A 130,460-nucleotide genomic window follows, 5' to 3' on the forward strand; every position below is an offset into this window, starting at 1 on the left:
CTCGCTCTGTAGACCAGGTTGGCCTTGAACTCAAAGAGATCTGCCTGCCTCTGCCTCCTGAGTGCTGGGATTATAGGTGTACGCCACCACCGCCCAGCTTCTTTTGGAATTTTAAGAGAGTGTTTCGTGTATCCCGGGGTGGCCGCAAATTCATATGTAGTTGAGGCCAGCCTGCAAGTCTTGGTCTTCCGGTCTCTACCCACCAAGTGCTGAGGTTACAGGCATGCATTGCCACACCCAGATAACCTCCCCCACCTCCTCTTCTTATTCTTCCACTTCCTCCTCTTTCTTCCTCCATTCTCCTCCCTCTTTTCAGACCTTTGAGATAGGATATCACGTAGCCAAGACTGGTCTTAAACTCCTGACCCTTCTGTCTCCATTTCCTAGTGCTAGGACTATAGGTATATGCCATCATGACACACACACATATATATAGGTTTTTCAAGACAAGGTTTCTCCATGTAGTTTTGGAGCCTGTCCTGGATCTCTCTCTGTAGACCAGGCTGGCCTCGAACTCACAGAGATCCACCTGGCTCTGCCTCCTGAGTGCTGGGATTAAGGCGTGCGCCACAGCCGCCCAGCTCCCAACATATTTTTAATTTTTATGAAAATACTGTATTTCTGTTTTCCCTTCTTTTCCTTTTAGACAGGCCTTAGGAAGCCCCAAGCCAACCTTGAACTTCCCTGCCACGGTCCCTAGAGTGCTGGGCCACCACACCTGGCTGGTTCTTTCTTAGTTTAATAATATCTGATGGATGGAGCCGGAGAGATGGCTCAGCAGATAAGAGTGCTTGCTGCTCTTGAAGAAGACCCAGGTTTGGTGTCTAGACCCCACATAAGGTGGCTCATAATTGTAACTCCAGATCCAGAGGATCCAATCCCCTCTTCTGGCATCTTGGGGCACCTAACACACACACACACACACACACACACACACACACAAGCATGAGTGCAACACACACACAAAAATATGTATTGAAGGCAGTTTATTTTCTTCGTAGTTTGAGCTTGACTGATTTACCAGTAACACCCTCTTTCTCTCTGATTTCCACAAGTTCTAAGCTTCAAAAGCCATTGCTCTACCTGGTGCCTGGAAGTGTCTGTTTTCTTTGACTTAACAACATTGCCCACCCTTTGATCTTTCTTATGATTATTTAGTGTGAATGGAACTTCCTTGCTGGATCATGTGAGACACTACATTTTCCCATAACTTGCCAGCCGGTTAGCTCAAGGTTTTCTTGTTGTGTGCACGTGTGTTGTGTTGTTTTGTTTTAGTTGGCATGGTGATGGAAGCCAGGCATGGGAGCATGGGCTTGTAATCCCAGCACTCAGGAGGTTGAGGCAAAGGGATGGCCCTGACTGTGAGGAGCCAGGGCCACACGCGGGGACGCTGTCTGAAAGGGGAAGGGTGCTGTGTGTGTAGTTGAGATGGTGAGGTGCTTGCCTAACGTGCATGAAGCAGCCTCGGTTTCCATCCCCTAGTGCTGAATAAATCAGATGTCCTGGTACTGTTTTCACAGTACGGGGGAGGTAGAGGCAGTGTTAGCATTCAGACCCACTTCTTGGGGTCCTGGCCAATAAGCAGGTAATACCCTGGCCCGCCCAGTGTCCTAATGATGTCATCCTATGTAAAGCCCCCTTTAAGAGGAAAAAAAAAAAACCTCTTCTCTTCTCTCTCTCTCTCTCTCTCTCTCTCTCTCTCTCTCTCTCTCTCTCTCTCCCCCTCCCTCCCTCCCCTTCTCCCTTTCCCCTTTAATAATAAAACTTTCCACGTGGGTGCCGCATCTGCATGGTATAAGTGATTTTCCACTCTGCCCCCTTGGCCGCTGGCCATATTTGCATGGCGTATCTCTTTCTCACCCACCGGGTGGGGCTTCTGGGCTCCATCTCACCAAGGTCTCTCTCCCACCATTTTACAATAGACAGGAGAATCAGAAGTTCAAAGTCATTCCCAACTCCATAGCACCTTCGAGGCCAGGCTGGGCTACTTGAGACCTTGTCTCCAAATGAGGGGGAAAAAAGTGGGGGGAGTGTGTCTTCATTTCATTTGGAAATGGGGTTCTCTAGTGCCCAGACTGGCATGAACCTGTGAACTCAAAGGACCTGCTTCCCTCAGCCTTCTGAGTAGTATACATACAGGTGTGTGTCAGCATGCCTGACAGCCCCAAATAGAACACTTCTGTCCCCATCCTGATGCCTCCATCACAGGTTAATATTCCTATCATTGTCAAGTCTGGAGCTACCTTCTTGTGGGGGGCGTGGGTTCTGGAGACCAAACCTGGGGCTTCTCACATGCTGAATGCATGCTCTTCTCCTCCACTAGCATTCATTAGTCCACTTAATTTCTACCAGGCTCTCGGGGAGCTCAGGTTGGCCTTGAACTCTCCATGTACCCTAAATTAACCTTGAACTTCGGATCCACCTGCCTTTATCCAGTGCCGGGATTACAGGTGCACGCCACCACGACCAGCTTTGGGTGTGTTGATGTGTGTATACATGGCATGTGTACCTTTCCTGTGGGTGTGTGCATGGCTGCATACAGGTGCATTTGCTTGTGTGTGCATTTGTATGCGAGAAGCCAGATGCCTGTGTCTGGGGTTTTCCTTGATCATGCCTCAGTGTTCCTAACACCTGTGTTGAACTCTCCCTCCATTCATTCCCCAAAGCAAAAAAGTGCGTGTTTGCAGAACTGGGGGTGCAACCTGGGGCCTCCACATGCTAGGCAAGGGCTCTCTACCTCTGAGCTCCCGCAGCCCTAAACTTTCATTCTGTGCCAGACCTCACAGCTCTGGATGGTAGGGAAACACAGCATCCAGCAAACGACTTTCTTGCAATGACTTGAGAATCATGTCACAGTTTTAAAAAGTGTTTAAACTTTAAGAAGAAAACCATTTCTCGGGAGTTCGTAATCTCACGGTAAGAAAAGGAACTGAGTCAGGAACCGGATGCAGCGCATCAGTGCTGGGAGACTCTTCCGAGGAGAATTCCGGATAGAGGGGACTTTGCGAAGCTGGTGGGGAGGCCTCTTGCCCAGGGAGCACAAGGGCGGAATCGGAGGGAGGTGGTCTTAATCTTCTTTTTGGGGTTCTGTGCAACATAAAAACTTCTCTATTACGGTGTCCAGAAAATTATTTCATAGAAGTCCTAAGATTTGTCTGCACCTTTGCCTGATAGTGTTTTGTGTCGGTCCTCTTCTCCTGCACCCGACAGAAGCACCCGGAGGGAGGGGGGATTGGCTTGGGTTTCTTGTTCCCGGATGTTTAGTCCACCACGTCCAGGAAGGCAGGGGAGACAGCTCTGCTGAGGTGGCAGTGTGTGGGGACAGTCGTAGCGTGTCACACATCTTGACAGCTCAGGAAGCAGAGAGAATGGAAGCTGAAGCCGGGCCTGGCTGCAACTCAGAACCACTCCCGGTGACCCACTTCCGCCAGCCAGGCTCGGTCTCTCCGAACTGCGCTGCTAGCTGGCGATCAAGGGTGCTGACACGTGAGCCTGCAGGAGACATTTCTGATCCAAAGCACAATACTTCTTATTTTTATTTCATTTTGAAACAGGCTCTCCCAGTGTAGCCCAGGCTGGCCTTGAACTTGAAATTCTCCTGCCTCACCCTCCTCTGAGTTGTGGGATTACAGATGTGTACCATGAAAGCTAGGCGTCTTTTAAATTTCTATATCTTTCTCTTTGTTATTCTATCTAACCCCTTCTTTTAAGTCCTGTGTTAATAAGACTTTGTCTTTTACAGAAATAAAACAGCCCAAGGACAAGGGTGTTAATTCTACCCTATTTTCTTTTCTTCTTCCTCCTCCTCTTCTTGTTTTGAAACTGGATCTGAAGTTGACCAAGCTGGTCTTGAACTTGGGATCCTCCTGCCTCTGCCTCTCAAGGACTGGGATAACAACATGGGCCTTTGCTCTTAGCTTCCTTCCTTCCTTCCTTCCTTCCTTCCTTCCTTTCTTTCTCTCTCTCTCTCTCTCTCTCTCTCTCTCTCTCTCTCTCTCTCTCTCTCTCTCTCTCTCTCTCTCTCTCTTTTTGAGACAGGGTTTCTCTGTGTAGCTTTGTAGCCCAGGCTGGCCTCAAACTCGTAGAAATCGATCTGCCTCTGCTTCCCAAGTGCTGGGATTAAAGGCATGCGCTGCAGCCACTGCCACCACACACACACCCCACCTCCACTCCCCACCCACCCACCCCAGGCTTCTTATTTATTTTTTAATAAATTTATTTTACTAACTTATTCTCTTCTGCTGTTATTTGTTTTTTTTTTTTTTTTTTTGAGTCAAGGCTTCATTTGGCCCAGGTTGGCCTCAAACTCTAAGTAATCAAGGTTAGCCTTGACTCCTTAAAAAAAATTTTTTTTTTTAAATTTTATGTGTGTATGGGTGTTTTGCATGCATGCATGTCTGTGCATCACATGCATGCAGTGCCCATGAGGGCCAGAAGAGGGTGTTGGGTCCTCTGGAAATGTAGTTAAAGATGGTTGTTAGTCATCATGTGGGTCTTCTAGAAGAGCAACAAGTGCTCTTAACTGTGGAGTCATTTTATTTTTGTTTTTCAAGATAGAGTGTCTCTGTGTGTCTCTGTGTGTCTCTGGCTGCCCTGGAACTCAGTCTGTAGCCCAGACTGGTCTCAAACTAGAGATCCATCTGCCTCTACCTCCTGAGTGCTGGGATTAAAGGTGTGCACCACCACCAAGCAACTCATTTTTATTTAAATAATAATAACAATAATAAAGTGTGTGTGAAAGAGAGAGAGAGAGAGAGAAAAAAAAAAAAAGAAACCAGTGTGCAGGTCAAAGGACAACTTTGTGGAATCCATTTTCTCTTTCCACCTTTACATGAGTCCTAAGAATCAAACTCAGGCCCTAGCTTTTCATGGCAAGCGCCTTTACCCACTGAGTCATCTCATGGGCCCACAAAAACTGTTTTTTATTTGTTCTATGGATGTTTGGCCTGTGTCTATGTGCACTGTATGCAGGTAGTTACCTAGAGAAGCCAGCAGAGGGCATGGGATCCCCAAGAACTAAAGTTACAGGTTCTTAGTTACCATGTGGGCACTGAGAACTGATCCCAGGGCCCCCAAAAGAGGCCCTGTTATTAACTGTTAAAAACTTGTTAACTGTTGAGCCACCTCTCCAGACATGTATGTATGTATGTATGTATGTATGTATGTATGTATGTGTGTGTGTATATACATATACACACGCACTATGTGTGTGTGTATGTGTGTATAATTTTATGTATGGATTTTTTTTTTTTTTGGTCTACATGTATTTATGTGCACTACATGCATTCCTGGATGGATGGATGGATGGATGGATGTTTTACGTGTGTGTGTGTGTGTGTGTGTGTGTGTGTGTGTGTGTGTGTGTGTGTGTAAGCATGCCTGGTGCCCAACGAGATAAGAAGGCTGGAACTGGAGTTACAGATGGTTGTGAACAGATTGAATTGAACCTAGGACCTTGCACATGCTAGGCAAGAACCCTAACACTGGGTTAGATACTCAGCTCTCTTTTTGCTTTAAAAATATATTTATCTGGGGTTGGGGATTTAGCTCAGTGGTAGAGCGCTTACCTAGCAAGGCCCTGGGTTCAATCCAATATATATATATATATATCTTATGTGTATATATGTGTGGGTGTCTGTATATCTGTGACCCATATGTGTACAGTGCCCAAGCAGGCCAGAAGAAGACACCAGATCCCCTGGGATTAAGGTTAGAAGTAGTTGTGAACTGCCATGTGGGTGCTGGGAATCGAACCTGGGTCCTCAAAAGAGCAGCCAGTGCTCTTAACCACGGAGGCATTTCTTTATCACTTGCTTTTTGCATTTTGTTTGTTTTTAAAGATTTTATTTTATGTGTGTATGTATGAGTGTCTGTGTGTGTACCACATGTGTGCAGATGTCTTTGGAAGCAACAAGAAGACTTCAGATCCACTGGAACTGGAGTTCCAGGCAGTTGTGAGCTGCACAGCGTGGGTGCTGGGAGTTGAAGTCTGGTCCTCTGTAAGAGCAAGCACTCAGCTGGGTGGTGGTGGTGGCGGCGGCGGCGGCGGCGGCGGCGGCGGCGGCGGCGGCGGCGGTGCACGCCTTTAATCCCAGCACTCGGGAGGCAGAGGCAGGTGGATCTTTGTGAGTTTGAGGCCAGCCTGTTCTACAGAGCAAGATCCAGGAAAGGCACAAAGCTTCACAGAGAAACCCTGTCTCAGAACAAAACAAAACAAAAACAAAAAACAAAAAACAAAAAAAAAAAAAAAAAAAAAAAAAGAGCAAGCACTCTTCACCACTGCATCGGCTCTCCAGCCCCTAGCTTTGAAATCCTGAAACCCTGAATGCTGTCATGCCAACTTCCTCAAGAGGTCCCTCAAGAGGTCCCTGAGCTCCTTCTGTATCCCAGGCTGTCTTCCTTCCTGCCTCAGCCTCCCTGATAGCTAGAATCATAGGCCTGCAGCACACAAGGAAAGAAAGAACCTAATACTCCACAATTAGAGCATGCTAGGCAAATCCTCTACCGTTGAGTCACACATCTTAACAGGCAAGTTTTTGAAAAACACTTAACAGTGGGAATGTTTGTGACACCCTGAATAAGGTAGCAAATTATACATGAATCAGAATTCCATTTTTGTAATATTTTGTGTATACATTAATTTTATCCAGAAAAATACACATAAAATAGCTGGAAAGTGTATGTTAAAAAGTTATTTCCATTAGACATGGTGGTGCACACCTTTAATCCCAGCATTTGGGAGGCAGAGGTAGGCGGGTCTCTGTGATGAGGCCAGTCTTGGGGGGAAAAAAAAAAGAGTCATTACTTCTGATCATGATAGGTTTAAGCCAGAAGGATCTCATGAGTTTGATATTGGCCTAGGCTGCACAGGGAAATCTTTTCCCCACAACAAAAGAGGGGCCACTACAAGATAGCTCAATACATGAAGGCATTTGCTGCCATGCCCAGATTTAACCAAAGTTCCATTTCTGAGATCCATTCATTGGAAGGAGAGAACAGACTCCCGAAAGTTGTCTTCTGACCTCCACATGTAGGCTTTGGTACATGTGTCTCCCCTGAAAATAAATAAACACATATAATACTAAATTATTTTTAGCCAGGCGATGGTGGCGCACGCCTTTAATCCCAGCACTCGGGAGGCAGAGGCAGGCGAATCTCTGTGAGTTCGAGGCCAGCCTGGGCTACCAAGTGAGTTCCAGGAAAGGCGCAAAGGTACACAGAGAAACCCTGTCTCGAAAAACCAAAAAAAAAAAAAAAAAAAAAAAATTTAAATAAATGTTGTTGCAGAATATTGGTTTACACTGTGTGAAGATGTGTCACTGTGATTGGTTTAATAAAGAGCTGAATGGCCAATAGGTAGGCAGGAGAGACTGGGTGGGACTTCCAGGCAGAGAGATGAACTCAGGATGAATCTAGGCTCGAGAGAGATGCCAACAAGACACTTAAGAAGTCAAACATACGGTATAGAGAAGTAAACAAGCCACGTGGCAGAACGGAGATTAATAGAAATGGGTTAATTTACATTATAAGAGCTAGTTGGGGAAAAGCCTAAGCTAAGCTTTCATAATTAATAACCCTCCATGTTGTTATTTGTGAGCTGGTGGCCCAAAGGAAGTCCAACTACAAAATGTATTGTCTTATTTACTTTTTTATTGCTATGATAAGATACTATGACCCAGCTGGGCAGTGGTGGCGCACGCCTTTAATCCCAGCACTCTGGAGGCAGAGGCAGGCGGATCTCTGTGAGTCCGAGGCCAGCCTGGGCTACAGAGTGAGTTCCAGGAAAAGCACCAAAGCTACACAGAGAAACCCTGTCTCGGAAACAACAACAACAACAACAACAAAACCAAAAACAAAACAAAAAAAGGATACTATGACCAAGGCAATGTATAAAAGTTAATTTGGGGCCTACAGTTTGGTTTTAGAGGATTAGAGTCCATGGCCATTATGGTAGGGAACATGGCAGCAGGCAGGCAGGCATGGGGTAGAGCACATGAATGCAGGTGTCCTCTGAATTCAGATCTTCCAGATGCCCGGAGAACTGAACCTGGGTTCTCCACAAGAGCAGCAAGTGCCCTCAACTGCCGAACCATTTCTCCAGCCCTTTAGTTTCTATTTTCTATCGGTTAGAGAGGATTTGTCAAATTTCTTTAATGAGTATACATTTTTTTTTTCTCTTCCTTGAACAAACCATATTTCTCCCCTCCCTTATCTAGCTTTGCTAAAACCTATCTAACTGGTATGTAAAGGCTGCATATAATCCACGTGTAAGCTTGGTGGGTTTGCACATGTGTGTGCTACATGTTACATCACAGCAGTCAAGGGGATTCACAAGCACATCTGTCCCCTCCACAACTTTCCTGGTTAACCTAGTTTTGTCTTCATGGCCAGAATAATTACATTATTCTGAAACAATTGCTTGGCCATTTAGAAAACAAGGCATAGGCTTCTTTTGCATTCTCTGGTCCCAGAGGCAAAGGCCCCACACACAGCCTTCAGGGAGCTTCCAGTTTGTAGGAGAAACAGCCCGGCAAGTGTAGGTTATGTTGCACAATGCAGTTACTTCTCTTCCTTTAGAAATGTTTGGAGAACTGGGTGGGAAGAGGAACCAGCCTTTTGGTTGCTGATTTAAGCTCTGGGTGGAATAGAGTATCTATTGTGGAAGTGTATTGTGCAAGAGGAGAATGGAGCTTTTTGTGAAGAGAGATAAAGAGGTTGTAGGGTGGGAGGGGAGGATGGGGGAGGAGGAGACAGGGCTGGCAGATAGCTCAGGGGACCTGGGATGGAACCATCCCGTGGGCAGACTTGGAGCAGGGCCACCCGAAAGTCCCAGCAAGTCGTCCTCCTCAGCCTGTCCCTCGGTCTGTGAGTCCATGACCAGCCCTGTACCCAAAGCCACCTTCATACAGGCTCAGTAAACAGTCATTGTCCTTGAAAATCATGGTAAACCTGAGTAAGCTGTGTGTTTAGGATTATCCTTCTGAATTTCCTTTAAGTCATTCAGTAAACAGTCTGGAGACACAGGTATGGTAGCTCACACCTATAATCCAGTCCTAGCAATTAGAAGACTGAAGCAGGAGGATCGCTGTGAGTTCTAAGCCAGCTGGGCCACAGGGTGAAATTCTGTGAGAGAGAGAGACAGAGATAGAGACAGAGACAGAGAGGAAGAAGAAAAACCTTATTTCAGATCTCTGGAAAGCATTTACAATGCCTAGGACTTATCTGTGTGAATCTTTAGTGTTTTGTTTGCGGTTTTTAATTCTTTCTTTGTTTTTGAGACAGTTCCACTATGCAGTCTTGGCTGTCCTTGAACTTGCCAAGATCCTCCTGCCTCAGCCTCTGCCCCCAGTGATTGCCCTGCCTATGCTGTACTGGTTCTGTTTGCTTTGAGACAAGGCCTCACCATGTAGCCCTCACTGGCTTCCCTGGAACTTCCTATGTAGACCCAGCTAACCTCAAACCCACAGAAACCCACCCACTTCTCCCTCCAGAGCATGCTGGGATTAAAGGCATACATCACCGTGCCTGACCTGTGGATTCTTAGATATAAATTCTCTTTTTATAACCACATTTTCTACTACTACGCTTTATTTTTTCTCCCTTTTTTGGCTCCTTCCTTTGTCTTGTATTTTGTTTTTGTTTGAGACAGGGTCTCTTGTAGCCCAGGCTGGCCTCAAGTATGGGGCTCCTTGCCCCTGGCCTTATAATTTATTATTTGTTTGTTTGTTTGTTTGTGGTACAGGAGATGAACCCAGTACCTCACCCCACCAGTCCTGGAAGCACACCCCCAGCCTGAGAGGTTAGGCTTCACCTGCTCTCTCAAATGAAAGTACGCTAGGTTTGGTAGGCAGGAGGACTGCTTTGAGTTTAAGTCCAGGCCTGGGCCCCCTGTGAGTCAAGGCCAGCCGAAGCTAAAGAGAACTGTGGTCTGTTTTTGTTGTTTCTGCTGTTCGGGTTTTGTTTGTTTTTGCCTTGACACGGGATCTCCTCATACTGTCCAACACAAAAAAACCAAATAGACAAAAATCCTTGCTTTACTTAGGAAGACGGAGACTCTTTAGCGAGAACGACGTGGGAAGCAACTAACGTGACCCCCACAGGCTAGAATCCCACCTCCCAGCATGCTTCAGGTGCACAGCAGCGGCTCCAGCCCCTTGGCTATCAGGACCGGTTCCTCTCAGAAACTTACTTCCTGTTCCCATTTCTCTCCTCTTTCCACTTCCTCCAGATAGCTCTGCTGTCGGCCCCCACCCTTAAGTTACCCAGACAAGTTTCCCGGTGCTGAGAAATAGTTTTAAACAGGGATCTTATTTTCCACCACAGGGAAAAATCCCAATAAATCTGAAAATGCAGGTGTCCTCTGACCCGTGTTCCCTGTTCCCAAAATGCTACAACTGGAAGTGAATGTTAGGAACCGGTTGTTGAGGATTCTCCAAGGTAGCTCTGGGATAAAAGAGATAAACCAAGAATAAAGTTTCAGTTGAAAGGATAGTGCAGTGTCTCTGGCCATATCTCCCTGAATGTATCCTGTTTTCTCTGATCTCCAAGCTAAGCAGGGCCAGGCCGGCTTGGTACATGGATGGAAGTAAATAGGGAAGAACGAAAGAACCTTAACGGTGGAAGGCAACAGCTGAGATGGCTCAGTGGTTAGGCTCAGTGGTTAAGGGCACTTGTAGCTCTTGCAGAGGACCCAGGTTCGATTCCCAGCACCCACATGGCAGCTCTAACGCTAACAAACACTTCTAACTCTAATTCCAGGGGATCTGGTGTCTTCTGGCACTGTACACACACACACACACACACACACACACACACACATATTTTAAGCAAAAGAGAGCTAAAGAGCTAACCCAGGGTTCTTGCCTAGCATGTGCAAGGTCCTAGGTTCAATTCCAGTGTTACAAAAAATAAAATAAAAATTCTAGAACTTCACTTAAAAAAAAAAAAAGGCCGGGCGGTGGTGGCACAAGCCTTTAATCTCATTACTCAGAAGGCAGAGGCAGGCAGATCTCTGTTAGTTCAAGGCCAGCCTGGTCTACAGAACAAGTTCCAGGACCCAGGGCTATACAGAGAAAACCTGTCTCAAAAAACCAAAGCGGGGAGGGTGGGAAACAAGAGGTAGAAACTATGAAACTTCCCTTTTTAAATATACTTCTTTTTTTTTTTTGGAGCTGAGGACCGAACCCAGGGCCTTGCACTTGCTAGGCAAGCGCTCTACCACTGAGCTAAATCCCCAGCCCCTACATAGACATTTTTTTTAACTCTTGTTTTCTCTTTATTTATTTATTAGGTTCCCCACCCCACCCCCCAGAGGCAGGCCTTCTCTGTGTAGCCCTGGCTGTCCTGGAACTCACTCTGTAGCCAGGTTGACCTTGAACTCATAGAGATCCTCCTGCCTCTGCCTCCAGAGTGCTGGGATTAAAGGTGTGCGCCGCCGCCGCCGCCGCCGCCGCCGCCGCCGCCGCCGCCGCCGCCGCCACCACCACCACCACCACCACCACCCACCCCCACCCCCGCAACTCTCTGAGTTAAAATAGACTTTTAAAGACTTGTTTTTATTACTTTATGTGTACAGTGTTTTGGTTGCATGTATGTTTGTGTACCATATGCTTGCAGTGGATCCCCTGTGACTGGGCGGTGCAGGGAATTGAACCCAGGTCTTCTGGAAGATCGGCAAGAGCTCTGAACCACTGAACTGTCTCTCCAGCCCAAACTTCCCTTCATCTGTACTATCTAATTATTGCCCAGGCTTTGCATCAATTTGCATAATAATTTGTATACTCATGGTCTTATTTATCTCTGATGTTTAAGGAAGCTAGCTGTCGCCTGTTTATAGCTATTATGAAACTTTTCTGTGGCAAATTTTTCTTCCTCTTTTTTCCTGTGGGGGTGGGGTGTGACATTAGCTCAGGCTAGCTAGCTTTAAACTCACTATGTGCTTGAGGGTGACCTCAAACTCCTGATTCCCCGTCTCTATCTCCTGAGTACTGGGATTACAGACATGCACCACACTACCACATCTGACTTTCTTAGTTTTGTTGTTGTTGTTGTTGTTCTGGGGAGGGGAGAAGGGGAAAGGCCTCTTTTAGCCCAGGCTGGCCCCAAACTCACCATGTAGCTAAGAATGACCTTGACCTTGACCTGATTCTCCTGCCTCCCATTCCCAAGGGGCCGGGGTTACAGGTGTACCACTTCACACTTGGCCTTTCTCCTCATGTCTGAAGCAGCACATCTGGTCAGCAGCACCGCACCAGCACATCTGGTCAGCAGCACCGCACCAACTTGAGCTCTCTGCAGCCCCCATGCGACTCCTGGGGTCCTTCCGTTCTTCAGCTGGATGCTAGATGGGAGGTCTGATACTAAAAACCAAGTATCAAGCCATGTGAGCTGCTTAACCCCGGCACTCAGGAGGCAGAGGCAGGTGGATCTCTGATTTTCAGGCCAGCCTGGTCTACAGAGTGAGGTCCCGGATAGCCAGGGCTGTTACACAGAGAAATCCTGTCTCAACAAACCAAAAAGAAAAGTAAATAAGAAAAACTGAATAGTATGAATATTAGATATCACAAACTTGCTGATATCCTCTAAGAGGTTCGATTGGCTCATCCAGTGAAAGACACTGGTCTTTTTGTTTCTCTGTGCAGCCCCGGCTGTTCTAGAACTCACTCTGTAGACCAAGCTGGCCTGGAATTCAGAGATTCTCCTGCCTCTGCCTCCCGAGTGCTGGGATTAAAAGTGTATGCCACCATGCCTGGCAAAAGACAGGGGTCTTAATAAGCACCAGTTGCTCTCCCCACAGAATCACTGTAGCGGAAAGAATCAGGGGTTGGGGGTGGGACTGCACTTCATCCCTTTTCTTGGCTTACAGGGTCCCTCAGACTCTCAGAGATGGAAAGGCCCCAAACACCAGGGAAATAATGAGGATCCATGGTTCTCCCCCGCCCCCATACACACACACACACACACACACACACACACACACACACACACACACATTTTTTTTTTTTAAGAGAGAGAAGGTTTCTCTATGTAGCCCTGGCTGTCCTGGACCTCACTTTATACATTAGGCTGGCCTCAAACTCAGAGATTTCCCTGCCTCTGCCCCTGGAGTGCTGGGATTAAAGGTATGCACCATCATCACCTCAATACATATCTACCCTCATCTTTTAGTTCAGGGAGACCACTTTGAGGCTTCCGAATCGCTGGGAAGAGGGCTGCATGTGCCACTGGAATAGAAAACAGCTAATTGCTCTCTCTCTTGTCAATATGGAAGAATCTCTTCTGCTTGGAGTAAATCAGGGTATTTGACTAGATGGTAATGTCTTGAGTTTGGGCCCTCACTGGGATCTACTGACATTCAAAGAGCCTTTACAATCTACAAGATACAGTATCCTGCGTTTTCTGTTGCTAGTTACCCGATTTCATTCTTCGCAGCAACTCCAGGATATGGCATTAATTATTTTAGTTAATAAGATGTCAGAGTAAAAGGCGGGGCATCTGCCCAGACAGGTTCTCTCTGGGAGGCAATATGTAAGGATGATAGTGGGAAGCTGCTCGTGATGGGGGAAGGACTTGGGAGGTCATATCCGATTTCAAGGCTCTCCTTAGCTATACAGCAAGTGTGATACTAGCCTGGGTTACATGAGACCTTGGCTGAGAGAAAGAGAGACAGTGACAGAGGCAGGGAAGATGCTGAGGGACACTGGCTCCTAGGTAAAGAGATAAACCAGGCCAGGCACAGAAATCCCAACCTTGGCTGTAAATTCTGGCTTAGTTATGATAAAGTGCTGTCAAGGCCTGGCACAAAGAAGGCTGTAGAAGAACGTGCATCTGGCTAATACAGGAGGATCTTGAGAGTTCCATGCCAGCTTGGGTTACTAGTGAGTTCAAGGCTAGCCTGAGACATGAAAGGCCTGGTGAGATGGCTCGGCAGCTGAAGGTGACTGAAGCCAGGCCTGATGCCTGGGACCTATATGGTAGGAGACCATGGCCTGCACACACTCCAAGAAAATAAATAAATCAATGCTAATATTAAATTAAATAAAGGATATTTGTAGCCTTTTAAAACAGAAACAATAGCAAATATAGGAATGTTTATCAATAGCAGTTTCATAACACTGAAAATCTGCATACATCCCACCGTCCAACATTTTGTATACATACGTACTACGGAAAAGTGTAATTTGTTATGAATGATACTGTGGATGTTAACAAACAGGAAAAGGTATTTGTGACATATTACTTGATCACACTGATTGCAACTGACTTATGTGATGCAATTTTGTTAAATTTATTTATTTTATTTATTTTTTTTAAAAGATTTATTTATTTATTATGTATATAGCATGTATGACTGCAGGCCAGAAGAGGACACCAGATCTCATTACAGGTGGTTGTGAGCCACCATGTGGTTGCTGGGAATTGAACTCAGGACCTCTGGAAGAACAGTCAGTGCTCTTAACCTCTGAGCCATCTCTCCAGCCCAAATTTATTTTTTAAATACCGTTTATTTATTGTATTGTCATTTTATTTATTTCTATGTGTATATGTCTATGCATGTGTGCTCTTTGTGTGTGTGTGTGTGTGTGTGTGTGTGTGTGTGTGTGTGTGTGTGTGTGTGTTGATGTCAATTGTTTTCCTCTACAGTCCTCGACTTTTCTTTTTCCCTAGACTGGGTTTTTCCGTGTAGCTCTGGCCATCCTGGAACTCACTCTGTGCTCTGTAGACCAGAGAGCTGGCCTTGAATTCTGAGGGATTAAAGGCACACTACTACTCCCAGCAACTTTTTTTTATGTTAATGTATATGTCACCTGCATGTAAATGTTTTCAGAAGCCAGAAGAGGGCATTGGATCTCCTGGAGTTGGAGTTGCAGGGGATTGTGAGCTGCCAGATGTGGGTGCTAGGAATCAAATTTGGGTCCTCTATGGAAGCAGGAAGCCCTCTTAATGGCTGAGCCACCATTCCATTCAATATATATATTGCCAGTTATTGAACAATATTTATTTTGTGTAGTTTTATTATATGCATTTACATGTAAATATGGGGAGATGGAATGCCCACGGCTATACACTAAAACGGAATGTCTCTCTGCCAGTTTTTCAGCTGTTCCTAGCTGATTTTCAGTCTGGTCACAATGTATTTGTGCTAATGATAAGAGAAAGTCAGGTGTGGGGCTGTGCACACCTGCAATCCTAGCACTTGGGATGCATGGTCACCAGCTTGGGCCCATGAGACCCTGGAGAGAAGGGAGAGAGGGGTACGTAGGCAAGAGGGAAGAGGCCGTCTGGAGATATTTACTTGGCATGTGAGAGGCCCTGGGTTCCATTCCCAGTGCCGAGATAAACTACAATATAGAAATGCACAGTATCCACAATGGAAGGGTGGGACACAGGTATCTGCCTGGATCTTTGGAGGCACAGGGCTGAGGAGTTCATTTTCAGTGTGCCTGGAGAATCAAGACCCATGTAATGGACGAGGAGTCTTACAGAGATTTGACTGGATTCTGGAGAACTCAAAAATCCCTCCCCACCATGTGTAAATTGAAGTCTGTTTTTGATCCTGCTCCTAGGAGCCTTTGCTGATGTCACAGGGCCCATCTTCGTCTGATTCCTAGTAGTTCCTCAGACAGGCTAGAACTCCAGCGATCAGGCCGGGCCTTTGTAGCCAGTTTGTTCCCATCATGCTCCTGAGATGATATCCTGGCCATCTCGATCAAATGTGGGTGTTCGCCATGCCAGCCACCTACTGGGACAAGGCATCTTTGAAGGAATGTCTCTGCCACAGCTGGCTCTCTGCCTTTGTAGCCTGTGAGTCACTCCGGTTTCAACCCATCTTCCCATTTCTAGGTTGTAAGGACGCCTCCCTGACACGCCTTCATTTTACAGTAATGGTGAATAAAAGCTACTATATATTACTGGTGCTTATGCACCAAATAGCACAAGGTGTGGGCTCTTCTAAGCCGCACTGCACACTGGGAAGCAGGTATGTGCATCCTTATAGATGAGTAGATCAGTGGTTGACTCAGTCACAGATCTATGTCACATAAGTCTGGGCACCTGAACACAAGATACTCAACAGCCCATAGGTCTATCCCCCTCCCCCCACTTTTGGTTTTTTTGAGACAGGGTTTCTCTGTGTAGCTTTGCGCCTTTCCTGAATCTCACTCTGTAGACCAGGCCTGCCTCTGCCTCGAGTGCTGGGATTAAAGGCGTGTGCCACCACCGCCCGGCTTCCCCCCCTTTTATATCCTCTGTTCAATATTTTGAAGCCGGGTCTCTCCATGTACCCCAAGCTGGCCTTGAACTTAGATTTTTTTATGTTGGTAGCTCTGGGAATTCAACACAGGACCTCACTCATGCTAGATTAGGTGCTCTACCACTGAGCTACACTCCCAGCCCACTTTCTTACACTTTGAGACATGGTCTCTATATGTTGCCCAGGCTGGCCTTCAAATTGTGATCCTTCTGCCTCAGTCTCCCAGGCAGCTAGAGTTACAGCTCTTTTACTTACTTATTTCGATTCTCGCTCTCTTTTCAAACAGGAACTTTCTAGGCACAGCAGGCTGGCTGCAAACTCACAAGCTCCACCAGATTCTGCCTCAGAGCGCTGGTGTTAAAGGTGTGTCTAATCATCACCTGACTTCAGTTACCTCCGTTTTTATAAGGCAGGAAACTGGGGCTACATTATTTACTGAACATATTAGTCACTTACGTTGAGGAAGCTGGCAAGTGAAATGGGATAAATTCTGAACATTTCCCTGACACTAACCCTGTCTTCTGCTTGTGCCCACAACCATCCTCTTCCCCAGCATGTACTCTGTATTTTCTGCAAGTACTTGAATTGTTTTGTTTTTTTCTTTTGGACAGGACTTCTCTATATCATCATGGCTGGCTTCTAACTCATTATGTAGACCAGGCTGCCTCAAAGTCACAGAGATCCACCTGCCTCTGCAGTTTCCCCAGGGCTGGGATTAAAGGCGTGTATCAACAGGCCTGGCTGCTAGAACTCAACAGTTCTTAGAATTTAGAATGTCCTTTTTTGCCCTGCAGACAAATTGTTCCCTCCCACGCTTTTTTTGTTGTGGTTTTGAGATAGAGTCTCTCTGTGTAGTCCTGGCTGTCCAGGAACTACATAGATCAGGCTGGCCTTAAACTCATAAAGATCTGCCTGCCTCTGCCATCCAAGTGCTGGAACTAAGGGCCTGTGCCACCACACCTGGCTCCCTCCCATGCTTTAGACTGGGATAGCCCTACTTACCTCGATGACCTTCAGGAAGCCTTCACTGACCACCCTTGTCCTCTGAGGTGCTTCCACGTACTACACTCTAATTGTCTGTTGTCCCCACCCCCACGCTTTTTTTATTTTTTTGAGAAGGGGTCTCACTTAGTCCAGCTGGGACTGGTTGTGTAGCTGAGGCTGGCCTTGAACTTCTGATCTTCCTGTCTCTACCTTCCAGACTCTGAGATTATAATCATGCACAACTGTGCCTCTCTCTTTTTGGTTTTGTTGAGACAAGGCCTTGCTATAATGGTCCTGGCTATCCTGGTATTTAATATGTAGCCTACGCTGGCCTCAAACTCCTGACAATCCTCCTGCCTCAGCTTTGCAAGTGCTGGGACTACAAGTAGGCACCATACATGATGTCTGGCTCTGAGGCCCAGCTGTCTCCTGCTCCTCTACCAGTTTGCAAAGCCAGAGAACAAGGAACCAGACTGGCTGGTGGTCAAGTCCGTAGCACCAGGCCGAGGAGCTGGCACACAGCAGGTACATAGTGAGCGTAGTTGAATGAATGGACACTCGACTCTCAGAGATGACTTTATCTCTTTTCTGGAGGATATGGCTTGGGTGTTCTGAAGAGCGGCAGGTAATGACAGGGCTGTGGCTTCCTGCATTCCCTACTGAAAGGGTGTACTGGGAAGCCCCGGGGGTCACTCGAGAGGCCCAGTGAGCGGAGCCTGAAATCATGGGGTCGTTCTTGCTGAACCAAACTCTCTGGCTTCTGTTTTCTCACTCCTTGCCAGAAATAAATCATGTTCTGAGTGACTGGAGTCATTGCTCACAGCTCCGTGAGCTGGTGCAGGGTGGGGCGAGGGGCAGTGGCCTTGGGGCTCCTGTCAGTAAAGGCCCAGGCCTTTGGGCTGGGGGGAGGGGAAGGAGTGGCTGGTCCTATCCCTGGGAGGCTGCAGTCATTGGGGGAGAGACAATGGGGCTCAGCGTCTGCTCCTAGCTGGGAGAAGGGACCCTCCAGTGAAAAGCCAGGGAGAGCAGGGAAGTGGGGGAGGAATTGATGAGAAGGGGTGGAGCCAAGGAGATGCAGCCCGGAGGAAGGAGGGAAGGGGAAGGAAGAGCGCAGGGAGGGGAGAGGATCCAGGCTTCTCTTCTGCTCGGTGACCTGGTCCGGAGCCGCAGCTTCCCTCGCTTTGTCTGGGCCCGCCGAGACCTCACGTTTCTCGCCCAGCTGCAGCCCCAGTCCAAGGGCCAGGCATCCAGCAGGTGCTCAATACTTACTTGGGAAAATAAGAAATGTGGCCAACTTTGCTCTGGGAACTTTTCCCCCGTGTTGTCTCCACTCCTCCGGAGAAGCCGAGGACAGAGCTGGTCTTGGGAGCACGCCCAGGCGCCCCATGAATAATTGACCCTTGGTGGCGACACTGCCCGGCTCTGTCCGCGGGCTCGGCACCCGCCCTGCGTCGGAGGCGAGCGGCGCAGCTGAGTGGCGGGTGTCCGGGAGGTTGGAGGCGGGGTGTCCGGCCTGTCCCAGAGCTGGGAGGAGGCCAGGCTAGGCTGAACCCCGGGCCCCGCAGGGAGCCACACGGGCCCAGACCTCAGCTAACGACCACGCCTCGGCGCCCCCCAGCCGTGCACCCCGGGGGCCGAACCTAGGCCCCGGGCTTGGGGAGGCCGCGAGGAGCTGAACTCCCCTGAACCCCTTCGCACACGGGTCCCGGCGATCACAGCCGGAGCCGTTCCCTCGAGTCTGACCGTCCAGGGCTCTGAACAGCTGTTTAAAGGCGCTTTAGTGTGCAGGGCTCTGCGGCTGCGTTTGCTCCAAGCCCATCTGCCCACTTAAAAAATATATTAAGTGAAGAGCAACCCCCCCCCCCGCGCCGCCAGCTTCCACCCCTGGTTGGGAGGGGGCGGACTCAGAGCCCCTACCCGTATTTCGGAAGGACTGGGCACCCAGGGGCTCCCCCGGACCCCCATCCCGGTGGCTCTTCTTTGGGATAGGACACCCCAGGCTTCCTGGGGGGGGGCTGTTCTCTCGGGCCCCCTTTGTGCCTGGCAGGGACAGCCCCCCATTTCCATTCGAGGTTCTGAGGCTCCCTTCTCCCCCGCTTGTTAATCTTTGTTCCCCTTTTCTGCTGAGAGGAGGGGGGAAAAAAAGGAGAGGGAGAAAGAAAAGAAGGAAAAAGGCGTGACTCGATTTTCAAACGAAACTCCCTCAGCAAACAAAACCCTTTTAGAGAAATAAGAAAGGAGGAAGGAGGAAGAAAAGAGGAAAGGGGAAGAAAAAAAAAAAAAGAGAAGCCTCCAGGCTTGCAATTCGAGTAGGAGAGTTGCTCGGAAAGAAAGAGAAAGAAAAGAAGAAAAATCCTCTCTGCGGTAGAAAGAGAAAAAGAAAACTTGGGCCGGCAAGAGGGGGGTGCTGGGGGGGGTGCTGGAAGGAAGTGAGAAAACAAAAGAGAGATAAAAGGGCTGCTTTTCTGTCTCTCTCTTCCTCTGCGAGCTGGCTTAGGAGGAGCTGTTTAGCATCCCTTCACGTCAGCCCTGCCTCATTCCCTTCTTCCAGGGAGGGAGAGAGCGCGAGCGAGCGAGAGAGCGAGCGAGCGCGAGAGAGAGCAGGAGGGAGAGAGAGAGAGAGGGGGAGAGAGAAAGAGAGGAGCCGGAGGGAGGGTGGCAGAGCAGGGCGGGCGCGCGTGGAGGCGGCGCGCAGCAGCAACCCGGGCGGTGGGCAGCAGGAGCCCCCGGCCCGCCCGGCCCGGCCAGCCGAGGGCCCCCAGCGCCAGGAGCCGCGCCCGGACCCAGGGTGAGTGTCCCGCGCGGCCCCCGGCCCCGCCAGCCCCCCGGCGGCCCGCGGCGGGGTGGCTGGGGGCGCGGGGGTGGGTCGCTGCGGCCGCGGTCGACCCGCCCCCCGCCTCTCCCCGGGGACGGCGGCGCGCAGGCCCGCAAGCCGCGCTGCAAACATGTCGTCTTTTCCTTTCACTTCCACATTCCCTCATGCCGGAGAGCTGGAGCGAGAGAGGGAGAGCTGGGGAAAGAGGGAGAGATGGCGTCTGGAGTGGGGGGGGGGGGAGGGAGGGAGAGGGGGAAGGGAAGAAGAGAGGGAGAGAGGGAGGAGAGCGCGCGAAGGGGGGGGAGAGGGAGAGAGAGAGAGAGAGAGAGAGAGAGAGAGAGAGAGAGAGAGAGAGAGAGAGAGAGAGAGAGAGAGAGAGAGAGAGAGAGGCAAAATGAAAGGAAAGCGCGGCGGCGGCGCGGGAGGCCGGGGAGGCGGCGGCGGCGGCGGTCTCCGGCCCGCACGTGGGTGTCGCGGCGCTCGGGGACGGGGACGCTCCCCCCCCACCCCCCGCACCCGGCCCGGGACTCAAAGTTTCACCCCTCGCCGCCCCGCCCCTGCGGCTGCCCACAAACTTTTTACTCCGGGAGCGGGTGGGGTGGCCGCGCGGCGGGGCCGGCGGGGTGGCGAGGGCGCAGCGCGCTGCTGGGGTGCCGGGTGCCCCTCGTGGTCAGCGGGCATCTCCAGCCGGGGGCCGCGGGTCCCGGGTGCTCCCCCCCCCCGGTGGCCCCGGCTCGGACCTGTTGACGGCGCTCGCCGGGTGCAGGGGAAGGGTGGGCAGATCCCCATGGCTGGTCTGGAGCCTCCGGTGGCTCGTCCTCCCTTCCTCGCCGCCCCCTCTCCCTCTCCTCGCGGTCATTTTCCTAATTGGACGGAGCTGTGGGGCGTGATCGTCGGCGTCAGCTCGAGGAGCCCCCCGAATCCGGTGGTCTTCCTTCCCCCACCGACTCTCAGACCCCACCGAACCGGCCTCGGTGTTCCCCCCCACCCCGAGCTGCGGACTTGCTAACTCGTGCGTAGCGGGTTGTTGGGTTTTTTTTTTTCAACTTGCCTTTTAAGATGACTTTTATGGTCCCTGCAACTGCTTCCCTCCAGTCTAAACTGTAGTTTGGGAAGATTTAAGAGGCCAGGGAGGTGCTTGTGTGGCCTCTAACTAATCCAAAACGGTCATTAATGGATCTCTCCGCCCTGCGAGATGGTTCCGGCCAGGCCAAGCAGTAGCCTGGGTGTGTTTTCGCCCGGACACTGCGGAGTTCCTTCACGGTCTTAGCGGCCGGCCTGCCAGGGAGGGGACACTTGACCCGCGGCCCCAGTGCCCTATCTTCGAAGGGCACCCTGGGCGTCTTTCTTTCCGTTCACAATGGAAACTGTCCGCCACTGCCCACCTGAAGACGTGACTAGTCCCCGTGGATACCTCGGAAGCTCACAAAACTCCCCCACAGGTGTGCGGAGGACTTTGTGCCGCTGGGGGTCATCCGGCCAGCTTTGACGCTGCCCTCTCAGGCCTTGCCTTTGTACATGTGTAAGTAAAAGCAGCCAAAGTTCACTTCTGCCAAAGAGAAGAGCTGATGTGTGGGAACCGGAGACGGCGGGGGAGGGCTTGTATCACCTTCCCAGGGCCCTTCAAAGATCCAGGGAGCTGGTGTGGGACGCGGGGAAATGGTCCTTCGCCGTCTTTAGATTTAAGAAAGTGTATTGTTATCAACGCTGAGGGGCCTGTCTGCTTTTTATTTTGAGAGGTTGTATGACCATCACTTTTTCACTTCTTTCAAAGCAAACTTACCTTTGAGAGCTTTGCTTAGTGGTTTTGTCTGCTCCCCTCCCGTCGTCCCACACGTAGTAACCCCGTGCCAGGCACCTGCTGCTCTTGGAGCACAACCTTGAATTGATCACTTCCAGCTCCAGCCACCTTGCAGAGCCGGCTTTGCCGCCTGAGGGCACTGGGTAGAGCTTCGGGTAGGGGCAAGGGACAGTTGGATCGCATTTTCTTCCTCTAGTCTGGTCTGGTTTCCTGCGTGACCGTGTGCCAGGAGTTTCAGTGAGTTGACACGGGGTCAGACTGACTTTAGAGTGTCTCGGTTGTCTTCTTCAAGCTGTTCCCAGCTGACCCTCGGTCTCATGGCGTGGGAGGCATTTGTTTGTGCTCAGGTCCCTTCTATCACAACCAGGCATTTTCTTTTAGGCTCTCTGTCTAGAGGCAAGGAGACAGACAAGGTCTAGACTATCTTTTGGGTTGGAGGAACGAGTAATGGATCACCAGAGATTTTGTATGGTTTCTGGTTTAGGTTTGCCTTGTGGCTTAGAGATGTTTCTAGCAAGGCTGCTCTTGGGAAGTAGCTAACTACTACTTCCTTCTCTTTGGAGAAGTGTCTCATTACCTAGTCCAGACTGGCCTTGAACTGGTGATCCTCCTGTCTCAAGTTCCTGGGTGCTGAGACTACAGGCATGTCCCACCACACCTGGCTGTGGTATAGCCTCTTTCTAGAAGGGAATAATTATCTGTGGGTCACAGCCCCCTTTGGGGGTTGCATATCCGATATTTACATTAAGATTCATAACAGTAGCAAAATTACAGTTATGAAGTAGCAACTATATATATATATATATATATATATATATTATTTTTTGAGACAGGGTTTCTCTGTGTAGCTTTGCACCTTTCCTGGATCTCGCTCTGTAGACCAGGCTGGCCTCAAACTCACAAAGATCCGCCTGCCTTTGCCTCCCAGGTGCTGGGATTAAAGGCATGCGCCACCACCACCTGGCTCAACAAAATAATTTTATGGTTGGGGTCACCACTACATGAGGAACTGTATTAAAGGGTCACAGCATTAGGAAGGTTGGGAACCACTGGAATAGTAGAGAACTAAAAGGAAGAGTCTATTGCATCTCAGAGGAAGCAGATGAAAAGGGCCCCCCACTCCCCCACACTGATGGATGTTTGGTGCCGCTTCCTTCCTTGGCTTGACCACCCACAGATCCCTCAGGCCTTACTAGGGCTTGACCCCAAGCAGGTTTATTCAGTTTACCAAAGGAAGGATTCTGCATCTGCTAGGTCTCCGTTAAGGACAGTGGAGCCAGTCCTTTGACTCCAAAACTAGAAGATCTTAGAGACTGTTTAAAAACATCCAAGGCAGGAAGAGTACCCCATGGACTAACAGTCACTAGCAGGGCAATCGCTCAAATCTGATCCCCTGGGGTCTCTTTCCACAAGGCCTCTCTACCTTTGCTGCTGCTATGGATTCGCAGCCACACATAGTTCAAAGAACATGGCTGTGAGGACATGAAACCAGCCATGGGCTTGTAATGCATGTACGGGCTGAGGTAACATCGCCTTATTTTGTAGGTATGCCTTACATGCTGCTCTGGAGGACTGGGCAGGCCAGGGCAATTATTGGGAGAGCTTGCTATTTTAGCACCAATCTCTTTAAAGCCTAGCAGTTCAGCAGGGTAGAAGGTTAGTCATCAGGATGTTCCTAAATTACCGGGTTTTGATCTGGAATACTTTCTTCATACTCCGTACTTGTGTGTGATTTATTTAGGGTTAGCTAGATGGGGAAGAATGGGGACAGAAGGAAGGGCTTCAGTAGCTGATCTCCACTCAGGGTTTAGAGCTGCTAGAATGTCTGTTCAGTGGGGGCAGAGAGCTGGGCTATCTGTGGATTTCCCCCTACCAACATATTTATTATTTATTGATTGCTTATTTGCTTGGCCCATTGCTAAGCCCCTGCAAGACTAATATATAGTTGGCCTTTCATAAATACTTGTTGAATGATGTGCTGGACATTAGGAAAAGCCTTTCCCTCCCAGGAGGAGCCCAGAAATGACACACAGAGGCAGGGACAGGGAGGTGATTGATGGGCGCTGCAGAGTTGTGCTGTGATTCATTGTTTCAAACAAGCTCCAGACAGGTAAGGCGGGAGGGGGTTGGGAAGAGTGGATCCTGAATGGGTGGAGCCACAGGGTGGAGACTTCTGCAAAACAATAGAGAGGTTTTGAATTGGACTCAGACACTGGGAGAAGAATATAATCAGGTGTTCCAGGCCAGGATTATGCTCAAGTATATACATCATCTCCCATAGTCCTTGCAGGTGCTGGCAAACACCTTGCTATTCTCATCTGGTAGCCTGGGAAACAGCACAGAGGAGTTAAGTCACTTGTCTGGGGCTTCAGAGCCGGTGTCTGCTTCTCGACAGTAATGATGTGGTCAGGCCTCTCATGCGAAGGAACTGGGTCTTCAGCTTTTGGGTTCTTCTGAAAGGATAGTGGAAGAGAAGCTAAAAAAGAAATTGTCAGCCTGCCGCAGAGGGGGGGGGGTCCCCACACTGCCTGCTGATGGTTCAGCCAGCGAGGACTGACAGGGTGTGCTTGTTTCCCAGGGTCTCGTTATTCCCCGGTAGCAGTGCCAGATCAGGACTATTTTTGTACTTGACAAGATTTTAGGATGCATGCACACACATCTGAACACAGGTGATGCCCGCATTGAATCTAGGGTTTTGCACATGGGCAGTACCGCTGAGCTCCATCCCTACTCGATTGGAATACGTTTACACTGGGGCAAATGGCTCAGGCAGTCAAGTGCTTGGAGGACCAGAGTTAGATGGTCAGCGCCCACGTGAAAATCCGTGGTTACCCACTTGTCACTCTAGAATCAGAGAGGTGGAGACAGGAGGATTTCTGGTGCTCACCGGCTAGCCAGCCTAACTAATCCAGGAGACTTTATCTCACAAGCAAGGTGGATGTCTCCTGAAGAATGACCCTCTGACCTCCACCTGCATGCAAACATGTATAGGTGCACCTGCACACACAAATGGCGCTCATCTATAAGAACACACACACACACACACACACACACTCACGTACATGAAAGGTCACCGCTGGCCTAGAGGTCTCCAGCAGATGTCCCACACGTCCAGTCCAGTCTGCTAGCCCGGCAAAGTGCAGACCATGGCAGCTGCTTGTTTACAGGCAGTCTGCAGTGTTCTAGACACTGTGCTGTCCGGTCCTCCTAGAGCTTGCAGTCTGTCTGGGAGACAGACATTAAACGAATAATTACACAAACAGTCTTTAATTACAGTTGTTATAAGTGCTTCAAAGGAAAAAGTTCAGAGGCCCAGGAGCCAATAATTAGGGAGGGAGGAGTGAAGGGACAGGTCCTGGAGAAAGGGCATTTGAAGCAGCCTCCCGACTTGAAAGGAGGGCTTTAGCCAGGGTGGTATACGTCGTCGTCGTTTTCTTCTTTCTTTGGAAATAGAGTAAGAAGAGAAAGGCGCCCTGATAACAATGGACAGGGTTAGACAGATGGTGCAGGTCTAACTCAGAAGCCTTTACAAACATTTAATTTCTTTATTTATCATGTATGTGTTTGGGCACAAGGATGCCCTGGTGTCTTGTGTGGAGCCAGAGGACAACTTGGAAGAGTCAATTTTGTCCTTCCATCACGGGGATCCTGGGGAACTGAACTCAGGTCACGGGACTTGACAGCAGGTGCCTGAGCCGCCTGCCCAGCTCTCCTGCTGACAGCTCCCTTCCCCTCCTGGTGGGTTTTCGTTTGTTTGTTTTTAGTAACGAAAGCTGGCCTCAACTTGCTGAGTGGCAGGCCTTGAACACCTGACCTTCCTTTAGTCCCTCCCCCGTGCTGGGACTGCAGGCATGTGCCACCATTCCGTGCCCTAAGTTCACAGCCATCCTCCTGCCTCCCCAGTGCTAGGCACACATCTCCAGGCCTGGCTTGGTCTGTTCACTTGGCTATAAACCTTGCTGTTGTCTGTGTGGTTGGTGCACCAGTAGCATCACCATTACCTGGGAGCCAGGCAGAGATGCAGACTCCTGGGCCCCTCCGTAGATTTGCCGAGCCTGCAATTTAAACAAGAGTGCTCTGGAGGTGGCCCAGGTGAGCGCAGGTCCTGAACGGGGAGCTTAGTCGTGCAGCAGGCGAGGAGTGGTGTGACCTGGAACAACTTTTCCCGCAAGTAGCAGGGAGTCAGGCAACATCACAGATCCCTCCGGCGTCTCTGACCTTTAGCTTCTGGAGCTTTGTGCTACTTCCAAGCTTGCTGAGGGCCTGGGCCTGCACCCCGCAGCCTCCACCCCTGCACTGCCTTCGTGTGGACCCTCCCTTCACCCCAGTAAGCACTCACGCACCATTAGAGCTTTGGAGAAGTGTCGGAGGAAGTAGTAAGAAGTACTGGAGCTTTGTGGCCCAGGCTGGACACGGGGAGATGTAGCCCTAAGTAAGGAACACTGGCAAGGTCACAGGACTTTCGGGAGGAGAAGTGGAAGTTACAGGGGGCGGGGAACCTGCTCAGTAGTTCCGTGGCTGGGATCTTTGTCCCTGGACTCCTGAAGTCCCTGCCGGGAGGACTAGACAGGGGTGCTTTACCCTCGCCATTGGGGTGGGGTTCTTACCTGAAGCCATGCAGGTTGTGTGTGTGGCAGTGGTTCTCAGCCTGTGGGTCTCGTCCCTTTGGGGGTGTTGAATGACCCCCTTCACAGGAGTCACAGATCAGATACCCTGCATATCAGGTGTTTACATTATGACTTGGAACAGTAGCAAAGTTGCAGTTATGAAGTAGCAATGTAATACTTTTATGGCTGAGGGTCACCACAACATGAGGACCTGTATTAAAGGGTCACAACATTAGGAAAGTTGAGGACCACTGGTCTAGGCTAAGCTGGTGATAGATAGAATCCAGGGTCTCATGCTTGCAAGGCTAGAGCATCACTGCTTTCTCTATCTCTAGCCCTTTTTCTTTCACTTTCATTTTTAAAAATCATCATGTGGGGGAGGGGTATAGGTGCATGTGGCTGTCAGAGGACAGATTGTGGGCATCAGTTCTCTCCTGCCACCGCGTGGGTCCTGGGGATTGAACTTGGGTTACTAGACTTGGTGGTGAGTGCCTTTACACTTGGAACTGCCTTGGCTGGCCCTCTCTTTTTATTTTGAGACAAGGTCTTACCAAGTTGCTGGCTTAAACTTGCCTTGCTCCATATCCAGGGCAGAATTTGAGGAGGTATCACCCAGCTCTTTGATTCAACAGGGCACAATTCTAAGTACTTTACATACTTTCTTTTAGCTCATTTACTTATTTATTTATTTTTCTTTTGTGGTGGGTGGAGATTGAGACAGTCTCCTATAGCCCAGGCTGCCCTCCAGCTTTCTATATAGCTGAAGCTGGCCTCGAACTCTAAATCTCCCTTCCTACACTTCCTGCGTGCTGGGATTGCAGGCATGTGCTGCTGTGGGGAGCAATGTTTAAATATTTAAATTAGCTCCTTTAAATAGAATGACTTTCCTGAAGTCACATGTAGCAAGCATCCTTGGACAGAGGTGGGATGGGGGTGAGATCTTTTTAGTGGTACACACTGATGTTGCAGAGGCACCCCCCCCCCCCTTAGTAAGCGTCTCCTGGTCGTTCATGTATGTGACAGAAGAATTTTCCTAAGGAGACAGAGAGTGGGATGGGGCCAGGTTCCCAGACTGCCTCTGGAAACCCCACATCACCACTGGGTCCAACTTCCTCTTCTTTGCAAAGCAAAGAATTAGCAAACAAGATTACTGCAGCCTTGAAGACTAAACATTCTGGAAGGAGAGCCTTTGAAGAACTGCACCCTTGAATTAGGGGAGGGGGTTGTGAGAGGAAATTGGGGTAGATCCCCAAACGGAACAGATTAAAGGGTGTTAGAACCGAAGCCACCGAAGCCGGGCCAAATGCATGTCAGCAGCATCAGAAGGTGAAAGAACTGGTTTTATTACCTCCTAATGAATGTGCGGTGCTCCCGGACCTGACCCTCCCCCACCCCAGTGCCTTGTCCCGGCACCGAGGTTTTCGCCCTCTCCTTTACTCCTTCCTAAGCGATCTGGGTTTCCGTTGGTATGATTTTCCCTTTATAACCTGTATGCGTGTGTTTGCAAACGAGGTCAAATCACTACCAGAAGTAGGCTGGCCTCTAGGAGGGTTTTGGTTCTGTCTTTCACACCCGCCATTGTACGACTTTCTGATATTAAATATATATATGCTCTATTGTGTGTTTATTTCTGGGAGTGCGCGGAGAGCTGTGGGAAATGTGAGGATTTTCTGAGCCGCCAAAACTAAGCCTACGAGATCACGGTGGCCCAACTGTCTTCTCTCTTTACCCCTGCTTAGGAACTGCGGAGTCAAAGTGAGGTTGGAAAGATGGCAACAGAAAGCAAGGATGCCCAGGCTTAAGTGAGAAACTAACCCTGGTGGCGACTCGCTCGCGTGTGGACTGTCTGGGGGCGGGGGAGGTTGTCCAGCTGGGTGCCACCCGGGACACCCTCTCATTTCCAGTAGGACGGTGATGGCATCGTTTCCTGGTGGTGAAGGCAGTTCTGCGTGCCTGGGAAAACCCAACAGGCAAACGTGATTGCTGGTATAATGTGCCATGCCAGCATGGCTTCCTGGGGACCACGTCCAAGCTGTCCTCTTGAGAACTGTCAAGGGTCCTTTGGAAGCCAGTGGTGTGGCTGGTTAATCTCTGATTCTGATACTGGACCCCGAGCTTACAAACTGTCTTGCCGACTCATGCTTTGTTCCATCGTTGTGACTCTGTTAGCTTTAGACCTCAAGACCCCCGGCAGAAACGCCTTTCCTTGACCTCCCTCTACATTCCCGGCTTGAAGTGGGCCTGTGCACCCCTGCCCAAGCTGGAAACCCGTGCCATGCCTGCTTCCCTAGGCATAACGCCCCCAACACCCCCCCACCCCCGCCGCTGCCTCCGTAGGAGCGGGCTTCCCTCATCCTGGGCTCCACGTTTCTGTCTACACTTGTGGACAGACCAGTCTCCTGTCTCCATTCTGTGTCACCAACTTGACGCTAGAATTCATTCCCTCTCCTCTCTGCCTCCCTGACTTCCCCACAAGGTTGCTATGAGGGACGGTCCAGCCCACTGGGGTCTGGCTTCTCACTGGTCCCTCTCTCCGATCCTGCGCTCTGCCTTTTCTCCTGACCTTGCTGCACTGTGGCGTCTTGGCCACAGTCCTCTGCATCCGGCTTGCTCCCACATGTCTGGTTAGTCCAGCCTGAGTGGTGAAGGCTCTGTCTGGGCCATGTGCCCCCATATACAGTCCCCATTCGGGCTCCCTGTGGTTTGTGACCCATTCGGACATCTATGCTGTTGTAACAGTGAGTTCAGGCCTTTACATTTGGTATGGTTTATGTATTTAGCTGGGATTACAGATGTGCGGGGGGGCCCCCCCTCCACATCCAGATGTGGTGCTGAGGGTGGAACTCTGCACTTTGAGCTAGCATGCACTCTGCTAACTGAACTACACCTTCAGCTCCTTGTTCTGTTTTGAGACAGGGCCTCATTGTCTAGATCTTGCTAGTTAGTCTAGAACTTGTGTGTAGATCAAACCATCCTCAAACTTGTAGAGGTCTTCCGGTCTGCGCCTCCCCAAACCACGGCTGTACCTATACAGACTACAAAAGATTTAAAGATACTTGGTGTCAGTTTTTTGTTTGTTTGAGACAGGGTCTCTCTATATACCCTTAGCTGTCCTGGAACTCAGTATGTAATCCAGGCTAGCCTCAAACTCTCAGTGCTGGCATTAAAGGCGTGCACCACCACCACGCCCTGCCTTTTCTTCTCCCAAACAGTACAGTCGCCACTGTCCCTGTTCACGCGCATTTGTTATGGTAGTTTAGCTGTCTGTCTTTCTTTCCTGTCTGTCTTTCTTTTTGTTTTGTTCTTTTTTGTTGTTGTTGTTGTTTTTGTTTTTTTTAAGACAGGGTTTATCTGTGTAGCCCTGGCTGTCCTAGAATCCACTCTGTAGACCAGGCTAGCCTCGAACTCACAGAGATCTGCCTGCCTCTGCCTCCAGAGTGCTGGGATTAAAGGTGTGTACCACCTCCGCCTGGCTTCTTTTGGAGACAGGGTCTCACTCTGTAGCTCTGGTTAACCTAGAGCTTGTTGTGTGGACCAGGCTGACCTTCACAGATCTGTCTGCCTCATCTCTTGAGGACTGAGATCAAAGGCTGCAACACCATTCCGGTCTTCTTTTCTTTTCTTTAATCCCACGAGTTAATTAGGTGTTGTGGTGGTTTGAATGTAATTGTCCCCTGTAAACTCAGGGAGAGGCGCTATTAGGAGGTGTGGCCTTGCTGAAGTAGGCGTGGCCTTGTTGGAGGAAGTGTGTCACTCTGGGAGCAGGTTTTGAGGTTTCCTATGTTTGAGATAATGGCCCACTGTCACAGACCATTTCCTGTTGCCTTCTGATCAAGATGTAGCCAGCACCATGTCTGCCTGCACGCCGCTCTGCTCCCCTCCATGATGATAATGAGCTAAACCTCTGAACTGTAAATGAGCCACCTCAATTAAATGTTTTCTTTTATAAGAGTTGCTGTGGTCATAGTGTCTCTTCACAGTAATAGAAACCCAAACTAAGACAGGTGCTGTTAAAAAATTCTTTTACGAGTCTCTCTCTCTCTCTCTGTGTGTGTGTGTGTGTGTGTGTGTGTGTGTGTGTGTGTGTGTGTGTGTATTCATGGGTGTGCACACTCGAGCACTTGCTCACTCATATTAGAGCTCCAAGGACAACTTACGAGAGTCGGTTCTGTTCTGCCCTGTGAGATCTGATGACTGAACTCTGATTCAGGTTGTTGGGCTTGGCAGCCAGCATCTCAGAGCTGCTGAACCATCTCCCCAGCCGGGTGCTGTTTTAAGTGCTGTATGTACTTACACTGCCTTGGCTTCCTTCCCTCAGGTTTCTCCTGTCATCTCAGCTCTTTCTAGGATTATAACACTTTATGGTGATGCTTTTTCAGTCAGAAAGTTTCAGTTTCTATTTGGCTAAAATGTTATTTTATTCCTATATTTGAGGATAGTTTTACTGGGTATAAAATATTAGCTTGACTGTTATTTGCTCTTGATACTTATAGGCAACATTCCACATTTGTTTGTTTTTTAGGCAGGGTCTCACTATGTCTCACTTTATAGACCAGGCTGGCCCCAAACTCACAGAGATCCTCCCACTTCTGCCTGGGGCCAAAGGCATGTGCCACCAGGCCTGGTCCTTTCATTGTGGGTGTAGGAGTTGTCGGCCCAGTGACTGTCCTCTAATCGCTCTAGGGGTGGGGAGAGCAGAGGGAGCACTCTGTGCTTTTGGATCTCATGCTGTTGCACCGAGGATTCATTAGGACCTTACAACAAGAGCGGACGACCTCCTCGGACCCCCACACTGGGACTCAGAGCTTTTTGAAAGTTTGGAACCATGTTTCTTATTTCTGGAGCCCCAGTGCCTGGCTCACAGTGTAGCTCTGATTGGCCTGGAACTCATAGATCTTCCTGCCTTTGCTTCCAAAGTGCTTAGCTTAAAGTCCTGCACCACCAGGACTGGCAGTTTGCTTGCTTTTTGAGACAGGGTCTCATTTGACATCTTTGGCTGGCTAGGGACTCACTGTAGTCCAGGATAGCCTCCAGCTTAGAACGTCCCCCTTCCTCTGATAGTGCTGGGATTATAGTGTTCTGCATCCGGCTAGCCTTGTTCTCTTTCTAAGCCACCATTGTCTTGCCTATTAGGTGGGGGGAGGTGGGAGGAGGGAGACTCGGACCCCCACACTTGGACTCAAAGCTTTTTGAAAGCTTGGAGCCATGTTCTTTATTTCTGGAGCCCCAGTGCCTGGCTCACTGTTGGGAAGAGTCATTGCTTAATAGATATCTATTGATTGACCAGAATTTATGGTAAAATCAATATTACTCTTCTTGAATAATAATAAGAATGTTGTAAGACCACCTGTCCTGTGATCGTGAATGAGTCCAACTCACTCTTTTTGGCCATTCACTGAAAGGCACCTCTGAAAGTCTCCCTCCCACTGAGGGATTGACATCCAATGCAGCAACACCATCCAGGTGTCAACCCTGGGCTCACAAATGGTGTGAAGAGACGGGAGGGCTGTGCAAAGAGCGTGACCTGGAGGGGACTGGACATGAATTGGAAGAGAGGAAAAAGGGCCTTGAGAATGACCTACCAAGCCTGGCAGTGGTGGCGCACGCCTTCAATCCCAGCACTCAGGAGGCAGAGGCAGGCGGATCTCTGTGAGTTCAGGACAGCCAGGGATACACAGTGAAATTCTATCTCAAAAAACCAAAAAAAGAAAGGAAGGAAGGAAGGAAGGAAGGAAGGAAGGAAGGAAGGAAGGAAGGAAGGAAGGAAGGAAGGGTGAGCTTCCATAATGTAGGGGCTGGGGTAGATTGCTGGCCTGGCATGCACAAGGCCTCAGCAGAGGCCAGGAAAGGACAAGAAACACATTACTATATGTCAGCTGAAGGTGGCACACACCTTTGATCCTAGCACTCTGGGAGCCAGCGGCAGGTGGATCTCTGTGGTTTGAGGCCAGCTGGTCTACAGAGTGAATTTTAGGACAGCCAGAGCTACGTAGTAAGAGCCTGTCTCAGGAAGAAAAAAGAGAAAGAGGTGGGAGGGAAGAAAAGGAAAGGCAGAACCGCTAGGCCTCCATTGGTGGAGAACTGGGAAACACATTTTCCAACCACCATGCAGTTGTCGTCACTGGAGGAATGAAGTCCCGTCATGTGCCGATGTGCACTCGGGGGATCTGAGGTACAAGTGAGAAAACTGGGGGTAGGGTGCCTGGCTGAGCAAGGACTCGGCACTTCGACTTACAGGTGCTTTCCCTGGGGAGAGGAGCTGCCGTCTACATTTTGAATTTTGTGCCTTGTGCATATACTACCTGGTAACAAATATTCATAGAGAAGGATTTGGTGTGGAAGGATAGGAAAATGGGACGGGGAGGGAAGACTCCCAGGTGTGCTCAGCATTATCAGGCACCCCTTCCTGTGACTTATGCAAGCTTATCATTTTGTTTTTAAGGTTTATTTATTTATTTTTGTGTCTCTGGTGCTCTATCTGCATGTACAACTTTATGCCAGAAGAAAGTATCAGATCCCATCTCTCCAGCTCAAGCTCTCTCTCTCTCTCTCCTCTCCCTCCTCCTCCTCCTCTCTCACTCTCTCTTTCCTCCTTTTGTTTGCTTGGGTTTTTTTTTTGTTTGTTTTTTGAGGCAGGGTTTCTCTGTGTGGCTGTCCTAGAACTCACTGTGTAGACCAGGCTGGCCTCAAACTTAGAGATCCACCTGCCTCAGCCTCCCGTGTGATAGGATTAAAAGGTGTGTGCCACCATGCCCAGCTCCAAACGTTCTTCTTTTTAGTTGACAGACACTTCCCTGGTCAAGAGCCTGTCTCCATCCATCGACCTTGGTCTAGGCTCAGTTGAACGTGGGTGAATTTCTGCTCCTGTCTCTCCAGCGGGCATGTGTCTCCAGGGCAAAGCTCAGGCAGTAGGTGGTGAAGGCGAGCCCTTACCCTGCCGGCCGCATCCGACACAATGAGGAAGATTAGAGATGGATGGGCTCCGCAGTCCGATCTTTGAAGTGGCCGGCTTTCATCAGAATGTCTGAACTTCAGCTTTATTTCAAGGGAGCTTTTATTATTGTTGGTGGACTGGCCTGAGGCGGGTGCCGGCCACTCCAAATGCCCGGGGAGATCACTGCCTGCTCTCGACTGACGCCGAGGCCTTTACTCTGTTTTATGGTCAAGGAGTTTTCAGAGCTGAAAGCACTCAGTCCATGGAAGATTCCAGCAGAATAATTTTAAAAACACATTTTTCTATGCAGAGGTGGAAATGGGATGGTATGCCTTTAATTAAGGGGGGGGTGTATTTTTTTGTTTTTTATTTAAAATATCTGCATTGTTTTCCAAAGCCAGGGTATTGCCTGCTTTCCCTATACCAAAGGGAAGTGCTGTGTAGAGGACAAAGCTAGAGGTCTTGGCCATATATAATACGAGACTGTAATTTACAGGCTACAGCCTCGCTCGGGAAAAGAGTTTGGCGTCTCTAAGAGACACAAAGCCACCCTGCCCCAGCTGGCCTGGTAGGTGGCATGTTTATTTTCTGAGATAGAGTTGTTTCTTCCGAAAGAGGCAGGGGCCTTGCAGGGGTGGTCACAGGGTAGGAAGTTCTTGGGACTTGTGTGCACAACGCCTGTCACTCGACGCGCTCACCAGGGACCATCCCAGCAGCCCACCTTTGCCGTTTTCCTGTGTCTGATCGACCGTCTCGGTGCCGGCTCATCACCATGTGGATTTCCTGCCCAGTGAGGGAGGTGAATGTGTGAATGGAGAGGAGGTGCCCCATAAATGTTCCCCAAATAGATGCATTTTGATACTTGAGATAGACTTTCAAGCTTTGGGCTTTTGATCATAACAAGGGCTGGAGACATCCAGCCGCCTCCTTTGCTCCTGGGGTTTTCCTGATACTTGAATAATTAAGTCTGCTGAGTGGAGTTATGCTCCCTTGGGCTCCAGGACACCGGTTTGAATGAGGACCACTTCTGATATGGTGTACAGAGCTTAGGGGAATTTCACTGCTGACCCCTATTTTGGAGGCTTTTTAAAAAACCTCGATTGTAAAAGTTAGTTCTGTGCCCCCAAATCTCAGCATAGAAACTGCCCCCCTAACCTTTTTGAGATGAAGTCCTCAAGTGGCCCACGCTGGTCTTAAATTGGCTGTATAGCCCAGGCTGGCCATAAACTCCTGATCCACTTACCTCTGCTTTTCAAGTGCTAAGATTATGGGTGTGAGCCACCACTTCTAGAACACACACACACACACACACACACACACACACACACACACACACACACACGCCCCCATGCAAGATAAACTATTACTGTGTTACTCAGGCTAGCCTCTAATAACGATCAATCTTCCTGCCTCAGTCTCCTGAGTAGTGGGGTTACAGGTAAACCTAGCTAGAAGCTGGTTACTTCCCCTTCCTTTTGAATTTACGGTCCTGTGGGGGCCACTGCCCTTTCTTCAAAGAAGGGCCAAGATAAGGGGGCTTGGCTCTCTCGCCCTCAGCCCCTCAGTTCCACTTCCTCTGTTCTCATGGAGAGGGCCTGCACAGAGTGGCTGTGTCCTCAGAACTCGAAGACTTCATTGGGATTGTGTGGCTTTATTTTAGGGGTTCACCCTGAATGCACTGACTAGAAACTTCTGGAGGATTCTAATTCCTTTTGTCCGGACCGCACTTCTTAGTCCTTGAAAAGACTCAATATAATTTTAAGATGTTTCTGTCCAGTTTTTTTTTTTTTTTTTCAAATCCACCTCCTTCATGGATTTGAGGAATGAAAAGTTTGGATCTTGGAGCTAGCATCCCCCTCACACCTTTCTCTGAAAATAACATTAGCCATGCAAGTTGGTACCTACTTGTAATTCTTCAGGACACTGAGATAGGACACGTGATCACCAGGAGTTCAAGGCCAGTCTGTACCTCAAGCCAGTGTGGAACAATAGAGTGAGACATGGTCTGAAAATTAACAAAAAGAGTCACCACCACAGGCCTTTAATCCTAGCACCCAGGAGGCAGAGCCAGGCGGATCTCTGTGAGTTTGAGACCAACCTGGTCTACAGAGTGAGTTCCAGGAAAGGCTCCAAAGCTATACCTGTCTCGAGAAGCCCTGTCTCAAAAAACCAAAAAAAAAAAAAGAAAGAAAAGAACAAAAAGAGGGCTGGGGTGGGGGATGTTTCAGTTTTCAGTTTGGGAAGTGCTTGCTTGCTTCACAGAAGACCCGAGTTCAGATCCCCAGCACCCACGTAAAAGTCCAGTCACAGTGGCACACCTCTGTAATCTCAGCTCTGGGAAGGTGGAGGAGACAGGCACAGCCAGTCTGTCCTGGGAGCTGCAGGTTCAGTGAGAGGCCCTGACTTAAAACAACAAGGTGGAGCGCGATTGAGAAAGACACCCAGCACTGATCACTGGCCTCTACATGCAAGTGCATTCATGTGCATATGTACAAGTGCACACCCTCCCAGGAACACATATATACACTACACACAGAGATAGTAAAAAAATGATCTCTGATTGACCTCTTTCTTTTTCAGGGTTTCTCTGTGTAGCCCTGGCTGTCCTGGAACTCACCCTGTAGACCAGGCTGGCCTTGAACTCAGTTACACCTTCCCCTGCCTCCTGAGTACTGGGATTAAAGGCGTGTACCACCACCACCTAGCATGACATTTTTTTTCTTATTACAAGGAGATTTATTGCAGAAAAATTAGGATTATAAATGGGCAAAAAAATCTATAATTATTAATATTTTAAAAGGAGAATATATGTATACCCCTTCAGCGTGTTTTTAATTCAAAAATTGAGATTGTACTGTTTGTACCATCTTGTTACTTAATTAACAATGTTAAATTAGTTTTTTAATTAAAATCCTCCTTGGGTTAAACATTCTCCTTCGAATCACTGTAAAGGATTTATAGCTTTTTTTTTTTTTTTTGAACCAATGGATGGGCTTTTTAATCAGAATTTGGCATGTCTTCCTCAATTGCTGTTTGCCTTATTTTTTGAGACAAGGTCTCTCAGCCTGGAGCTCACCAATTGGCTTTGATTGGTCAAGCCCCAGGGATGCCCCTGTCTCCATCTGCCCAGTGTTGGGGTAACTGCAGTCTGGCTTTTTACTTGAGTGCTGGGAATCAAACTCGAGTCTTTTTTTTTTTTTTTTCCCTTCCGAGACAGGGTTTCTCTGTGTAGCTTTGGAGCCTGTCCTGGAACTCACTCTGTAGCCCAGGTGGGTCTCGAACTCACAGAGATCCACCTGCCTCTACTTCCTGAGTACTGAGATTAAAGGCGTGTGCCACCAGTGTCGGCTCCAAACTCAAGTCTTAATATCTGCACAGCTGGCAGTTTACCAAGTAAGGCATCCCCCAGCCCCAGGACTGCGATTTATTTAACCCAGTTTTCTGCAGTTAGGTTGTGTTCTGTTTTTTGTCCTCATTGTTTGGGTTTTTGGAGACAGGGTCTCACCCTGTAGTCCAGGCTAGTCTGGAACTCTCTCTAGCCCAGGCTGGCCTCAGACTCTTGGCATTTCTCCTGCCTCAGCTTCCCAAATACATGGATTATAATTGTTAGCCTCTGTGGTGGTTTGAAAGAAAATGGCCCCAAAAGGAGGGGCACCATTAGGAGGCGTGGCTTTGTTGGAGTGGGCGTGGCCTTGATGGAGGTGTCACTGTGGGGGCGGGCCTTGAGGACTCCTATGCTCAAGATACCACCCAGGGCGTCAATTCACTTCCGGTTGCCTTCTGAGGAAGATGTAGCCAGCACCATGTCTGCCTGCGTGCTGGCCGCCACTCTCCCTGCCATGATGACCATGGACTAAACCTCTGAAACTGTAAGCCACCACCTCAGTTAAGTGTTTTCCTTTATAAGTGTTGCCATGGTCGTGGTGTCTCTTCACAGCAATAGAAACCCTATGTGAGACATCCTCTAGTCTCCCCTCAAGGACATACATAGTTAGGTGGTTAAATCACCTTGCTGAAATGCCCAATGTATTTTGGTTTCTTAACACCAGCTTTTAACACTGTGGACTGTTTGGGTTTGGGTTTGGGAAGGATCATAAGTTTTTTTATTTTGGTTTTTCGAGACAGGGTTTCTCTATGTAGCTTTGTGCCTCTCCTGGAACTCACTTGGTAGCCCAGGCTGGCCTTGAACTCACAGAGATCCGCCTGGCTCTGCCTCCCAAGTGCTGGGATTAAAGGCTTGCGCCACCACCGCCCGGCCGGATCATAAGTTTTAAGGCTTCTTTGTCCAAGTCTTTCCCACAGGCCTTGTTAGCCTGGGGAAGAAAAGTCTACCTTGGTGCCTCTGTTTTGCACCACGAGCTCCAGGTCTGAGTTCAGAGGCCCTGTCTTGCCTTTTCTAACCTCAAGCAATAGTCAGTTTGTGGTTCCCTGGGAAACCTTTTCCTAGGGCTTAGGCCAGAAGGGAGCCGGTCAGGGAACTGAGGCCTGTCTCTTTGGTAGGAAGATAGCCCTAAAACAAACATCCTGCCCAAAATCTAGAGACCTCTGTGGGAAAACGCCGAGGCTGGCCCTGCTGGGCCTGGGTGGAGGGGCCTCCTGATATCCTGTGTAGGCTTCTGTCCAGACTTGGGCCTCCCCCACCCTGCTCCTTCCATCAGCTGCTAAGGGAACAGAGGGAAGTTAGACGGACTTTCTTGAGGAAGTAGCATTTGTGTGGGCTAAATTGGGCCCTTCCTGTTCCTTGTCCTGCCCGGCTCTTCCTCCTTTTCCTCTCCCGGTTCCACGTGGTCCGTTTGTCGTGGTAGTTGGTGGGGGGCTCTTGGGGCCTTCTCTCCTTAGCTTCTTTCTTACCCTTTTATTCTTACTGTGGTTGGCCATGTCCACACATCAGAATACTCCCCTACCCTCTGGACCCTTCTGTCCTGACAGGACTGGTCCAGCTGAGGCTCAGCCCAGCCTGCTGTCTTGTCTCGAGGCTGCCTGGAAGGCCACAGGCTTGAGGAGGCCCAAACTGCCTCCCCCCTCCAGAGACCCAATATGCCAGCTGCTGCTGCCCAAATGGGTAACAAAAAAAAAAAGAGCATACAACCCCAGCCCCGCGAGAAGAGCGTCATTTCGGTTTATATGAACCTGATGACTGGAGCTAGAAATGAGAGGCGCAGGTTGGGAGAGGGAGCCTGGATGCTTCCCCTGGGGTGGGCTTTGTTTAAATTTTAATATGCTCTTCCTTTCTCTCCAAGCACCAGCCAGGCTCCCAGCTCCCTTTGTCACTCTACCCCTGTTATCTTGCTGGTGGCTGAGATCCCTTATCTGCTCTGTCCTCCCTTTCTTCCTGGTGGCGCACCCCCATCCCACAGCCTCTCCCTCCCCCACTTGTGACAGAACATGATGGATTCCCTCCTGCGACCTTAAGATGCGGATGGCACTTGTCACTCTGCTCTTTAGCCAGCCAAGACTTGGGGAAAATGGACTACTTTTAATGGTGTGGGACCCACCAAAGGTACCAGCCCTAGGCCACTTGAGTGTCTTGAGAGAGGTGTTCTGGCCCACCCTTAGCACCGTGGGGAGCCATGGGTCCGAGGGGGCGGGTCTCTGCTGTGGGTAGCTGGAGATGGAGTCAGCGTGATCTAACTTTTGACTTGGCGCCGATTCAGCTTTGGACATTTGTTACCTACTGTATCCTTTGTAGGCTGAAACTGTATGAAACCAAAATTCAGGCTGCTTTTACCCAGGCAAGCCTTGATCCATAAGACCCTGTAGACCCTGTAGACCTGAGCTCCAGGAGGGCCAGGACCCACAGAGTCACAGGGCTCAGGATCTGAACAAGTGTGCTTTTCAGCCCGCTCACGGTCCCCAGCCTCCTAAGCCTTAGTTTCACAGCCTGTGAACTGGGCGTAGGCAACTCTCTGTTTTTAGTGTCTATGCTCAGTGCAGTCATTATTTCCCGTGGATCTCAGGGCTGTGAAGTCAGGGGAGTTCTGTGTGCTGCCCTGAATCTTCTGTTCTCTTAAGATTTTCCCTTCTTATCTCCATGTCTTCATTTAATCAGCAAATTGTTACCAAGTGCCTTCCATTGGCCCCGCTCTGTGATATAAAGGTGAATGTCATGGTCTCTGTCCCTAATCTGCAAGTGATACTGGACATTGGATTTACACACAGCTTGCAAAACTGGCTGCAGTTTGGTTGTTGTTTTGTTTTCTGGTGTGGCTTTGTTGTTTTGTATTTTGTTTTTGTTGAGACGGGGTGTTGCAGTGTAGCCCAGGCTGGGCTTTGAACTTGTGGGGAATCATCCTGTCTCAGCCTGGCAAAGGCTGGAATTACAGACTGGAGCTACCACACCTGGCTTGTCATTTTGGGAGTGTACCGGCAGAGCCTGGGGCTGCTCGGGCTGGAAGCACGCTAAACTTCTTCCCCAGCCTGGAAAGTGGCTCTTTGAATGCCCTGGGGTGGGGAAGGGTGGGGTCATGGGTTGATGGCCATAGGGTCTGGCCGACAAAGGGACCAGCAAAGCACAACCCCCACCCCCACCCCCCACCCCCCGGGGCACCGAGGAGATGGCGAGATGGCGGTGGCTGGTGTGAATGGGAGGTGGAGTTTGGGGTAGAAGATGGAGATGCAGTTACAGGTGGTGTGAATTGAGAATGTGTCAATCGCAGACGCCCTCCCGAGCCTTGTCCTTACCACCAGTGGGTTCTGAGCAAAGAGACAGCGTGGAGATGACTCCGGCATGACCGTGGCCAAGCACTTGGCCAGAGCTGTGTGTGGAAAGCCCCTTGGAATGTTGGCCTGAGAGTGGAGGACCCCTCATGAGAATACATAGGGTACTTCTGCTTGAATTCTTTATTGTTTTCTCCCAGAATTCCCTCCTGGTGTGAACAGACAATTTACAAAAGTACGTCCTCTCTACTTGGCTGTGTTTGTTAAAGCTTGTTGAGAAATTACCCAAACTAAATTTTTTTCCGCTGGGGCGTGTTCTGCATACCTGATTCTGCATTTAAGAATGTAGCAAGAGCTTCTGAAATGTGGCGTAGGCTGGAACTGGGCTTCTCCAGCAGGGCGAGGAAGGGGGCCAGTTTGAGCACTCACTGTATGCGCAATACCAGGCTAGACTTATTTACTTCCGAGTGTGTGTGTGTGTGTGTGTGTGTGTGTGTGTGTGTGTGTGTGTGTGTGTGAGAGAGAGAGAGAGACAGACAGACAGACAGACAGACAGACAGACAGACAGACAGACAGACAGAGAAGCACATGAGAGCTGGAGTGTAGCTGGAGAGCTTCTCTCCGGCTCCCTCCAGGCCCCAGCACTCCGACAGCCCAATTATAAAATAGACACACAGACGCTTATATTATTTACAAACTGTATGGCTGTGTGGTTCCCATACCGGGAGTCGAACCCCGGGCCGCCTGGGTGAAAACCAGGAATCCTAACCACTAGACCATATGGTTGGGTCTGAGCGGCTGTGAGACTGGCGGGTGACAGAGATTTGTCCTGACTGTGGGCCAGGCAGGAAAACTCTAGCTACACTGGAGGTCAAAGGGCAACTGGCAGGAGCCGACTTCTCCTTCCTCCTCCTGACGTCTTGCTGTCTTTGGTCGACCATCTTAATCCATTTCCTACGGGAAAGGACCGGGAGTCCATTTCCCTTTTGACTTCATGGGCCTAGACTGCCCACCACATTGGATGGGATCTGACCACTACACTGGAGGGGGTGCTTAGTGAACCCTGATTGAGACAACTGTTTACCCCACCCCCATCCTCTTGGCCCCAGCACAGAGCTCAGGCCAGAGAGAATGCAGGGTAGGGCCAGGAGGTAGATCTCAGTCGGGGGAGGACTCCAGGAAGTAGATCTCAGTCGGGGGAGGACTCCAGGAAGTAGATCTCAGTCGGGGGAGGACTCCAGGAAGTAGATCTCAGTCGGGGGAGGACTCCAGGAAGTAGATCTCAGTCGGGGGAGGACTCCAGGAAGTAGATCTCAGTCGGGGGAGGACTCCAGGAAGTTGGAGTCCCTGTGATGAGGGTGGGAGCCCCGGTAGCGGGCAGGACTGAGGAGCTGGGTCACCTAGTATAAACGATGGGCCTTCCAGGGACAGCCAGGGACCACCTTTCTCCCCTATTGTGGCTTCCACACACTTCTCCCCCTTTCTGGGGACAATAAGGAGCTAGCTCTAGACCTCCCTGAGGTGTCCGGCCACTCTCTCTAACTGCTGTCACTAGAAAGGACAACAGGAGCTAGTGGACTATCCAACGTGGGCATCTGTTCCCTTGTCCAGAACCACAGTGACGGCAGTTCCCTCGCAGGCCACTCCCCTCAGGTGTGTCCAAATCCAATTATTTTTGTTGGCTTTCTTAACTCTGATTGCGGGAGGGGGGTTGCTAAAGCCCTGTTCTTTCAACAGTGGTATATCTGTCACCAAACCTTAAGAGGAGAGAAAGAAAGCCATATTAGTCAGCTTTATGGTTCTGAAGGGAATTTGATAGACATGAAAATGTTAACAGTAAAAATTGCTCATAGTCTCCTAAACCAGAAAGTATGACCACCATGTAGTCCTCGCAGCCCCCCCACTCCCCCCCACCTGCAGCACACACTGCACTTGAACATGACCATAGGCACATCGAACTTCGCCTCCTCCTCCTCCTCGTCTACTTTGGACATACCATTATGGCAAGCAGAAAGTTTCCAAGCACTTGGGCTTTGTGAGTGAGCACACGCTCTGCAGACGCGCTGTCGGCTCCCTTAACCGACTGCAGGAACTCACAATTCTACCCAAAACAGAAACCGTGCCAGCCCAGGGGGTCTTTGATCACCATGCAGTAAACCCAGCCAAAACACTGCACACTCAAACTCGCTACAGCCCAAACCCAGTCACTCAACAAGACTGTAAAGCGTGCTTCCGAGGTGTTGCTGGATCAAGGAAGAAATAAAGATGTAGTGACGAATATTTAGAGAAGCATTAAAACCAGAGTACTGCATATCCAAACCTATGGAAGACAGTTGGTTCTAGTCTCATAGCATCAAATGCCTTTATTATGAAAAAGAGAAAGAGAGAGAAAAGAGTAAACCAAGCATTCAGCTTGAGATCCTGGAGGGGTGGGTGTCTCAAAACAGTCAGACCCCGAGGAAAGTGAAAGGAAAAACCAGCAAAAGATAAAGGCAGAAATAAATGAATTACAAAACCAAAACACTGAAATTAACAAACGTGTCCAAGAGCCGATTCTGTTTTTAAACAAAGTCGCCAAACCTGGCGGATTTATTTGAGAATGAAAGGAATAGAGAAAGCAATAACAGGAGCAGGAAAGGGGGGGCATTTCAATAGATCTAGAGATTTTCAAATGGAAAATTTATGCACAGCAATAGGCTTATATTTGAAAATCTCAATTAAATGCTTGCTCCTCTGAAAATGTATATGTTGCTAATGGAGGAAAAAAAATCATGATTCTTATCAGAAGCTGCCTCCCCCAGCCGAAGACACCCGTCCCCGGTGCTTTGGCTGGTTAATTTCAAATTTGATGGTGCTGATGATAGTGTTACGCTGTTCTGTGGCTTTAGCAAAAGATAGAGAAGTCTCTAGTTCGTTCTACAGAGCAAAATAAGACTGATATTAAACGTGCCAAAGAGACCAGATTAAAGAATGAAAACTCTAGGTAGGAAATAGAATTCAATAACATATTAAACAAGTCATCACCACAACCCAGTGGGGCAAGAAGGAAGGAGAGTTAGTATCAGGAAAGCTTAATATAGTAACTATGATATGCTAATAAGCTAAAGCAGAGAGATTGTATTAACCGGGATATGTACTGCGGGGGGATTGATTACATTTCTACCTGATCAATATGCCAAGAGAGAAACATAAGTGTGGGTGCCATTTTAGCATGATTCAAGGTACCTGTGAAGCTATTAACGGGTGTTACAAGTGACCAGCAACAGTCAGTCAGTCACGGTGTGGAAATCAGCCAACCGCAGGCCAGGAGGCCTGCATCTCTCTTCCTGTTCAACATTGTGCTTGGATTCAGTCAGCTCAGTCAGCTCAAAGCCAATAACATAAAGAAGTGAAAGTAACAGTAACCCCAGTTTAATCGACATCACCGCTAAGGCTGGGGGCAGATTTCTAAAGTTGTGAACCAATAAAAAACAGGCATCTGAGAAGTCAGGCTCGGGAGGTGTGGCTCAGTGGGCGGGGATCTCCTGCCTAGCTGCAGGGGGCCCGGGTTCCATCCCCCAAGGCCACAAAACCAAAAGCAAACAGATTTGGCTCTGAAAAATTTGCAGCATTTGTATGCAGACTGTAAAACCATGGAGAAAAGATTTTTATCATAAATACATACCGATTTGCTGCTTTGTTGTTGATGATGTTGTGGTTTTTTGTTGTTGTTGGTTTTTTATTTTTTTGGCTTAGGTTACTGGTTTTGTGTTTGGCGACAGAGGAAGCCAGGCCAGTCTGAGATCCTTCTGTCTTCTCCTCTACATTGTTACCATTAGGGAGTGTACCTTCCACACGCAGCTTAGCTTTGTTTTGTGTTATAAAGTGAAGTTAGTCAAACTTGGTGACCAAGCCTATAACCTCAGCAGCATCTCAGGAAGTTGAAGCAGGAGGATAGCCATAAATCTGAGGCTGTCTTGGGTTACAGAGTAAAACCTTAACTGAATAAGTAAGAAATAAATTTAAAAAAAAAAGTTTTTGGTTTTCTGAAACAAAGTTACTTTGTGTTTACCTGGCTGCCCTGGAACTCGCTTTGTAGCTTCAAATTCACATTGATCCACCTGCCTCTGCTTCCCAAGTGCTGGGATTAAAGGCGTGCACCACCACCGCCCAGTTTAACAAAAGTTTTAAAAGCAATATGAATAGACCCCATGATTAGCAGGTAAGTATCTGGCACAAAGAACTTGCCATCAGATCAAGATGAACTCAGGGACCAAGTGAGTTCAGTATGTGACAGACACTGCATTGAGTTAGTATTTGTTGAGAACCTGTTCTGTTTATCTGGTGTGGATGTGCCTGTGTTCGCATGTGTGTGCTCGAGTGTGCACACACACATTGGCAACGTGTGTGTCTGCACCGTGCAGTCTGAGGACACCCTTCAGTGTCGGTCTTTGCCTCCCCTCGTCTCTCACTCTCTGGTGCCTATGCCAGGCCGCTTCCAGGGACTTCCTCCTCCTCCCATCTCACCATAGGTGTGCTGGTGTTACAGATGTGTGCCACCCCAACTGGCACTATGACTTCTGAGGACCTGAACTCAGCTCCTCATACTCTTGGCAAGGCTCTTATCCACGGGGCCATCTCCCTAGCCCTACGATGCATACTTTTAGTTAAAGGACCGTGCTATTTTTATTTCAAGTTAGAAAGGGTATGAGGGTTTGTTTTGTTTTGGGAGGGAAGGCTTGTTTAGTTGTTTTGTAGTGTTGGGGATCAAACCCACAGCTTCCTGCATGCCAGGCAAGCAGCTATACCACTAAGTTGTATCCTCAGCCCTAAAAGACTCCCTCCCACCAAGGTTTTATTATGAAAATTTTTCAGATGTTTTGAAAAGTTGAAATACTTCCACGGTAAACATCAACATACTATGGTCTCGACAGGACAGATGTTAGGACAGATGCTAGCGTTTGCCATGTTGATCCCATCTGCCCATTTAGAGACTGGCCTGGAACTTCTGTGTGGACCAGGTTGGCCTCCAAAATCCCAGAGGTCTGCCTGCTTCTGCCTCTGGCCTACTGGGAGATTCACGGTGTGCTCCACCACAGGGCCTGGTGGTAGGGAGCAGGAGCAGCTGGTCATTGCATCCACAGTCCAGAGAGAGAGTAGCGAGTGAGTTAAGGCATGCATGCATGCATGCTCAGCTTTCTGTCTCCTCCCCACTCAGTCCAGGGTCAGCCCATGAAGTGGTGTCTCCATCTTCAGGGTGGTCTTCCCACCTCAATTACTCAATTAATAAAATACCTCACAGGCATCCCCCACAGGCCAGCCTAATCTAGACAAACCCTCATTGAGACTCCTTTCCCAGGCCGTACTCCATTGTGTCAAGTTGCTAATTAAAACCAACCATCACCAGGACATTATGCCTGTTTGACCAAAATTGAGATTCAGAGAGGTTAAATAACTTGCTTAAATTCACACAATGTGGTTTTTCAATCTGGGCTGGTCTGACCCCATCAAATTACATAACATATCCTGGGGCTGGAGAGATGGATCAAAAGTTAAGAGTTCTTCCAGAGGTCTTGAGTTTAATTCCCAGCACCCACATGGTGGCTCACAACCATCTGTACTGAGATCTGGTGCCCTCTTCTGGCATGCAGGCATACATGCAGGCAGAACACTGTATACATAATAAATAAATCTTTTTTTTTTTTAAAAAAACCCAACAAACCATATCCCTTTTCTTCATCTTTCCTTCCCCAAGTGCATGAATGTGGTCACTTGGGCAGCTGGACAAGTTGGAAGCAGTCTGAATGAGGTGGGCAGGCACCTGGTGAACAGTCCATAGCTCTGAATGTGAATGACTGATTATGAGCATGTAATGGGGCTTCCATTGATGATGGAAAGATAATCAGGGCAGTGGATTGTACAAACCTGGATCTGAGTCGTGAAAAACATATTCAGGAAAGAACCTGAGTAGCGGGGAGGTTAGGGTGAGAAGGAATATATTGATTGGGTTTCTTCCCAAGCGTTTTTAATGGGTACTTTCGTTAGTTCTTATAGAAGAACCACTCACGCTCACTCTACAGTTCTGAGGTCATGGTGGGGAGGCCCTGCCCTGTTCCTTGCTGTTGATTTATCTTCCAGTGTCCAGCCGCATGCGCCTGGCATATTGTGGATGTAATTAATGTGAGTGTTGGATGGGCGCCCACTGGGAAACTTCTCAAGAAGGGTTTGGCCCAGGAACATGTCTGCAGAGAGCTTCCTCAGCCGGGCTCTCAGGAAGCAAGCGCATGCCTGGGGGGTGTATTACAGGGTCAGCTCTCCTGGCCCAACCGAAAGGTCTAGCAAAGTGTGGGCACCATTCTGGTTGTTTGGTGTGAAGCTGGGGTGTGGCTCGGGAATAGCCTTCAGGAGAGTCTAGGATGGAGCCCCAATGCAGGGCCGAGGGGGTGGGGGAGGGGGAGGGGATGGCAGAAGAAAGGCTGGCCTGGCATCACACTTTATAGTACCACAGGAGCTCATCTCCAGCTCAGATGGGACTAGATTCTATATTCTTGGAGTTTATTTGGGGGGAGGGAGGTTGAGACAGGATTTCTCTATGTAACAGTTCTGGCTATCCTGGAACCCATTATATAGACCAGGCTGGCTTTGAACTCACAGAGATCTGCCTTCCTCTGCCTCCCAAGTGCTGGATTAAAGATGTGTGCACTGCCACCTGGCTTCTTGGACTTTTAAACTTGAGGGCTGGGAATGGCAATTTGCACCTTTACTCTCAGGAGGGAGAAACAGGAAGGTCAGGAGTTCAAGGCCAGCCTCAGTTCCACGAGACCCTGACTCAAAGAAAAAAACCAAAAAGCAAAAAACACCTTGATGATAGTGATTCCGCAGAGTCATTGTTGAGTGCTCACTAGAGGCCAGGCTACGTACCTTTTCAACCATTCTCTTAATTCATCTTCACAGCTATCAGGATTAGCAACCCTTACCACCTCCATTTTGATGCTGGGATAAGACGGGGAAGGAAGGGGTATTTGGCTTAAGTCTTAGTTTTCCTAGGAATGTTCCACAGATACAAGCCTTCTGCACTGTAGCCTCGTTGTCTGCGCAGCAGCTGGCGTTGGTGGAGTGCTTACTATGTGCTGAGCTCCAGCTGCACCCTGCACGTGGCCTCCTGGTGCATCAGCAAAGCCGAAGGGAGCCAGGCAGAGAGCAGAGAGGGCCCGGCAGTGAAGAGTGTGGGGCCTACTTTCCCCCAGGAAGGAAGGTCACACCACCCATAGGACGGGACCGCACTCCTCTGTGAAGTCCTGCAGAGAGCATCATCCTTTTAGGGTTGTAAAACTGGCTGAGTGGGAGCTGGAGAGATGGCTCAGCAGTTAAGAGCACTGGCTGCTCTCCCAGGGAACGCAGGTTCAGTTCCCAACATCCACAATCACCTGGAACTCCAGTTCCAGGGGGTCCAGTGCCCTCTTCTGGCTTCTGTAGGCACACAGTACACAGACATACATGTAGGCAAAACACTCATACACATAAAGTGTTTATAAAATTGCTGAGTGGACCAAACGTGGTGTCGAGCACCTGTAACTCCAGCCAGGAGACAGAGGCAGGTGGATCTCTGTGGGTTCTAAGCTAGCCCCTGTTCCATAGTGAGACTCTGTCTCTGGTAAACAAACAAATAATATAATATAATATAATATAATATAATATAATATAATATAATATAATATAATATAATATAATATAATATAATATAATAATAGCTGAATAGATTGTGTTGTTGGTTGGTCTTTGGCCTTTTTGGGGGTCACGGGGGTCCTGCCACCCAGCTTCCAACTTCCCATCTTTTTTTTTTTTTTTTTTTGGTTTTTCTAGACAGGGTTTCTCTGTATAGCTTTGCGCCTTTCCTGGAACTTGCTTTGTAGACCAGGCTGGCCTCGAACTCACAGAGATCTGCCTGCCTCTGCCTCCCAAGTGCTGGGATTAAAGGCGTGTGCCACCACCGCCTGACCTCATTCTTAATTATAAATGTCTGGCCTTAGCTTGGCTTGTTGTTAGCCAGCTTTACCCATTTAGCTTTTGCCTTTGGGCTTTTTACCTTTCCCTATTTCTGTATACCTTTCTTTGTTTCTTACTCCGTGTCTGGTTGTGTAGCTGGGTGGCTGGCCCCTTGTGTCCTCCTCCTTCTCTCTTTTCTCTCCCAGATTTTTCCTTCTATATATTCTCTCAGCCTGCCAGCCCCACCTGTCCTTTCTCCTGCCTCACTATTGACCGTTCAACTCTTTATTTGACCATCAGGTGATTTAGACAGGCACAGTAACACAGCTTCACAGAGTTAAACAAATGCAACATAAACAAAAGTAACACACCTTAAAATAACATTGTACAACAGGATTGTTTTATAACAAATGGATACCAACAAAAGCTACCATCATTTAAACTGATAGCTTGGACTTATCTCATGAGGTGTGGACCTGACTGTTGGTAGGGATGTTTTCATTCATAGTTAGAATAAAGAATAATGGTCATGGATATAATACAACACATGGCTGGACTGAATGATGGAGGATAGAACAGTTATGGGAGCATAGCAGGACTCTAGAGATCGGGATGCATGGGGCCTGAGGGTACACCATCACTTGGGAACCCCCCACCCCACCCCCACACCAATCCAGAACCTGTATTTCAACAGTTACTGGGTGACTCCTTGAATAGCTGAGAAGCAGTACTCCTATCCATCCATCCCATCTCTGAGATCAGAAAACCAGATAGTTGAAGTGACTCGTACCTGAGAACAGCCAGAAAGTTTCAGAAAACAGAGCCCTGGCCATTCAACACCGGGGTTTCGTCAGGTAGACTGGCCCAATAGAATAAACCCACTTGGTTCCTTTGCGTTTCTTTTGCTTTTGGTTCTGCAAAGGTACTGGCTGTCCCACCCCTCTTGGTTCTTAGGCAGGGGGGCATCTTCAGTGGCCACAGTATTCACCATTCCTGTTGGAGGTGAGAGGGACTATAAAAATACCATTACCTGGGCCTAGCCCCAGATCCACTGGATCATCCTAAAACATATCAGTGAATCCTAAGTGCCACAGTTGCTATGGCTACCCACGAGCTGTGAGGGCGGCTTTTTCTGCCCAGGTGGGACCTGCAGTTGCCCTGGTTATCATCTGGAGAAGCCCAGTGGAAAACTATGGACCTGGTTACTCCATGTTTCAACTGTACACAGAGCCTAGATGAACTCACTCGCCTCAAACCTCTGCTCTGCGGAGTACAGCAGGCCACATAGAGCTAGATATAAATTCCAAGAATATTTAAGAAAATTAAATATATTTTTTCTTTTTTTATAATATTTTTTTAAACTTTATTTTATATGCATTGGTGTGTGAGGGTGTCAAATCCCCTGGAACTAGAATTACAGACAGTTATGGGCTGCTATGTGGGTGCTGGGAATTGAACCGGGGTCCTCTGGAAGAGCAGCCAGTGCTCTTAACCAGTGGGCCATCTCTCCAGCCCCTCTTTTGGTTTTTCGAAACAGTGTCTGACTATATAGGCTTGGCTGACCAGGAATTTGATATGTAGACCAGCCTGACCTCAAACTCAGAGATCTTGCCACCAGAGAGCTGGGATTAAAGGAGTGTGCCACCACACCTGGCTATTATTTTCTATTTTTAAGAGAAAGGAGAGTAAAAAGATGGCTTTGGAAAATTAAACACCTCCTATCCAAGGCTGATAAAAATGTGTGTTTGAAATATTAAGAAATGGAGCCGGAGAGATGGCTCAGTAGTTCAGAACACTTCTGCTCTTCCAGAGGATCTGGAAGATTCCAAGCACCCAGATGGCTTACAACTTTAACTCCAGTTCCAGGGGTATCTCATGCCCTCTTCTGGCCTCTGCAGGCATTAGGCACACACATGGCGCACAGACGTACCTGCAGGCAAAACACATAAAGTAAAGTTAAAAAAAAAAAAAGAAATATTAAGAAAAGGAAAATGCCTGGTCTCAGTTAGTCGATTGTTTGCCTAGCATGCAGGAAGCCTTGGGTACCATCCTTAGCACCGCTTAAACTGGGTGTGGACACCGCTGACTTCACGTGACAAGCCTCAGGACTAAGGACTGCCCATCAGCGTTAGGTCTGCAAAGATAAACAAGCTAGCCCTTTAGTGCGGAGAGCCTGAGGAGCGGTGTTGCGTGCGCGTGCGCAGTTAGGCGGAAGAAGTGTCTGTCCAGCGCAGAGGAAGCAGCGGACTCCTCTCCCATTTTCTGTGCTCCCACTCCTGGCAGCCCCTTCACCCCCAGGGACTGGCCCCCAGGCCACTGGGTTGAGCTCTCCTGCCTTGTCCCATTGAGACTGGCTTTGGACTCTTTGAAAACACCGATGGGTGGAGCAAGACAGCCTGAGGTGGCCTTGAGACTCCTGGTGTGTGACCTTGGGTCTTTCCCTGGGCCTTGGAGTTGAGAGTAAGAATGACTTGTCACTTGTGGAGGGCTTCCTGTGTGAAAGAGTTCTGAAGAAGTACCTGGACTAGGTTTGGGGCTCAGCAGAGGGAGAATTCCTTGTGTTTATGAGTTGTCTGAAAACTGTGGGTCGCCGGAAGTTGCCAGCACCATCCCGCTTCCAAGTTCTTGTGTGTGTTCCCTGCGGTGGTTGTGTCGGAGGCGGCTGGGCCTGTCAGGAAGTAGCAGGCAGTTTCCTGGTGATTAACTCAGTTCCTGGAGGGCCCTCCCTAGCGGCCAGGGGGAGCCTGGTCACTAGGCTCCTGTCGGACCGGCTTCCTCCCCAGCTTCCGCCTCATCAGATTTGGAATTGACTCTCTTCACCCCTTCTCGGAGTCCGCCCTAGGTCCCCCCGCCACCTTGGGCCGGTGAAAGCCTGGCAGGCCTAGGCTGGCTTTGTTCTCTTCACCTGGGCTCCAGCTGCTCAGGTTTTGCGTGCAGGTGTTTCCACTCCTGCTCAGAGATTCGGGTCATTTGGGTAGTGGTAAGCCCTTAGCAACAGGTGCTGTGGTGTGCTTCCTATGTGCGGGGCCAGGCCCGGCCCACGCAGTGTGAACCTTCCGCGGGGTCTAGCACCCACCGCAGAACCAGGCCCAGGTCCTCAGCTTGAGGGTGAAGCCCTGTGTTTCTTAATAACTGGTGGCTGAGTCAACAGCCAGGGACTAGTGTTTGGATAGCAAACACCTAGCAGCGGCCTGGACCCGCCCACAGCCAGCCCCCTCTTGCTCTGCTCACAGAAATGCCCCCTGGAGAGGACAACCAGGACTGGCTACATCCTTTGCAGGACCAGGTGACAAAGGAAAACATGGACCCTGTGTTGGAAAATGAGTAAGAATTTCAGGACGGTCTTGCAGAACACAAGAGCAGGCCTTTGTGAGGGGAGGGCCCCAGACGGTGGTACAGACAGCTCAGAGGCACAGCTGCCCAGGTGGGCCTCTCTGGTGGAAGAGGAGGTTGACCTCCCCCCATCCCCACCCCAGCCATGGACAGCTTTGTTCTAGATACTTCCATTTCTCTCTCTCTCTCTCTCTCTCTCTCTCTCTCTCTCTCTCTCTCTCTCTCTCTCTCTCTCCTCCCCCCCTCCCTCTCTCTCTCTCATGGGTGTCTGATATAGAAATATATTATATAGAAATGATAGAATAAAAAATTAGATTATTGAATCGACTAAGAAATATAGAAATAATAGGATAAAAGGGTAGACTATTGAATCTACTCAAAAAGAAAAAAAGGGAAAAATATGGATACAATAAGATAAAAAGGTAGATTATTGAATCTACTTTTAAAAAGCAACTAGTTGTTTTAAATATTTTACATTGGATTGAATTTTTAAATATTGTGTACAAATTTTGTATATGATACAAATTTGAGATTTTTTTTTTTTTTTGGTTTTTCGAGACAGGGTTTCTCTGTGTAGCTTTGCGCCTTTCCTGGAACTCACTCTGTAGCCTAGGCTGGCCTCGAACTCACAGAGATCTGCCTGTCTCTGCCTCCTGAGTGCTGGGATTAAAGGCGTGTGCCACGACCACCCGGTGAGATTATTCTGTACATACATTTCTAACCTTGTTCAAGGTATTGTACCTATACAACTCATTTAACAATGTAATGCAATTTTCTAGTCCTTGAAAATTATTACCAACTAATTAGGATATAAAGAAATGCAAGTCAGTAGTTAGTCACCTATTACAATCAAACTTGTAGTCATATTAGGTATGTTTTCAAGGTCAAACAGAAATATTTTAGATAAACAGGCCATCTTCAAACACTTCAGAGATCTACAGAATATGGCATTTAAGATGTTTTAAAAACATAGTTTTTTTTTTTTTTTTTTTTTTTTAAATGACACATGTCTGCTCCTGGCAGCACCAATCTACTTCAGAGAAGATGATGGGCATCAAAGAAACTCCATATGGAGTTAGCCACTGGGCAAGAAAGTGCCCTTGCCTTGACTGCTGACAGTATGCTGTCCAAAATGGACAAGCAGGACACAAAAGAAAGGACTGCAGAACCTTGCCAAGCCAAGGTAGGAAGGCCCTTTAGAAAATCCTGCTCCACAGATGAGTCTGTCAGGTATGCTAGGCCTGTAGGTGGAAGATGAATGTCCCAACGTTGCGGAGGAACCTTGGGCGACTGTCCAGGCAGTCAGGTGTTTCTGTGCTTATTTACACTTCCTGCTTACTCAGTAAAGATTTCCTTCTCGGGTCTCTGAGGGAGTTGAAGGCTGGATAGTTATAGTTTTCCTTGTTAACAAATTCAGAAAAGAAACTCAAGAGGTGTAAAGTGTATAAGTTTGAAAGACATCAAAAGATAATTTTGGATTGGTAATACAAGTTAGGATAGAAAGTGAATTAAGTACAACATTTTGGACTCACCAAAATAGGATAATGGAGTATTTTCTCTGAATCTGTCAAATGTTAATGGACTGGACATTGTTAATGTAATTCTTGACTGTATAAATTGTATATACTTAATTGTACTTATTGTATATAGTTTTTCTAATATTAGTTATAACCTTTTATTATTTTAGACAAAAAGGGGGAAATGTGGTGATATACTATGTACCCTAATAAAATTTGCCTGAAGATCAGAGGACAAAACAAGCTACTGGATTAAACATAGAGGTCAGGCAGTGGTGGCACACACCTTTAATCCTAGCACTCAGGAGGCAGAGATCTGTCTGGATCTCTGTGAGTTCAAGCCACCCTGGACTACGTGAGATTGACTCAGTCTAGGAGAGAAACAGAGCCAGACAGTGGTGGCCCACACCTTTAATCCCAGCACTTGAGATCTCACACCTTTAATCCCAGCACGTGGCAGTCACACACCTTTAATCCCAGTATTTGGGAAGTACGCACTTTAATCCCAGCACTAGGACGGAAGTGATGGCTGAGTGGAGAAAGGTGTATAAGGTGTGAGGAGACAGGAACGGAAGCTGAGGAGTCCTAGAGGGGAGACATGGCCATGGCTTGTTCCTTTGTCTCTGAACTTTCAGCATTTACCCCAATATCGGGCTCTGGGTTTTTTATTAAAAGACGATTTTAAAATTCGTGTTACAAGTGTTGGATCCCCTGGAACTGGAATTACAGACAGTTGTGAGCTGCCATGTGGGTGCTGGCATTGAACCTAATCCGTGCTCCTAACTGCCGAGCGGTCTCTGCGGCCCTGATACTTCCGTTTCTAACGGGAAAGAACTCCACCTTCTTCTTCCTCTTTCTCTGTCTCTTTCCCCCTTTCTCCGTAAACTCACACTCCCTCCTCTCCCAGCTTCCTCTCCTGGCCTCTGCTTCTTCTCCTCTCTTCCCCTCCCCCTTTCCTGACTGCCCTCCTCCTCCATCTCATTCTTCCTCTTTCCATTACTTTATCTAAGGGGGAAAACCCTTGAGCGGATTGATGTGTAACATTTCCCAGCCATTCATCTGGTGCCATTCGATTTTAATGTTCTTTTCAGTGACACCAGGCTCCTTGGGTTTCCAGAGCCTCTCTGAAGTGGCTGGAGTGAATGTCTTCCTCACCAAGGGGTGTCCCTTCAGTGGCCTCTGGCTCTGTCCAGATGGTCTCTGCCCATTGGGAGCCCAGGATGAATTCTCATTGTTAGCACTCAGTCACTCCCCACCTCCTCTCCGCATTCAGCTGTCAACCCCACTGGCCCCAGTGGAAAGAAAGCCTCTTCCATTCCCTGGGGACACCCCGTGAGCCCTGGTGACAGAACAGACCTGGCCATCATTCTCATTCACGGCTTCGGCTGGGGGCTGCAGCAGGGCATGTGAAAGGTTCCGTAGTGAGCTGGGATGCTGTCCTGGTCTCGCCAAAGTAAGCTGGGGTGCTGTCCTGGTCTCCTTGCATTTTCATGCAGCAACCAGAGAAATCTTCAGAACATGCATGGCATCGGGCACGGTGGTGCAGACCTAGATAGAACACTGGCACTTGGGAGGTGGACACAGGAGGATTGCCGCAAGTTGGAAGTGAGTCGAGGCTTATAGGAGACTCTGAAAAACAAAACTCAAAAACAGCGGTAAGGCTGTGGTAGGACATTTGCGTAGCGTGTACAAGGCCTCAGGTCTTGTCCCTCGCACCTCAATGTTGTTTAAATGTGTGTGTATTACAATGTTAGGTGACTTTTGCCTAAAACTCTCCTCTGAGGATGGTATCCAGCCTCTCAGCATGACCTAACCCCAGTATCTGTCCCCAGTTCCACGCAACAGGGAATTCTCTGTCTTCCCACTTGGACAGGTGGCTTGTGTTCCTGAAAAGACACTTGAACCGTGCCCGCCCTGAAGAATGCTGGCATCTGGGTCGGTGGGGGCAGGGGGCGTGGGGACAGGGAGGTCTCAGCATAAGGGAAGTGAGGTTATGGGGCAGGCTGAAGGGGTAGGAGGCGCTTGAGTGGCCGTGGCGGCGCCCGTGGGGGGCGGATCTGGGTGAGTCAGAAGCCTGGCTCAGGATGGCAGGCCTAGCTAGACCCTTGGGACAGGTGGCTGGGCTCTCAACTTTTCGTTATTTGGAGGGCATTTCAAACTTCCCGGGGTCTGGGGTAGGCCCAGCCTAGGTGTTTGCAATTATTCTCTTGGGTTCACTGGAAATACCCCCGCCCCTCACCCCCCCCACCCCCCACCGAGGCTTGGGGAAGGTGGCCCAGCTGCCCCAGAACTTACCCTTGGCCCCAGTGCACTGGGATGGTGAAGACTGCTCTGTCCAGGGGCACTGGGAGAGAGAGTCAGCAGGAAGGGCTCCTGTTCCGAAGGGGAAGGCTGAGGCCTGATCACCAGGAAGAACTGGAGTGCTCAGTCTTGCCCGCCACCTGACCAGGGTGAGATGAGGGCCGGCAGCACTGTTCTGGTGGGGATAAACTCTGACCAGAGACACTACCCTTAACGTGCCCGGGACCCCCCAGAACAACGGACAGTGTGGAGACAGGTACACCGTGTCCGTGCCGTGAGAGCTGGGCCGTGCGAGAGAGAGCAGGTGCTACCCCCAGGGAGGAAGCAGCTAAGGACGTGGGATCACCCCAACAAGCCTAGCTGGCCAGTGCACATGCCCCCAAGCTGTGCCCACATTGTGACTTCCCCTCTGCCTGCAGCAGCTGGGCTGGGCGGGCCCGGGACAGCTGGTGCCCTGGCAGGTCTGGATGGCCTGCCTAGTCACCCCACTGTTTAGTCCTTGTAGCATTTTTTTTTTTTTTTAAATATCTGCCATGCAGACTGGTCTGCCTAACACAACATTGCTCTCCACAATGGGCAGATGGGAAAAGAAACCGAAGTCCGGCCCTGCAGACAGACCCAAGGAAGGACGGGTTGCAGCTTGCCCACGAGGTCTGGTTATTCAGAAAGTTTTATTTTGAAATTGTCAAACTTGACTGACTGGTGCAGCGGCCTCATGGATCCGACACATTGGCTGTCCCTTGCTCCCTGTCCTGTGGTTCCGAGTTATTTGAAAGTGAATTGTGTGAGGCTTCACCCACACGTGAGGTATCTCTTAGGAGCCAGGGTTCCCCACTCGGTATCATGATCGCAACTGAAAATCACAGTTACTCAGTGATGCTGCCCATTAGATCACCCTATTTGAATTTTCCCAGTTCTCCTCCAAAAATGTCTTTTGTGCCTTTTTCCTGTCTGCGCCCTACATTTGGTTTTGTTTTTCTAGCTTTTAATTCGGAACAGTCCCCCTGCTCTGTGTGGGGGTGTGTATGTGTGACATTGACTTTGAAGAGTCTGTGCGAACCAGCTGGGTTAGAGAAAGGGCTCTGGATTTGTCAGATTGAATACCTTTAAGTTGTTGACAGACTCAAAACTCTGCTGAGCATCACTGTAGCCAGGAAAATCGTAAGGGACAGGGCGTCTACGTTTGGAGGCGTGGCCTTTGTTCTTACCTCCCATGAGTCATGGGGTCCTTCCCTCCTGCTTTAGTAACTTATTTCTAACTGGCCCCAGCTGGCCATAAAGGTTATCTTGCTGGATCCACGGCAAACCTGGATGGCTGGGCGTGTGCTGTCTTCATGTCAGAGAGAGATCCTAAGAGGTTGAAGCTGGGCCCACATCCAGGCTACCGGGCAGAAGTGGACCATGCCCCAGCCCTGTGACACAAGGTGGAGCTCCCTGCAGGAGCAGCTGGGGACTGGATAGAGTCACCCCAGTATAGTCCTGAGCCTAAGGATATTGAGTGTAATTTAATGCAATCTAGCCATGGTTTTGAGCTTGAGTGACTGAAGAAGTGACTTGAATCCACTGTACCTACCCTGAATGGCCTTGTCAGGCCCTTTTGTCATTTTAAACTCTGCCCCTCGCCTTGTCCATCAGCTGCCACACCCCTTCCACGCCTTTCTCCACCTTCTGACCCACACCTTGCACAAGCTGAGATCCAGGAAGTTAGATAGCCACACCTGTTAGGGCAGGGTCCAAAGGTCCCTGGTCAGGGCCGGGTCCCATGAAGGACACACAGGGGCCACCTGCCATCTCCTCCCTGAGTTTTCCGGTGCCCTCTGCCTTTCTCTACTCCTGTGTCAGAACTTAGGGGCGTGGGGGAGGGGACGAGACTGGCGTGGAATGTGGCACTAAGTATGCTTCGGGCTTCAAGGGTGGGACTACTACCCTCCTAGTGGAGGGGCTGGTGAGGAAGAGGTGCCTGTGTGCGAGGGTGAGGCCCAGAGAACCCGAGCCGCCTGGGCACAGTGGCCATGATACCAAGTAAAAAGGCAAGCTCCGCTGGGGCTGGTGAGGAAGCCCAGCCCCCCGGCCCACATGTGTGACAGCTCATCTTGGGCAGGTGTCGTTTTGAGATCCACCGTGTTACCAGTCCTTCCCAGCATTCCTGAGGAGCTGGTCCCATTAGGAACTGAGGTCCATGGTCTCTGGTCCTCCATCTTCCTTCCCGGGTGCATCCCTGTGCTCGGATCTCTAAGAGCACAGGCCTAGGCTGCAGCTCATCTCAGTGTGTTTCCTTGGGCAGCAGCCTCTGAGGTCCAGCCTCTTAGAGGCATGGCGGCCCCTTTGGCTTCTGCTCTGGATATCCCAAGGAGTTCAGAGTAATCTTGGTTTGAGTCAAGAGCGACTCCTCTACAAGGCTTTCCCCTGCGGGCGCCCCCCGCTTTCTTCTTTCTTGGACAAAGTCTCCTGTAGTCCAGGCTGCCTCTGCCTGTTCCACCTTTCAAGTGCTGAGATTACAGGTGTGCACCACCACATCCCAGGCTTTTTGTTTGTTTGGTTTTTCCCAGACAGGGTTTCTCTGTGTAGCCCTTGAATGTTCTGGAACTCACTCTGTAGACCAGGCTAGCCTCAAACTTGCAGAGATCCATCTGCCTCTGCCTCCTGAGAGCTGGGATTAAAGGTGTGCTCCACTATGCCCAGCTCCAGGTTTGTTTTTATCAAAGTAATGCACGGGCATCTGTATTTACATCAAACCCATGGGCTTAAGAAGAACCAAGCTGTGTCAGATACAAAGGTCCAGCCTGCCTGTTGTTCCCCCTGACCCCAGCTTGCAGCTCCCCCTGACCCCAGCTTGCAGCTCCCCCTGACCCCAGCCTGCAGCTCCTCCTGACCCCAGCCTGCAGCTCCCCCTGACCCCAGCCTGCAGCTCCTCCTGACCCCAGCCTGCAGTTCCCCCTGACCCCAGCTGCAACTGCAGCCTCTCCTGGCTCTCATTCACCTCTGTGTTTAGAAGGAATATCTCTTACTGTTTGTTCACCAATTTTGGACATTATCTGGACTCCCTGCCCTGTATTCTTACAGATGCTATGGAGATTCCTCATCTGCTTTCCCTCTTCCTAAAGTCACACTTTTGCGGTAATACTGCTCAGTGCTGAACTGAGTACCAAGCTATGATTACTTCATTACTTCTTTCAAAAAGGGGTTGGGGGCTGCAGAGATGCCCGGTTAAGAGCACTGGCTGCTCTTCCCGAGGACCCTGGTTCGGTTCCCAGCACCCGCATAGCAGCTCACACCTGTCTGTAGCTCCAGTTCCGGGGGACCTGATGCCCACTCTGTTCTCTGAGGGCACCAGGCACACATGTGATGCACAGGTACACACTCAGGCAAATTGCCCATACACGAGAAATAATAAAATAATTTCTTAAAGTGTTAATTATGGTCTCTGCAGGTCTCACCCAAATGGCTCATTTCTGTCCCTGTCTCAAATTACTCCCAGCACACCAGAAGGCCAGGAACCATCTCTGGGGTGTTTGCCCTCTGACCTCAGCAGCAGTTGTGTTTTAATTTCTAGACACTGGTGCTGGTGTAGCTTGACAGCCAAATTCCTTAAAACCTTTTCAAAACAAAGGGGAACTTCGTTGTTGTTTTTAAATTATTATTTATTGTGTGTATGTGTGTGGTATATGTGTGTGTTTGTGTGTGTGTGTTTGTGTACACACCTAGGTGCGTAGGTGTCCTGCTTTGTCACTGTCCACCCTACTTCCTCGACAGGGTCTCACCGAGCCCAAGTCAAGCCTGGCACGCCCCAGTGACCCTCCTTTCTCTCCCTCTCACCCCAGCCCTGGGCACTGGCTTGGGTGACCATCCCCAGCTTCTTACGTAGGTGCTGGCACAGCCGGCACTCTGAGCCACTGAGCCACCTCCCCAGCCCTGTTTTGTTTTGTTTGTTTTTGAGACAGGGTCTCACTTGTAGCCTAGGCTAGCCTGAACTCACTATGTAGCCAAGGGATGACCTTGACACCTCAGTCTTCCTGTTACTTCTTCCCAAATGCTGGGATTACAGGCACCACGTTCGTCCTACAAATAAAGATTTAGCTTGCATCACTGTTTAACACACGCTATTTTATTTAATAAGATGATTCCGTGCGCCCCTCTGAAAAGGCACCCTGATGGCTGCCCTGGGGGCCCAGCGCCCCTTGATCTCATGCTCACCCGACCTCGTGATAGTATACCTGGCAGTTTTCTCCTTTGCTGCTTCCTCTGCGGCACAAGGGTCTTGCTCACTCACTATCGCCCTAGGAGTGTGTCGGCTCTGGCTAGCACACAGTAGGTGCTCATCAAATGTACGCCAGCATTTGCATGTCCTGTCAGGGTGCAAGGGTGAGTGCAGGCTGTGGTCAGATCCCCGCCCTGCGGGCCTGGATTCGCCTCATGTCCCTGCTCTCTCTAGTTTCCTTGTTGGGTTTGGGGTCTGGAGCCCTTCTGGGGCCTAGTCCAACTGAGTCTTTCCTGGTGGAGGTGGGAAGGAAAGGCTTTCTTTCCCTGGTCTATTTTCATCCCACCCCCACACCATCGGCCTCCCTGCACCGACCGAGAGCTCAATAGAGAGGAAGGCAGAGCCTGCTCAATCAATCAATCAATCAATCAATCAGTAGGCCAGTCATTTCTCCTGCCGCCTCTCCACTGCCAGCATTGGGATGAGCAGAAGAGAAAACAGCCATTGTGTAAAGGTGACCCCGGTCCAGGTTTCATGACTCACTGGGTCCTGGAAAATAGGAGGAGGGAGAGAAGACGGACCGAGAAGGGGAGCCAGGGACGTTCACCTGCCATCTCTGAGGACAGCTGGGGAGTCATTTGGTCGCCAGTGTGTGAGCATCGTCTTACCCTGGAGCTGGACACGGGCCAGGCACTGCCCAGTGCATGGCAGTGACCAGATGCTGGGAAGAGGGAGGTTCCAATCCAAGCCCAGGGCAGCCCTGCTTCCTCCCTCCTGCCGAGAATGGGTTCTGGCTGTGTTGCCCAGACTGGCCTGTAGTTCCTGTGCTAAAGCCTCAGCCTTCCAAGTAGCTGGGACTTAGACCCCTCGCACCCGGCCTGGTCTACTCTATTCTTTCTAGGGGTCTTTGGGTGACTCAGCACAGTGTATCTCTCTAATGGAGCATGAAGAGCAAGCCTCTGCCCACAGGGCCTCCTCCATCCTGAGACGCTGTTCCAACAGTTGGTATTCAGTGTCAAGAACCACCCCACCTTTTGTTGTTTGTTTTTTCGAGACAGGGTTTCTCTGTGTAGTTTTGGTGCCTGTCCTGGATCTCGCTCTATAGACCAGGCTGGCCTTGACTCACAGAGATCCACCTGGCTCTGCTTCTCGAGTGCTGGTATTAAAGGCGTGGGCCACTGCCCGGCCTGCCCCACCTTGTTAGCCTCCTGGACTGGAGCTGGGGTCCCAGGGCTGTTCCTCAGCCGTTCCACACTGTTACCCTGGACAGAGCATCTCTCTGTGTGCTACCTTATAGCTGGAGCAGGTAGACAGGACCCCGATGGAGCAGTTGCCCCTTAGGCCCTCCTCCCGTATCCTGGGGCAGCGGGATACAGATACTTAGCCACTCGTGGGCAGGGCTACCCAGGAGGCACATCTTACCCTCGGTCCCACTCGCCCAGGATGCCATAGAGGTGACCGCAGCCAGGGCCCAGGCTGAGGGCAGGGCCAGCCAACCCTGAGCCAGAACTGGTGGCTGCTGGGCCTAAGGGAGCACTTGGGGGTTGCTGTGAGTTCGGGGGAACCTTTGCAGCTCTCTGCTTTCCTGGGTGGGACGGAATGTGTTCTCACACTTTCAGAAATTAACTTGCAGCTCTCAGCCCTGCCAGCCCCAGGAAGGAGGGAAGGAGAAAAGAAGAAAGGATTGGCATTGTTCCTGTGATTGGCACCTCGTGTGAATGAGGGGTCACCGCTTTGGGCTGCTCTTTTTCAAGCGCTCCTCTCTCCCCGGCACGCTGCATTCACGCTGGAACATTCTCTCTTTAAAGCTTGTGTCTCTCTCTCTCTCCCCCGCGCTTTGTCTCTGCCCTCCTTCCCTTGGCTCTGGCCTTTCATTCCGGGCCCTCCCCTCCTCCCTGGGGATCGCTCTCTTCTTCTCTTCTCGCTCTTTCTTCCTCCCTTTTCTTCTCTTCGGTCCCTCTTTTCTTTTCCTTTGCCTCTCTCTCCTTCTTTCAAGTCGTCTTTTCCCTTTTGAATAGCGCTTCTGTTTTCAGGGGCGGGAGAAGGTAGAGAAGAGAGTTTGTGGGGGTCTTTCCTCCACTGCACCGTGTGCACAGACCTCCCTCTGCAGACGCCGCTGTGTGCCAACCCAGCGTGTGTCACGGAGAGGGCAGGGGGTTTGGAAAGGTCCCCTTGGACAAGACGCCCCTATTCTCACAGATCAGGAACCCCAAGTCCTTTAGCGGGGCAAGTCCATCATGGCCCTGACACAGAGGTCAGAGGTCAGTACAGATTCCCTAAACCTCTCTCCTGTGGGAGCCTACTTTCAGTCTTCCTGGCCCAGAGGGGCCTCGGTGGAGCCATGAGACCTTCATTTGGACTGAACTCAAGAAGGCCATGTCACATGTTGCGGCGCGCTCCTCGGCCAGCGAGGAAGAACGACCACCACTTGAGGATTCTTCTCAGATCACACTTTATTGGAGCGCCTCTTGATTAAGGGAGAGCAGGAGGTGAGGGGCCCCGAGAACTAAACTGCAGTTGCTTATATAGGGAATCAGGCAAACGTGCCGTACTGTGATTGGGTCCCGCCAGAATGCTAGCATGGGGAGCCATGGGATAGGCTGAGGACATAAGGCCAATTACCATACTCGTGCATCATAGCCAAATATGGAGTTGTTTACAGCTAGGCTACCAGGAAGCCAGCGCCATCTTTGAATAGCGGCTCCCTACAACATGTGTGTGACAGTTGTCTAGCCGTGAGTCCCCCACCACGCTGGCACATCTCTGGCTGCAGAAGCAGTTGGCCCCATATTGGCTAGACTGGGATGGTAGAGAGGGTCTGTCCTCTGGGTGGCTCTGCCTGATGCCCCTCCCCCCAAATAAAGCCGTGTTCCAGGAGCGAGTGAGCATTCAGTTTTGGTTCCCCCTGGGTTTCCTCTCTGTAGGCCTGTTTCCCTAAGATGAAGGTTCCCTCTCCATGCTTGTTAATCCACCAGCGGACTCCTATAGAACCCACAAAACCCTGCTTAGGCACCACCTCCCTCTTTGATTCCCTAGGTAGTGTTAATCACGTCTCCCTTTCTGTAGTCTCTTAGAGGTACCAGCTAGCTGTGGTAGTCGTCACCCTTTTACCGTGGCACCCTGTGGGATGGCAGGAGTGCCATCTTTGTCGTTTCTGAATTCAAGAGAAAAAGAAGGTTGTGCCGTCCACATGTGCCTGATCTCAGCCACTCAAAAGTGACTTTAAAAGTTTTGTGTCTGGGAAGCTGAAAGCGGTGTATGGCTTCAAGGACAGGGGCACGATGGGCGTGGGGCGAGAGAAATGACACCCAGAGCAGTGGCAGGCCTGAGGTGGAGGCTCAGTGACCTTAGCAGAGGGGTGGGTGTGGCAGCTGCAGAGATGCCCTCTGGGAGGGCGCCCAGCAGGACAGAGGCAAAGGCCTGAGCCCGGGGCCTTGGATGTGGGAGGCCGAGGGCCGAGGGAGGGGGCAGCAGAGTCTGCTGACAAACCATAGTGACCTTCCAGAAGGAGGGCAGAGGTCGCAGAGCCCAGCGCGGGAGGCAGGGGACAGCCCCTGGTGGAGAGAAGGGGAGAGGGCATTGCCTGGGCTGTGGCCTCTTGTGGGAATCTGGACATAGGGTTGGGGGGGGGCAGGGACTGAGGTGGGGTGTGAGTTAAACAAGCTAACTGAGGCGCGGGAAGGCATCTGGCAGAGACCCGAGGCCAGCTTTCTCCAGGTGGAGCCTACCCCGCTGACCTGAACTCATTTCTTCCTGAAGATGCTGCCTGTCCTGGATCCTGTAACCTGGGGTGCATGCGGGGGTGGGGGGTGGGGGGTGGGGGGTGGGGGGACTCAGTCTAGCCAGCTTGCCAGAAAGAGGAGGAGGGAAGCCAAGGTGACATGAGGGGAGGCCTTGGCCAGGATGCCACACACATACTGCCAGGCCTGTGGGTCCCAGCTACCAGGAACAGCTCAGAGACAACCCGACGTGTGCCTCCCAGCCCGCGTGGGTCGGAGTGTGAACTGAATGTATCATTAGCAAAGCAGACATGGATACCTGGATACTGACCGTGCATGACCAGGGTGTGAGTGACAGTGCCCTGTGAGGGAGGCCCGTCTCTGTCCTCGGGCCTTGAGTCAGCGGAGACTGGAGCAGAGCCCAGGGAGGCGGAGGGTAGCAGAAGGGAGAAGATGGGAACCGGAGAGCCTCAGTGAGCAGGGGAGAGGACTTGGGGGAGAGAGCATCCCTGAGATGCTGCCTCGCAGAGGGTGGCGCTGGAGGAGGTTACCATGGGGACCATAAAGCACCTACTGTGTGCCGGCTCTGAGACTATTCCCTAGGGATCCTCAGGCTTTGTGCCTCAAGGAATTGTTAAGAGACAAGTGTGGCCAGGGCGGGCGACTCCTTCCCCCCACTGGGGTCTGCCCGTGGGCTTTGCAGCCTGGGACTAAGTAGGGGCACCACTGCTTCCTGGTGCTACCGGCTTCTTGGGACACCTGCTGGCAAATCCTACCTGCCAGGGCGGGTGTGGGTGGCCTTCAAGTTATTCCGGTTTGGGCAAAAACATTTCCTGGCATCCCAGCAGGGTGCCTATAAGGCAATACCTCTTTCATGATGTGTTCATGATGTGTGTGTGTGGGGGGGGGGGGGGTGGCACACCTGTGGAGGCCAGAGGACAATTTTGGGGAGTCAGTTCTCTCTTCCATCCTGGGATGTGGGGATCAAATTCCCCTCTTTGGGCTGAGGCTGCCAGTGTTGTCAGCCGAGCCTTCTCACTGGCTCTCCCTGCCTCTTTAAGAACCGGCACCAAGGAGACAGCTCCTCCAGGAACTGGCTGTGTGGCCGTGGAATTACAAAAGTCAATAATTGCAAATACTCACGGGCCACTGGGGTTTGCTCACAGCGGCCGCCAAGTGGGTGCTGCTGATGGGCCTGCTGCAGGAGTGCTGACGGGCTCTGGACTCTAGACTCCACTCCAGGCTAGGGCGCCATGCTTCACAGCTGGCTGCTTGGTTCTGCCTGCCTGTCTGCCTGCCTGTCTGCCTGCCTATCTATCTATCTATCTATCTATCTATCTATCTATCTATCTATCTATCTATCTACTATCTACCTACCTACCTACCTATCCATCGACAATCCGGCTAAGTAGTCCAGGCTGTCCTAGAACTCAGTGTATAGCCCACGTTAGCCTTGAACTTCATCTTTCCGCTGTAGCTCTCGGAGTACTCGGACTACAAGTAAAGTGGGGGTGCGCTATCACACCTGGCTCCAACCTGCTTTTTTAAGTGACTTTTACAGTCATGTCCCCGTCTCTGTGGGGGATTATAGGAATGACGTAGTACTTGCACACAGCCCACACATCCTCCATATGATTTGAAGCATCTCTAAACGACTTATAATAATACCTAACACAGTGTAAATGCTGCGTGAGTCCTGGGGCTGTGCTGTGTAGGGGATAATGACAGGGAAAAGAGTTTGCTTGTGTGTGGTACAGATGCAGCCATCTAGGCCTAAGTACACGACGCACATCTGATAGCAGAATGGCATCTCTCACCCTAACTGTCCCCTCCTCTTCCTCCTCAGGGCTTCAGGCACACCCTGCTAGCCATCTGTTCAGTCAGTATGAAGCTGAGGACGACCTTGAACTTTCTGTTGTTTGGTCTGGTTGTGGGGTTTTGTTTGTTTTGAGACAGGGTCTCACTGTGCAGCCCTGGCTCCCCTGGAACTCAGTAGATGGCCTCGAACTCACAGAGAGCCTCTTGCCTCTGCCTCCAGAGTGCTAGGATCACAGTTACCACCACACTCGCTTTTTGCTGTTTTTTTTTTTAAGGTTTATTTATTATGTATACAGTGTTCTGTCTGCGTGTATGCCTGCAAGCCAGAAGAGGGCACCAGATCTCATTACAGATGGTTGTGAGCCACCATGCGGTTGCTGGGAATTGAACTCAGGACCTCTGGAAGAACAGCCAAGTGCTCTTAACTACTGAGCCATCCCTCCAGCCGGCTTTTTGCTATTTTGAGACAAGGTCTCGGTAGCCTAGGCTGACTGCATATGAATGGCAACCCTGCACCAACCTTCTGAGTGCTGAGAGTATGGTGTGAGTCCCGATGCCCAGCTTCATCCGTAACCTTTAAGAACAATTTAAAAAAAAATTGAAACAGACTTAAAGGGATATCTTTTTCTTTCCAGTTTTTTACAATTCTTTACCATTTCATATGCACATACACCTTGATCACATTCATCCCTGACTCCCCTCAGACATCCCCTAACAGGCCGCACTCCCGCCCTCCTGTCCTCTTCTTGGAGTTCTTTGGCTTCGTTTATGTTTGGAAACACACTCCGTGAATTAGAGCCGCCTGCTGTAACGCTCACTAAGCCTTGCCAGCTTGACCTTGTGCAGGTGGCCATCGCTGTAGTGACTTCATGAGGACAGTGGCCATGTCCTGTCCAGAGGACGGCTCTTCCTGTACTCCTCTCTGCCCTGACATTCTACAGTGTGCCCTGAGCCTCGGGAGAGGAAGATAAAGCCAACTTTTATTATTTATTCACTGGTGTGTGTGTGTGTGTGTGTGTGTGTGTGTGTGTGTGTGTGTGTGTGTGTCGATCAGAGGACAACTTGCAGAAATCAGTTTTCTCCTTCTACCAGGTGGGGGTAGGAATTGAACACAGGTCCCCAGGCTCATTGACAAGCACCCTTACCCACTGAGCCGTCTTACCAGCCCTTGAATAGTTTCAGTCCGTTGTTCCTTGAGCCCTCCCTTGAAGACACTATGACACCAAGAGCCATGTACATACACATGGCTGTACAGGCTCCTGAAAGCTGCCCACGTCCCTGAAATCCGGCGCCTAGGACCCCGGGCTCTGAGAAGCAAGGCTCAAAAACTCTTCTAAACCTTCCCGTGTCTCTGCTTCCGCACAGACTAGTCAGGATTACGTGAAATAATGCATCTGGAGTGCAGGGGCTGGCACTGTATGTCTCGGGGCAGCCAGCCAGTCTGCTACCACCAGCACTGGCGCTGTGCCGTAAGAACAAGCGCAATGTGTGTGCAGTCCCTGCTGGCCCAGTACAGCCCCTGGTAGGGAGAACCCAAAGGTGGCAGGCTGGAAGGGACTGGGAACTGTGGAGCACTGTGCCAGGTGAATGGCTGGCTATGCTCCTTCCTTACTCCATCTGTCTTTGTGGGTGTATGGTGTGTGTGTGTGTGTGTGTGGGGGGGGTGTGTGTTTGTGGTGTAGACCTCCTCAATCACTCTTCACCGATTTGTTTTTCCACTTTTTTTTTCTTTAAGACAAGGTCTGTCAGTGAACCTAGAGCTGGCCCGTCTGGCTAGACGAGGTGGCCAGCAAGCCCCAGGGACCTGCCCAGCACTGGGGTTACAGGTGCCCACCTCTGTGCCTGGCTCTTAACGTGGGTTCTGGGGACCCAAGTTCAGGTCCTCCTGTTCGCGCAGCAAGTGCTTTGCAGACTGAACCATTTCCCCAGTAAAGTTGCCCCCTTTCCCAGTACTGGATCGGAGCTAACTTAGCCCCCAGGCTGTCCCAAGGGCCCTCAGACTCCACAGCCAGGAGAGCTGGGAAGAAACCCTCCCACCTCCAGGGAAGACCAGGCTTTCCCTTGGCTTAAGATACTGACAGTGATGTCATTTGGTATGTAGGCCACACCCATACATCTCAAAGTCAGCATCTGGACACACACACACACACAGGAAGAGCCACCACGCTGCTCTCCCTCACAAATTCCTGTGTGCCATCCTTTGTGATCCAGATAGAAGAAGAAGAAACCAGTTCCCTCTCTGGGCATCCCACACACAAGCCTGCCTTCCTCCAGGAACCTACCGTTCCGGTTCAGGCCATCTCCTGGGGCTTGCCTACTTCTGACTTACCTTTCTGCAGCCTGCAGCAGCCAGGCTCTCTTAGCCGCTTCCTCCTCTGTTAGCATCTGGTACCTGCAGACCAGCAGCTCGCAGTGCGCATGCCCTAATGACCCCCAGCTTCCTCCTGCTCCTTCAGTGAGCCACCTTGCTGGAATATGCGTGGCCCTCCGCAGATTGTGGGGTCCATGGGCAGCACTTCTTGCACAGGGCTTCCCCTCATCTCCCTGTATGTGCACCAGGTGAAAGAGTGTCTGTCTGTGCTCTTGGTTCCCTGTGTGGCCGGTGTGTGTGTGTGTGTGTGTGTGTGTGTGTGTGTGTGTGTGTGTGTGTGTGTGTGTGTGACTGTGTGACTTCTGCCTGTGTAGACTCCAGCTGTCCCTCCCCCTGTAGACCCAAATTACGCTTCTCCTGGCATAAACCCAGACCTGACTTGGACGTGTGGGCGACTGCAAAATAAATGTTGGTTCCAGTGCTGGCTTGGCTTGGAGAGGCCGCGCTGTCAGGGGCTGTGGGAGAATGGAGGGAACCCCCCCCCATGAGTCACTCTGGCTGCCGTGAGAAAGGGGAGGGCTCCAGGCCAGGCCACACTCCTCGCCTGTCCTCCATCCTCAGCATGTCTCTGTCTGCTGCTACCCCTGTACTCTTGCCTTTCTCCACCCTGTGCCTCCAGCCTCAGTGAGCCCTTGCGCCTGCTGCATCTGTCTGAACGGTGACTTCCTAAACATCCATCCCCAAGCCTCTCCTGACCACCTAGAGAACAGAAATCATGCCCCACGCCATAGGGCAGGTGATGAGGCCCGCACAAGCCAGCATGGCAGGAAGGGGCGGACTTCAGTCTAATTGACAGCTCAGGTCAATTCTGTTGTCTTCCATAGTGCTGGTTGACACGGAAGAACATTTCCAATCCCTTAAATGGGTACTGGCGGGGACAAAGTTACTTTGTCTTGTTGTACCCCATACCCATTTCCTGTCTACTCTGCATTTCTGTTTTGTGGCTCTTAATCTTGTCTCTAATAAACGGTGAGGTCCCTGATATTGAAGATCTTTGTGACCTGCCAGCACTCAGCCAGCACCCACCCGTCCCTTGGAATAGATGATGACATTGGCAGTAATAATTTTAGCAGTGCCCCCCCCCCTCCCGGAGTCCTCCACGCACACAGGCCTTAACTGCAGACTGCAGCGTCCCCATCACGGCTTTCCGTTTAAAAAGCATGAGGTCAGACCCAGCCGCCACTTCATCCAGGGGCCTTGGCCAGGTCCCTCAGCTCCCCTGCCTCATTTCCTCCTGCATGGAATGGGCTTTTCTCAGCTCTCTTCCTCCTCCTCTTTCCTTTGCCTTTCCTGTCCTGTCCTGACTGGTTTTATCTTTTTGAGACAAGGCCTTGTTACAGAACCATGGCTGGCCTGGGATTCACTTCGTAGCCCAGCCTGGCCTTAAACTTGCAACAATCTTCTTGCCTGAACTTCCCAAGTGCTGGGGTGACAGGTGTGCCCCATCATGCCCCGCTTGTAAAAGGGGCTTTGTTCCTAAGGTGCCGGTCTCTACCTCTGTGATCTCAGAAGCTAAACACCTGGCCTAAGTAATCACCCCCAGGATCTTGAGCCACCTGCCAGAGAATGCAGCCAGCTTCCCCTGCTCATTTGCAGAGGGAGGCAGGCCCTGGCCTTCCGGGCTCCTCCCAGAACTTCTATATTTTTCTTTTTTTTAACTTCTACATTTTAGAGGAATAATGCTAGTGTCCCTGGCACCTTGTCACTGAGTGCCAGAGAGAACCCTGTCACTGCACTGACAGGAGAGGACTCCATGTGGGCCCTGGGAGCCTAGGACTCAGAGGCTGAAGGATCTTGGCCACCTCCTTGGCATACAATGTTACTCAGCTGCTGCCAAGGTCTCTCGTAGACCTCATCCCACTCCAGGTCACCAGGGGACTTGGTACCACTTCTACCAACCTAGCGATCCTGTGTTGCTCGGAGACTCCAGGTTCACCAGCATAATCGGCTTGCTTTCTTTTCTGCGGTAAATCCATTCCTGGGCCTTTGTTTCAGATCGCTTAGATTAAACACAGCAGTGTAGTGGCCTGGGGGAGCCTGGGCTGGGACTGTTGTGTCCTGGAGTGCAGGGAGAATTGGAGTCTTAAAGGAAGAGCATAGTTAGTTAATAGGCCTGAGCCTGTCCACACCGGCCATATGACTCAGACAAACAGCAGTCCTCAGTTTGTCTGTCTGTAAAATAAAAACCCAGATGTTCACTTCCCTGCCTGGCCCCTGCTAGGAGCTCGGTTTGTTGGAGCTGGAAGGACACTAGGAGGAAATCCCTCACTCCTGCCTCCCCCAGGAGAGGAGCCTGAGGCATCCTGCATGCCAGTGTTCTACTCGACCACACCCCCAGCCCTAAAAAAGTGAATCTTGAAGAATTGGGGATGTCTCTCACCTGTTTGTGCAGAAGACCTCTGGGTCCATTGAGGATCCAGTTCTTTAGCTGTTGTTTGTTTTTCAAGACAAGGTTTCTCTGTGTATCCCAGGCTGGCTGGCTGCCTCTGCTTCCCAAGTGCTGGGATTCAAGGCGTGCACCAGTTCTGAAGGCCAGGTGTACCTGGGAGAGGGGCCTCAGGCTGGGTATGGTGGGTTGGGTCTCCCGAAAAACAGTGAGTTCCAGCTTGGGCAGCATCGTGGGGGATTCTGGGCCTGTCTGGGCCTTGCTCTGTCCTGAGGGTACCTCAGGCTACTCCAGGATGGCTCTCCCAGCAAGCCCCACCCCCAACTGTGTGTCAAAGAGGGAACCCTCTAGCAGGCAGAGGGTCCCTTGGGGGAGGTGTCCTTCCTCCTTGCTGTCCTGGGGCTTTGACCCTTTGGCTCTTCAGAAAGGAGGCTGGGACCGAACTGGAAGAGTCAGGCCAAACAGACTAGGGTTTCTTTTCCCTTTTCCTTCTTTCTTTTTCTTTTTAAGCAAGAGACAGATAAATGTCACTCTGAGATGACAGGAGGACATCGGGGGAGATGAAAGGAGGGTAAAAGGGGCCAAGGGCCAGCAGCAAAGGACAGGGGGGCGCTCTGGACTCTACACTTCGATGACGGGAGAGATGAAAGAGGAGAGGAAGAGATGAGATGGGAACGCAGGACCGAGTGGCAGAGCAGAGGATGGGGTTGCCATGGAAACGGAAGAGGGGAGGAATGGAGGGAGAGGAAGACAGGATGGAGAAGGCAGAGGACGCTGCAGAGGAGGGGCCTGACAGGCTAGATGAAGAGAAAGGGAAGCCATGAGAGGTCCTTTGGACCAGATAGACTGGCAGAGGAGGAGGAGGACTGTGACCCTGAAAGCCAGTCCTGTCCAGATCTGAGTAGAGTGACCCTGGGAAGCCTTGTTTCATTCACCCTGCCCACAGGGACTGCCTTAGTTTCTGGATCTGGAAGGTGGAAATGTCCCCTACTCCTAGAGGACTGCTCACATGTACTCATTGAAGGGCCTGACAAAGTTCAAACCTAGTGAGTGCTCATGCTGTCCCTCACTTGTGATTCTTATCTTTGCCCCCTGAATGTGTGAACCAAAGTTTTGTGTGTTTTCCCTGTTTAGCAGGAGATTGGGGCTCTGGCACAGCTAGCATCCTCATTGGTGAGAAAATGTGCTTTTTACTTCTGGAGTTAGAGGGAAGACAAGGAGCCTTCCAGAAAGAGGAGGCCTGCTGTCCCTCCCCTGGGGAGAGGAACTGGCCTTGGCACTGAGGGAAAGGGAGGCCAGGTGGGGCTTTGCACATGGCAGCTTTCCAGGCTGTCCTCCTCCTCAGCAGCCTCTTCTCCATGAGCCTGTGTTCCCACAAGGCTCTGCTGGGGTGCTGGGGTGCTGGGGTGCTGGGGTGAGCACCTGGGCAAGGTGTCTGCCCGTGGGCAGCGTCACCTAACTGGGATGTCACCTCCTGGGATGTACATCATTAACAAGCCCTTAAAAATCATAGTAAGGTCCAAGAAGGAAAAGAAGGTTGTTTTGTTTGTTTGTTTTTTGAGACACAGTAGCCCTGTGAACCTGGAGTTCATATGGAAGGCAGGGGCCACCCTTGAACTCCCAGGTGCCGGGACTGTAGGTATGTACCACCACACCTGGCAAGGAAAAGTATTAGAAAAGGATGAAACTTGAACTTGCTGAGAACTTAGAGGGTGGGACCTGGGCAGGTGGGGTGGCACAGGGGAGGTTTCCTACAGATGTGGCACTTGTTAGGAGTAGAAGGCTGAGGAATAAATAAGAAAGTACGTTCCTGGCGTGTGGAACTACGATGCAAAGTCACTTGCAGGCAAGTCTGTGGTGGAAAGGGAAGGCCCTGTACAGTGAGGTGGTCACACGGGCACAGAGGAGCCAGGCTCACGGGTCCTTTGATTGCAAGCACCAAGTGAAGTAAATGTGGCATCTAGATCAGGCTTGCCATCCTGCCCTGCCTGGTCCGTGTCACTTGCTTGGGTCATCGTCGTTGTCGACATCGGCGACCGAGTGATGGAAACCCTCCCTCCCACATTCTGCCCTTACAGCCCTCCATGTTAGGAAGCAGAGTGCTCTGCCCAGAACTCTGGGGCAGGAACTCTGGAACCTGTGTTTAATATGTTGGTGGAAAGCATGCTAGGGATCAGATCCCCAGGTCGGTCCTGTCGTGTGTGGCGCAGGAGCCTTAGGGTTTCACCTTCCACCTCTGTGAGATGACACCATTGGCTGGAGGGGCCCCAAAGTTCCAGCCCTGCAGTGAAGACCCCAAAACGGGGCAAGGTGGTTAAAGGAAGGGGTCTCCACTAAAGGCTGCGGTGAAGTGTGTGCTGTCTGGGCAGCAGGCGGAGGCGTGGAGACCTGTAGTCCAGCCTTGCCTTTCTACGGTCTGGGCTCCGTTTGTGGCCTCAGTGTCCTTATTTAGAGAGAGAGAGAGAGAGAGAGAGAGAGAGAGAGAGAGAGAGAGAGAGAGAGAGAGAAGGTGCGGAGGGCCTGGTGGTGTAGTGCACGCCTGTAATCCTAACGCTCAGGAGGAATGTCATGAGCTGGGCGCTAGGCTGGGCTACAGAGTAAGATTCTGGGGGTTGGGGGCAGAGGTCTGAACCAGGTATGGTTTGCGCTCAGGAGGCTGAGGTAGGGTGGTATCTCTTGAGCCCACAAGTTCGAGACCATCTGGGTAACAGACTGTCCAAACAGAGCAGGGCTGACATATACTAGACCTTTGTGCGGTCTGTGGATTGTGGCCCAGCTCCCGCGTAGCTAGCTCATGGAGTTGACTCAGACAGAGAAAAGGGGAAACCGAGGAAGAGAGAATCCAGCTACACTTCCGCTGGGCCCCTCGATGCTGTGGGTGGCTCCGTGGCTGACAGAATCGAGACTGTGGCAAGGAACCGAAGATTTGCACAAGCATCCAGCTTTGGGCTTTCACTTCCTCTTCTCTGAGGATACGAGCGCTTTACCTTTGAACAAGGGAGGGAAGCCAAGAGGGAGGGTTTGCTACCAGGTGGATTCCTGGAGCGTTTCTTCAGCTCCTCCCTTTCAGGCTCCGTGTGTTGCCCCACCCTGGGTCCTATCTCTCCAGCCCCCAGGGCCTGGGCCCCCTCCCCTCCCAGTGACACAGTTCTGTAGAAGGGCCAGAAAGGAAAGCAGGGACCACATTCTGGAGGTCTGAGTGCCAGCCCCTGAGGCCTCCTCCCTTGGTGTTCCCTGAGAGCCTATCCCGTCCCTGTACCTCCTGCAGATCTCAGGCTCCACCTGTGGGCGTGAGCTTTATTTGGCCCCCTGCTGTGTACACTGGGAAGTGCTTGGTAACTGTGTGTTAATTCAGTTGGTTCTAGTGAACAACTGGAGACCAAAGCCTCCGAGTAACCTCATGATTTAAGGCGGAGAGGAGCCTCAGGGCCGCCCAGTACCAGTCCCGTCACTGCTCAGGCTGCACTGGGGAGCGGGTCCTCTTGCACCCAGGACATAATCACCCGATTAAGGCAGTTGCTGTTAGTGGGCACAAGAAGCCTGCAGAACGCCCCTGACTTTGGCTGGTTTTATTCATTTTATTTTTGTTGTTGTTTTGGTTTATTTTGGAGCTCACTCTGTAGACCAGGCTGGCCTCCAACTCACAGAGATCCTCTTGCCTCTGCCTCCCAAACACAGGGATTAAAAGTGTGCGCCACCACATTCGCTTCCTCTGTTTGGTTTTCAAAACTCCCAAGGTGGTGAGAGAGTCAAGGAATATCATGTGGTCACCAGGTCCTGTTGCTTCTTCCTTCAAAATGACTCTTAACCTGCCAACCCCAAATTAGGCCATCCTTTGCCCGAGCCTCACCTTTTTTTTATCTTCCTATGAGACAGGCTTTCTCTGTGTAGCCCTGGTTGTCCTGAAACTCACTTTGTAGACCAGCCTGGCCTCGAACTCAGAGATCCACTTGCCTCTGCCTCCCAAGTGCTAGAATTGAAGGTGTGTGCCACCCCCACCCAGCCAAGCCTCCTAATCCTTAGCAGGGGTCTGAGGGGGTCGCCATGGAGGATAGGAGAGCGGCTAGGGCCCTGTGTGAATGAGGAAAGGCTCTGTAATGAGGGGACCCTGTTGGGCAGGCAAGTCGGATGTGGGCTTTAGATGATGATAATCCTGAGATTCCTGGTAGGCCCTTGTGTCTGTTTTATAGATGGGGACACTGAGACTCCAGGGTGTCAGGTGACTTGCCCATGGTCCCTGGGCTTTTATCTGTCCTCACTGGAGCCATAGAACAGAGACAAAGCACTTTTGGAGTAGCAGTGAGAAGCCTGGGGCCCCTCTTGGGGTGGGGAAGCCTGCTGCTGGGCCTCAAAGGGGAGACTTGACTCCCTCCCCAGCATCAGGCCTGACCCTCTGGCCCAGAGGTGATGCTGAGCCCTGGGAAATAGGGCAGCCCTGGGCTTCTGTGTCACTGTGGGCCCCCTCCCCCTCCCTGCCTTTGTTTCTTGTCCTCCACAGCCTCTCTCTCTTCTCTCCCCCCCCCCCACCTCACTCCTCTTCTGTCCCCTTCGCTGTCTCCTCCGGGCCTCTGTTCTCCCCCCTTCACGCGCTCCCTGCACTCGGGCAGCTACTCCTTATCCGTGCCTTTAACATTTACTTTCTCCGCACCCCGGGGAGGGGGGGGCAGACAGGCTGGGAAGTGGGAGGAGCTTAGCAGAGGTGCGGGGCGCACTAATGGAGGCCTCGTCATCAGCCATGCAGTTAGGAAGAACACAGGGCCCTCCAAGCTCTCTTCTCCTGGACATTGTCAGGAGCTTTGATTGAGTCCCCCGCACAAGTGATAAAGAAAGGCTTTGCCTTGAGAAGGAAGGAGCCATGGGGGGGGGGGGGGCGGGGGCCTGCAGCATCCCTGTGCCACAAGTGATGTGGTCCTGTGTGGGCTCTTCTGCCTTGAGCAGTCTGGGCCAGGGCATCAAACAGAAGCAGCCAGGGGACTTGGGGACAACTAAACCAAAAGACCGGTCCAAGGGGATGAAAGGGATGCTGGACTGGAGGCCACCTCCCCTCCACTTATCTCTGTCCATCAGAGCCACAGGCAGAGCGGCAAGTCACTTAGAATCCGTCTTTCTCTCCACCTCGATCTTAATAGAGCCCCTTCTACACACACAAAACATACACTTGGGCACACACAATGCACACTCATGCATGCACATGGCTGTCCCCAGAGACCAGACCACCTGAACATAGAGCCCAGCCCTCGCCACCAAGTTTCAGTTTTCTGCTGGCCCCGGGCAGCTTCTGCACTCAATTATGACGTGCTCTCCAGATCTGGCAGCCTTGGAATTGGAGTCTGCCTGGGTACTAGAGATGCCGGGTGCGACCCAGCTCTGCCCTGCTCGTTAAGAACTCCTGTCACTGTGGCTTAGGCCCATTCCCCGGCCTGTGGAGTCACGCTGCTGTAGGGTTAAATGGGGCCTGGAGCCCTCAGTAATGATAAGCTGTGGAGCCTCTACCAGGTCTGTAGCTCATGACTGACCATTCTTAAGTCCCCCCCTCATGGCCCTTGAAGAGCACTGACTCTGGGCAAGCCCCTTGTGACAGCCGGAACAGGCTCCAGTCAAAACCATCTGTGGCCTGGGGTAGACTTGGTTTGCGTCTTGTCTGTGTGAAAGTAAGGGGTGTCTTGTTGGAGGGGTCCCCGTTTGGATGGTTGATTGCATGATTTCTCTCATAATAGGGAACCAGACCTGCTCCTGCCTCGGGCAGGGTTGGCCCGTGGTCAGTGGTCACCCCGTTGTCTACATGGGAAGTAGGCTGTGTGCACCATTCTCTGGGGGTGGCAGGGTGTGACAACCGGGCTTCTGAGGAAAGCTACAGCATCTGTTTCAGGTCAGAAGCCCTCCGTAGGAGTGAGATGTAGGAGCTGAGGTTTGGGATGCATGAGGGCGCGCCAGACCTAGGACCGACCTCAGTACTCACCCAAGTTCGTTGTTGTTGTTGTTGTTGTTGTTGTTACTCTTGTTCGCTTAAAACTCAGTATGCAGCCGAGGATGACTTTGAACTCCCAAACCTAGTTTACTTTCCAAGCACTGGGATTACAGGCGTGTGCTATCACACCCAGCTTCCAGTGTCAGGTTCCAAGCACAGGCTTTGCCATGGTTGACCATCGGTCCCTCCTCCCCATGGCTTCCTCCTTTGGGGAAGTCTAGAAAACTCGCTGAGTATATGGTTTGCTCAAAGTCGCCACATACACTGGGGCTGCTACCTGGTGCTGTGTCTGGGATGGGCTGGTGTGGCGGGCAGTGACATTTCCTGGTATGTTGAGGAAAGGCAGCAGCGGCTAGTGAGCACTGGCTAGTGAGCACTGGCTAGTGAGCACTGGCTAGTGAGCACTGACGTGGTGGTGATGGACTCAGCAGGACTCTGCAGGCGACCGAGCCCCTGTCCTGTTCACCTGCTCTCTCGAGGCACCAGGCCTGCCACCCCGCTGGGATTTAGCGATGTTGTTAGTTCCTGACAGTCATCCTCGCAGTCACCAGCGCTGTGCTGCGTTTGGGGCCCAAGGATGGAAGGTGTTTTCACCCTGTCTATGCCTTTCTTCTCTCTGAGGCTTTGTAATTAACTAAGATCCTTGTCCTGCACTTTGCCCTTTGGGATCCTGTACCTTTCTTGTGTGTTTTCATCATTCCCAGTTTTTAGATGGAGAAACTGAGGCAAACAGAAGTGATATGATCAATTACAAGTGACTGACGTGGGAAATCAGTCCCTAGTAAGTGCTGCAGCTGGACATGGAGTAGAAGGTGTCGAGAAGGGAGATTAGCCCCCTGGGCAGCTCCAGATGGACCCCGAAGCCCCCCTGGACTCTGAGCTGACCCCTTCCACCCCAGCCCTGCTCTGAGCCTAATAGTCTAATCTCTTGGGTCTGTTGGAAGGAGGCCGGATTCCTGTCTGGGGTATTTTTAGCCAGCCTCAGGAAGAGGAAGCTCCACTGAGTGCTGGGGGTGGGGGAGGGCAGCACGAGGCCTGGACTGATTTCCTGAGGAAGGGCTTGTCCACTGGCCATGCGCTGACCCTGGCCCTGGGGGGAGAGCAGGCAGGAGTCACCCACTCGAGTGGTTCGTCTTCTGGAGTGTGTCAGGAACGGAGCCAGGGCAAGGCATGGGGACATGAGTGGAGCCCAGAAGGAGGCCCCCACAGCACAGACAGACCTGGGGAGGCTGGCATGGGCATGAGAGCAGGCAGACGGGGCCAGGGAACTGGTGGCAGGGCTGGGAAGGGGCAGCAGAGCAGGGATCACCTTGTGCAGAGGTGGGGTTCCTAGTACTCCCAGAGCCAGGGAGAAAGAGGGTGCTTTTGCTGGTTTTCCAGCTGGACCGGGGTGCAGTGACCGTGAACCTGGGATCCAGTTTTAACATTCAGGTTAGACAGTGGTCTCGAAAGCGTTAGCATTCCGATCTGACATGCAACTCCGGTGTCAGGTAAAGCTGTCTTTTTATCAGGATATTTGGGTGTCTATGCATATGGCATTTAGTTAATTAAGAAAAACAATGGCTCCTATGATAGACTGTTTAGCCTTAGGGCTGACCGGCGGGAGCCCATGTTTGAAACCAGCCTCCGAACCTAATCTATTTTTGCTTGTTGATTATTTTTACTCTGTTATATATCTGTATATATATACATATTTAAAATCCTCATTCATGCAGCCTTGCCATCATTAATGGCAACGATTGTTTAACACCTCAGTACATGCCGGGGTCTGTGCAGAATTAATTACCCCAGCAGCACAGCCATGGGACTCTTGGCGTGTTTTAGAATGTGGCACATTATATTTTGAGTAGGTGGGTTTTTTTTTAATCAGTTCTTAAAATAATAGAGTAATTAATTTCTGAAACAGAAGGGCCAGGACTGTGGCTCAGTAGAAGAGCGCTTGCCTAGCATGCGTGCTTGCCTAGCATGCGTGCTTGCCTAGCATGCTCAAAGCCCTGGGTCCAATCCCCAGCTCTGCAAAAAAGAAAATTAAAAAGCTATTCAACTTCATTCATAAATCAGCAGGCTTGGAGGCACACGTCTGTAATTTCAGCACTCAGGAGGCTAAGGCTCTAAGACAGAAGATTCCAGGCTAGCCTCAGCTATATACTATATACTGAGATCCTGTCTCAAAACAGAGCGGTCATCTTTGTGCGTTTTGAAACAGATTTCTGAGGGCCTGTGAAGAACCTGTAAGGCGCAGTTTAAGAACCACTGGACATGGATTGGGTAGATGGCTCTGTGGGTACAGGGCTTGCTACAGTGAGGACCTGAGTTTGGTCCCCAGCACCCAGTTAAAAATCCAAGTGTGGCAGCACATACCTGTAACCCCGGAGCTGGAAGGCAGAGTCAGGAGAATCCCCTGGGTCTGCTGGCCAGCTAGACCAGTCAATGGGTGAGCCCCAAGTTCTGTTAGAGACCCTATCTAAAACAAACAAAAACCCTGACATCGTTGGCCTTCATGCACCCACGGCACCTGCACCCACACCACACACCTGCACATGCATGCATGCACACAAAAGGAGGAGACGGGGAGGGGAAATGCATCACTCAACAGCTGGGTGTGGGGGCACGCATTTGCAATCCGAGCACTTGGGAGGCTGAGGCGAGAGGGTAATGAGTTGTGGGCCAGCTGCAACTGCCTTGTGGGACCCTGTCTCAAGGAGAAAGAATCACAGATGCAATCCACTTTAACAGATGGAAAGACTCAGGGGGTGGGGCTTACCCAGGACCTCTCAGAGGGATGGAGGAGATGGCTAGACACACAGAGGTTGTTGTTGCTCCCCATAATTACAGGCATATCCTGTTCTCAAGGCAGGGTCACAGGACATCAGAGCTACACACACCCCAAATTAGCTGGGCCCTTGTCCTCACTGAGTCTATTGCTGGGTCAGCATGGAACTAGCAGTATTAACATGCCCTTTTCCTCCCACAGAAATGCCCTCCTAGCCAGCCGCCTCGGGATGGAGGGCTTCATGGACTCAGGGACACAGACGGACGCTGTGGTGGTGCTGTCCTTGGCTCAGGCTGCTGTGCTGGGCCTGGTCTCAGAAAATGAGCTCTTTGGAGCCACCATAAGTGCTGAGGCCTTCTACCCAGACCTAGGGCCAGAACTGTCTGGGACAGCCATGGGGGAGCCGGGACCACCAGGACCCGACATCTATCAGCTGGCCTGTAATGGGCGGGCCCTGGAAGAGCCCCCGGAAGAGGAGGTGTTGGAGGTAGAGGCAGCCTTTGAGAAGCACACCCGGAGGAAGACACGGCCCCCTGTGCGGCTGGTCCCCAAGGTCAAGTTTGAGAAGGCCGAAGAGGAAGAGGAACAGGAAGTGTATGAAGTATCTGTGCCTGGTGATGACAAGGACCCGGGCCCCGCAGAGGCCCCTGCCGAGGTGGCCACGGGTGGCTGTGAGGCCCTGGTGCAGAGCAGTGCCGTCAAGATGATCGACCTCAGCGCCTTCAGCCGCAAGCCCCGGACACTGCGGCACTTGCCTCGAACTCCAAGGCCAGAGCTGGACATGGCCGCGTTCGATCCTCCTTTCCCCGACCCGACCCGGGATGGCTTCCCTGAGCCCAGCATGGCACTACCGGGCCCAGAGACTCTGCCCACCGAATGCGGTTTCGAGCCGCCCCACCTGGCCCCCATGAGCAACCCTGAGCCTCCCGGCATGACGTCACCCGAGCTCGTCAAGCCCGAGCAGGGCTTCGTGTGGCAGGAGTCGGGCGAGTTCGAGGCAGACCCGGCCGGCTCCACGGTGGAGCGGCACAAGAAGGCGCAGCTGGACCGGCTGGACATCAACGTGCAGATCGACGACTCCTACCTGGTGGAGGCGGGGGACCGCCAGAAACGCTGGCAGTGCCGCATGTGCGAGAAATCCTACACGTCCAAGTACAACCTGGTGACGCACATCCTGGGCCACAACGGCATCAAGCCGCACTCGTGCCCGCACTGCAGCAAGCTCTTCAAGCAGCCCAGCCACCTGCAGACGCACCTGCTGACGCACCAGGGCACACGGCCTCACAAGTGCCAGGTGTGCCACAAGGCGTTCACGCAGACCAGCCACCTCAAACGCCACATGCTGCTCCACTCCGAGGTCAAGCCCTACAGCTGCCACTTCTGCGGCCGCGGCTTTGCCTACCCCAGCGAGCTGAAGGCCCACGAGGTGAAGCACGAGAGCGGCCGCTGCCACGTCTGCGTCGAGTGCGGCCTAGACTTCTCCACCCTGACCCAGCTCAAGCGCCACCTGGCCTCCCACCAAGGCCCCACCCTCTACCAGTGCCTCGAGTGCGACAAGTCCTTCCATTACCGCAGCCAGCTCCAAAACCACATGCTCAAGCACCAGAATGTGCGGCCCTTCGTGTGCACCGAGTGCGGCATGGAGTTCAGCCAGATCCATCACCTCAAGCAGCACTCCCTCACCCACAAGGTAAGGCTACCAGCCCTGGCTCCCCACTTCTCACTCTCTCTCTCCGGCACCCCAGGGTCGGGGGTGAGATTCACACAGGTAAACTTTTTTTTTTAGGTGTCCTTCCAGTTAGTGTGTTGAGTGTTACATGTATGTTGAGCGTTACATGTATGTCTGTGTACCACAGTGTGAGCCTGATGTGCATGGAGGCCTGAAGAGGGCATCAGATCCCCTGGGACTGGAGTTACAGGTGGTTGTGAGCTGTCACAGGGGTGCTGGGAACCAAACCTGGGTGCTCTCAACCACTGAGCCATCTCTCCGGCCCAGACTTTACTTATTTTCATGCTTAGAAATTTATCTTAGAGCTGGGCGGTGGTGGCGCACGCCTATAATCTCAGCACTCGGGAGGCAGAGACAGGTGGATCTCTGTGAGTTCGAGGCCCGCCTGGGCTACAGAGTGAGATCCAAGACAGGCACCAAAACTACACAGAGAAACCTCTCTCCCCATCCCCCCCCCCCAAAAAAAAAGACAAGTATTAGAAACATAATTGAAATTAGTTTTTCTCAGTAGTAAAACTTACCTTGAAAATGTTTCTGAGGCCCAGGGAGGTGGTTGAGTGGGTATAGGTCTTGCTGTGTAAACATAAGGACCTGAGTTCAGGTCCCCAGCGCACCTGTCAGTGCCGGGTGTGGCGATCGATGCACCACATAACCCCACCAGTGGAGAGAGGAGGCAGGCGAGTCCCATCGGCTCACTGGCCACACGGCATAGCCAAAACAGGTCAAAGATGAAGTGTAGAAGAAATGGAGGAAGACACCTGTGCAGATACACACACACACCACACACAGAGAAGAGGAAGATTTTTGTGAAGGAGGTTTGGGAACTCCCGCAGGACTCGGGGTCCCTCCCTGATTCCTACATGAGGACATGCAGCTGGATGCAATAACCAAAAATGGAGAGGATAGCTTGGAGTTCTTGTCATCACAGACGTATAACAGAACCTTTGGCTTCCCTTTAGAAAAAGGCAAACTATACATGATTATAAAAGGGCTCCATGGGGCTGGGGAAGCCGGCGAGATGACTCAGCAGGTAAAGGCACTTGCTGCCAAGCCTGAGAAACCGAGCGATCCTCAGCACCCACATGGTGGTGGTGGGGGGGGAGAGCCAGCTCCCGTTACCTGTCCTTTGAGACACACACAGTAAATAAATGTAAAAAATGGGGCCGTGCATTGCCGGGCGTGGTGGCGCACGCCTTTAATCCCAGCACTCGGGAGGCAGAGCCAGGCGGATCTTTGTGAGTTCGAGGCCAGCCTGGGCTACCAAGTGAGCTCCAGGAAAGGCGCAAAGCTACACAGAGAAACCCTGTCTCGAAAAAACCAAAAAAAAAAAAAAAAAAAAAAAAAAATGGGGCCGTGCATGCACGCCTAAGGTCACCCCCCAGCAGCTGTGTGAAAAGCTATGCCCAGTGGCGAGCACTCAGAACCTCAGTGCTGGGGAAGTCGGGGGACCCTTGGGGCTCTCTGGCAAACCAGCCTAGCCCAGTCAGTGAGCACCAGGTCCCCATGAGAGATTCTATCTCAGAAAACAGCTTGGACGGCTCCTGAGGCTGACTTGGCCTCCACACATACACATGCACGTGTGTACACTTGCACACACATGCACACCAAGAGGAAAGGGGGCTGGAGAGATGGCTCAGCACTTCAGAGCACTTGCCGCTCTTGTAGAGGACCCGGGTCTGGTTCTCAGTACCCACATGGCGGCTCACAACTTCCTAGAACTCCAGTTCCAGGGGGATCCAGTACCCTCTGGTGGCCTCTGCTTGCCCCAGCACACGCAAAGGATGCACAGGCAAACACTTGGCTACCACACACGTACGTACAATGAATATGTGCGTCTTAAAAGTACAAGTGACTGACAACGTGGCTCGTTGAGCAGAGTCACTTTTTGTCAAGAACAATTGAGCAGCCATGTTCTTATCCACCAGGTTGGTAGACCTAACCTTCACCTATTTTCCTCTTATTCCTGGTGCCAGGTCACTGGTTGTGTCGCCCCCACCCCACCCCCGTCCCCCGTCTCCCCATCCCCCGTGTCCCCCGGTGTCGTCCCCCCTCCCCCGTCCCCGCTTTTAGCTGTCACTACCTCCCCCGCGAGGCCCTTACACCCTGGAAGTTAGAATGGAGCCTCTTAGGCCTCACCATCCCATTCTGGCACTTGCCTGACCCACGCCTCCCTTCCAACTGAAGCCAACTGACTTAACCTCTCAAAGCCGTGAGTGGCGCTTTCTCTGTGTGGTGGCCTGTGGTGACCCATCGATATTGCTCACAGTGGACCCTGCAGTGAGCCTGCCAGGCCGGGAGCGCGAACTGCTCCGGCCCCCAGGACCTTTCTGATGGGGCGGGGACCACTGGCAGGCAGGTCCCACTGCGGTGGTGGCAGCGGCTGCCGAGCGTATGGCGTTAAGGATTCTGACACTGGATCTGGGCTCATCAGTCAAACTGGGTAATTGATTATCGGTGTCTGCAGGGGTGGGAGTGAATGATGATCTGTAGGCTGTGTGCTCGCCATCTTTCTTCTCTGCTCAGAGACTTCCAAATCCTACCGACGTGCTCAGAGATAAAGGGTATGCGAGGGAAGCCGAAGGCGTGTGTCGGTGTCTTAATTTGTACCCGCCCCCCCTCATCTGTGCCTACAGCTCTTGAGTGGGGCCCCCTGGTGGTCACATGTGTCCGGCCGCGTCACAAGGATACTGAGGGTGTGCACTAAAGAGCACCTGGCTGCTAAGAGAAAAAGCACAGGGTCTGTCAGAGCATCATAAATACCCTGGGTTCAGTCACCAGGACATAGGCACAGAAGCACGTCATGCCAACATTTTACATTAGCTAGTTGGGACAGCAGCCGGGACGGAGACATGCATCCGTCCCAGGGACGTTCTCGTCAGCAGGAGAAGAACTGCTCCCAACTGTGACCCTTCCTTCTCTCCCAGCATCCCCTGCGCGCACAGCCCCTCATCTCTGTGCCGGGTGAGTGTCAGCTCTGGGCTGAGGCATGCAGCATTCCAGACAACAGTTTGCTCTGGAGCCTGTGTCTCCTGGGGCTGGATGTCCACAAGAATCACCTGAGGTGCAACTAAAAACTCCTGGGCTATTCCAGGCCCCAGGGAATGAGCCTCTCCAGGGAGGTGGGAGACACACCTTCAGGGGGGCTGTGGGAGAGCACGAAGCCTGAGTGTCAGCCAATTTTCCTCTGGGGTGCACGAAGATTTTTGTCCTTTTTCTAAGTGTTGGCGATTGAACCCAGGACACAACCTTTGGTAGATGAGTTCTCTACTGAGATATACTCCCAGCCCCCCCGCCCCCCAACAGAGTCTTGTCTTTCCCTGGCTGGTCTCAAACTTACAGAGATCTGTCTGCTTCTGTGCCCCCATACCCAGCTTTCATTTATTTACTTTTCATATATTTTATATATTTACTTTTACATGTGGAAGTGTTTTGCTTGCATGTATGTATGTATGTATACCACATCACATGGAAGCCAGAAAGGTTGATGGAGTTCCTGGAACTGGAGGGACAGAGCCATCATGTGGGTGCTGGGACCAGAACCCTGGTCCTCAGAAAGAGCAGCAAGTGCTCTTGGCCACTGAGAGCCAGCTCTCCGGCCCCGCCCCGCCCCCTGGCTTTTATTGATAAGTTGTCTGTGTAGGCCTTGAATTTGCTCTGTAGCCTAGACGACCTTTGAATTTTCCACCCTGCTTTACTTCCTCAACTTCCCCTAAGTATCTGGGATTACCAGCCTGTGCCACCCTGCCTGGCAATGTACAGCTTTCCTCGATTTCTTCTCCCTACCCTACCAACGCTGGTTATCTTATGAACAGGTTCTCACTGTATAGTTCTAACTTCCTCAGAACGGCTCCTCAATGCCTCCACCTCAGCCTCCACCCTTCGGTGCTGGGGCTCAAACCTAGGGCACCTTTTACATGCTAGAAAGACTCTCCTCCACGGAGCTCTGTCCCCAGCAACACAGCTTCAATCATGTCTCCAAAGGGTCTGTCCCCCAAGAGACGTAACTGAAGATAAACAGGAACACATCCTTGATGTCATGAAAATTGTCCAGACAAAGGCCTTGCCCTGCTGATCACAGGCCTGTGCTGCTGGCTTCTGGCAGGTACGCGTGCCTGTTTGCTGGATGGATGGAGGGACAGACAGGTGGATGGATGGGTGGACAGACCCCCTCATATTTCTGCGTACTGGTGCAGCGGACCTCCTTGCACACTCAGGCAGAGATAGGAAGGCACACAGTTTGTGCCTGCCTTATCCTGGAAAGAATCCAGGAACAACAGCCTGCTGTACCCCAGAGATGGCCAGCAGAAGAGCTCAGCAGGTACAAGTGCTCGCCACCGAGCTGGAGAACCTGAGTTTGCTGCTCAGAACCCACATGGTGGAAGGAGAACCAAGTTCTGAAGGTGGTGCGCGTACGCACGCACGCACGCACTACTTTTTTTGTAAAAAGGAATTTTCCAGAGCCACACCTGTTAGTGCCCCAACCCTGAGTGGTTCCTCTACCCCCACAGGGCGTAAAAGAGTTCAAGTGTGAGGTATGTGGCCGAGAGTTCACCCTGCAGGCCAACATGAAGCGCCACATGCTGATCCACACCAGCGTCCGGCCCTACCAGTGCCACATCTGCTTCAAGACCTTCGTGCAGAAGCAGACGCTCAAGACTCACATGATTGTGCACTCGCCCGTGAAGCCATTCAAGTGCAAGGTAGGGGACTGTCCCCACAGCCAGCATGGCTGCTAGTGCTCGCCCGGGCTTGGAGGGGACGGGGAGAGCAGCTGGGGAGCAGAGCCAGGAGCTGTGCTTCTGAACTGAGAGGGGGTGGAGGTTGTGGCCTGGTCAGGACCCTGTAGTAAGATGTGAGCCTCAGTTCCTGCCTCCCCCAGCTCAGAGCAGGCAGGAGATGCAAGGAGCAGGGACCGGCAGGAAGGCTGTCCTTGGCCTCCCTCCGTGGTCACACAGGAAAAGACGGTGTGCTGTGTGTGTAGTGGGGTGAGGGTGACTCTGCTCAGGAAGTGGGAATGGATTGGCCAGGACTGCAGGCTCCCTACAGCCCTCTGCTGCCCTCCCCTCTCCAGGTGTGTGGGAAGTCCTTCAATCGCATGTACAACCTGCTGGGCCACATGCACCTGCACGCGGGCAGCAAGCCGTTCAAGTGCCCGTACTGCTCCAGCAAGTTCAACCTCAAGGGAAACCTGAGCCGGCACATGAAGGTCAAGCACGGCGTCATGGACATCAGCCTGGACAGCCAAGGTGGGTGGGCTGTGCGCAGTGGACAGAGCAGGAATGACAGCGGCATGGCGCACTCAGGCGTCTCCTGTCCCATCAGGGGCGTAGGGAGGCTGGCCAAGGCCGATACCACCCTGAGGTGGGCTCAGGTCTGGAGAGAGGGGGAGCCCGGGGAGCCATCGTGGCAATAACGGGGGTATTTATGTCGTCTTCCAAGGACTTCCATGGGCTCACTAAAACAATAATAAAAACAATAACTGACACATGTTGAGTGCTGTGTAACTCATGTGACCCTCACAGGGAGGCTGCTGGCTCTGGGATCACTCCTACAGCAGAAACTGCAGAACAGAGAGATCAGGCAACTCAGTCACAACACACAAGAGCTGTAGACATCTCTCCCATCTTTATCACAATGATAAGTTCAATTAAGTGAACGGGGAAGTCATGAGAGGGGAAAATACGAGGCCACGCCTCCAAGTGCTCGTGGAAGTTCTCAGACATTCAGAGAGGTTAGGACAATCAACCAGCCATGGTGCCTGCTGGACAGAAGGAAAGTCACAAGTTCAGGAGAGGGATAGGTGGTCCTGCCTTTAAGCTTCACGAGAGAGAAGCATAAAATAAATAAGTAAAAATGTAGGAAAAAGAATTAAAACAGAACCCAAGATCCAAGAGAGCTAGGTGTGATGTGATGCACACTTGCTAATTCTAACACCCAGGAAACTGAGGCAGTTAGACAATGGTTCAAGGACAGCATGGGGCCACACAGTGAGACCCCGAATCAGATAATAATACTAATTTACAGAATTTCCAGAGGGGCTAGGTATATATACCTGTAGTATAGGTGCATATACCTGTAGTATAAGCACTTGGGATACTGAAGCAGGAGGATTACCACAAATTTGAGGTCAAGCCAGGCTACATAATGAGACCCTGTCTCTCAAAAAACCTGCAAACAGAAAGGAAAGGAAATTTCCAGAGGACCCTATATCTCGGCAACTGGTAGAAGACTCAAGCTGTTATGAGACACGCCCACTTCTGTCCTCAGCAGAGCTGACCGTTGGTCTGCAGCTCCATTGTGGGGAGGTGGCTTCAGGTTGTACAGGCCCAAGGCTGCTGAAGGTGCATCCCAGATGCTCCTGCCAGCGACGGTGCCTTGGCAACAGCCAGAGTTGACTAGCCACACTCAGTTGTTCACTATAAATGATGAGTGACTTTGGTTTTGGAACATCTGGCCAGTAAATGGCCTGGAGTTTCTGGCAAAGCCAGTGACACTGTGGCTTGTTGTAGGTAGTTTTTCCATAGTTTGACCAGGCTGTGTTGGTAGGTAAGAAGGAACCCTGCAGCCTGCATCTGGATGCTCCCTGTAGCCCCTGGATACACATTGTCCTGCTGAGTGGGAGTCTGCATTACCAAAGATTCTCCGTTCTTTGCCTAAAGTACCTCCTCAGAATCTCCCCAGAACTGGCTTAAACTGCTGGGCTCCCAGCAGTTTCCGGGATGGGGTGAGGGGATTGCATTTCAGATAGGCTCTTTGAATGCCTTTGATATAGACCTTACAGGATGAGGTCTCAAATTGGCTGCCTATGGGAGTCACTTGAGGATTTTCTTGAACGTTTACTTTTATGTTGATGGGTGTTTTGACTCCGCGTGTGTCTGTGTACCATGTGTTTGCCTAGTGGAGGACAGAAGAGGCTGTCAAGTTGATGGGAACTGCGGTTACATTTGTGAGCCACCAATGGGTGCTGGCAGTCAGACCCGGGGCCTCTGGAAGAGTAGTGCTAAACCTGGAGCCATCTCCAGCACATGTGAAGAGTGTTTTCAGTGCTGATGGCTGAGTCTGGACCCCAGAGGGGCTGGGCTGGGGTTTGAACTGTTCCCTGTGCACACATTTGTGAGCTTTACTACGGTGAATTTCCCCTGTAGCTGCTCACCAGCAGAGGCCAAGTCAGCCTTGCTCTTTTGCAAATAATAGAGCCATCAAGTCTGGTTCTCCGGGATGAGAGGAACAATCTCTTTCCTCATTTCCAGGAATGCTTAGCGTGGGTCCCTCCCCGGCTGTACCAGATAAGTGAAGTGGCCATTGGTCCTAGGTGGCCTATATACCCACACTCTTCTATCTAAGTGAAACCACCTCATAGACGTGGTTGTAATTTAGGGAGGTGGGTCAATCAATGTGCATGCAAACTCTGATGAGGCCGGTGTACGCCTATAATCCCAGCACTTGGGACACGGGCAGGGAGTTCAACACAGTTCTCCACTATAGAATTCAAGGCCGTTTGGAGATGATAAAGTGGGGAGGTGGAAGTTTGGCTTGTTTTAATAGCCAGTGGCATGGTGAGCAAGCTCGGCTTGGCTTGCCGGACACCTGACCTCGTGTGACAAGGTCAGAAGGGTTCTGTGTGTTGGAGGCAGCCACCCAGCAACTTGAAGGGGTTGGAGGTAGCCCAGCTGGCAGAGTGCTTGCTTCGCATGCACAAGGTCCGGGTTTGCCCAGCGACCATAAGCCAGGTGCGGGGCTGCACCGCCGATCTCAGCGTGCTGGAGGTGGAGACAGGAGGACCAAAAGTTCAAGGGCATCTCTGACTGTATAATGAGCTTGAGGACAGTTTGGGCTACGTGAGATTTAGTTAAACACGAAAGAAAGCGGTGCGTGGTGGAGAAGATCTTTAATCCCAGCGCTGGGGAGGCAGAAATGGGCAGCTCTTTGAATTCAAGGCCAGCCTGGTTTACATAGTAAATTCCAAGATAGACAGCAAGCACTATATAAAGAATCCTTATCTCCAAAAGAAAAAAAAAGAGGCAGAGAGGATGGAAAGTCCAGGCCATTTTTAAAGGTGGTTGGGTCAACACCTCAACAGTGACATCAGGGTTAGGTTACCTCTATGGGATCCCACAGCATTAACGTTTTCTCCTGGACTCAGACCACCACCAGAACTCATCCAGGAAAAGAATGAAAGCACTCCCCTTCTTTAGAACCAATAGATTGTCAATAGGCCATGTCCTCCTGACCCAGTGGTCAGATTTAGGTCGCGTGCCAGTTCCTGAGCTACTCCTTGGCTGATGTGTGTGTGTGTGTGTGTGTGTGTGTGTGTGTGTGTGTGTGTGAATTTGACCTCCCAGGTGACATTTGGATGTCATAACTGGGAAGATGCTACTGGCGTCAGATGGGTGGGGTGCAGGAGACTATGATGTCCCGCAGTAGGACAGGTGGCCCCACCACAAAGCATCGTAGCCCCAGATGTAGGTAATGTTAGGAAGCCCACCTTGGACCTATCAGGGTGAGTCCTGGGCTGGGTCTGTTTCCCCCAAAACACCAAATTTCTTCAGTGGTCAGGGGCAGAACCCCCTTAGCTGGTGAGCCTGAGTCGCTGCCAGCCAGTCTCGGGGCTGCCGTTCATAACCAATCCGTAATCCTCAGGAGGACGCTGGCCTTGCTGCAACAGCAAGCTTTATAGTAAGATTTCAGTGTGACACAAGGTACCTCTCAGACATTCTCCTGTCCCCTGAGGTGCTTTGACAACCTACCTTGGCTGAGAACCCAGGCCCAGGGCGGGGCTGGTTCGGTGGAGAAACTAAATGTGGAGCAACTGCACCCTCTGGTCGGTGCTGAGTAGAGCTTTGCCAAGTTCACAGGAGTGCTTGGTGGATGACCTTGGGGAGCTGATCAGCCTTCGGATCTGCAAACTGAGGCTGCAGGCTGATGTTGGATGAGATCAACCCCAGGAAGTACTAGGCATACAGTGGACACTAAATGAGTCACATAGGACGGGGGACCAATGACAGACACTGCTGAGGATGACCCAAGAGGGCTCAGTGACCTAGGAGGGGCAAGGGAACATGACCCAGAAAGCTAAGGCCAGGCCAAGGATTTGTTCCGCCCAAGGCCCTTGTACACCCAGCAGTAGGGTCCAGAAGTGCCTGGATCCAAAGACTGCGAAAACAATGGCTGGCCTTTAGGGTCCCCCACTTCCCGAAGGACACTGGGGACGGCCAAGTGTTTAGGCCTAACTGTGCCCCTCTCTTGTAGACCCCATGATGGAGCTGGCAGGCCCCGACCCCTCTGAACTTGACAGCCGGCAGGAGATGGAGGACTTCGAGGAAAACGCCTTTACCTACACCAGTGTGGACAGCAGCACAGAGGCCAGCGCCCTCACTGAGCAGGCCATGAAAGAGATGGCCTACTACAACGTGCTATAGCAGGGCCAGCCGAGTGGGCGGGGAGGGCAGGGGGAGACCCACGTCCCGAGGGCTGCGCCTCTGCAGCCCAGAACCAAGCTACTGCCCGCTGCCCGGCCCCCCCTCCCCACCCCCACCCCCCAGTTATTTGCACCACTAGGGATCTTTAGACCAAATGGAGACTGTACTACTGTCCTTACAGGGAGCTGGGCGCAGGCCTAGCCATCCCAGTGAGGGAAAGGTAACCAGGAGGCCCGATCTGGTTCTCCTTGGCCTGCTGCTGTGGGTGGGCAGGGAAATGCTAGAGAAGTCTCTTACAGGCACAGGGGCACAGACTTAAGAGGTCTTCTCCCACGCCACCTCAGGCCCATAGAGAGGGCTTCTTGAGGAAGAGAATGCTTGAGCCGGGTCTTGTCTCTTTTCTGCACCTACTCTGAGCTCCTGCACTGGTCAGCACTGCCCACCCCCACCCCCACCCTGCTCAGACCCAAGAACCTCTTCCCTTCCCCTGTCACTCAACAGCCAGGCAGGGCACTCTGCCTTCTACCTCCTGGGCCTCCCCTTGCTCCGGTCAGACACACGCGCGCGGCCCTGGCCCTGGCCCTGCCTGTCGGAGAGCCGGGGAGCCCAGCCTCCAGAACACCCTCCCAGCCAGCTGGCAGAGCACCCGTGCCCTCAGCCCTGTTTGAAAGAATGTCTCTAATACGCATTTCAACAAATTTCATCCAGTTCTGTCCCAAGCTAAGGTACCGCCCATAGTGTCCTCAGCAAATAAAATCAGGGCATGTCGTGTGCCTGGCACACATGAACAAGGACAGGTGGAGGCCCCATGAGCCAAGGGAAAGGGCAGACACATCCCCGGGACCAAGAGACTGTCCTAATGGGAAGCCGAGGAAGGCCACCATGAAAAGAGGGGGACTAGAATGTTCGGGGTTTTGTTTATTTGTTTTTGGTTTTTTGTTTGTTTGTTTTTATGAGCAGGCAGGTGGTGTGAGGAGTGGGTGAGCTGAGACTCAGCAGGCTCCCAGGGAAGAGCAACATATTTAAAAGGAAATTGAAGACCATAGGCGGGGCGGGGGGAATGTGTTTTGAGTAAGTGAGGATGTTTTGAAGGTAATTTATGGTTTCCTTTCCAACTCTCTCGTCTATCATCTTCACTGGAGTGATAGAGAGGCAAGCCGAAGCTTTCTTGTGTGCTCTGCACTTCCTGCTTCCCTACAGCAGCCAGGCATGGTGGGCTCCATTAGCTGGGAGCCTCAGAAGGCTAAGGCGGGAGGGAAGAGGAGGCAGAGAGCCGACCTGGCCCTCTCCAGCCAGTGGCTCTGTGCCATCCAGGCCGCCAAGGCTCTGACTCCATGGGGCCAGCTGCCCTCCTCACCTGTTCCCTGTATCCTCCAGGCAGTGACTAGCACATTCAGAAACTCCAGAGCACCCAACCCCCTGCCCGGAAACCCCAAGGCTCCCTAGGGTAGGAGCAGGCAGAGCAACCCTACAAAGCACGAATGAAGCCACCAGCTTTGGCTGAGAAACCGAGAGGGGGACCAGCTGGGGCGGGAGGTGCTGATTTGAAGTGCAGCTGCCCCCAAGCCTGTGTCCCCAAGCGAGACACCAAGCCAGGCCTCAGGGTGATTGTTCAGAACCGGGGGGAGGTGAACCCAATGGCCCGAGTGTGGTTTCCCAAGGCTCCCGGCCTCCCAGGTGCCCATCATGATGACCCTCAGGTGGCAGTGAATAGGTGTCACTGTACAAGACATTTCTCCTGCTGAGCAGAAGGCGTCACCCCTGCAAACTACCTCTTCCCACAATGACTTTCTCCCCTGGTACCAAAAAGCACCCTGTACCTCCTCCTCTCCTGCCAACGCAGTGGCCTTGGTCTTGGAAACAGAAGGGAGAAGTCTGGCCTGGGTGGAGTCTCTCATTGCCTCCCAGTCCGCCATTGGCACAACCCTCCGAGGGGTACCATGCTCAAAAAGCCCCCTCCCCACGCCTGTGCCTGGGCAAAGCAGAGAGGAAGGTACACCACAGCGCGCAGTTGGAGCTGGGGGCGGTCCTGGCAAGGCTCCGGCCTCACCCTCCCAGCCTTCTGCAAAGGGTGACTCAGAAACCCTGGCCGGATTCCACCCTAACTTATTTTGACGTGTATACAAACCAACTGTTTAGCGAGTCCACTTGTGCAGAGCCCTACTGTGGTTTTATGTTCCTGTTCAAAAGAGAAGTTTACTTAGCAATAATTATAAATAAATGAATATTCTTTAGTGAGGTGACTGGACATGCTTCTTCCTGTTGCTCTTGGTGGCCCTTCTCTCCCAGGAAGTCCCAACAGGGCTCCCCAGTCACATACCAGACAGCATCCCTCTCTGGAAGTGCAAGACTGTCCCAGCCACCTGACCTGCCGTATACTTAGGGACACGCTCCAAGCCCCAAGGGTGGGTTTTTTGGGGCTTTGTTTTGAGACAAGGTCTCTGTACCCCAAAATCTACCTGCAGAGGGCTGGGATTACAGCTGTGTACCCACACCCGGCTTCTTTCTCAATGCTGTTTTTCTAGTATTGAGGCTTTTTGAGACAGGGTCTCACTATCCACCCCTGGCTGGCCTGGAACTCAACCGTCTTCCTGCCTCAGGTCCCTGAACCAAGATTACAAGTGTGTGCGCACACCGGACCTTTTCAGAGTTTTTGTTTTGTTTTGCTTTTGGTTTTTGAGACAGACTCTTCAAACTCCTGGTGATCTTTCAACCTCAGCCTCCCACGTGCTGGGATTACAGGCATGCACCGCTCTACCAAATGTTCCCACTCTGAGGTTAGTTGCATCTGCAGATACGAAACCTGTGACTAGGGGCTGGGCAGTCAGTTCAGAGCACTGGCTGCTCTTCCAGAGAGTCTGAGTCCCACCCCCAACGTGGCTGCTCAGATCTGTTTGTAACTAACTCCAGTTCTAGGGGATCCAGTGTCGTCTTCTGACCTCAGCAGGCCCTGTATGCACATGGTACACAGAAATACATGCAGGGCGAAACGCCCATACACATAAAATAGTAAAATAAAAGAGTTTTAAAACCCATGGCTAGGGCTGAGGATGAGGCTTGGTTGGTAAGAGTTCTTGCCTGCCGTACAGGAGGCCCTGGCTTTGATGCCCAGCACTGCATAAACAGTATTGTGGCACATGCCTAGAGTCCCAAGCATTCAGGAGGTGGAGACAGGAGGCTAAAGAGTTCAAGGTCATCCTCAACTACATAAGAAATTTGAGACCAGTCTAGGATATATAAGACCAATTTTTTTAAAAAAGGGTGGGGCGGGTGATGGGGGCCTGAGAATACAGCTTAGTGATCTTAGCAATAAAATGCTTGCCTAGCTAAACTCAGTTCCCAGCACCGCTAAAAAAACTGCTCTGGACACAAAGAGCTGACTTTATTAGTTAAAAAAAAAAAAAAGTTACCCGGCAGGACCAACAAGCAGAAAGAGAAATCACTGCCTGAGGATGGTGCTTGCAATGAATGTACGTATGGCTTGGAGCAGCCTTTCAACACCTTGCTTTTTTGTTTGTTTGTTTGTTGGTTGGTGTTTTGTTTTGTTTTTCAAGACAAGGTTTCTCTGTGTAGCTTTGGTGCCTTTCCTGGAACTCACTCGGTAGCCCAGGCTGGCCTCGAACTCACAGAGATCCCCCTGCCTCTGCCTCCCAACTGCTGGGATTTTATAGTTGTACCAAAGCAGTGAAGATGAACCTGAGAACAGGGGCCCCATATACACAGACCTCAGAAAGCCCGGGCAGCCCTGCAATAAAGGGCCTGGGAGGATCTGTTTTTAAGAGTATAACAGGGCAAAGAAAGCCGAGCACGCTAGCACAGGCCTTTAATCCCAGCCCTCGGGAAGCAGAGACAGGTAGACCTTTGTGAGATCAAGACCAGCCTGATCCATATAGTGAGTTCCCAACTAGCCAGAGCTACACAATGAGACCTCGTCTCAAAGAAAAGAATAGGGCTAGGGATGCAGTGATGGAATGCTTCCTTGGTATACACAAAACACCAAGTCTCAGCACCACAAAAGGTGCACATGTTAATAATATTTACAGTATCACAAAGGGATAATCCCTAGACGGAAGGGATCCTGCTTGGGAATTCTGTGTGAGCCTCTGCCCCTAGGCCCCAGCTGCCTCCCGCTCAGGGACAAAGACTGCAGACAATTTTGTGAAGAATCCAGGGCCTGCCCTACCCCAAAAGTCTAGTAACTCAGGCAGCTTCTGTGGAGCGCATGAGGCCCACAAGCTGTCTTGGGCCTCCTAGCTGACCTATTAACAGCCGGAGGCACCCCAACCCTGTCCCTGGGGCACCCTGCCAGCTGCTTCCTCCCACTCAGGGACAAACACAGCAAGACGGTTTTGCAAAGAGCCTTTTAGTAGCTAAATATGGCACCATGTGATTCAGAGCAATATAAATTACAGTATGCAAAACACACTGGCTGGCTGAGGTAAGGCACACCATTCCTGCCTCGTGTCCACCGTGAGGGGAAGCCACTCACATACTTTAAAAAAATCTCCATCATAGAAAAAATGTCCCCTAGGAAGGCCACCAGAGAGGCTGTGAGGCTCACCCTCTGCCATGTATGGAACACCCACTGCAGTTAGGCCGCGTCTGCCCCTACTGCTTGCCCAGAGCTCGGTCCAGGTTGCTCTTAATGGTGTCCAGGAAGTCCGAGGTGTTCAGGAAATGTTCATTCAGCTTCACACTGCCAAGAGAACATTGGGAGCGACTCAGGCCTCCTGAAGGCCGTCAACCAAGCCCTTCCCGGGCACATCAGACCTCAGGCATCAGAATGGCCATCTCATGCCACCAGGCACAGGTCCGAGATCTCCAGTAGCCCACTGCCAGAGGGCCACAGTGAATTTAGCAGAAACTTAAGAGCGACAAGCCACTGACATAGGTCTTGGAAGAGAGAAGCCGGGAGACAGTTGGAGAAGAGATTGGAGAAACTGAGCACCTGCCCGTGGGGACCACCTCAGGCCTTGTTCTGCCCCCAACCCTAGGTAGCTATACTGACTCATGAGAGGGCCCCCAAGTCCTTCCCCTGGCTTCCCCCGGCCTGCTGAAGTCTCAGGCCCTGTATCCCAAAGCACACACTTGCTGAGGCCATGGATGCAGCCAGCCAGGTCCTTGGTCATAGCTCCGCTCTCCACGGTCTCTACACACACCTTCTCCAGAGTCTGTGCAAACCTGTGGGGAATGTGGCAGTGAGGCCCCGGGCACGCTGGGCCGAACCATGCATGGGCTGCAGGCAGGCCGCTGCTCAACCTCTCCCCGTGTGCTCACCTGATGAGGTCCTGGTTCCCATCCAGCTTCCCTCGATGTTCTAGACCCCGTGTCCAGGCAAAGATGCTGGCGATGGGGTTGGTACTGGTGGGTCGCCCCTGGGGACAGGCCATGGGATCAACAGCTGAGCCCCAGAGAGAGCTTTAGATGGACAGATCAGGCGCATCCCCCCAGCCATCAGGGCCAATGGGCGTTGGATCTTGAGGTGCACACTTACCTTCTGGTGCTCTCGGTAATGGCGGGTGACGGTTCCATGGGCGGCCTCAGCCTCAATTGTCTTCCCATCAGGACAGACCAGCACAGACGTCATCAGGCCGAGGGAGCCAAAGCCTGGGGGTGGGCAGATGTCCCCTTGAGGTCATGCTTCAGCTCCAGACCCTTCATCTTAGACTGGATGCCTCCTCATCTTCTGACCCCCATTCCCAGCCCACTGCAGCTGAGAGGACCATACAGCCCTCACAGGCAGCTGTCGTCAATGTGCTAACACACCTCTGTGTGCTCCCTTCCCAGACCCCACAGCCTGGGGCTGTCCATCTTGCAGCCTCCTAGAAGGCCATTTCAAGCTGCCCTTGGCTATTTGGCAACCCTCACAGTTTCTGCTGCTGGGAGTCTGCTTTCAAACTTTATTTCCAGATGTCCCCCAGATCCAGATTTCAGCTGGAATGACTGTTGTCAAGGATCCTGGGGAATCAAAAAAAACTCCCCCAGACCCACAAGGAATGGGCAGGCTCAAGGAAGAAAAAGTGGGCCCTTTCCAGAAGGAAAAGATTCAGCTCAGGTTTCGTTTTTTACATTTATTTGCTTTTATTTTGTGTAGGGGACAGTGCACACGTGCCCGAGTAGAGGTCAGAGGACGGCTTGCAAGAGTCTGTTTGCTCCACATGTAGGCTCCAGAGATCGAACTCAAGCTGTCGAGCTTGGCGGAAGTGCCTTCACTCGCTGAGCCATCAAGAGCTCTTTTTCTGCCTGTTTCATGTTTGTTTATCCTGGAATTCACTATTTAACCCAAGCTGGCCTCGAACGCACAGCGATCTGCCCACCTCAGCCTTCTGAGTGCCGAGATCACAAGTGTGAGCCCTGTGCCCAGCATCCCGCACTTCTTTCTATTAGAACAGCCTTGTCACACACCAGTCACAGGGACAGAGATAGGCAGATGCCCTGGACGCAGCAGCCAGCTAGTTTAAATTCTAGTTCACTGAGAAAACGGTCTCAAAAAATAAGAGAGCTCAGGGGGGCGAAGGCTCCTGTCACCAAGCCTGACAACCTGAGGTCAGCCTCTGGGACCCACGTGGTGGAAGGACAGAAGCACCTCCTGCAAGGTGTCCTCCACGAGCACAAATAAAGAAAGGCAGCTCAGTGCTTGCCTGGCTCTCATGAGGACCTGTGTAGGATCCCAGTACTGTCAGCCAGACAGATAAATAATGAATTCATAAACGTTTTTAGACGGGGTCTATTATGTAGCTCTGGCTGTCCTAAAACTCACTATGTCCTCGAACTCACAAAGATCCAATTGCCTCTGTTCATAATGCCACCGTGCCTGACCTTATAAATGTAATTTTTAAAAAATATATTGGGGCTGGAGAGATGGCTCAGTGGTTAAGAGCACTTGACTACTCTTCCAGAGGTCCTGAGTTCAATTCCCAGCAACCACATGGTGGCTCACAACGGTCTGTAATGGGATCAGATTCTGGTGTGCATGAAGACACGCCACTCATATATAAAATACAATATATATGTATTTTATATGTATATATAATATATGTGTATATATATGTATATATATAATAAGATGGAGCACACTAGAAGACACCTAAAACCAACTTCTGGCCTCCACGGGGGAACGAACACACACACATACACACACACACACACACTCGCACCCCTCTAGATGACTCTTTGAGGAGTCCACACTCATGCTCTTGGGTGTATCTTTTTGTTTGTTTGTTTTGTTTTCAAGACAGGGTTTCTCTGTATAACAGCTCTGGATGTCCTGGAATTCATTTTGTAGATCATCTTGTAGGCTGGCCTCCAACTCAGAGATCTGCCTGGCTCTGCCTCCCGAGTGCTGGGATTGAAAGCGTGCGCCACTACGCCCGGCCTAACTTGGATGTATCTTACTTTCTCCCCAAGGGCCTCTCTTTCACTTAACCCTGTGCTTACAATCATATTGAAAATTTTAATAAAAGAAAAAGTCACTCCAGCCATGGGATACCAACAGCTCCTCCACCCCCACCCCACCCCGCCCCCCGAAGCGGGTCCTCCCCCGGAAGCGGGTCATCCTAGCGTACCTTGAGCCAAGATGTCGGACTGTACATCCCCGTCATAGTTCTTGCAGGCCCACACAAAGCCACCCGTAGACTTGAGCACCTGGGCCACCATGTCGTCGATGAGCCGATGCTCGTACCAGATCTTATTCTTGTCAAAGTCCGTCTTATAGTGCCTGGGAGCAAAAGGGCTTGTTTCGGGGAGCGGACAGGAGGCTGGCAGCTTCGGGACCCCTCCCTGAACCCCAAAGCTGAACCAAGCACACTGGGAGGGAGCACCACCTCCCCAGGCGGAGCAGGGATGGCGCAGGGGAGCTGGGAGGCTGTGGTGCCCTCAGAAAGCGTCAGAGGCTGTTACTTGTCAAAGATCTCCTGGAAGATGTCCTTGAAACGCCCGTCATAGGCCTTCAGAATGGTGTTCTTGGTGCTCAAGTAGAGCGGCCACTTCTTCTGGATCGAGTACTGGAAGCAGCTGTGCGCAAAGCCCGAAATGGACTGTGGGGAGAGTGGGCATAGCATGGCCCCCAGCCTGAGGACTGCCAGTCTTGCCCATGGTCCCAGGGCCAGCACCATCTCCATAAGACTCCTCGACCCCTACCACCATGGAGTGAGACCCCGTTGCTTTGGCTGGCCCATCTTCTCCCTCCAGATTTTTGGGAGCACAGACCCCTACCACCAACTTCACTTTGGACAGCTCTCTCTACCTCACGATTCCTAGACCTCACAGCCGGTGCGGGCCTGGCTGTAGACCTGGTTAAGCTGCCTACGGCTAGGGCTAGGTTTGACCATGTGTCTCCAACTTCTCCAACTAGAGCCGTCCTCTATGGCCATCTGTGATTGGCTCAACGGTGGTCATGTGACCCGATCAGGGCCGGCGCAAGCCTGCGCTCCTTTCTGGTCTCTTCCATCTCTCCCAGGTATGAGAATGAGGCCAACAGAAGTAAAGAAAGCTACAGAATGGCGGAGGTGGAGATGAGCTGGGGAGGAGGCTGGCCAGGGCCTTACCTCGTCGGTGTTGTACATCCCCATGCCCACGCCACCGGCAGGGAAGTTGTACACCTCCCACTCCTTGGCGCTGCTGCCGTCCTTCGGGGTGAAGACCATCTTGAACGTGCCGGCTCGATCTACCACAAAGTCTGTGGCCTTGTACTGCAGAGGACAGGTCGTTCGAGCCAGGGCTTCCCATGGGGAGCATGAGTCAAGAGACTTGACTGTCTCCAAGCCCGGCCTACCTGGTCGCCGTGGGCGTGCCTGCCAATGGTGATGGGCTTGGTCCAGCCAGGGACAAGGCGGGGGATGTTTTTGCAGATGATCGGCTCTCTGAAGACGGTTCCCCCAAGGATGTTCCGGATAGTTCCATTAGGGCTCTTCCACATTTTCTTCAGCTTGAACTCTGTGAGGACAGAGATAAGACAGACCCATCACAGAGCCACCAGAATGCACCCCGAGCCAAAACGCAGCCCGACAGGGGACCCAGATGTTATCCTGGAGAAGGCAGACGGGTCTAGAGCAGTCGTTCTCAACCTGTGGGTCTCGACCCCTGTACGGTCACCTAAGAACCACCAGAAAACACGGGTATTTACATTGTGACTCATAAGAGCAAAATTACAGTTAGGGAGCAGCAACGAGAATAATTTAATGGTTGGGGGAGTCACCACAGCCTGAGGACCTGCATTGAAGGATGGCCGCATTAGGAAGGCTGAGAACCGGTGGTCTAGAGTATAAACACGTGGCCCCTGGAATCAACCAGTTGTGACTGAGGCTTGCAACGGGCCTGAGCTGTGAAATGAAATCGCTGATGAAATACCAAGTGTGCTGGGTTCTCACTAAATGAGTTGTCTGTAAAGTGCCCGGAACACTGCCTGGCCGCCATTTTCCCAGGTCCACACGGAGGTTTCTCAGCCAAGAGAAAGGGCAGCTTCCCTCTAAACCATCCTGCCCAAGACACTAAGATGTTGTCTGTAAAGGAATGTGCTACAGACCCCAGCACCAGGCTGGAGATGCAGTTCTGTGACGCAATGCTTGTCTAGCATGCACAAGGGCCTCGGTTTTTCTCCAAGGACTTTCACTCGCATTTTTTTTCTTATAGGCAGGTGGTCTAGAGACGGCTGGTGTTTCTTGAGTTTCTCTTTGTTGTTGTTTTGCAGAGCTGGGGATTGAACCCAGGGCCTTATGCATGCTAAGCAAGTACTCCGCCCCGGAGCCACACCCCCAGCTCTGAAGACCAGCTGGAATGCTTGTTCCTGGCTTCCTCATGCTGCAGAAATTAGGGAGGAAAAGTCCTAAACCATATTCTCCTGTTGTTGTTTTTGAAGCTTAGGGACCATTTTATTGGAGTTTAAGAGAAAAATGCCAAGACAGGCAGGCTGTGGATCTCAGCAGCTGCCAGAAGAAGGGATGCGGAGAAAGGAAAAGGCCATGGTGGGTGCAGTGAGGTGACTAAGCAGTCACACGGCAAAAGGGGGGGGGGGATTAGAAGAGTGGAAATGCTGAGCTCCGGGGAAAGCGAGGTTAGCCTGCAGCCAGCCCTGCAGCGTCAGCCCTGCACCCACCCTCCCCCAGCTTCCGCACAGCCTCTGTAGACCAGCCCGCCAACAGGCCAGAGGTCAGTGGGCCAGGCTGTTAAAGACCTTCACCACAGTGAGAGCGCCAGCACCGTCTCCTTCCTCCCTGTAACTGCCGACGCCTCTCACTGGTGTAAGCCATGCACCAGAGCGGGGATACCCGCCTGGCCTCTGCCAGACATGAAGCCTGGCCTGGCCGTGAACATGAGGCTGTCCCCCAACCACACCTCCCCCAGCTGCACAGCAGGCCCTCTCAGCAAGACTGGACTGACCTCGCAGTCCCCATCACCCCAACTCAGGCTCCAAGTGAAATCAGCCTCAGGGGCGCTGCCAGCCTCCGTGACCCCCACCGCACCTCATACCTTCCACACGAGCCTCATCAGGGGTGATCGTGGCACACTTGACAGCCACACTGTACTTCTGGGTGGCCAGCGCAGAGTCGATGGTGACCTGGTCATTGGTCTGGTCACGGTGTGGAAGGCCGAGGTCAAAATACTTGAGCTGGACGTCCACGTGAGGCAGGATGAGCTAGGGAAGAGAGCCCGAGCGAAGTGTCAAGCCAGAAGACTGACTTGGGCAGGATGACAAGGCATGTGAGCGAGGTCACAGGAGGGAGCCATTCCTCGGTGAGGCAGAGATGGCAGGAGGCTGGGTTCTGAGAGGTAAGCCACACTGGGTTCCGCAGAAGGGAGCCAGGTGTGAGCATCTCCCACTACTTTAGTGCCCCATCAAGTCAGCTAAGTCCCAAGTCTATAATACAGTGGGGTCCCCCTCCTCCTCCAAGTGGTCTGCGATCTTTATGGGGATGGGGCAGCCTCAGCCAGACATGGTGACACACACCTGCAGTCCCAGCACTTGGGAGGCTGAGGAAAGAAGATCAGGAGTTTGGGGCCAGCCTGGGCTACACAGTTAAGACTTGTCTCTGGCTGGAGAGGTGGCTCAGTAGTTAAGAGTGCATCTTGCTCCTGCAGAAGGGCCCAAGTTCAATTCCCAGAAGCCACATCAGGGAACCACTGTAACTCCAGCTCCAGGGAACCTGCCACCTCTGGCCACTGTGGGAACTGGCATACCCACACATAGGCATACACACTTACACATAATTAAAAATAAGTCTATTCATTCATTCATTCATTCATTCATTCATTCACTGATTGATTGATTGATTGAGACAGGGTTTCACTATGTAGTCCTGGCTGGCCGGGAACTCACAGAGATCCACCTGCCTCTGCCTCCTGAGTGCATGTATGGCTGTTTTGCTTGCATGTATGTCTGTCCACATGCGTGCCTGGTGCCTATGAAGATCAGAAGAGGGTATTGGATCCCCTGGAACTGAAGTTATGGAGGGTTGTGAACCGCCGTGTCGGTGATGGGAATTGAACCTGAGTCTTCCGCAAGGACAAGGGCTCTCGATGGCTGTGCCATCTCTCCAGCCCTGCTAAAATATATTAAAAAAAAAAAAAGCCCTGTCTTACAGGCAGGTATGGCTGCATATGACTTTGTAATTCCTGATTCAAAAGTCTGAAGCAGAGGACCACTGTGAGTTTGAGACCAGCCTGAGATGTAGAGTGAGACTTTGGCTTAAAAAAGAAAAAAAAATTAAAGGAGGTAGGGGAGCGGGAGAGATGGCTCAGGGGATAAGAACACTTGCTTCTCTTGTAAGAGACCTGGGTTCGGTTCCCAGCACCCACATGACAACTCACAACCACCCATGACTCCAGTTCCAGGGAATCCAATACCTTCTTCTGACCTCTGAGGGCACCAGGCACCCATGTGGTACACATACATACACAAAGACAAAACATCTAGACACACAAACCAATCTCAAATAACGTTTTTAATTAAAAAAAAAAAAAAAGCTGGAGCAATGGCTCAGTGGTTAGAAGCCACTTGCTACAAAATTGTGAGCAGCAATTTGGATTCCAGCACCCACAGGGCATCTTGTACATGCTTGTAAGCCCAGATCTGGGAGAGAGGCAGGAGGACCACTGAGGCTTGCTGGCTTCCGGCCTACCATAGAAAACACAGGCTCCAGTCTAGGGAGAGACCGGCTCAGCACACTAGTGGAGGGTGACAGGACACCGAACACCCTCTCCTGACCCCTATGCACACACACAAATTAATTTTTATTATATCTATTATTTATTGTGTGGGTACGTGTGGAGGTGTGTGTGTGCCATGGCTAGTGTGTGGAGAGCAGAAGATGACTTGTAGCAATATGTCCTTTCCTTTTTCCAGGTGGGTCTCGGGGATTGAAATTACATCATCAGGCTTGGGTCTGGTGGTGGTGGTGGTGGTGGTGGTGGTGCATGCCTTTAATCCTGGCACTCGGGAGGCAGAGACAGGCAGATCTCTGTGAGTTCAAGGCTAGCCTAGCCTACAGAGCAAGTTCCAGGACAGCCAGGGCAGTTATACAGTGAAACCCAGCCTCAAAAAACAAAAAAACAACCAAACAAACAAACAACAAAACCAAACATCTTCAGGCTTGTCAGCAAGTACCTTTACCCACTGGACCATCTTGCCAACCCCCAATTTCTTTTCTTTTCTTTTCTTTTTTTTAAGAACAGACTTGTGATTGACAGGTGTCTCGGGGGGTAAAGGCACTTACTGCCAAGCCAGGCAATTTGAGTCTAATCCCCAGGGCTCACACGGTAGGAGAGAATCGACAAGTCCCCAGACCTCCACCTGTGCGCCATGGCACATTCATGCTCACCAACCAACAAACAAATGTAATAAAAAGCTTTCAAATGAAAAAGATTTGAAAAAGCTTGCACATTTCAGCACCAGTGAGAGCCCCAGACTGCTCAGGACAGGCACCGGCCGACAGCAAAAAAACCTAACAACTACTAATGTTGTTAACATGAGGAGGGGGGGGGCGGACAGTAAAAAGGAGGACTGCTGTCCACCTGGGAACCACTGGACTCATGCGGACCTGAAACCTTGTAGGACTGACCATCTACTTGCCGCCCACTGTGGGGGGAGGGGCGCGCGCGTTACCTTCTCCTTGATGAACTGCCAGATGATTCGGGTCATCTCATCGCCGTCCATCTCCACCACTGGCTTCTCCACCTTGATCCTCTTGCCAGCATCTGGAAATGGGCACATAGCACGTCACAATCAAAGGCTCCAAGAGCCCACCAACCGGCCCCTCTCCTGCTTTCGAGACCTGCATTTGCACATGGAGGATGGCCGTATAGACCTAACCCATCACACCCAGCGTAAGGGGCTGGGGGCAGCCTGGCCAGCCAGATCCTCTCCCCTTGGAAACTGAAGAGACCAACAGAGAACCACAGCCAGCTGGGCCTACCCGGTCCAGGACCAAGTCAGGGGAAGATTGTCCAGGGTTCCTGCCCACAAATCCTCAGGTGGACAGACTCACCACTTCTCCAAGTCTCGGCTCTTTGCTTTCCCTGTGTGTCCTTCCAATACAATCCTCTCAAAGACACTAAGCTTGACCTGTCTGCAAGCTTCGAGCTCTCAAAAGCCTGAAGCCAGGAGAGGCATGTGCAGACCCACAGTGAGAGCCCAAGACGTATCTGACAACAGACCAAGCCTGCTTGTTCCAATCACCATCTCATTGCAAAGCAACCCCAAGTACAGCATCCCCAGTGCCAGCTTGGTTTTGGTTGGTTGGTTGGTAAGTGTTTTGGAGACAGAGTCACATGGAGGCCAGGCTCCTGACCTCTCTGTATAGCCTGGGATGACCTTGAATGTCTGATCTTCCTGCCTCAACTTTCTCAGGTCTGGGGCTACCTGCCTGCACTACCACACTAGCTTATTTATTTTTTGCACGGCATCTGGATATGTAGCCCAGGCTGGCCTGACAGTCACTGTTTGACCAGGCTAGCCTCAAGCTCATGACCCTTTTGCCTTCACTTCCCAAATACTAAGATTACAGGTACATGCTACAATACTCGTCACTTCCACTTTATTTATTTATTTTTCTTTAGTGATTTTTACAAACATTATTATGTGCATTGGTGTTTTGTCTACATGTACGTCTGTGTAAGGGTGTCAGATCCTCCGGAACTGGAGTTATAGGCAGTTGTAAGCTGCCATGTGAGTGCTGGGAATTGAACCTGGGTCTTTTGGAGCAGCAGCTGGTGTTCTTAACCTCTGAGCCATCTCTCCAGACCCTCATGACATTTTAAAGATGAGGAAGCTGAGGGTCAGAGATGCTCGGCTTATTACCTCAGGTTACAGAGAAGGAACATAACAAAGCCCTGAGGACTTGGACCTTCCTCTCTGGGAACACAGGCGTATGGCACCTGAGAAGGGAACTCAGCCTCTGGGTCAAGCAGACTCGGGTGAATCGGTCATTCTAGAGAAAGTACCAAAACCCCACCAAGGGCAGGCAAGATGGCTCAGCAGATAATGGAGCTTGTCACCAAGTCCAACAACCTGAGTTCGATCTCTAGAACCCAAATACTGGGAGAGAACCAACGTGTTCAAGTTGTTCTCTGACCTACACACACACACACACACACACACACACACACACACACACACGAATGTTAATTTTTTTAAACATTTATTTGTTTATGTGTATGAGTGTTTTGCCTGCATGTATGTGTGTGCACCACATGCATGCAGTGTCTAAGAAGATGAGAAAGGACATTAGATTGCCTGGAACAGGAGTTATGCATGGTTGTGAGCTGCCATGTGGGCGCTGAGAACCAAACCCGGGCCTCTGTATGAACAGTAAGTGTTCCCGACTGCTGACCCATCTCTCCAGCTCCTTAAAAATATTTTTTAAAGTACCTCAACAAACTGGCTTCGGACTGCAGCTCAGTTGATATAATGCTTGTCTAGCATGCATGAAGCCTTGGGCCCAATTCCCAACATCCCATAAACTGGATGTGGTGGCAAGCGCCAGTAATCCCAGCACTCAGGAGTCAGTAACTTCAAGGTAAGTTCGATATCAGCCTTAACAACATAGTAAGTTCAAGGCCATCCTGGAATACCTGAAAGTTTGTCTGAAACTTAAACAAATCATTGCCCTACGACATACCTCAGTTCTGACTCACAACACCCTTGAATGTAAATCTCATCCAAAGGGAGCAAAGCGGTTCACTGCCCGAAGACATGCAAGTGATTTTGAACAATAAAGCGAGAGAGAACCTTAGCGACTATTTAGGGAGAAGAAGGAGCGTTAGGGAGTGTGGTTGCTGTCGGGTCCCTAGCTCACTGTAGCCCGTCCTTGTGGGTCAGATGCCAGGAAGCCAAAAGCACAGACATGAACTAGCCCTCTCCCTGGGGACTAAAGGCAGACATGGCTGACCCCATTACCATACCCAAGATGCCTTCAACCCAAACCACAGAATTCTTTCACTTTGGTCTGAAGCTTTAGTGAGAAGGGCCTGAGACAGTCTGCTGGGCAGAACTTGCTTAGCTTCTAGACAGCTCTTCTGAGGCGAGTTAATTTAAAGACAGCTTGTCAGATGGTTTTAAACCTTTCAAACTACACCATAAGCCAGGTCTCAGAGTCTCGACCTCAGCAGCAGCTGCCGCCGTCCTATGCCAGCTTTGATGTGCTGCCACACCCCTCAGCAGGGCACAGGGTCAAAGTCCCGATTACACCCTGGTATACATGGGAGTGTTAATGGAATTAGAGAACTTGGCCTATCTATCCACATAGCAACCTGGTGCTAAGTAAGCACCATCGACACCGGGATATTAAGATGTGGAAGCACACAGGGAGGGAGGCGGAGAGAACAGGTAACAGAGCAAACAACACTGTTTGTTGTCAACTCCAGGTCACTGAGGCTTCCCAGAGGAGCTGGGGCAGGGACCTGTCCAAGCCAGCTAGGCCCTTTTGGTTTGCCCTAAAAATTGATGTCCTGTCCCTCCCCCCAAAGACAGACCCAGAGCCTTGTGTACTCACCCCAAACTCTCTTCCACTGAACCACGCACCTAGGGTGGTTTGAATAAGAGTGGCCCCCCACAGGCTCATATATTTGGATGCTTCATCATCAGGGACTGGCACTATTTGAGAAGGATTAGGAGGTGTGGCCTTGTTAGAGGAAGTGAGTCACTAGGGGTGGGTTTTGAGGTTTCAAAAGCCCATGTCAGGCCCAATCTCTCTCTCTCAGCCTACAATGAGGAAGTAGCTGATAACTACTCCTGTGCCTCGCCTGCCTGCCTCCCTGCCGTGATGATAATGCATTAAGCCCCTAAAACTGTAAGCAAGCCCCTCTTGATTTTTTTTAAATGTAATTCTAGAATTTTTTGTTTGTTTGCTTTGTTTTTTGAGACAGGGTTTCTCTGTGTAGCCCTGGGCTGTCCTGGAACTCACTCTGTAGACCAGGCTGACCTCAAACTCAGAGATCTACCTGCCTCTGCCTCCCAGAGCGCTGGGATTAAAGGTATGTGCCACTGTGGCTCTGTTCTTTTTTTCTCTCTATTATTTGGGGATTAAAGGTATGTGCCACTGTGGCTCTGTTCTTTTTTTCTCTCTATTATTTGGGGCCAAAGATTGAACTCAAGGCCTCATACATGTTATTAAGCAGGCACTCTACCCCATTTTTGTTGTTGTTGTTGTTGTTGCTTGGTTTGGGTTTTGATTTGGGGAGGACAGGGTCTTACTGTAAAGCTCAAGCTTTCACTCTATCCCAGGATGACCACAAATGTAAAGTCTTGCTGCCTCTGTCTCCTGAGCATTGGGGTTACCGGCATCAATACCACCATGCCTGGTTCAGGTAGTGGTATTTTTTAAATATCCATTGGTGACAAATGATTTTAAAAGTCAGGAAAGGGGGGCTGGAGAGATGGCTCAGCAGTTAAGAGCATCTGGCTGCTCTTCCAGAGATCCTGAGTTCAATTTCCAGCAACCACATGGTAGCTCACAACCATCTACAATGAGATCTGGCACTCGATACACACGGTACACGTATAAGCATACATGCAGGTAAAGCACTCACAAACAAAATAATTTTTCTTTCTTTCTTTCTTTTTTTTTTTTTGGTTTTTCGAGACAGGGTTTCTCTGTGTAGCTTTGCGCCTTTCCTGGGACTCACTTGGTAGCCCAGGCTGGCCTCGAACTCACAGAGATCCTCCTGGCTCTGCCTCCCAAGTGCTGGGATTAAATGCATGCGCCGCTGCCACCACCGCCCAGCTAATTTTTCTTGTTTAACTCAGGAAGTTCTGGAGAGGTGGCTCAGAGGGTAAGAGTACATACTTTTCTTCCAGAGGATTTGAGTTAGTTCCCAGTACCCATTTCAGGCAGCTCACAACCTCCTATAAGGATTAATATGTGCTCAATACCCCTACATATACACATATTCAAAATAAAATAAATCTTAAAAAAAATAAAAAATTAAAATAAAAAAAAACATCATGAGTGGGGTTGGGAATGTAACTCAGCTGATAGAGTGCTTGCCTAGAGTTCACGAGGCCCAAGTTCAGCCTTCATTACTGCATAAACTGGGTTTGCAGGATCAGAAACCCAAGGTCATCCTTGACTACATATAGAATTCACAGCCAGCCTGGGCTCCAAATGACCCCACCTCAACCAACAAGCCAACCAGGAGAGATCGCTTCTCAGCCTTTTCGTTAGGATCAAGTGTAAACTGTGGGGGGTTTGAACCGGGTGTGATGCTGGACTCCTGTGATCTCAGCCCTCAGGAGGCTGAGGCAAGAGCACTTCCTGGAATGCGCTCAATGGTACAGCATTTGCACAGCCTGGGCAAAGCCCTGGGTTCCATCACCAGTACTGCCAAAAGAAACAAATAAACAAGCAAACCAAGAGAACCAAAGCCAGGGTCAAATTCAATTGAGCAAGGACTGGAAAAAGATGCTTGCACACCCATGTTCGTTGCAGACGTTCGTTCACAACAACCAAAAGGTAGTGTCTAGCAATGAGTAAATGAACAAACAAAATATGGTCTGCACATCCGTGAAATATTATTCAGATTTAGAAGGAAGAAAAAGAAAAGAAAGAAAAGCCAGTCACATGCCACAACATAGGTGAGCCCTAAGAACAGCATATAACACAGACTGACCATTATGCCAGGAGAGATGGCGCATGCCTTCAGTTCCAGCACTCAGGAGGCAGAGGCAGGCCATTCTCTGTGAGTCTGAGGCCAGCCTGGTCTACAAAACATTCCAGGACAGCCAGGACTGTTACACAGAGAAATTCTGTCTCAAAAGAAAAAAAAAGCAAACATAATAAAAAACCAAAGACAAATACTGTAGGATTCTACTTACACAGTGCCTAGAACAGTGGTTCTCAACCTTTTTTGGGGGGGGGGTGTCTTTTGGGGCTTTTTTGTTTTTTGTTTTTTTCAAGACAGGGATTCTCTGTGTAGTTTTGGTGCCTGTCCTGGATCTCACTCTGTAGACCAGGCTGGCCTTGAACTCACAGAGATCCGCCTGACTCTGCCTCCCAAGTGCGGGGATTAAAGGCGTGTGCGCCACTACCACCCAGAGGTTCTCAACCTTCCTATTGCGACAATACTTTTAATACAGTTCCTCATGTTGTGGTGACGCTGTTATAAAATTATTTTAATTGTTACATCATAACTGTAATTTTGCTATTGTTATGAATCATAATGTAAATATTTTTGGAGATAGAGGTTTGTCAAGGGGTCCCACAGGTTGAGAACAGCTAGCCTAGACATTTACCCACAGTCGGCGGTGGGGTTGATTGAGGGAGGAGGAAATAGAAAGTTACTGTTTCATAGATACAGAGTTTCAGTTTTGCAAGAGGAAAAGATTCTGCAGCTGAGGCTACTGAAGTGAGTGAGTGGGTAGTGTAAGGGGATGTTGGTAGAAACAATCAAGATACATTGTATGGATGTGTGAAGTTGTCAAAGAATCAATTTTAAAATACCTTTAAAATAATAAAAAAGAAAGAAATCACCAAAGAATAAATAAAAGATATTCCAGGGCCAGAGATAGCCCAGCCTAAGCACTGAGTTCAATCCCTGGATTCTATCTGGTGCGCAGAAAGGATCAACTCCTGCCAGTTGTTCTCTGACATACCAGTGCTGTGACGCGTGCGCGCGTACACACACACACACACACACACACACACACACACACACACACAATCAATGTAAAAAAAAAGATATTCTAAAAAGAAAAGCTGTCAGCCGGGTGGCGGCGGCGGCACACGCCTTTAATCCCAGCACTCGGGAGGCAGAGGCAGGCGGATCTTTGTGAGTTCGAGGCCAGCCTGGTCTCCAAATCGAGTTCCAGGAAAGGTGCAAAGCTACACAGAGAAACCCTGTCTCAAAAAACAAACAAACAAACAACAAAAAAAAAAAAAAAAAAAAAAAGGAAAGCTGTCAAGGTTAATATTTTAACCAAAATAAAAATAGTAAGAATTTAAACCCACCTCCTCAACACACACAAATCACAGCCTGTCCTGAAGAATGACTTACCCCTGACACAGTGAGCGAGCATTCACTACGAGCAAGGAGGGAGGGCCTCCCTGTTCCAGGCCTGGCCTGCACCCTCTAGAGCACCCCAGATGGTGGGGATTTGAGACTTATTTCTGTTGTTTAGTTTTGCAGACAAACCACGCTCTGCCTGTCTCAAAGAAACAAGGAGTGATAAACCATCTACACCACAAATAATGGGTTAGGGCTGCCTACCAATTTTGAATTTTGAATTCAAATTCAAAACTCCAGAATCAAAAGAGCAAGACTCAGTAGGTGTCTGTCACACGGTGGTGAACTGTAAGACATACTCAAATAAGGTGGAAAGGGAGGGCCAAAACCCAAGGTTGACCTCTGACCTCCACAATGTACACCATAGCTTGTGTGCCCGCGTTGAGGGAGAGAAAGAGAAGACGTGCCATTAAAGCACAAATATCAACACCCAGGCCTTTCTGAAAACTTGCAAAGCGACGCCACCTTGCATCTCCCGAGGGCCTGGGTTCCACGCCCAGCTTTGAAAAAGATAAGCAAATAAAACAGGGGGCTGAAGAGATGGCTCAGAAGTTGAGAGCACTTGCTGTACTCCTGGGATCTGAGCTTGATTCCCAGCACCCACATCTGTCAGCTCATTACACCTGGAACTCTAGCTGCGGGGGATCCAACGCCCTCTTCTGGCCTCAGAGGCACCAGCACATGCATGGCACACACACACAAAAATAAAAAATAAATATTTAGGGGTTGGAGAGATGGCTCAACAATTAAGAGCACTTGAAGCTCTTGCAGAGGATGCCGGTTTGATTCCCAGCGCCCATATGGGGGCTCACAAGCATCTGTAACTCCAGTTCCAGGGGATCTGATGCTCTCATCTGTCCTCCACAGACACAAGACATGCATAATGCACATGGTGTACATACAGACAAGCACTGGCAAACATAAAATAATCTTAAATAAAAAATATGTAAAAAAAAAATACATCTGATTGTAGTACACATTGTGAAATCCTGCAGAACTTTCTTTTTCACTCAAAAAAAAAAAAAAATCAAAGTCCTCAAAAATGGCCTCGGGGTTGAGGGTGTGGCCCAGGTGGCAAGCTCAGTCTTCCAGTACAAGACATTTTTTTTTTTTTTTTTTTTGGTTTTTTGAGACAGGGTTTCTCTGTGTAGCTTTGGTGCCTTTCCTGGAACTCACTCTGTAGACCAGGCTGGCCTCGAACTCACAGAGATCCGCCTGCCTCTGCCTCCCAAGTGCTGGGATTAAAGGCATGCTCCACCACCGCCCGGCTACCTCACACCTTCTCAATTCAGCTCTTTCAGCACTACGTCTGTTTACTCTGTGCACACACATGCACTGCACTGTACCTTTGGAGGTCAGAGGACGACTGGACAACTTGTGGGAGTCCATTCTCTCCTTCCACCACGTGGGTCCTGGGGGTCAAACTCAGGTCACCAGCCTCAGCATTCGGTGCCTTTGGTCACTGTGCATCTTTCTGACCCTTCTCGTTAGATCATTTCTCTGTGTCACACTGGTGTCACACCTTAACGCCTGTTCCCTCCACACTAGGATTAAAGCCCACAAACAGAACTCTTCTCCACTCCTCTCCCAGCTCTGTCCCCTACACCTTGCATGGTATCTGGCCGGAAAAGGACTACAATCTGCTAACGGTATCAATGAAGAACAAGTCATACATCGGGGCTGCCTGGGCTCACTGTCTGTTGAGATGAATGTGCTCTTCCCATTCCCACAGCCCAGGGCCACTGCCACACAGAAGCAGGGAACTCTCTCACGTGATGGGCACCCTGCCCAGAGCAGCTCACTGAGTAGAAGAGTATTTGTAATCTGGGCTGGAGGTGTGACTGGTGATGGAAGGCTTGCCTGGCATCTGTGAATTCCTGGGTTGGGGCTCCAGCACTGGGGGGTGGGGGGGTGGGGGAGGGGTTGTACCCAGGTATCAAAGCACATGCCTATAATCCTACCTACTCAGAAGGTGGAGGCAGGAGGTTCACAAATTTTAAGGCTAGCCAGAATGAATTACCGAGACTGGCTCAAAATAACGTTTAGAAAGAGCTGGAGGCGGCAAGCCATGTGTGAGGCCCTGGCACATTTTACACAGTACAAACTCCAAAGCAAGCCACAGGGCCTGGCTTCATACAAGGAGCTGGTCCCTGAGCCTACCAAAGAGCAAGTAGAATGAGCCCAAGAGAGCCCAGCTAGGGTGGAAACTTGGGGGCAGCCAAGTCTTTCCAGAGCAGTGGGTCTCAATCTTCCTAATGCTCAGACTCTTTAACATAGTCCTTCATGTTTTGATGACCTCCCTAGCCATAAAATTATTTACTTCACAACTGTCATTTTGCTATGGTTATGAATCGTAATGTAAATATCTGCTAAGCAACCCCAAAGAGTCCTGACCTACAGGTTGAGACCTGTTCTAGAGCAACTTACAGGTTGAGACCTGTTCTAGAGCAACCTACAGGTTGAGACCTGGTCTAGACCTCTGTTCTAGAGCATTTCCCCTCAAAACCTACTGAGTCAAACCCTAACACCCAAACCAACTCTGGGGTAAGCTGTGCTGGGCATGGACAGCTGCGGGACTTCTCTGAAGTGGCTAAAACAAGGCTCAGGGCAACACAGATGCGAACTGACTCCTGGGTCTGCAAAACTTGATGAAAGGCCTGTGAGATGGCGGGTAAAGGTAGAAGAAAGAAGGTCAACTCCACAGGGTTGTCCTCTGACCTCCATACATGTACTGTAACGTGCACACATGCGCATGCCCACATCATATCTATCTCTCTCTTTCTCTCACACACGCATAATAAATAACAAAGTTTTAAAACAAAAACATTTGATGATCAGCCAGTGAATAATTTATTTTGAAATCTGAGACACTTGGGATTGCTCATCCCTTCCAAGTGTGCAGGGCTAGCAGGATGCCTTAAGAATGTTATTAAGGTGATGGAACTGACCACGTTTCTTCATCTTGAAAGTTAAGGTGAGGAAATGACCAAGTTTCCAGCCCGGAGCAAAATAAAGGGAGTCTACCTAAGTGTTTGTCCCAGACCTTCCCAAGTTCTGACTTCTCAGAGCTGCCAGCAAGGAGTTACTGGAGGATACAGGAGAGAAAGAAATGCACGCAGAACTGTGGGGCAGCAAAGATACAGCATGGTTTTGTCGTTTTGTTTTCGTTTTTTTAAGCACCACCACCCTTGGAGACCTTTGGGAAGAACCTTCCACTGGCTGCTTTTTAAAATGTATAACCAACTTTAGGATCCCAAAGGAACCTTGTTTTCTTGTTAGTGTGGTTTCTCGGGGTAGTTTTTATTTTATTTTTATCATTAACGCAGACCCCTCCCCCCAAAAAAGGGGAAAAGGTGGAAAAGAAAAAGGAGCACTGGGTGCCTCTAACTTCGACCGTATTTTGATGCAGGCCTGCCGTATGAGGCCGGAGACACTTGACCGGGTTTCAGGACTCAGAAACAGATCCCAGAAGCACAAAAGCAGAAATGTCCCTTTCTCCTTGGCAAAGGGGAGGGTCAGGGGCCCCGCCCTCTCCCTCCTCCTGGCCCCCAGCTCCAGTCAGCTGCTCTCACACTCAGTTAAAGATTACCATTCTAGCCAGAACAAGCCCCATGGCCAGACCCACCCCCTCTTCCTCATTCTCTCGGCTAACCCCAAGGGGCTTTGGGCCAGGTCAGGATAGAATTTCCGTGGCAACAGGCATCAAGAAAAGTGCTCTACATTGTTCCCTGTCTTTTGTAGCTGGGGTGTAAAAGATGCCCACACGCCAGGCTGGGCAGCCTGTTGGTAACGGAGACTCCAGCTAAACCCTGCTCATTCTGCCCCGAGATGCACCTTCACGTTTAAGAAGGAAGCCGAGGGCAAGCGATGCGGACCTCAAGGGAACGTCTGGCTGCAGAAAACGACAAAGTGCGTGCCCAGCCTGCTCGCCACAGCTTGGATGCCAGGCGGGACCGACCCATACGCGGCGCGAGGCGGGCCCAGCAAGAAAAGGCCAGGACAAGGGCCGGACTGAGCAGCGGAGGGTGGGGGAGTGGCAGCCAAACAAAAGCGGGAAAAATAGAAGGACATTCCTCCAGCTGTCGAGTAAAGGTTCCCAAAATAGCTGACGTGGGCCTGCTGAAGAGGAGGGACGAGCGTGAGCCGGGATTGGAGCGAAGGGGAAGTGGAGGCCTCTCCCCCTCGCCTTTGTCTGCGCCGGGACCGCGAGGTGACCCTCCCCTGCCTAGGGCAACAGCAGGCCGCTCCCTCCCCTCCGGGCTGCTTGTCCCCCTCCCAGGGTGCAGAGCTGCCAGGATACCCCACTCCGCGCCCAGGCACACCCCCCCCAAAACGCTCCTCCGGAATACCTGCTGAGCCCCAGCCCTGACGGGACCCAGCAATCATGCCCCAGGCCACCAACTGCCACTGTGCCCTACGCCCCAACCCCTGCGCCTGCAGCAGCCTGGGTGCGCCAAGTGCGGGTGCCCCGAACGAGAGGCCACCGCCCGGCCCTTTGCGACCTGCACACCGCTGTTCCCCGGCCGCCGGCGTGTTGCTAGTGGCGCTCCGGGGTCCCCCTCCCGGGACGTCGCCACGTCGCAGCGCTGCACGGTCCCCACCCCCACCCCCCGGGGCGGCACTCACAGTGGCGCCGTGGTTGCTCCGGCCAGCTGGGGACAGTCAAAGCGGCCGGTGCCCAGGCCCGCGTCGGGCCCGGGGCTCTGCAGAGCGAGTGCACGGCCCGCAGGTAGCCGGCCATCCCGAACACGCGAGGTCCGAGCGCGCCGCTGCACCAGGCTGTGCGCCGGGGACTCGGCTGGCCCGGGTGGCCGGGACCCAACCGGGGCGGAGCTGCGGAGCCCGCCGCCCCATTGGGTCTCACCCGGGAGAAGGCGGGTCCAGGGCCGGGGCAGGAGCCTGCCCGCCACCTTTGGGCCTGTTCCAGAGCCCCGGGCGGCGCTTCAGCGCTGAGCCCGCGCTTTCTGGGTGCTTCAGTCCAAACCCCCCCCCCCCCCCCGCCAGCGTCAGGAGCCAGAGAGACTCATTTGGACCGCGGGGGGTCACAGCTCCCCCGCTTCCACCAGGATGTCAGCGGTGGACACGTCGCCTTAAATCCCCTGCGTCCTTCGAGTTTGGCTGACTGATCGGCCAAGGCGCATTTGTCTAGCCCATTGACAAGTTTTGCGCTCTTGAGCCAAGGCCGTGGCATCTAGGGTCTCCTCCAGGTAGTTGGGTGGACTAACCAGGATGGAGAGCTGAAATTCCGAGTGCGGTGGAGGCAAGAGGATCCCGAGTTCTGCTCATGAATTCAAGGCCAGCCTGGGCTACATGAGACCCTGTCACAAAAACAAAACAAAGCCAAAGTTTGAAATCACCTTTTTTTTTTTTTTTTTTTTTTTTGTTCCTTGCTAGACCAGCCTTCCAGCCCCAGAGTCCCTCAGCATGGCCAGAATCTGCTTCCCCTGGGCCCGAGAGTGCTGCCAGGAGACTTTTGTGCTATTCTGTATGTAAAAGGGTTGAAGTGCAGGCATCCTTCACAGCACAACCAGTCTTCAAGTTAATTACATTCTATGGCAGTAGTTACGCAGTCCTGAAGGAGAGCCCATATTTCCTATATCCTAGGCAAAGGTCCAGCCACCCTGCGGCCTAATGGCTCCCATTTTGCTTGGTTTGCGTGGAAAAACAAACAAGAAAACCTGCACAGACAACCATCAGCACCCATTTTCTTGAAGTAAGGTTCACTGAAGGCTTGGTTTTGTGTCTCAAAATCTTAACAAAGCCACTCCAGCTTTCCCGTCACACCAAAGGAGAGCAACCTTTCTGCCCTGTGCTCCCGGTTCTCACCCCAGCCTCATTGCCAGGTGGAGCTGGGCCAGGAGAGTGACCTTGAACGGCTAACATCAAAGCTTCCCTCCTGGAGTCTCAGGCTGGCTGAGCTACAACTTTAGCTCTAGGAGCCAGCAGAGAGAGTGTAGGCCAGGAGAAGCTACTTTGGGTCCCTCCAGAGTCTGAGACCTCAGTCAAAGGAAGGCCTTTGGTTTGGGGCAGCATGTTCCAGAACAACAGGAGAGCCCTTTCGCTGGGTTCCCAAATCTCTTGCATAAAATGGTAAAGACCATGGAGGCTGCTGGCTTTGGTCTTCATGCCATCCTGGCAATACCTAGTCCCTGGGCTTCCGGATCCACATCTGCAAGGTTGGCGAACAGACCAATCAGATGCAATCTGCCCATATGGCCACTGCTGGAAGAGTGGCCATTGCTATTCAAGCCCCATAAGGGGCTTCCTGTTTCCCCTCCTCAGCAGACAAGGATCTCAGAGGCCCGGCAGGTCACTCCTGCAGCCTCAGTGTGTTGTGGACTCTGAAGTTTGTCTGCTGAGGGATCAAAGTAGAGTCTTTGTGTTTTTTATAAGCACAGATCAGTTGGGGGCCATTGAGGCAAGGTCACTTTTTAAACTGCCCCTCATTGCCTGCTCCACCTCGTGTTAGCAGAGCTCAGAGAGTTTAGGTCCCGGTTCAAAGCCATTCAGTCAAGTGTAGCAGAACTCCAGTTCAAACCCAAATACCTGACTATTCGCAAATACCTGACTATTCGCTATACCACTATTCGCTTATCTATGCAAGAGAGAAACTAGGACCTCTGTTATTCGTGTTAGGAGCTACTGGACATGGTCATTTCTAAAAAAAAAAATTGGGGGGGGGGTTCGAGAGACAGGGTTTCTCTGTGTAACAGCCCTGGTTGTCCTGGAACTCACTCTGTAGACCAGGCTTGCCTCGAACTCACAGAGATCCGCCTGCCTCTGCCTCCCGAGTGCTGGGATTAAAAGTGTGCACCACCACTGCCCGGTTTTTTTTTTTTATTATTATGTGTATTTATGTTTTGATGCATGTATGTCTGTGTACCACATGTGTGCTTGGTGCCCTCAGAGGCCAGAGAGAGTGTGGAATTGGAGTTAGAGATAGTTGTGAGCTGTCATGTGGGCATTAGGAATTGAATCCATGTCCTCTGGAAGGAGAACTCCTAACCTCTGAGTCACCTCCCCAGTCCCACATGGTAACTCTTGACCCTGAAAGTTTTGCCTGTGATGGTATTTAAAGAAAATGGGGTTAGAGTCTGCAATTTGAAGTCAAAGAGTTGGGATACTGGGTGTGTGTGTGTGTGTGTGTGTGTGTGTGTGTGTGTGTGTGTGTGTGTATGCTTGTACCTGTGTGTAAGTGGTGGCGTATGCATGCTACATCATGAGTGTGGTGATCAGAAGACAGCCTTGCACGTCAGTCTTCCCACCACCTTATCTGAGGCAGGGTATCTCTTATTTGTTTCTGCTTACAGGCATTCTCCTGTCTCTGCCTCCCGTCACAGAAGCACTGGTGTTCCAGACATACGATGCTGGCCTTCGGTGCGTTCTATGGAGTCAGCATGGGTACCCACCCTTGTATAGTGAGGCCTTTAGCCATTGAGCCATTCCTCAGCCCCCTGTTTTTAAAGTTAAACTCCATTTCATGATCGAGTTGAAGTTATAGACGAGTTCTCTAAGGAGGGGCAAAAATGCCTATATTACTCCCTCTCCACCCTCTTAGAACTCGATGTGGATAGACGCAGTCATCACGGGACCAAGGACAAGAAGAGAATCCCAAGAGCCTCCTTCCTTATTTCATTTTATTGCTCTTATTTGTTGTTGCTTCTAAACAAGGTCTTACGCAGCCTAGGCTGGTCTCAAACTTACTGTATACTGGAAAATGACCTTGAACTCCTGGCTCCCCTGGCTTCACTTTCCAGGACTGAGATTACTCTATTTCCAAGAGGAGTTTTGATGGCATATGAGACATCCAGAAGAAAGTCCCCTGTGCTGGAGGAGCATCCCTGGGAGTGTGTATGTGGGTGGAATACCCACAAAGAATGTGAGGAGTCCAGACCACAGGCTGATGGAGGGGGTGCCTCAAGCTTCAGCCAACCTACACTCCAGGCGTGTGTTTTGTGGTGTGCAGAGTGTAGGCTCCCCAAGACAGAGATAAAGACGTGTTGAGAGGCGGGGTCTCTCACCTGGGAAGAGACCTAAGTCCCTGGGCCAAAGACAAGTCTGACATGGGTCCTGGAGGACTTCCAAAAAGGACAGGCCTGCAGAGGTAGAACAGCAACCGCCTGAACACACACAGGCTGCCTGGCAGGAGAGGCGCTGGAGTGAGTCAGACCTCCCTCTGGAAGGCTGAAGAATGGCAGTGCCATTATTAGAAAGTGGAAAACAGGAGGCGAATGTTGATAGCTGAGCGAGCTATTTATGGTGATCTCCCAGTCTGTCCTGTGCCTGTTTCCAGCACCTTCTCCCTGAAGCCTGGCTCCAGCAGTCACTCTGCAGCTCAGATTCCTGCGGTAGCTCTCAGTGGAATAACAGCTGGAAAGCTCGGTGGCCTGTGCCTGCCTCTTTCCAAGTCAAATGGCCGCTTTCCCCTCTCACAGCCCAATCCAACGTCTGCTCGGGGGATGCTCGGCCTGTATCCTTGTGCCCCACAATTCGGATGCTGCGAGATTATTCCCCTGGTGATGGTGTTAGAAGGTGGTGTCTTAGCCGGGCGGTGGTGGCGCACGCCTTTAATCCCAGCACTCGGGAGGCAGAGGCAGGTAGATCTCTGTGAGTTTGAGGCCAGCCTGGTCTCCAAAGCAAGTTCCAGGAAAGGCGCAAAGCTACACAGAGATACCCTGCCTCGAAAAACTAAAAAAAAAAAAAAAAAAAGGTGGTGTCTTTGGGACATAATTACATCATGAGGACGACTTATTAGAAATGGGATTGGTATGCCAGAGCGGTGGTGGTGCACGCCTTTAATCCCAGCACTCGGGAGGCAGGGCCAGGTGGATCTCTGTGAGTTCAAGGCCAGCCTGGTCTACAGAGCAAGATCCAGGACAGGCACCAAAACTACAGAGAGAGAGAGAAAAAAAAAAGACAGGGTTTCAGGTATCTCGGGCTGGCTACATAGTTGACCTTGAACTCCCGATCTTCACACTTCCACCACCTGAGTGCTGGGATGTGAGTAGCGCATCACCATGCTGCTCTGTGTGGCTCTGGGGATCAAACCCAGAACCTGGATCATGCTGGGCAAGCACTCTATCAACTGAGCTATACCCCGAGTCTCTGAGTCTAACTTTGCACTATGGACAATAGTGAAGTTTATAAGCAAATTTAGGGGTGAAATTGCTGTTACTGTCTGTTCTGATTTTTTTTTTTTTTTGAGATAAGGCCTCAAATTTCTGATCTTCCTGCTTCCACACAGTGCTGAAAGATGTTGAAATACTATTGAATTCCATGAACGTTCTGTCATTTAAACTAATCCTAAACATTCCTAAATTCAGCAAGCAAGAGTCAGAAAGAGAAATGGTTGACAGCCATCAACATGGGCCAGATGCAACATTACTGAGTTGGCAGGAGACTTTCAGAGAGCAGAGTTTCTGCCAGCTTGCAGATGGAATGTGTATCATTAAGGTCTCACTGCCTGGAGTCACAGCCTCTGGGAACCTCGATTCCCTGGCTGCAAATGGGGAGTAACAGTGCCAACTACTGGGGAGCTCGGGGGACTAACGAGCCCCAGCACAGTGCTGAAATGTTGCATCCTACACAGAGGACATGCGCGGGGCCTCCGTGACTTGCCAAGGCTGACATAGGGATGGAGCACATTCCTTCCTGAGAGGACCTTAATCTTCAGGGGTGTGGGGGAGAGGGACATGTACACAGTTATTATATATTAAAATATAGTGAACATGGGGCAGAGAGTGCCGGCTGCAGCAGCATCTTGAGGGCAGCTCCATAAGAGTCCTCCAGTTTGAAATGCGTGGACCTCCAATCCCCCAGTTTCAGCTGCAGCGTCCGCGGCCTCAGGAATGAGCACCAGGTGTAAGGAGACACAGGACGAGAGGCTACTCAAAGCCACTGTTTGTGATGTGATAGGGAGGGCTGTGGTGGCGGTGGCGCATGACTCAAATCCCAGCATGCATGCGGGAGGCAGAGGCAGGCTTGGCCTCTGTGAGTTCAAGGACAGCCTGGTCTACAGAGAGAGTTCCAGGACAGTCAGAGCTACACAGAGAAGCCCTGTCTCAGAAAACAAAAACAAACAAACAAAAAGGTGATGTGATAGGGAAATGGATATTGAAGGCCAGGTGAGGGGACACAGGCCTGTAATCTCAGGATTTGGTAAGCTTTAGACAAAGGATTAGCAAAACTTCAAGGCCAGCCTAGGATACACCAGGAGTTCCAGGATAGTCTGAGCTACAAAGTGAGAGAGGAAAAAGAAAAGACAGGAAAAGAAAGTTAGCAGAAGACTCAGAGGGTCATGGTGCCTGCTGTCAAGACTAACAACTTGAATGTGAGCCTCCAGCCCCACAAAGTGGAAGGAGAGAATCAGTTTCTGAAGCTGACCTCTGACCTACACATTTGTGCCATCATACACACATACCATCACATGTACACATACACACACACACACACACACACACACACACACACACACATACATCTAAACAAACAAAGTGAGAGATGGAAGACACAAAAATCAAGAAGCGAGCCAGTCATGGTGGGCCGTAACTTAAATCCAGCACTCAGGAGGCAGAGGTAGGTGAATCTCTATGCGTTTGAGGCCAGCCTGGGCTACAGAGTGAATTCCAGGACAATCAGGACTATGTAGAGAGACTCTGTCTCAAAAAACCAAAAGAAGAAAAAGAAAAGTCTGGAACTGATGGCATTTCCTTCTAACCCCAGTGCTGACTGGGGAGCAGTAAGGAAAGGATCCCTGGGTCCTGTTGGACACCCAGTCCAGCAGAATGGGGTTAAACACAGGTGTGCACCCTCAAACACACACATACACAGGCACTCATGCATGCACACACCTGCACTTATACACATGTGCATCATCACACATGTACACAGAGAACAGGTTTGAAGAGTCCATGGTAGAGCTTTTCCCTAGCATGTTTAAGGCCCTAATTGGGTTCAATCCCCAGCAAAGGAAAAGAAAAAAAAAAAAAAAACCCACATGGATACTGTTTCAAACTCCACAGTGCAACCAGGAAAGCTATCACTCGTATACTTTGTTACCAAAGGGAAAAAGAGAGGAGAGGGTTGGAAGCATGGCTCAGTGGTTAAGAGCACTTGCCGATCCTGCAGAATTCGGAGTTCCCAGTACCTTCCCCAGGTGCCTCACAATCACCTGTAACTCCAGCTCCAAGAGCTACAATGTCTCTAAGGGCATCTGCAGTCACATGTACAGACCCACACGTATATACACAAAATTTAAAATTAAAGACTAGCCTAGTGGCTGAAGAGATGGCTCAGTGGTTAAGAGCACTTACTGCTCTTGGAAAGGATCCCCATTCAGTTCTCAGCAGCCACATGACTCACAAATACCCATAACTTCAGTTCCAAGAGATCTGATGCCATCTTCTGATTTCTATGGGCACCAGGCACACACATGGTATACATACATACAAGGAAAAACACACACAAACATAAAATAATTTAGTTTAGTTTAGTTTTGGTTTGTTTTTTTCCAGACAAGGTTTCTCTGTGTAGCCCTGGCTGTCCTGGAACTCTTTGTAGACCAGGCTAGCCTCAAACTCACAGAGATCCACCTGGCTCTGCCTCCTGAGTGCTGGGATCAAAGTCGTGCACCTCCATCACTCAGCACAATATAATTTTTAAAGATTTGCTTATCTATGTACTTACCTATGTATTTTATTTTAGATTTTTCAAGACAGGGTTTCTGTATGTAGCCTTGGCTGTCCTGGAACTCACCCTGTAGACCAGGCTGGCTTTGAACTCACAGAGATCCACCTGCTTCCTGAGTTCTGAGATTAAAGGCATGCCCAACTTGGAAGCAGAATTTTTAAAAATTGAAACTCTCTTGAGAAGTCTTGTATAATAATGTCCCTATGTTAAGGCTCTCTCTCCTTCCCTCTCCTTCAATATCCCCCCCATCCTCCTTCTTGCTCCCTCTCCCCGCCCCCTCTACCTGTGCTAGAATATGAAGCTCTTTGTATTCCTTATCTACTTAATGGCTGTGCCACACCCTAGCTCATCTTGGAATTCTGCACCAATTTTTTTGCGGCCAGCCTGCTCTACAGAGTGAGTTCTAGGACAGCCAAGGGCTACACAGAGATGCCCTGTCCTGGAAAAAAAAAAGAAAGAAAGAAAGAGGGAGGTGGGAGGAACAGGTAAATAAACTAGGCTGGCCTTGAACTCATAGAGTTCTCTTTGAGATCCACCTGTCTTTGCCTTCAGAATGCAGGGATTAAAGTCATGTGCCACCATGCCTGGGCCTAGCTTTTTTATTTGTTTGTTTGTTTGTTTGTTTGTTTGTTTTTCTTGTCTGGGATGGAGGAATTCATGCCATGGCAGATATATGGACAATCTTGTAGAGTTGGTCTCTCTTTACATATGGGTTCTGGAAATCAGATTCGGGTCACCAGGCCTTTATCCACTGAATCATCTCACAGTATAAATAAATTTATCTTTAAAAATCTGCATAGCAGCCAGAAGTGGTGGTCCACACCTTTAATCCTAACACTTGGGAAGCAGAGCTCTCTGAGTTCAAGGCCAGCTTGGTCTACATAGTGAATTCCAGGACAACCAGGGCTATGTAGAGAGACTCTGTCTCAAAAAATATAAATAGATAAGTAAATAGCCAGGCGGTGGTGGCGCACGCCTTTAATCCCAGCACTCGGGAGGCAGAGCCAGGTGGATCTCTGTGAGTTCAAGGCCAGCCTGGGCTACCAAGTGAGTTCCAGGAAAGGCACAAAGCTACACACAGAGAAACCCTGTCTCGGAAAAAAAATAAAATAAATAAATAAATAAATAAATAAATAAATAAATAAAATCTGTTGCAAAGAAGTCTAGCCTAGCAGCCAGACATCGCGGCAGGGTGAGTTCACCCTGGGCTGCTGACTATGCTAATGTACCACACTGCCACAGGAAATGCCCGCAGTCTGAGTGGCCTCAGCAGCAGACATGGGTTTGAATGGTCTGGGGCTGGCAGGGTTGTTTGCCCCAGGCCTGGTTATGGTTGTGTCCATTCCTAATGAAAGACCCTAACCCTTCAGACTTATACCCCCAAGCCTCAGGAAAAGAGAAACTTCAAGCACCAGGAAATGAGAAACTAAAACTCCAGTTCCAAGGGCAACCTGACTCAGCCACTACTCAATCACCCCTGCCAAAATGTAACAATGTAAAGAGATTTCTGTTAAGAGATGTGCTCAACTGTGACTGGGATAGTTGCAGGTGTTCCAGGAAGGACCATCGTGACCTTTGTGTAAACTCCACTCCCGCCCTGATACCCCCCTTGAGGTTTCAGGAAGAATGTACCTGTTGACGTAACTGTACCCCCTCTGTGATCACTCTGTAACCAGACCATGATCTTGTGAAACAAAATTGTATGAGAATTGTAATCTTATGGCTTTTGTGGGGTTTTCCTTTAAAACCCCCCATGTGGCTTCAGTAAGATGCGGCTCTTGCTCTTAGGAGCAGAGTTTGCCCTTCTGTACAGTTGCCAATAAACCTCTTGCTATTGCATCAGCTGGACTGGAGTCTGGGTTCTTGGGGCGCCCACTCGAGAAGATAGTACCCTGGGTCTGGGGTCTACCACTCTGTGGCCTTCGTGTGGCTTCCCTTTGGGTTCCTTTAACAGTCTTCTACTAGTCATTGACTTTTTTTAAATTAGAAATTGACAAATTATAGTTGAATGCATTTATACAGTGATGTTATTTACTAGTACCAAGTTGAATAATTGCTGAAGCTCATTAACATATCCATTACCTGAAACTTTGGCTTGTTTTTGATTGAGGTTGTTTTATTTTGTTTTGTTTTGAGACTATGTAGCTCAAGCTGGCAGAGAACTCACTGTCTATCCCAGGCTGGCCTTACCTTCACAGCAGCTTTCCTGCCTCAGCCTCCCCAGACACCCTGCTCTGTAGATGGTTCTATTCTATTTCCTTTGAGACAACCCTAACTGGCCTCGAACTTACTATGTAGACAAGGCTATCCTAGAAGTCAGAGAGATCCACCTCTGCCTCGTGATTACTGGGGCATGCATCTCAATGCCCAGCCTTAGATGTTTTAACTTTATTTTATTTGTTTGTTTGGTTTGTTTTGAGACTAGGTCTCACTGTGTATCCCTGGCTAAGCTGGAACTCTCTCTGTAGACCAAGTTGGCCTCAAACTCACAAAGATCTGCCTGCCTCTGCCTCCCGAGTGCTGGGATTAAAGGCGTGCACCTCCATGCTGGGCCTGAAATTGTTTTAAATACAGCCTAGTCATCATCACGTGCCTCCCCTGGAGCATCAGTAGTTCCTGAGTCGGCCAAAGCTGGCTAGGAACTGTTTCCATCCTGCAAAAAGCTTTGAAGCTGCAAGGTGAAACTTTTTTCTCTCTTTCCTTTCTTTTCCTCCTTTTTCATTTTTCTTTTCCTTTGGTTTGCTTGTTGAGAAAGTCTCATGTAGCTTAGACTAGCCTTGGATATCTCTTTCTTTCTTTCTTTTTTGTTTGTTTTTTGAGACAGGGTTTCTTTGTGTTGCTCTGACTGTCCTAGAACTCACCCTGTAGACCAGGCTGGCCTCGAACTCACAGTGATCCTCCTGCCTCTGCCTCCTGAGTATTGGGACTAAAGGTGTGCACCACCACTGCCCAGCTCTCTTGAACTCTGAACCTTAATCTGTAGCTGAGGATGGCCTTGAACTCCTGATCTTCCCTCTTCTGTCTCTAAAGTCTGGGATTCCAGGCTTGTACCCAGCACACCCAGCTAGGCATCAGTCTGAGCTGAGTTGATGCCATAGCTGGATCTCAATTCCTAATTAATAACTGATTAATTTAGAAGTGTCCCCTCAATGACACAGTGGATCCTTAACTCCAGGACAGTATTGTGTATTCATTACAGTTTCCAAGCCTGCTGGGATGGCTCAGCTGGTAGAGGTGCTGTCTTGTAGCCTGATGACTGGAGTTTGATCCCCAGAGCCCACAAGGTACCTGGAGAGAACCTACTTTGGAGCATTGTCCTGTGACTTCCACAAACGTGTTGTGATACGTGTGTACCTGCATAACACATGCATACCCTTTAAAAATTAAAAAAACTGCCATGCAATGGTGGCACACACCTTTAATCCCAGCACTCAGGAGGCAGAGGCAGGCAGATCTCTGTGAGTTCCAGGCTAGCCTGGTCTATAGAGTGAGTTCCAGGACAGCCAGGGCTATACAGAGAAACCCTGCTCAAAAATAAATAAGTAAAAATGAAAAACTAAGGAGAAAAAGTTTTCAAAAGTTCTTGAGTCAGAGCCTATTCTGTGTCTTAGGTGTAGTGTTTAGCGTTGTTTGCCCCTGGGGCAGTTTATCTATTTTATGTGTATGTGTGTGTGTGTATGTGTATGTGTATGTGTATGTGTATGTGTATGTGTGTTCTGCCTGCATGTATGTCTGTGTGCCACATTCTGCCTGGTACCCTCAGAGGTCAGAAGAAGACATCAGATCCCCTGAATCTGGAGCTATGGGTGGTTGTGAGCCATATGGGTTCTGAGACCTGAACCCAGGTCCTCCTCGGGAACAAGTGTTCTTAATGGCTGAGCCATCTCCCCAGCCCCAGGATGTTTTATGAGTCCACACTAATTTTATTGCATCTGACTAAGATCAACACCATGCGCTAGATGAAAGCTTCAGGAAGGACAGAGGCTGAGTTGCTTCCCAGAGGTCAGGGTCAGATGATGACCTTCTTCTTCATCAATAAACTAATGGCTAAGGGAGGACTCCAGCCTCACTCCAGCTGGTTGTCTTGCAGAGACTTGCTTACCCTCTCTGCAGCTCATTTTATCATCTATAAAATAGAGTAATAGGTTGCACCAACCACATGGTAAGTATGTGAGAACTAAATAAACTTCAGCAAGGAGGACATGGCCAGCGCTCTACCACCAGTCAGGGCTCTATCACCAGTCAGGGCTCTACCATCAGTCAGGGCTCTATCACCAGTCAGGGCTCTACCCTCAGTCAGGGCTCTACCCTCAGTCAGGGCTCTATCACCAGTCAGGGCTCTACCCTCAGTCAGGGCTCTACCCTCAGTCAGGGCTCTACCCTCAGTCAGGGCTCTATCATCAGTCAGGGCTCTATCATTAGTAAGGGCTCTACCCTCAGTCAGGGCTCTATCCTCAGTCAGGGCTCTACCACCAGTCAGGGCTCTACCATTAGTCAGGGCTCTACCATCAGTCAGGGCTTCATCATTCTCCCCTGGGCAGAGTGTAGGAGCGGTAAGATTTGAACATTCTCCGCAGTTCACTTGGACATTGGAGTGGGGATATCCTCGGCCTGTCCACCCAGGGCAGGTGAACACAGAAACTTGTGAGAAAGCGGAAAGACAAACCTAGAATCCATTTGTCTCCTCCTGTCCTTTGCCCTCCTCTCCACCCTCCCCAGCCCCTCTCCCTCCCTCCCTCCCTCCTCCTCCTCCTCCCAGCCTCTCCTCCCATTTCTCCACTTCTTCTGAGACATGGTCTCATTTTGCAGTCCAGGTTGGCTTCAAACTCACACTCTCCCTGGGATTACAGGCACATGTGGCTTGGCCCATTCACCCTTCAAAGGTCCCCTCTGACCCCATCTCAGCACCTCACAGTGGGGGTGACAGTCAAAGTGAGTCACCCCAGCCTCAGCCACAGCACAGATGCTTAAAGACAGGCAGGCGGACTTCTTTGTTGTTTGTTTTGAGACAGGGGTCTCACTATGTATGTGACTGTCCTTAGGACCCACTACACACCAGGCTGACCTCTCCCTCCCCAGTGCTGGGATCAAAGGTGCGCACCACCCAGTGGCAGTCAGACTTCTGGTGACCCAAAGCATCAGCCCTCCTGAGCTGGCACAAGCGGCTCCAGGCACAGCTCCCACCGCAGAGGCTCTTCTCAGGAGCCGGTGATCAAGTGTAATAACAGCCCCATAGCAACTGGAGAGTGCCATCTGCAGGCCTCACGTGCTTAAGCACGGGTCGGGGTGGCCGTGGCCGCTTCTCCCCTGGGACACAGCACAAAAGGTGACCTTTTTCTTCCCTGGCTCCAGAGGGATTTAGCATTCTCATTGTGGGCACCCCTCCCCCATCGTAGAGCCCCAATCCCAGCAACGTGGAGACTTGCATCATGGAGAGCACTGTGGCCAGCCACTGGCCAGGTCCCCCTGTCAGGTGCTCCCAAGGTCGTCCAGATGACCAGGAGAGCAGTAGCTGGGGCGTGGCTCCTGCTCTCAGCCCCAGGACCCCTGGATTCTTGGGTGAGGAAACAACCATCAGCCCTCCCTGGTGGGTTTCCGATCCTGGCTGCAAACCCGCCCTGATCCCACCTTACTGCTGCCCACTGTGTCTCTGCGAAGGTGTCTAACTAGGGCCTTGTTCTAGAACGACCTCACTTAGGCCTCACACAGACCCTGTGAAGCGGAGACTGTTCATATCCTAGTGACTTGAGAAGCATGGGCCAGAGGACAGCGCTACCTTGCCTGCCACCGGACGATGCCCCAGACTTTCCCCCAAGATCCAGCTGTGGAACTACACGGAGTCCGTTCACCAGCAGCATTTCCTGTCTCCTCCTGACAGCCTCGGCTTCCACATGACTGTTCGCACTCCTGATGTGCTGTTCACCTCTAAACATTCTCAGCAAAGCCACAGTAGTGGAAGACGTGTTCTGGAAGGATCACCGCGAGAGATGCCATAACCTTAGCAGCCCGGGAGGGAAGGATTTGCTTATCTGGCTGATAGTCCATTGAGAAGGGAAAGCAGAACAGGAACCTGGAGGTGTGAACTGAAACAGAGGCCACAGAGGAACATTGCTTACTGGCTTGCTCTCCATGGCTCTCTCAGCTTGCTATAAAACTCAGGACCATGCCAAGCAATGGTGACCCACACCTTTAATCCCAACACTCGGGAGGTGGAGGCAGGCAGATCTCTGTGAGTTTGAGGCCAGCGAGTTCTAGGACAGCCAGGCTACACAGAAGAATGCTATCTTGAACAAAACAAAAACAAATAAACTAACAAAAAAAAAAAAAAAACCCAGGACCATCTGCCCAGGGGTAGCATGGCTCACTATGGTCTGGGCTCTTCTACATTAATCACTGATCAAGAAAATGCCCCGAAAGACTTGACTACAGGCCAATCTAATGGAGGCATTTTCTCCACTGAGCTTCCCTCTTTCCAGATGACCCTAGCTTGTGTCAAGTTGACAAAAAAACAAACAAACAAACAAACAAAAAACTCCAACCAGCTCATACCCAGAAGCAACTCGAGGAAGAAGTAACATAGATGTGAGACAGTTCCCACAGGCATCAAAGCCCACAACCGTGTCCCTGTAGATGCCTTGGGTGCCAGTAATGCCTGCAACCTTAAACACATTTTTTTTCCTATTTCTTGCTGGCTTTGCCACCAGGGGGCGACGCTCTCCCTCTTCTGGTTCTAGGGACAGCTCCTTCGGCCCCAGCAATTGCATGAAGGTTTCTGACTGTCATTTTTCCCTACATGTGAGCAGCCTTGAGCCGAATCATCTGCTCAAGCAGCACTCAGTGACCTCCCTTGCAGAATGAGGAAGCTAGTTATTTGGCACCCAAAAGACCAAGAGTTCCTGATCCTGGTCAACGGTTTTTGGTTTGGGTTTTTTGTTTTTGGTCTGGGTGTGTGTTTTCATGTCCCAAGCCCTCTGGAGGGCTTCGTTGTTGGGGGTTGGGGAGTCCTTGGAGTTGGCCTGAGTATTCATTGCCTGTGTTGGCTGTTTGCCTTTTTTTTTTTTTTTTTTTTTTTGGTTTTTGTTGTTGTTGTTCTTGTTTTAAAGTTGTTCGTTTAGGGCCTCACGATGTGACCCTGATTTTCCTGGATCTCACTCTGTAGACCAGGCTGGCCTTGAATGCACAGAGATTCTCCTGCCTCTGCCTCCCAAGTGCTGGGATTAAAGGTGTGGACACCTGCCTGGCTTACATTTTTTCTTTTTTCTTTTCTTTTCCTTCTCTCTCTCTCTCTCTCTCTCTCTCTCTCTCTCTCTCTCTCTCTCTCTGTTTTCCCCCAGACAGGGTTTCTCTGTGTAGCCCTGGCTGTCCTGGAACTCACTCTCTACACTGGGCTGTCCTTCGAACTCACAGATCTGCCCACACTTCTGTCTTCCAAGTGCAGAATTAAAAGTGTATAACACCCAGTTTTTTCTTTAAAATTTTTTTAAAGATTTATTTATCATGTATACAGTGTTCTGCCTGCACACCAGAAGAGGGCACCAGATCTCATTATAGATGGTTGTGAGCTACCATATGGTTGCTGGGAATTGAACCCAGGACCTCTGGAAAAGCAGCCAGTGATCTTAACCTCTGATCTGTCTCTTCAGCCCTTTTCTTAAAATTTTTAAGAGTTTTTTTTTAAGTGTGTGTGTGTGTATACATGAGTGCAAGATATTTCTTTTATTTATTTTTTATGTTTATGGGTGTTTTGCCTACATATATGTCTGTGTATTATGTATCATGTGCATGCCTGGTGTCCATGGAGACCAGAAGAAGACATCAGATCCCCTCAAACTGGAGTTACAAATGGTTGTGAGCTGCCATATTAGCACTGGGAATCAAACCCAGGTCCTCTGGAGGACCAGTCAGTGCTCTTCATGGTTGACCACTCTCCAGCCCCAAGACGTTTATTTCTTTATTTGTATGTGTGCATATGTATGTGTGTTGGCACATATGTGGAGGCCAGGGGACAGCATTCAGGAGTTGGTTTTCTCCTTTTACATGTGCGTCTCAGAGACCAAACTCTTCTTCAGGTTCAGAGGCACCTGTACTGGCCACCTCACTGGCCCTGTTAATTTGTCTTTAAACCAGATTTTCCTCTACAATAATTTAGATCTGAGCCTGGAGGTGGTGGTGGTGGTGGTGGCGGCAGCAGCGGTGGCAGCAATCCCAGCACTTGGGAGGCAGAGGCAGGCAGATCTCTCTGAGGCCAGCCTGGTCTACAGAGTGAGTTCCAGGACAGGCTCTAAAAGCTGCACAGAGAAACCTTGTCTTAAACAACAACAACAACAACAACAATAATAATAATAATAATAATAATAATAATAATTTAGGACAATATTATTAGGAGGCTAATAGGTTTCCTCTCTGACCTAGCGGTAGTACCTGTACAAGTGCCCATGGGGAAGGAGTTCTGTGATCCACTAGTCAGGTCTGTCAAGGGCAAGGCAATGGGGGAGTTAAGGCCTGTGTGCTATTTGCCCAGATTCCCAAGAGGCAGGATTGGTGATTGAAAGGATTATTAGCTTTTCAGGTTGGGAAGAATACAGATTCCATAGATGATTTAGTGGGTTTCACTCTTTGCTGCATAATTCAATGTTATAGCTAAGAACACTGTAAGAACACTGGGTGTATAGCTCAGCTGGCAGACCACTTGCCTAGCATGCATGATGCCCCAGGTTCTACCTCCAGCACCTCCAAAGGAAGTAGGGGATCATGTCTATATTAGTCAGGCAGAGTCAGAGAACTGCAAACAGCAGCTGCTAGAGTTCAGACATCTCTCTCCAAAACCCAGGCCCAGCTAGCGGGACAGGTGCCAAGATTCTCAGGCAAGGCCTCTTGGCATGCAGAACCATGGAGATGGGGGTGGGGTGGGGCAGGGCTTGGAAATGCCCTGGCAGGAGGAATGCTGAGCTTGTTTTCTTGCCAGAGGCGGGCACAGGATGTACCCAACTCAGCAAGCTCCCCACTCCAGTGCAAACGGACAAAGACTCTGTGCGGCCCGAAGCTTCCATGACTGACTGGCGGTGTGTGTGTGTGTGTGTGTGTGTGTGTGTGTGTGTGTGTGTGTGTGTGTCTTTCTCAGAAGGTGGAAGCAGAGACTGAGCCTGCAGAAGAATGGGTTGCACATGGGGGAGAAACTTCAGCTAGATTCAGTCGGGGCTGGCACGATGCCTCGGCAGGGAACAGCACTTGTGCCAAGCCGAACCATCTACGTCCAACCCCCAGGACCCACGCAGGTGAAGGAGAGGGCTACTCCTGTACCCCTCTCACCTCCACACACTTGCTGTGTCATCCCCTCCCGTGAATAAATAGATGCCCTTTAAGGTTTTAATTGCTCAGACAAGCCTTGAACCTTAAATTCTTCTGTAGGAGCCTTTTGAGTAGCTGAGAGTCAGGTTCAGGTACAGATGTCCTAAGTGGGGACAGAGTGGGAAAAGGAAGGTGTCCTAAATACTTGGACTGGAGATGAGCCTTGCTTGGTAGAATGTTAGCTTAGCATTCAAGAGGCCCTGGGTTCAATCCCTAGAGACCCTTAAAATTGGGTATAGTGGACCGGTGGTGGTGAACATCTTTAATCTCAGCACTTGGGAGGCAGAGGCAGGCAGATTTCTGAGTTTGAGGCCAGCCTGGTCTACAGAGGTAGTTCCAGGACAGCCAGGGATACACAAAGAAACCCTATCTCAAAAAAAAAA

The 130,460-nt window shown here is 50.8% G+C and overlaps 2 protein-coding genes across 4 annotated transcripts; one reads left to right on the forward strand and one right to left on the reverse strand.

The window, feature by feature from the left end:
- The first annotated feature begins 18,335 nt into the window (after positions 1-18,335).
- Positions 18,336-91,797, forward strand: Znf710 (zinc finger protein 710). Of its 3 annotated transcripts, none has more exons than XM_015993140.3 (5): positions 18,336-18,490; positions 78,601-80,089; positions 84,637-84,828; positions 85,200-85,374; positions 89,378-91,797. In XM_015993140.3, exons 2-5 carry the CDS (start codon positions 78,629-78,631, stop codon positions 89,545-89,547), a joined length of 1,998 nt encoding a protein of 665 aa, XP_015848626.3. In that variant the 5' UTR covers positions 18,336-18,490; positions 78,601-78,628; the 3' UTR covers positions 89,548-91,797. The 3 variants fall into 3 exon arrangements, with proteins under 3 accessions (XP_015848626.3, XP_076401766.1, XP_006970073.2); XM_076545651.1 differs by lacking the exon at positions 18,336-18,490 and adding an exon at positions 19,892-20,024; XM_006970011.4 differs by lacking the exon at positions 18,336-18,490 and adding an exon at positions 21,203-21,573.
- Positions 91,798-93,894: 2,097 nt separating this feature from the next.
- On the reverse strand, positions 93,895-113,901 carry Idh2 (isocitrate dehydrogenase (NADP(+)) 2). The gene is made up of 11 exons (XM_006970010.4): positions 113,668-113,901; positions 102,647-102,738; positions 100,015-100,180; positions 98,321-98,481; positions 98,094-98,237; positions 97,447-97,583; positions 97,113-97,264; positions 95,042-95,154; positions 94,825-94,922; positions 94,636-94,728; positions 93,895-94,243 (listed from the first exon to the last, which is right to left on the reverse strand). Exons 1-11 carry the CDS (start codon positions 113,780-113,782, stop codon positions 94,156-94,158), a joined length of 1,359 nt encoding a protein of 452 aa, XP_006970072.2. The 5' UTR covers positions 113,783-113,901; the 3' UTR covers positions 93,895-94,155.
- Between the last annotated feature and the right edge of the window lie 16,559 nt (positions 113,902-130,460).

Source organism: Peromyscus maniculatus, chromosome 1 (assembly GCF_049852395.1).
Source record: "Peromyscus maniculatus bairdii isolate BWxNUB_F1_BW_parent chromosome 1, HU_Pman_BW_mat_3.1, whole genome shotgun sequence".
Lineage (NCBI taxonomy): Eukaryota > Metazoa > Chordata > Mammalia > Rodentia > Cricetidae > Peromyscus > Peromyscus maniculatus.

Excerpts from the sequence above, each read along its gene's own strand:
- Znf710 (XM_015993140.3), top strand. The coding sequence starts at position 78,629 with ATGGAGGGCTTCATGGACTCAGGGACACAGACGGACGCTGTGGTGGTG. Across the intron at positions 80,090-84,636 it reads AGCACTCCCTCACCCACAAG|GGCGTAAAAGAGTTCAAGTG; the intron begins GTAAGGCTACCA and ends CTACCCCCACAG. Across the intron at positions 85,375-89,377 it reads CATCAGCCTGGACAGCCAAG|ACCCCATGATGGAGCTGGCA; the intron begins GTGGGTGGGCTG and ends CCTCTCTTGTAG.
- Idh2 (XM_006970010.4), bottom strand. The coding sequence starts at position 113,782 with ATGGCCGGCTACCTGCGGGCCGTGCACTCGCTCTGCAGAGCCCCGGGC. Across the intron at positions 102,739-113,667 it reads GGAGCAACCACGGCGCCACT|ATGCTGGCAAGAGGATCAAG; the intron begins GTGAGTGCCGCC and ends GCCCATTTCCAG. Across the intron at positions 97,265-97,446 it reads TTCCAGGAGATCTTTGACAA|GCACTATAAGACGGACTTTG; the intron begins GTAACAGCCTCT and ends TTTTGCTCCCAG.